General features: G+C 41.9%; 2 protein-coding genes across 3 annotated transcripts; one reads left to right on the top strand and one right to left on the bottom strand.

Moving 5' to 3' along the window:
* The first annotated feature begins 5,269 nt into the window (after window positions 1-5,269).
* bod1l1 (biorientation of chromosomes in cell division 1 like 1) lies at window positions 5,270-72,581 on the top strand. 2 transcript variants are annotated; one of them, XM_087986573.1, is made up of 15 exons: window positions 5,270-5,421; window positions 23,495-23,619; window positions 26,901-27,088; window positions 28,945-29,478; window positions 32,273-32,437; window positions 35,736-35,887; window positions 37,341-37,485; window positions 39,339-39,489; window positions 46,862-46,952; window positions 47,495-52,259; window positions 53,295-53,368; window positions 57,271-57,385; window positions 57,519-57,648; window positions 64,722-64,901; window positions 71,986-72,581. In XM_087986573.1, exons 1-15 carry the CDS (start codon window positions 5,305-5,307, stop codon window positions 72,101-72,103), a joined length of 7,050 nt encoding a protein of 2,349 aa, XP_087842699.1. In that variant the 5' UTR covers window positions 5,270-5,304; the 3' UTR covers window positions 72,104-72,581. The 2 variants fall into 2 exon arrangements, with proteins under 2 accessions (XP_087842699.1, XP_087842707.1); XM_087986581.1 differs by lacking the exon at window positions 71,986-72,581 and having other exon boundaries at window positions 57,519-57,683; window positions 64,722-64,855.
* A 622-nt stretch (window positions 72,582-73,203) lies between these two features.
* Window positions 73,204-87,261, bottom strand: LOC122555034 (uncharacterized). The gene is made up of 5 exons (XM_043700656.2): window positions 86,950-87,261; window positions 85,462-85,740; window positions 85,207-85,365; window positions 80,914-80,984; window positions 73,204-74,162 (listed from the first exon to the last, which is right to left on the bottom strand). The coding sequence occupies exons 1-5, from the start codon at window positions 87,155-87,157 to the stop codon at window positions 73,989-73,991; spliced, it is 891 nt and encodes a 296-aa protein (XP_043556591.2). The 5' UTR covers window positions 87,158-87,261; the 3' UTR covers window positions 73,204-73,988.
* Window positions 87,262-126,340: the final 39,079 nt, after the last annotated feature.

Here is a 126,340-nt window from a genome sequence, read left to right as displayed (position 1 = left end):
AGGGAGACGGGGGGGAGGGAGGGGGAGGGAGACGGTGGGGAGGGAGGGGGAGGGAGACGGTGGGGAGGGAGACGGTGGGGAGGGAGACGGGGGTGAGGAAGGGGGAGGGAGACGGGGGGGAGGGAGACGGGGGGGAGGGAGGGGGAGCGAGACGGGGGGGAGGGAGGGGGAGGGAGACGGTGGGAGGGAGTGGGGGGGGAGGGAGACGGAGGGACGGGGGGAGGGAGACGGAGGGACGGGGGGAGGGAGTTGTAGGAACGGGGGGAGGGAGGGTGGAGGGAGGGATGGGGGGAGGGAGGGGGGAGGGAGGGACGGGGGGAGGGAGGGACGGGGGGAGGGAGGGACGGGGGGAGGGAGGGGGGAGGGAGGGACGGGGGGAGGGAGGGGGGAGGGACGGGGGGGGAGGGACGGGGGGGGAGGGACGGGGGGAGGGACGGGGGGGAGGGACGGGGGGGAGGGACGGGGGGGAGGGACGGGGGGGGAGGGACGGGGGAGGGGGGACGGGGGGAGGGGGGACGGGAGGGGGGACGGGAGGGGGGACGGGAGGGGGGACGGGAGGGGAGGGGGGAGGGACGGGAGGGGAGGGGGGGGAGAGGGGGGAGAGGGGGGGAAAGGGGGGGGAGAGGGGGGGAAAGGGGGGGAGGGGAGGTGGGGAGGGAAGGTGAGGGTAAGGGGGAGGGAGGAGGTGAGGGTAAGGGGGAGGGGGAGGTGAGGGTAAGGGGGAGGGGGGGAGGTGAGGGTAAGGGGGAGGGGGGAGGTGAGGGTAAGGGGGAGGGGGGAGGTGAGGGGAAGGGGGAGGGGGGAGGTGAGGGGAAGGGGGAGGTGAGGGGAAGGGGGAGGGGTGGAGGGGGGGGAGGGGTGGAGGGGAAGGGGGGAGGGGAGGTGGGAGGGAGACGGGGGGAGGGAGGGGGAGGGAGACGGGGGAGGGAGGGGGAGGGAGACGGGGGAGGGAGGGGGAGGGAGACGGGGGGAGGGAGGGAGGGGGAGGGAGACGGGGGAGGAAGGGGGAGGGAGACGGGGGGGAGGGAGGGGGAGGGAGGGACGGGGGAGGGAGGGGGAGGGACGGGGGGGAGGGACGGGGGGGAGGGACGGGAGGGGGGACGGGAGGGGGGACGGGAGGGGGGACGGGAGGGGGGACGGGGGTGGGACAGGGGGTGGGACAGGGGGTGGGACGGGAGGGGAGGGGGGAGGGACGGGAGGGGAGGGGGGGGGAGAGGGGGGAGAGGGGGGGAAAGGGGGGGAGAGGGGGGGGAAGGGGGGGAGGGGAGGTGGGGAGGGGGGGAGGGAGGGAGACGGGGGGGAGGGAGGGAGACGGGGGTGAGGGAGGGGGGAGGGAGGGAGACGGGGGGGAGGGAGGGAGACGGGGGGGAGGGAGGGAGACGGGGGGGAGGGAGGGGGAGGGAGGGAGACGGGGGGGAGGGAGGGGGAGGAGGGAGACGGGGGGGAGGGAGACGGGGGGGAGGGAGGGGGAGGGAGGGAGACGGGGGGGAGGGAGGGGGAGGGAGGGAGACGGGGGGGAGGGAGGGGGAGGGAGGGAGACGGGGGGTAGGGAGGGAGACGGGGGGTAGGGAGGGAGACGGGGGGTAGGGAAGGAGACGGGGGGGAGGGAAGGAGACGGGGGGGAGGGAAGGAGAGGGAGGGGGAGGGAGGGAGACGGGGGGAAGGGAGACGGTGGGGGAGGGAGACGGGTGGGAGGGAGACGGGGGGGAGGGAGACGGGGGGGGAGGGAGACGGGGGGTAGGGAGGGGGACGGGGGGGGAGGGAGACGGGGGGAGGGAGGGGGAGGGAGACGGGGGGGAGGGAGGGAGACGGGGGTGAGGGAGGGGGAGGGAGGGAGACGGGGTGAGGGAGGGGGAGGGAGGGAGACGGGGAGGGAGGGAGACGGGGGGGAGGGAGGGAGACGGGGGGGAGGGAGGGGGAGGGAGGGAGACGGGGGGGGGAGGGAGGGGGAGGGAGGGAGACGGGGGGGGAGGGAGGGGGAGGGAGGGAGACGGGGGGGTAGGGAAGGAGACGGGGGGGAGGGAAGGAGACGGGGGGGAGGGAAGGAGACGGGGGGGAGGGAAGGAGACGGGGGGGAGGGAAGGAGACAGGGGGGAGGGAAGGAGAGGGAGGGGGAGGGAGGGAGACGGGGGGAAGGGAGACGGGGGGGGAGGGAGACGGGGGGAAGGGAGACGGGTGGGAGGGAGACGGGGGGGAGGGAGACGGGGGGGGAGGGAGGGGGAGGGAGACGGGGGGTAGGGAGGAGGACGGGGGGGGAGGGAGGGGGAGGGAGACGGGGGGGGAGGGAGGGGGAGGGAGACGGGGGGGAGGGAGGGGGAGGGAGACGGTGGGGAGGGAGGGGGAGGAGACGGTGGGGAGGGAGGGGGAGGGAGACGGTGGGGAGGGAGGGGAGGGAGACGGTGGGGAGGGAGGGTGAGTGAGACGGGGGGGGAGGGAAGGGGAGTGAGACGGGGGGAGGGAGGGGGAGGGAGACGGAGGGGGAGGGGGGGAGGGAGGGGGAGGGAGATCGGGGGGGGAGGGAGACGGGGGGGAGGGAGACGGGGGGGAGGGAGACGGGGGGGAGGGAGACGGGGGGGGAGGGAGACGGGGGGGGAGGGAGACGGGGGGGGAGGGAGACGGGGGGGGAGGGAGACGGGGGGGGAGGGAGACGGGGGGGGAGGGAGGGGGAGGGAGACGGTGGGGAGGGAGACGGGGGGGAGGGAGGGGGAGGGAGACGGGGGGGGAGGGAGACGGGGGGGGGGAGGAGAGAGGGAGGGGGGAGGGAGAGGGAGGGGGGAGGGAGACGGGGGGGAGGGGGAGGGAGACGGGGGGAGGGGGAGGGAGACGGGGGGGGAGGGGGAGGGAGACGGGGGGGGAGGGGGAGGGAGACGGGGGGGAGGGAGGGGGAGGGAGACGGGGGGGAGGGAGACGGGGGAGGGAGACGGGGGTGAGGAAGGGGGAGGGAGACGGGGGGGAGGGAGGGGGAGGGAGACGGGGGGGGAGGGAGGGGGAGGGAGTGGGGGGGAGGGAGACGGAGGGAGTGGGGGGGAGGGAGACGGAGGGAGTGGGGGGGAGGGAGACGGAGGGACGGGGGGAGGGAGACGGAGGGACGGGGGGGAGGGAGACGGAGGGACGGGGGGAGGGAGACGGAGGGACGGGGGGAGGGAGACGGAGGGACGGGGGGAGGGAGTTGGAGGGACGGGGGGAGGGAGGGGGGAGGGAGGGGGGAGGGAGGGACGGGGGAGGGAGGGGGAGGGACGGGGGGGAGGGACGAGGGGGAGGGACGGGGGGAGGGACGACGGGAGGGGGGACGGGGGGTGGGACGGGAGGGGAGGGGGGAGGGACGACGGGAGGGGGGACGGGGGCTGGGACGGGAGGGGAGGGGGGAGGGACGGGAGGGGGGGGAGAGGGGGAAGAGGGGGGGAAAGGGGGGGGAGAGGGGGGGAAAGGGGGGGAGAGGGGGGGAAAGGGGGGGAGAGGGGGGGGAAAGGGGGGGAGAGGGGGGGGAAAGGGGGGGAGAGGGGGGGGAGGGAGGGGGGGAGGGGGGAGGGGGGGGAGGGGGGGGAGAGGGGAGGGGGAGGGGGGGAGAGGGGAGGGGGAGGGGGGAGAGGGGAGGGGGAAAGGGGGAGGGGAGGGGGAAAGGGGGGAGGGGGAGGGGGAAAGGGGGGAGGGGGAGGGGGAAAGGGGGAAAGGGGGGGAGGGGGAAAGGGGGGAGGGGGGAGGGGGAAGGGGGGGAGGGGGAAGGGGGGGAGGGGGGAGGGGGAAAGGGGGGAGGGGGAAAGGGGGGAGGGGGGAGGGGGTGGAAGGGCAGGAGGCGGAGGAAGGGGAGGAGGCGGAGGGGGGGAGGGGAGGAGGCGGAGGGGGGGAGGGGAGGAGGCGGAGGGGGGGAGGGGAGGAGGCGGAGGGGGGGAGGGGAGGAGGGGGGGGAGGAAGGGGGGAGGGGGGGGAAGGGAGGGAGGGGGGGGAAGGGGAGGGAGGGGGGGGAAGGGAGGGAGGGAGGGGAAGGGGGGAGGGAGGGGAAGGGGGGGAAGGGGGGAGGGAGGGGAAGGGGGGGGGAGGGGGTGGGAAGGGGGGGGGTAAGGGGGGGCGGAGCGGGGGGGAGGGGTGGGGCGGAGGGGGGGAGGGGGGGGGAGTGGGGGGGATGGGGAGGAGAGGGGAGAGGGGGAGGGAGGGGGGTGAGGGGAGAGGGGGGTGAGGGGGAGGAGGGGGGAGGGGGGGAGGAGGGGGGTGAGGGGGAGGAGGGGGAGGGGGGAGGAGGGGGGAGGGGGGGAGGAGGGGGGGAGGGGGGAGGGGGGAGGGGGGGAGGGGGGGAGGAGGGGGGAGGGGGGAGGAGGGGGGAGGGGGGGAGGAGGGAGGAGGGGGGAGGAGGGAGGAGGGGGAGAGGGAGGGGGAGAGGGGGGGAGGGGGGAGGAGGGGGGAGGAGGGGGGAGGGAGGGGGAGAGGGGGGAGGGGGAAAGGGGGGGAGGGGGAGGGGGGGAGGGGGAAAGGGGGGGAGGGGGAAAGGGGGGGAGGGGGAGGGGGGAAAGGGGGGAGGGGGAAGGGGGGGAGGGGGAGGGGGGGAGGGGGAGGGGGAAAGGGGGAGGGGGAAAGGGGGAGGGGGAAAGGGGGGAGGGGGAAAGGGGGGAGGGGGAAAGGGGGGAGGGGGAAAGGGGGAGGGAGGAGGGGGTGGAAGGGGAGGAGGGGGTGGAAGGGGAGGAGGCGGAGGGGGGGAGGGGAGGAGGCGGAGGGGGGGAGGGGAGGAGGCGGAGGGGGAGGCGGGGGGAGGCGGAGGGGGGGAGGGGAAGCGGGGGGGAGGGGGTGGGGCGGAGCGGGTGGGGAGGGGGTGGGGCGGAGCGGGGAGGGGGTGGGGCGGAGCGGGGGGAGGGGGTGGGGCGGAGCGGGGGGAGGGGGTGGGGCGAGCGGGGGGGAGGGGGTGGGGCGGGGAGGGGGTGGGGCGGAGGGGGGGTGGGGGGGAGTGGGGGGGATGGGGAGTGGGGGGGATGGGGGGAGAGGCGGAGGGAGGGGGGAGGGGGGTGAGGGGGAGAGGGGGGTGAGGGGTCTTTCTCGGGACGCTCCTTGGCGTCACTCTGTTACCGAGCGCGCTCTCCCCATCCCCTCATACGGCTCCTGTCCCCATGCTCCTCCCACCCTCCCCGATTGTTTACTCGCGGGGGACACCGGCGCACTCCGCCATCATCCTCTCGCCTCCGGGCATGCGCCGTGCCCCGCTGAGGCTCCGGACGTGACGCCTCCCGGCGTCCCATCATGCCCCGCGGGATTGGAGGGGGTGGGGCTGGCGGCGGTGGCGGAGCGCGCGGCCGCGGTTGCTGAGTGACGTCGCTCGGGATGGCGGCTCTGGCGCCGGGAGACCCGAAGCTCGTTTCCATGATTGTCAACCACCTGAAGAGCCAGGGCCTCTTCGACCAGTTCCGCCGCGACTGCCTGGCCGACGTCGACACCAAGGTCAGGCGCTGCACGGAGCGGGGCTTTTTTTTTTAATTCCGCGGCCTGGAGTCCTCGAGCTCGCTGCTCCCGGTGGCTCCGGCCTGGAGCCCACCGCCACACACACACACCCCCCTCTCTCTGGCCTGGCCCGGCCCCGCTCAGCTCCGGGCGGGGGGGGCAGACCCGCAGCTGCAGCATCCAGAGCCGCTCCTGCCTCTGTGTGAGCAGCCCTGGGTCGCCTGCTCTGCGCCTCCAGCACCACTCAAGCCCCCATGGGATGGTTCACACCGGAGTTTAGCGGGGCTGTGGCAAGGCACAGCAGGTCAGGCAGCGTCCGAGGAGCAGCATGCTTCCTGGCCTGCTTGCGCTTTTCCAGCAACACTCTAATCAAGACTCCGATCTCCAGCATCTGCCGTCCTCACTTTCGCCTGGGCTGTGGAAATGTCGGTCACTGTAGGTGTTGGAGGGACCGGAGCCAGCCTGGATAGATGCTCTGGGCATCCAGGTCGACTGCCATGTAACTGAATGGTGGGGCTGAATGGGATAACTCTATCCCTGACGATGCCCCATGCCACTCCCACAGAGTTGAGAGGGCATGATTGGCGACCAGTGTTTAGAAAAGGAGGGGGTGGTGGTTGGTGGGACAGGTAACGTCCAGAAGTCATCACCGAGAATTTTGGCCCCACAGTGTACAGTGTAATGAAGGTCGAGGTAAACAAGATGTCGATAGTAGGAAACTGTCATCAGAAGCCTCCTAGAGAAATACGTGTTTAGGTGTTACTTGTAGGCTTGTTGTTGACGACTGCGTCAGCTCTCTCAGGGAGCATCGCACCCAAGCTGCCCTGTATCCCTGCATGTTGTTCCTTTTCAATTGCTGTATAGTTCTTGATTGGATGCGTCAGTTGAGATAGTGCACAGCAGCCTGTGCCAGTTGTTGCTTGAAAGGGTTTCTCATCATCACTTTTGCTTTTTTGAATGAGTTTAAGTCTGTGCCCCCTCATTTATGATTCTTTTGTAGGTGGGAACATTTTCTCACTGCTTACTCTGCTCACACACTTCATGATTTTGAAGACTTAAGGAATAGAACTCCTACAGTATAGAAGCAGACCATTTGGCCCATTTGAGACCAAATGTCCAAGTGCATCCCATCCTGACCCACCCCCTAACCTGTCACTGCTCACTGAATTTCCCCTGGCTAATCTTCTAGCCTGCATATCCCAGGATACTACAGACAATTTAGCATGGCCAATCCACCTGAACTGCCCATCTTTGGACTGAGGGAAGAAACCAGAGCACCCAGAGGAAACCCATGCAAACATAGGGAGGATGTGCAACTCTATATACTTGCTCAAGGGTAGAATTGTACCCAAGCCCCTGATACTGTGAGGCAGCAGTGCTAATCACTGAGCTATCGAGCTGTCAAATCAAGTCTCCTCTGTTTTCTCTTCAAGGAAAACTCCTTCAATCTGTCTTCGTGTCTAAAATTATTCTTATAAACCTCTTCCATACTCTTTCCAATGTATTCATGCCCTTTCTAAAGCAGAGCACGCATAGCTAGACGCAATACTGCAAATGAGGCAGAGCAAGTAATTTATTTAAGCTTCATAACATAACCTGCTTGCTTTTGTACACTATGTCCAGCAATAAAGCTCGGGATATTGTGTGCTTTATCTTGACTTATCCTACTGCCTTCAATGGCACATGCTCATATATACCCACTGTGTGTATGAACAAGAGCAAATGTCGCTGACCCTATTTAAAACCACACTCTTTTATGCCATAACCTTAGGGCTACCATATTCTAGTGATGAGGTAAGTTCTGTGGTCTTCTATTGGGGTGCAACTGTCGCAATTGTTGCCATAAACTGAGGACACACTTTTGAGGACTGTTTAAAGATTATAGACTTTCAATGGTTTTAACTGACTTTTTTGGGTTTTCTGCACCAAGTTTGAACTGCCCACAACCTCCTCTCCAGCAATGCTTGTTTCTCCCCACTTCCAGTTAAAGCAGCCCCCACCCCAACACTCCTCACATTTTTTGGGAAAGTACTCACTCTTATCCATATCCTTGACTTAGAGATTGCTCGTGTTCTAATACTGTTCACACTCTATCACTGCACCCCTGGCACTGCTCACTCTTCTCCTGCACCCTCTGATTGCTCACTCACTTATTGCTGGCCCTGCCCACATGCCGAGTATTGCCCCATCCGCATGTCCAGCACTCTTTTCCCCCCAGCTTTGTGACCGGGACTTGGCTTAAATCTCCCAAACCTGCTACTTGTCAGAGCTCATCCACCTACCCACCAGAAGTTATATAATGCTTGAATTGACCACTGCAATGGTAGGGTTTGAACATCTACCTCCTAAGCATTAGCCTAAGCCTTTAGTTTTACAACCCTTTGACATTACTGCAATGTCACCTTCTCCCCTTTAAATTAAAACTGATATGGACCCAAATCCTCCCGTCTCTGGCTCTTTAAAGATGTGCTGTTATTTGAAAGATGCATTTGCATAGGCCCTGCTGCACAGGTGCACCATAATTGCCCAGGAACTTTAAATTTCTGATTTGCTGACTTTCACTTTCTGGAACCTCCACCTTTGTCTTTGATTGTGGACCAAAAAGGCAGGCGTTACTTCAGGATTACTGCACAGACAATACCTGCCATACGCTTGTAATTGAATGTAACTCTGTTGTGCCAACACCTCGCATCATCCACCATCCACCAATCCACCTTATCCACTGACTTAGCACTCACTTGCTGGAAGTTTTCAACCTTGTAAAAGTACCTAAATACAGCAGCTACTGTTGTGAAGAGGAGACTTGTCTTCCCTCCTATCTCTTCCTGTGTCTGCTGATGTTCTCCAGGGATAGATACTGCCATGTTGATGCTTAAATTGGGATTGGAAGATACAGCTGGGATATTGAATGTTGGTGAATGTCACTGCAGGGAGCAGTCAGCCCTAAGGTGTTCATTGGGAACAGGACTGACAGTGAGTGAGTGCTGAGATTCTCCTGCCTTGTGATGGGCTTTTATCCTGGAGCTATCGATGTGAAGTGGCTGAGGAATGGAGTGGTGGCCCTCAGCGTTGAATGCAATGACATGCTCCCCAACTGCGTTGAGACTTATCAGGTGATGGAGACAGTCAAACTAAGTACAGATGATAGGGAGGGATACTTCTGTCACATTTAGCATATCAGTTTCATGCAGGAGCTCGAAGTACCCTGAAAACGAATGTCACTTGGAGGCATTAAATTGGGAATGACAATCAGAGCAGCAGCCATTTCACTTACTCCTCTTGGGATCTTCATTGGAATTGGTTTCTGGAGGAAGAGACAGAGTAATCAGCCTAACAGAAACGAGCAGGTTCAGTCAGAGAGCACAGAGGCTAACAGAGATGATCAAAGATTATCAGAGACCAGAAGAGAGAAATGGAGATCAGCGGAGAACATCAGATATGATTAGCGTATTGGTCAGCATTCTTTTCCCATATTCTTCTGAACCCATGACTGGCATTGATGCCAACATGGGAGTGTTTGGTGTAATAGTTCCAGCTTCTCTGTGATCTTCACGTTGAGGCTGGCCCCCCTCCTTGTTCAGAACTGAGTCCAGTTTCATTTGCTAACTTTAAAGATTAATAGTAGTAGTGGAATTGTCCATTAAAAGGAATAGAATAAATAAGGCGCACAGAGCCTGTCTCTCATTCAAAGAAAAATAGTCACAGAAATCTTTATGTACAGCATCGATGTTTTCAAGACCTTGGTCTGTATTTGTGTGCCAAGAATAAATTGAAAAATTAGCATGTTGAGTTGAGGATAACTATAAATTATAGGATCTGAGCATGAGGTATTACTTTGAGAATGAGTTGTTAGCCTTGATAAATAGTTTACTGCTGCAATCTATCCTAACTAAGTTTAATCCATTATATGTAACCAAATCTATGCTAAGGTGGAAATGGGTGCAATTGCCACTAGATGGAGTCTGTATGCAAGTAAAAAATACTTTGTTCTTGGTTTGATTTGGCTCCTTGAACTGCTGCAGTGCTTCGAATGGAGGGGAATGTGCAGTGCTGTTAGATAAAGAGTTCCAGCATTTTAACCCATTGGGAGTGAAGGAACAGAGATATGGTTCCAAGTCTGGATGATGAGCAAGATGATGGAGGAGAATTTGCACATGGTAGTGTTCCCGTGCATCTACTGTAACTATCCTTCCAGGTAGTAGAGGCTGCAAGTTTGAAAGGTGTTCTCTAAGGAGCCTTGATGAAATGTTGCAGTGCATCTTTTTAGATGATATACACAGTTAACACTTTATCAATTGTGGAGGGAGTGAATGATTGTGGATAGGATACCAATCATGTGGATTGCCTCATTCTTAATGATATCAAACTTTTTGAGTGTTTTTGGAGTTGCACCCACCCATGGAAGTGGGAAGTATTCCAGCTCGGCGAATAGAACCACAGCAACGAGCACCCGAGCTACAAACCTTCTCACAAACTGTGGGAAGTATTCCACCACACTCCTGACTTGTGCCATAATGGTGCTGGCAGGCACGGGGAGATGGGAGGTGAAATCCTCACTGAAGAATTCTGAATTTTGAACTGCTCTTGTAGTCAATGACCTTGTATGATTGTTCCAGTTCAGTTTCTGATCAGTGGTAACCTCAGAAGATTAATAGTGAGGATTCAGCAATAGTAATGCCATTGAATGTCAAGGAGTCTTGATTGGATAGTCCATGTTGAAGATGGAAATTGCTTGATACTATTTGCTATTTAGCAACCCAGTTGTGAACAGTGTCCAGATTTTGTTGCATTTAGATACAAATCGCTACAGTATTCGAAGAATCACAAATGGATCTGAACATTGTGCAATCTTAAGTGAGTAACCCACTTCTGACCTCATGATGAAGGGGAGGTCATTGAGGAAGCACTTGAAGGTGGTTAAATCTAGGATGCAAAGATGTCCTGAGTCTGGAATGATTTATATCCAAAAACAACAACCATCTTAATGTAGAAACTAAGAGCAGAAGTAAGCCACTCTGCCCTCAGAGCCTGCTCTGCCATTAATATGATCATGGCTGATTTTGTATCTCAGTGTCATATTCCTGCTGTTTCTACATACTCCTGCATGCCTTTACTACCAAAAAATTATCAATTTTTTTTCTTGAATATATTATGATCCAGCCTCCACAGCTTCCTGTAATAGTGAATTCCATAGTTGAATCACTCTGAGTGAAGGAATGTTTTTTCATTGCAGTCCTAATTGGCCTATCCCCATATCCCAAGACTAGCCTCTGGTTCTAGATTCTACAATCAATTAAAGCATCCTTCCTGCATCTAGTCTATCAAGCCCTATCAGAATTGTATACATTTCAATCAGATTCCCCCACTCAGTCTTCTAAACTCTAGTGAGTGCAGGCTCAGTCAGTAGACAGTTCTGCCATTCCTGATATCAGCTTAGTGAATCTTTGCACTCTCTCCACGGCAAATACATCCTTTCTTATGAAGGGAGACCAAAATTGCGCGCACAACTCCAAATGCAATCTAACAAGGCCCTATATAACTGCAATGAGACATCCCTATGTCTGAACTCGCATTCTCCTGCAATGAAGGATAACATATCATTTTCCCACCTAACTGTTTAATTGACTGGGTACAAGGACAAACAGATTCCTTTACAGAGGAACCTCAATTATCCGGCTTTCAATTAATCGAATTTTGGATTATCCGAACAAGGTAGCAAGGTCCAGATGCCTGGCTAACTATGTTATCTGTCATTCGATTAACCAAATGAAATACTCCAAGTCCTTCGGATAATCAAGGTTCCTCTGTGTATAGCCACGCTTCCCAATATATCACCATTTCAGCAATATTTTACATCCTCCTCACAATTCTCCATCATACCTAGTTTTTTTATTGTCAGCAAACATTAAAATATTACATTTGGTTCTGACATCATTTATTTATAAAGTCAGGTTCAAGTACTGATCCCTGAGGTATACCACTAGTCACCATCTACTTGGAAGACAATCCATTTATTTTCACGCACAAAAACAGAAATTGCTGGAAAACTTCAGATCTGGCAGCATCTGTGGAAAGAAATCAGAGTTAATGTTTCTGGTCCAGTGACCATTCATCAGAACTGATGTTTATTCTCATTCTGTTTCTGGTATGTCAACCAATTCTCACTCTGTGCCAGTTTTTTGTAAACTCCACTTCTATGTGCTTTCATTTTGCCCACTAACCTCTTATGTGAGACCATATCTAAAGCTGTCTTGAAATCTAAATATAACATCCACTGTTTCTTCCTTATCTATTCAATCAGTCACATCCTCAAAATATAGCTAAGCATGATTTCCTTTCATAAACCTTTACTGACTTTTTCACATTCCATTGACACTTTCCAAGTGTTCCATTATCACATTTTGTAATAGATTGTAGAATTTTCTCCATTTCTGATTTTAGGCTACTTGGTTGACAGTTCTTTGTTTTCTCTCTCCCTCTTTTTTAAAAGTAGGGGTTACATATTCTGCCAATTGTAGAAACTGCTTCAGAGTACAATGAAATGTAGAAAATGAAAACAGGAAATTGTCAGTGTTTAATGTCATTAATTTCTGCAGCTAACTTCTCACTAGACCCTTTATTTCTCAACATTTCTGGGAAATTATTTGTGTTCTCTTTTGTGAAGACAGAACCCAAGGTATGTGTTCAGTTCTTCTGACATTCCTTTATTCTCCATTATAATTTATCAATTTCTGCATTTGTCTTCACTAATCTATCTTTCTTCACATATTTACTGAAGTTTTTACAGCTTTTATGTTCGCACAAGTGTACTCTCATACTCTATTCCTTCCCCATGATCAATCTTTTTGTCCGGCTTTGCTGAATTCTGAATTAGTCCTTAAATTGGCCTTTTTATGTGTCTTCTCTTTGGATCTCAAAGTGCCCCTCATTTCTTTTGTAAGCCATGGTTGTGTCCTTTCCTGTTTTAACTTTGCACCAGATAAGGATGAATAATTGCATGCATTCCTTAAATATTAACCATTGCCAACCCTTACTAAGGTTCCACAACAGTTCAATGGCTACACATGTCTCATATCTTTGTAGTTCCCTTTACTTAGATTCAGGACTCTAGTTTTAATTTTAACTTCTTCATTCTCTACCTTAGTGCATAATTTGATTATCTTCTGGTTGCTCTTGCCCAGTGGATTCCACACAATAAGATTATTAAATAATACTTTATTGCGCAATACCTAGTCGAGGGTGCCCTGCTTTCTTCTTCTTTCCTTGACATATTGTACAAAACACCATCATGTGTACAAAGGACATGCTCCTCCGCAGTACTATGTTAATTTGGTTTGTTCAGTCTATGTGTAGAATAAAATATCCATGATTACAATTGTACCCTTATTTCATGGGTCTCTAATCTCCTTTTTAATGCCTTCCCTTACATCTATTTGTGGCCTATTGACAACACTCACCAACATTTTCTGCCCTTGAAGTTTCTTCTGTTCACCCATACAAATTCTACATCATGATTTTCTGAGCAAACTCATCCTTGGTTAACAATTCTATACCACCTACTTTCCCTATTTTCTGCCCATCCTAAATATTGAATATCTTTGGATGTTCAGTTCCCATCCTTGGATACCCTTCAGCTATGTCTGTATAATTGCAACCTTGTCAAACCATATATATCTGCACTGTTGATTCATCTACTTTTTTGTGAAAGTTCCTCACATTGAAACACAATGCTTTCAGGCTTGTCTTTTGAATCTCGTTAGTCATCTTAGCTTTGTTTTGCACTATGATCTCAATTGTTACCCACCTATTTTGTCTCCCTTACACTTTTGCTGCTTGCTTTTCTCTCTTTTGTTTCTATCTTGTCCGCAGTTCTACGTATTCCTACTCAGTTCCCATCTCATCCCCCAATAGGACTAGCAAACAGCCTCAGAGGGCATTTGTCCCATAGCAACCATCCTGTTTGTAATGGAACAAAAACAAATTGTTGGAGAAATTCATCAGGTTTGGCAGTATCTATGGAGAAAAAGCAGAGTCAACATTTTGTGACAAGTGACCCTTCTGCAGTTTTCTAACAATTTCTGTTTTTCTTTCAGATTGCCAGCATCCTCCATTCTTTGTATTTTGTTTATGGCTTGTACTGGTCCCATCTTTCCGGATCTGGGTCCCAATGCCCCATGAATCTGAATTCCTCTCCATGCACCATGTCTTCAATCCCTGATTCATCTGAAATGTTAATTCTGCATTTACTAGCACATACACTACTACCTTTGAGGTCCTACTTTTTAAATTTATTTTAAATCTTTTTTTAAACTTATTTTTGTTTGCACAGCCACTGGCTATTTACCATCCCGGTTGTAAATTTGCACGCTGAGCTGGAAAATTTGTTTTCAGACATTGCATCACTATGCTAGTTAACATCCTCAGTAGCCTCCAGTGAAGCGCTGGTATTCTGTCCCGCTTTCTGTTTGTGTCTTGGTCTATTAAGGTGGGTGATATCATTTCCAGTTCTTTTTCTCAGAGGTTGGTAAATGGAGTCCAAACTGATGTTTTATTGATGGAGTTCTGGTTTGAATTCCAGGTGTCTGAGAATTCCCGTGTGTGTCTTTGTTTAGCCTGTCCTCAGATGGATATGTTGTCCCAGTCAAAGTAGTGTCCCTCTTTGTCTGTATGTAAGGATACTAGTGATAGTGGGTCATGTCTTTGGGTGGCTAGTTGGTGTTTGTGCTTCCTGGTTTTTCTGCCCGTCTGTCCGATGTAATGTTTGTTACAGTTCTTGCAGGGTATTTTGTAAATGACGTTCATTTTGCTGGTTGTTGGTACTGGGCCTTTTAGGTTCATCAGTAGCTGTTTCAGTGTGTTGGTAGGTTTATGGGCTACCATGATGCCAAGGAGTCGGAATAAGTCTGGAAGTCATTTCCAAGATGTCTTTGTATGGTAGGGTGGCTAGGGTTTCTGGGCATGTTGTGTCTACTTGTTTGGGTTTGTTGTTTAAGAATTGGCGGAATGTGTTTATCGCATACCTGTTGTTCTTGAATTCGCTGTGTAAGTATTTTCTTCTGCTTTCAGTTCGTGCAGCCTGTTGTGGCCCGTTTAAATAATGTCATGATGCAACTCAGTTTATGGGTGTTGGGATGATTGCTTCTGTAGTTAAATATCTGGTTTGTGTGTGTCGCTTTCCTGTCGACGCTGGACTGCAGTTCTCCATTAACTGTTTGTTCCACTGTGGCACCTAGGAAGCGGAGTCTGTCGTTGTTCTCCTTCTCTCTTCTGTGAAATTTACTCCAGTAAGGATGTAGGTTTCCTCTGATTTGTTCCATTAGGTGATAACAAAGGTGTCATCCACGTAGTGGACCCGAAGTTTGGGTTGGATTGTGGGGATGGCTGTTCATAAGAGTCTCTGCATTATTCACCATCCCATTAATAATCCCAGAGCTTCCCTGAGACATCCTTGATCTTGGCACCAGGAGGCAGTATACCATCCTGAAGACTCTTCAGAAACAGCAGAAACAACTATCTATTCCCCTTATTAATGAATCCCCTATCACTGTAGTCCTGCCAGTCTTCTTTCTCCCCTCTGTTATGGCAAAGCCACCCAAGGTGGCATGGCCGTGTCTCCTGTTGGTATCCCCTCCCACGGTATCAGTATATCACAAATGCAGCTAGGTTTCCATGATGTCCCTTTAGATTATGTTTGTTTGCTCAGTCCCTTGAAAGAATACTAGCAACTAGGGACCTATTTCAATCCAAACATTCCCACTACCAACCAAAGTGCTGACCTTATTTTGCTTAAACATTGTGCTAAGTATACTTCCAGTATACAGAGAGTTTTTCCCGAATTCCCATTGACTACAGTTTTGTTAGGGGTCATCTACCCTCTCAGGAACCTTCCCTTCCTCTCTTCGAGTTCAGCTCTTTTGCCTGATATTGGGGGCCTCTGAAGAAGGCTGAATTGGGTCATCAAGTTAGCACTTTTGGTAGAGGATGCTCACCCTTGGCTCTTAGACTGATGTATTGGACTCCTCGCCACTGAGAATGAGGATATCTGTGAGATCTCCTTCACCTTGCTTTGATTAATTGTCCATTACCATTCATGAATAGATGTGGCTATCCTGCAGTACTTGTATCAAATCTATTGGTTGTAGAATTGCTTAATTCTCATTTCAACACTGCTTGGCATGCAAGTTGTCCTGTGTTGTGCCCTCACCAGGTTGACACTTTATGTATGTCTGCTGCTATTCTTGACATGCTATCCTGCACTTTTCCTTGAAATTGATCATAGTTGACCTGGTAGTAGTGGTACTGTGAAGGGTATGTCAGTCCATGACTGATTGAATACAGTTCTGTTGATGCCCAGGTTTACATGCTAGTTCTGTCTGAGATCTATGCCATTCAGTATGTTAGTGTGACGTGATGAGTAGATTCCATGTCATGATGGTACGTCATGTCCACAAGGACTTTGTGGTTGTCATTCTCATCAATAGTACATTGACAATGGATCTGCACAGGTAGATCATGAAGGACAAGATTAAGAACATTTTTCCTCTTGTTGGTTCCCTCACCTGCTGCAAATCCATTTCAACAGTTTAGTTCTATAGGTCTCATTCAGCTCCATCAGCAGTAGCACTACAAAACCAGGTCTTATTGATAGAAATTGAAGTCAGCTGCCGAGAGAAATTCTGTTCCCTTGTCTGTCTTGCTGTTTCTTTCAAGTAGTGTTCAATGTGGAGGAATACTGATTCAACTGCTGAAATGGTGCCCTTGTCAATGCTGGGTTGTTCTTTCATTCCTCTTATCTATATGTGAATTTTATAATAGTTTGGGAGCTGTTAAAAATAACATTGTTGTTGATCTGGATTCGCACATAGACCAGATCAATTGAGGATGACAGTGTTTCTTTCATTTACTGAACCAGGTGGGTTTTTACAGCAGTTGAAAAATGTAGTGCTGGAAAAACCCAGCAGGCCAGGCAACATCCGAGGAGCAGGAGAATCGACGTTTCAGGCATAAGCCCTTCTTGTTATGCCCAAAATGTGTTTTTCCAGCACCACATTTTTCAACTCTGGTGTCCAGCATCTGCAGTCCTCACTTTCTCCGGGTTTTTACAGCAGTTGAATGTTTCCATGGAAAAAATTAGACATGCGTTTAATTCCAGACTTAATAATTTAAATCAAATTTCCCCATCTGCTGTGGTGGAATTTTAACCTATGACCTCAGAGCATTAACCAGTCTTTTTGAGTTACTTGACAAATGGCAATACCAGTAGTCACTGCCTTCGCACCCATGAGTACATAGGATGGGAAATGGCCAAAAGCTTCATTAAAGAGGAGAAGAAATAATGGTGGAATTGTTCAGGTAGTGAATTTCAGATCTTAGGCCTCAGCAGCTGGAACTGTGGCCCCAATAATGAATGTTTGAAATTGGGATTGTGCAAGAGACCAGAGTTAGAATGTAACATTCTGATTTGTAGAATTGTTGGTGGTTAAAAGATATAAGGAGGGATTAAAAACTTGGAGCGATTTAGAAACAACGGTGAGAATTTTGAAACAGATATTGCTTAGCTAAGAACCCATGTAAGCTAGTGAGGCAGAAATGATGAGTGGTAGTTAGGATATCTGTACCAGAAGCAATGTTGTGAGAACAGGTTATTGGAATCACTGCTCACGATTCTCTGCAAATGCATATGAGTTGCAACATCTTTTAAATGGTTGATTGCACAGGTAATGGCTAGAATTAGCCTTTCCTGGTGAGTTTAGTTCACATCTGGCACACAAGTACATACAATACATTCAGATTGTTACACAGGCAACAAAATACTTCTGTGAATTGGTGCACCTCAGAAAACAGCTTTTGTATAATGACATTTAACTGCACATCATGTCTTCCAAAGTTACTGTACCGTTGATACATGAACAGTAGTTAGACTTATTGTCTTGACAGGAAAATCTGGCTGAATATTTCTACATCTGAAAGTAACACATTAAAACAAGACATATCATGCCTAAGAGGCTTGTACCAATCTCACATAATAATAGTACCATAACCCCATGCTGCATTGCTGTTTTGAGTACTAAATCTTCACCAGCATTGTGCACTGAGAATTCCTTTGTGTTGAATATTTTTGGAGTGATAGTGCACACAGTTGATATTTTGGCAATAATCTTGATCCAAATATGTGCAAAGTGGAGTTGTTTTAGTGGTGGTGTCACTTTTCCTGTTTGTGTCAAATATGAAGGTTTAGTTATTTTTATGTAGCTAAGTCATTCTCTGCTTAAAATTCAGAGAAATTAGCAATCCATAGATTTTTGTGCAGATGGGCTAGCATAGGGAAAATATTAAAGGAAATAGTATTCTTGTTTTCTTGCTCTTCAGATAAAAGTTTTAATCACTATTCCTTGCAAAATTATCAAGTAAATAACTTCAAACATTTTATAATATTAATGGCATACAAGTTACAGCAAACTTTCTGAATATGGCACCAATGGGACCAGGAGTGTACCATTTGATCAAATATTCCAGTTGATCAAGAGATCCACATAATCAATGTAAAAATGCACACTAAGTAATAGAAACACAATGCAGGGTGTACACACATCACTGCAATACTTTATTTACAGCATAAATCATTTAAATAATAATGCAACTTTCCCTTAAATAAAAGTTGCTGACAGCGAGCCTTCTCACGAGCACCCTCAACTGACTATTCAGACATTGCGGATATCGCAATAATACAGTAAACTTGCTTTATTTGAAGTGTAGAACTTTTGCCAATTTATAGAGAGTGCTGGTTAAAAGTAAGTTTGCTGTACTGTACATATAATTACATAAAATAGTAATGAGTCTATTGGTGCATTTTTGAAAACCCAAGGATGTAACATTGCCTGATTTTTGCATTACCTCTTGAAAGATATTTGTCAGGTTAGTTTATCATGATTTAAGTTTTTGATATGACTGTTGTTTGCTGAGTCTGATTGCCCTTTCAGTACTATTATCATCTATATCACAAAATAGTTTTTTCGTGTGTAGTTTCCAGAATTGTTCTATCTCTATTTCACATATGGGGACAGTATTTGCTATTTGCCAGTCCTAAGTGCATATGAAGTGGAAGTGGAGTGGGCCATTTCACCTGATGAGCCTGCTATACCTTCACTAAATTCATGGCTTCAGTTCTACTTTCCTGTCTAGTCCTGATAATTTTTGTAAATCAAAAAGTAATCTAACTCAGTTTTTAGTATATTCAGTGGCCCAGCCTCAACTGCTTGCTGTGTGGAGAGTTTCAAAGATTAATGACTTGTAAGAGAAGAAATTTTTCTTCCATCCTGTCCTGAATGAGATACTTTATTTTGAAACCTATTTTCCCCTAATTCTAGATTACAAAGGGAAACATTTAGCATTTATCCTTTCAAACCCCTTAATCTCTTGTGTTTCAGTAAGATAACCTTTAATTTTTCTAAATTTCACTGAGTATAGGCCTAACCTATTCAACCTTTCCTATTCCCTCTCCATGTTAGTGTATCGTCCCTCTAACATTGAATTGTTTATTTTGTGGAGTAACGTCTTAAGTTTTTGCTATGTTAAATGTGTTTTGGATGTTGTTTACTGCATCTAATCTTTATCTGTTAATCTATTTTAAATCTTCAAAGAATTCTAACTAGTTTGTCAAACTCAACTTCCATTTCATGAAAATACGTTGGGTCTGCTTGATTTGTATTATGATTTTCTAAATACTGCATAATCCTACATCCCTAATGATTCCAACATTTCCTAATGTCAAATATCAGTAAAGCTGACTTTTCAATTCTGTCTCCCTCCTTGAATAATGATGCTGCACTTGCTGTTTCCCAGTCCACTGGCACCTCCAGAAACATGGGAATTTAGAAGATTATAACCAGTGTATCTCTGCAGTCACTTCTTTTAAGGTTCTTGGAAGCAGGCCATCAGGCCTGGGATGCAGTGGGGTGGGGTTGGGCCTTGTCAGCCTTTAGTTGATTTGGTTTCTTAGTGCATTTCTTATAATAGTCTTTTTTTTGTTTTTGGCCTGAATGTCAGTTGATCAAGGGTAAGAGAGTTTAATCCTTTCGTGGAAACTAATTTTGTTTCTGGAGAGCAATTAACTGATATTTACAATTCAGTTTCTAAAGTTTTCGATCTTAAGCAGGCTTTTAATAACTGGCTGAACAGTTTCTTTACTTAGTTAAAGAAATGGTTGAAAATTCTTTCTCTAACTGGGTGAGATGGAATTTTTATGCTGGCAGCATACAAAACTAGTGGTAGAGCCCTTACCTATGGGTTGGAAGGCCAGGTTCAAGTCCCACATCAGAACGTTGTGGCCTCAATTGTGTCATAACACATCCAAATGGTTTGATTATTAAGACTTCTTTTGAAAAATCCTAAATTGGTTGTCAGCATAACTCTTCAAACACTCAGAATTAACCCACAACTGTTGTCTAGTTGCAGAATCGGATCAATCGGCAGACACTGTGATACAAGTTTTGTAATCACGGGTCAGTTGTGCATGGTCATATCTTGTTGAGAACAACTGAAGAGCGATGCTGTTGATATGATCCACCTTTGGGACTGACCCATCACTGAAACTGAGATACAGCATTATTGCTTTGTGTTGCACTGGATTTAGGTTCTTCATGGCAGTACCTCGACCAATCAGAGCCCATTTGCCAAATGGTGTACTCTCTTTTATAATATAAATGTTGGTTTTCCGCAGTACTTTTGTGAATTGTCTTGATTGAGTGCAAAACAAATACCTTTGATAAGATGTATTTTTTCAGCTGTACTCAGTTATATAATTCAAGGAAATGATTAAGTAGATAATTAGAATGCATTAGGGATAGCCGGACAGGTGATGTGTCACAGTTGCAACCTATGTGAGCTCCTAGACGACGGTTTGATCAAGGGTGGTAACTGTTTCATGTTGAAACAGTTTCAGCTCAGAGTTTAAGTTGGAGGCTGAACTATGAACTCAGTAACTTGTCATGGTAGGAGAATGTTATCGGAGTTAATTGAACCAAGAAACAGTCACATGTCCTAGAATCGAACCTTCTGATTTGGTAAACTTTCAGAGATACCCCAGTACTGTGAGTGAGGCCGATAACAGGACCAGAGTGTGGTTTCCAATTGATGGGATACTGGCAGGACTCTGAAAGTAGGATATGTGTTATTTGTACATAGTTCACCTGAACAATACTGGGGCTGTTGTTTTGACAAGCCACGTAACCAGAGAAGTAAAGGCAAATCTGTGGTTGCTAATGGGTTCTATTCTGAACTTTATCTCAAGTCGATTTCTACATGAGATGGAATACAGTGTAGGGCAATGTAAAGTGGCTGATAATGTGTTGCTGGAAAAGCGCAGCAGGCCAGGCAGCATCCAAGGAGCAAAACAATCAACGTTTCGGGCATGAGCCCTTCTTCAGGAATGTAAAGTGGCTGTTCATTATCTTCGTATGTCAGGTCTTTAAAGTTGCACACTTGGATGGGTTCACATTCATAAGTCCAAGTGTTTGTAAGTCAGGGGCCCTTGTATAGAGGATTTGAAATTAAACAATGAGGCCAAATGATCAGATTTTGTGGTATATTAAAGAGCGTAGATGAAACAAAAAGGAAAGGATTTAACGTGAAAAGTGACAACTGGAAGATAGAAAGCATAAATCTAAAAGTAAATCATCGATAAAGCAAGAGATTGCTGAAAGCATAAAGGGTTAGCACTAAATACTCTCTATCTGAACGCACCAAGCATTCGAAACAAAACATGCACTGGGAGCATAAATAGGAATATGTATGATTTGGTAGCAAGAACAGACACTTGACTGCAGGATGGCATGGATGACCTTGAAGGTTGAATATTGAAGAAGACAGGAACTTAGGAAAAGCAGGAGTGGCTGATGATAGTATCAGCCAAATATTCAGGATGTCCTAGTTCAGGAAACAAGGAAGTGAAAACAGTTTGGGTAGAAATGAGAAATGATAAAGGCAAGGAGTCACTTGCGTGACCACATGGCCCTATCAGTAATCACACATTAGAGTGGAGCATAAAGGAAGAAATAAGGGAGATTAACAGAAAGAAGGGTGATAAGCATGAGATCTATCTTAGATCTACATGTATAGAACAACCTTAAGTTATCCGAACATTGATTATCTGAATTTTGGATTATCCAAACAAGATCTTAAGGTCCCATAAATACTTCCTTTGTTTACGATCAGATCAGTTATCCGAATAATCAGTTATCCAAACAAAATACATCCGGCTATCTCGTTTGGATAATCGAGGTTGATCTGTAGTCATAATCTTCATTTCTGGAAAAGTCAGATAAGCCAGGATGCCTAAATGAGTTTAGCGAATGTTTTTGTAATAGTTTTCTTTGGAGCACTATATTCTGGAGTTAACCTGAATAATCTACGCTAAACTTGGTTATTGTGCAACAGGAGAGGATTAATTAATGATCTGAAAGTGAGGATGCCCCTCTGTGGCCTAATGTGATGGAATTTTATTTTCAGTTTGAGGGAAATTTGAGAGGGTGCGAGGCTGTCTTTTTAAAGACGTAATAAAGGAAATTATGTGGGCGCAAAAGTAGACCAGGCTATACTGAATGTGAAATTATGTTAAAGATAGATAAGTAGAAATGTATTGCCAGACTGTTAAGGAGTTGTCGCCAAATAGACAAAGGTGTATTTCCAAGAAAACGAGAAATTTCAGGGAATGGGGTCACTGTGTAAAAATAAGGGACACTTATTTAAAACTGAGTTGAGGCAAAATTTTTACTCTCGAGGGTCATGACTCATTTGAAATCTTTTCCTGAAAAAGTAATGAAATCAACCTGAATATTTTGAAAACAGAAGTGTATAGCTAATTAGTCAGCAAGAGGTGAATGGTTAGAAGATGGGCAGGATTTGAGGTTATAATCAGATCAAGACCAAACAAGGTAAACACAGGAAGAATCCTCTTGATGATTAGGGAGACCAGAACCAGGGGTTCTGAGAACAGAAGGGAGAGCATTTAGGACTGAGATGAGGAATTTCATCACTCAGAATGGCGAGCCTGTGGAATTCTCTGTTTGAAGCCAAAGCATTGAATGTTTTCAGGAAGGAGTTGGATACAGTTCTTGGGACTAAAGGAATCAAAGGTTACGAGTAGAAACTAGGACCAGGGTTCTGTGTTGGATAATCATTCGCGATCATACTGAATGGCTTGAAAGGCCAAATGGCTTACTTTTGCTCCTATTTTTAATGACAGTATGTTTCCATTCTTCCTGAGATGCTTTTATATACCTTGTATTGTGAAAACCCGTACAAAAGATTTGTTCATGTCTGCCTTGTTTCCCATTATTAGTTCTTGCGTTTCATCCTCTAAAGAGCCTATATTTACTTAACAGTTCTCTTCCTTCCTATATATTTGTAGAAGCTCTTTTGTGTGTACTTTTGCTCATATTCTCATTTTGATTTCCCTTTTTTACGTTATTCTTTACAACTTTTAAATTTTCCAAACTTCTGTCTTATTCTTTATAGTTATAGCCCCCTTTTCTGTGAGACTGTTAATTGGGTGCACCTACTGCACTGCCCCTGCTGTTCCTTAATGTGTTGTCTGTCATTATTGCTTGCCAAACCTGCCCTTTTTGTAACCACGTTTCTGCAATTCTTTCTATGTCATGGTCCTCTTTACAAATCACTTCATTTATCATTTTTTTTGTGGCTACTATGCACATTGCTGTATCAATGGTATAAGTTTTAAAAATAATTTTCAGCTTTTAATTTTTATGTTCTTTTACACTTCATAATGTTATCTGATTTCTGGCCATTTGTTATTTTTATTCCTTCCTTTAGTCTGTCCTTGAGTATCCCTTTATGATTTTTTTTGTCAGTTTCTGTTGTTTTAGGCAATCATTATATTTCTCTCTCTTTTCTGTGCTTTCCACCCCGTCTCCCTCCTCCTATGACTATAACTTCAACTTATTTGATCTATTTCAACATTGTCTTGCATTGTTTTAAAGTCTGTTCTATTGTTGCTCTCTAAAGCAAACTGAAAGGCATGTATGCAATGTAGTAAGTTGTCTTTCTTTGTTTTTAGCCTGCATATCAGAATTTACGGCAGCGAGTGGATAACTTTGTGTCCAACCATCTTGCAAGCCACACGTGGAGCCCTCATCTGAACAAGAATCAGCTAAGGAACAGTCTTAGACAGATGGTCCTACAGTAGGTGTCAGAATACAGAAAATATTATTTTATTACACGTTTTAAAAATGATTCTATAGGATTAGGATTTACTTGAAGTTCTGTTAACATGCCCTTGGATTTTCTTGTGGAAAGTTTGCACTTAGGAACATGTTGATAAGTTGTTGAAATGCTTCAAGAAAAATTCAGAAGAGAAAATCAACATGAAAGGTGATATACATGACAGGCACAAGCTAGGCTTACTTGAATGTTATAGCACAGAATAGTTAATGTTAAAAGTACCATCTTTCAGATGAGATGTTAAATTGAAGGTTATATGCATCACCAAATAATAGACCACATGTACTACTGAAAATAAGCGTTTTCATGTTGCTCCGACCAATACGTTTCCCTCTTCTACGCTACTTGTGGCTTTAGTTTGTTGGACTTTATGTAGTCATTGGTTTGTTTTGAAGCATCTTTGGCACATTCTCTGAAATATATTACAATGGCACGTTAGTGAATGTTTTTGCTTTTGAAATGTTAGTTGATGTAAAATGTGTAGCTTTTAAGGTGAGAGATGAAACAAGATGAGGAAAGTTTACAGATACACTTAAAACAGTAGTAATTATACAGCTGGAAGTTCTACCACTGCAAATGGAAGAGGGTACAGTGAAAGCATAATGTCAAAGTAGATTTTAGTTAGCAAGTATTTTGAATTTGGTACATCAAAGCACAGGACTAATGGAGGTTTGAGGATGGACTGTTTGGTGAATGAAAATTAATGCAAAATACAATTTATATGGAGGAGATTTAAGTGAGTTAGGTTTTGACTGAAGATCTTCAAAGGCAAATGTAGTCAACCTGATGTTTTTGTCATCACTAACTTACTTTTTTGAACATGATTTTAAAAGGGAATCCATTAGTTATCTTAAATTAGCATCAAACTTTTAAAAAACTTAATGGCCTTTTCCCAATCCCCTTTCATTTAAATTCTTCTACCAACTTCCTTTGGCTTTACTTACTGTCTCTGCATTTGTGGTCTAAATCTTCCAGAAGACCATCTTTTACCATTTACCATTTAATCTGCTTTACCATTCACATCCCCAGCCCTTTTTTTTGATGGTACAATTTGCCCATGGCAACACGTCCTCCTGTAGGAAAGGTTTCTGCTGTTCTCATTGAAACAGAGTTTACGATCGTGTTTTTGTAACCGATGTTATGGAACAGACTGAACCACCTCAAAATATATTAAGATAGCCTAGACCCCAACTTTTTCTTATTTTTAAAGGCAGGTGTAAGGCGTTGTTTGTGATGCAACTCAGTTGGTCAAGCTACCAAGCTTGAAGCAAAACACACCCTATTCTTACACTAAGTTAAAATACAAACAAAAGAAAGAAGAATTGGAATAACTTAACTCTGTTGGAAAACTTTACAGAATAATAGATTATTTAACTACTAAACAGCAACTGTTCTGATGTAGTAACATTCAGTAAAATAGATTGTTCTACAGGCAATTCAAACAGCATAAAGAGAACCGAAGCTTTTAGCTGTAACAGTTAGAAGAATAACAGCTTCAAAGCCCCTGCAATTACTAAAAGTTCAACTAAAATCCTAGTTCTCTGGGCACATGACCTCACCCCTTCATGCTGTTTCTGTTGTTCCAACTTTCAAAAAAAAGAGTCCAAGGCCTCTCAAGCTGTTTACTTTATTAACTTGGAACAGATCACTCAGTAACTCTGTCTCAACCTCTCTTCATTAAATAAGCAGGACACCATACATCTCTTAAAGCCATAGTATTGTCACACTGAGTTGATTTATCCCCTTTTAATCTCTGCAGTATTTGACATGTTGACCATTCTATCTGCTCCAAAATGTTTTGTTTTTCTCCAGTTCTTCAGGTTTGCCCATGCAGTTTTTATCTAACAATCTCGAGGTAACCAGTGAATTTCAAGCAATGGCTGCTTTTCATTTCTTGAAGTAGTTTGGTTAATCTCTCATCAAGAGTTGGAATGTGGAATGAGCTAGACTGCTCTTTTTCAGATTGATCCAACATGATGGGCAGAATAAACTGTTCTGTAAATTTTCAATACTTCTACCTATACTCAGCTTTCTCTCAACACCCTTCAACGTTTTTAGAGTTATCACTGTCAGATTAATTACTTCAGATGCCGCAAAGATTTTTTTTGAACATTGGAAACAGTGAACTCATTTTCCATGGCCTTTACTCCCTTCCCCTCCCTTCCATGTGTTTCTCAACAATTTTGGCAATTGTTCAGTCTTGTATTCTATCCATCATATAGTTTGTTTATTTCCATCTCTGCCCTAATTCCTACCGTAACTGTTATTGCTGAAATCCTTACAGTGCATCCATACTCTGCCCCACTCATGCAGCTCCTTACTCTCCACAAATTCTAGTGTATGCAAAAATAAGCTGCATGTAATCTGTCAAAGTTCTACTTGTGTATCATCAGTTTCAATGATGTACAGTGACTCTCTGTCAGCAATGCATGTAGTTTCAACTCAAAAGCAGGCATCTGGATGGGTATATGAATACAAAGAGTTCTGGGGGGTATATGGGCCAAGTGCTGGCAAATGAGACTAGATTAATTTAGAATGTTTGATCGGCATCTGTTTCCATGCTGTATGTCTCTATGTCTGTCTGCTGTGGATGATGATGAATGTCAATAAACGTTACTGAATAATTTTGTTTCTGTGTCTGCAGGTGTGTGCATTTCCTGTGTTTATCTTCGCAAATACTTTAACTTGTTCTGGGCATCTTTTAATCCAATTATGGACTCGCATCATTGCAATATTCCTTTCTGCTACATGCCCAGGAGCAACTGGCCCTCTGTCTTTGGCCATTTCTGTATTATCTTCTCTAGTTGCTTTAACTTCCCTCTAGGTGACAAAGCTTTCAGCTGTAGGGCTTTTTGTTAAAGACATTGCAGAAAATCCTCATGTATTTTTGAAGTGATTTTGCTGGTACTAATCTAGTAATTCATAAAGCAAATATTTTGCATAAAAGTACATGAAGATGGTAGGGACCTCACCTCTGAGCTAGGAAGTTTGAGTTCAAGTTCTACCTGCTCCAATGGTGTTTACTAACATCTCCAATGAGATTGATGAGAAAATATCTAAATGTTTAACTTGCATTGCTAGTAGCCTCATTTTTATTGAAGACGTGAATATTATTGTCAATTTGAAAATGTGATTAAAAACATTTATTGATTTATTCAAATTAAAAGCATGAAAACAATGGACAGTATACAATATATTATGTATCAGAATATTCTGGGAAATCACTTTTTATAATTTTACAGATCAGGTATGCTAGAAGTTGGTGTCGACAGGATCATTTCTCAAGTTGTGGATCCAAAGATAAATCACATATTCCGGCCTCAGGTTGAGAAAGCCGTACATGAGTTTTTAGCAACTTTGGATCAGAAAGAAGAGCCTACTGCTATGAGTCTTGTGCCGAACTCTGAGAAATCAGAGCCAACGACTCCAGGTACTACCTGAAAAAGTATGCTTCTTATTGTTTCATACAAAAGGTGGTTTTCAAAGATCTCCATTTGATTTACAGCACTTTTTATCACCTATCATTTTGATGAAATGTTATCATCTTGAGAGTTGAGAATTATGCTTTTCGTGTAAGCGGTTTCAAGAAAATGAAAAAATGAACTAAAAAAAAAACTGCAAATTATAGAGAGAGAAATAAGTGAAACATTGTATTTCTGGTGAACAGAGATGATGTCACCCATGCAGTTAAAAATGTAAACCAACCTTAGAGCAAAATGTTATCTTAGTGATTGAATTATATCTCCAATAATAATGCTTGTGCACAAAATTCCTGTCTGGTTTGCATTATTTTACAAAGATAACATAGTTCAACTGGTTCAGTCCAGAGAACCTTTCAGAATCTTGTGAATAAGCATTCCTATAACCAAAGTGTAATTATAGATGATGTTTCCATCTTTGAGTTAAACAGATTAATCTGGACTTTGCAATAAAAATAATGGTGATGCTATCATTGCTCATTGTTGTTAACAAGTAAATTGAGCATTTCTAGCATGGTTCAATGTGGAAATTATGGAGTTGCTATCTTAAGGTCTGTTCTTGGTCTTTTCAATCATCATTGAGAGGCTCAGCATTTAAATATATGGAAAGATGTGAATTTGGAGTAATTATGCTCTACATAGTCACAAAGCATGCCAGAAAAGGTTAGGTTTTGTCCATTCAAGTAAGTGCATTCTTCATGGTGTGATAAGTCTGACTGCGACGAAGATGCTTTACGTGTAATATTGATTGGAAGACTTTGTGGAAAAAGGAATTCATTCCAAGTTCTGTAACATAAGTGGAGTGGTTTTCCTTGAGGGTAATTGAAAGAAAAATAGACATTTGCATTTTTTTTTTAGAAGTAAAGCTTCCTAGAAATCTCAAAACTGGTGAAAACCACCTGTTTTGCTTCAGACTCTGTTAAGATTGGGTTTAAACAGTAACTGGCTTGAAAAGGTTTTTGTTTTACTTGAATCATTTGGAAACTGAGAACAAGGTGGGTTGGCTGAAAGCTTGCTGTTCATCTCTCCTAAGTAAGCTGTGTCTGCCAGGCGTCAGAGACACTTGTGCACATTTAGTGATTTGACAACACTTGCGAGAACATCAGAGCACCAGACTCTGGAAGATCTTAACAGTTTGTCTTTTTTGCCTTCAAGATCAACCCTTTAACTATTGTGTTTTTGTTTCAGAAACATTAACTTTACTTTCTGTGCACAGTTACAAGACCTGCTGAATTTCTCCAGCAATTTCAGTTTTTGTTTCAGATCTACAGCATCCGTAGTTCTTTGTTATATTTTGCCAGATAGCTGTTCCTTGCTAAAAAGTTTTTAATGCCCCTTCCATAGGTTACTTATTGCTGTGAGGCTCAACATCACCATTGGCAACAGACAGTTTTGTTTCTATGCCACCTAGTTTCATCAACTGTTGTAGCAACAGAGTGAAAAGCACAAGATGAGGCACATCTCTAGTCCTTCACCTTTTCCTGGGACTCTCTTTCCTTGCAAGCACAGAAACATGATGCAACCTTAAATGATGGTACCTGGTCATGATAGGCAGGAGAGCAAAAGGATAAGAGGCTTCTGTGTATTATTATGATTATGATAAATAATTGCTTGGAAAATGCAATAGGTGGTCTCCCTGTATTTAACTGAAGTTTCTACAGAATACAAGTCTAAGCGTTGTGTTTCAATTATGCTTTGTTTGCAATGCACAATATTCTGAACAAGTAAAATTATGTATATGTTGTGTTAAATTTAATTGGATCATTTCCGATACAATTGGATTACAATTAGTGTTTTCAACTTGCAGGTCTTTCGTCTACTGGTCCAAGTACAAGCAAAGCTGACGATGCTCTTTCTATTCTGGACACAATAACCTCACTTAATCAGGAAGCCAGTGCAGCCAGGTCTACAGTAGAAAATGCATCTAATAAGAATGGTGAAAAGAGCTCCAAGAAAAACCTTACTTCAGAATTCAAGTCTCAACAAAGTTTTGATTTGGGAATGGAGAAAGATCGCACTAATGAAGAGTTAGAAAAGCTTGCATTAGAAACCAAAATAGATGATGGAAGGATTTGTTCTAAGTCAGAAGGCTCAAATAACATTTTGATGCCTGCAAAGGATTTTGAGGAAAAAAATGCAACATCTGAGATCATAGAAGAATGTCTTGAAGATATGAATGCAATAAAGGACAAAATTGATAAGAAGGATGTTATAAGAAAGGATGAATATTCTGGATTTTCAAAGGAGGAAAGAAGAGGAAAGGGAAAAGAATATGAATCTATGAAATACATCACTGCGGCTCTAACCATTAAGCAGAAAGCCAAGGAAAACTTAAAGAAAGGTAGTGTGAATTCTTCATTGTAGTTTGCACTAGCAGACAATTTTAAAACTCTGCACATTTTGATTAATGTGCATGCAGCTATAACAGATAATCAGTAAAATACCAGTGAACACCTAGTAACTAAAGCATGCTTAAAATACAAGGGGATTAAAATATTGAGCTTTTTCCTTGAGTATTATTTTCGAGACTGAAAATTTTAAAAAGTTCACATTGAATGAATATATACAGAAAAATGAATTTGTCAAAATGATTTGTGAAACTTTGTACATATCCTTTGGTGGTCTTAAAGATGAGTCTTTCCTTTTCAAATGGATACTTACACTGCCAATACCTATCTCAAAATCTATCTTTCCCATGTACATAATATAGCTTTGCAAGGTGCTGCAAGCAAAATTGATAATTATTGACTAATATATCTACACTGATTATTTCTAACAAATAATTTTTACAATAATAAAATATTTCCAAACTGGGAATGTTTAGTTATTTCCATGTTAAACTACACAAAGAATTGTGAATAATATTTGAGATAGAGAGACAAATTTTGTGAGGCTATTTGATGTAGGTATGCTGCAAATAAATTAATAAAACTCCAGCAGTGGCACTAAGTGGATTTTGATGGCATCTGTCAAAGAATACTGAGAAAAGTTGTACTGGGAATGAGCTTTTAGCTTATCTTTCAAGCAGCTTTTGATATAAGATGTCTGATCGGTTGACAAAGTGACATGTCTGCTCAGGAGTTCATTCAGGACAGCTGACATGGTTTTGTGAAAGTCAATTTGTGACAAATTTAATGGAGTTCTGTAGGAATTAACAATCTATTAATGAAAGAAATGTCGTGGATAAAATGTCTGTGATTTTCGAAGGACGATTGAAGTGTGAAATATGAAGTTTGCTCATTAAAAATTAATCTGCACACTAATATAAAGGAAACATGATAGCCATCTGGATAAAGAGTTGGTTTAAAAAACAGAAACCAGATCAGCGATTAATGAATATTTTTAACATTGGAGAAATGTAAAGATAATGAAACCTGATCATCAGCGTTTAACTAATTTTTCTATATAAGTAATCTAGACCTGGATCTCGGGAGCACAAAATTAATTTGTGCACATTGAAATTTGCTTAATTTTAAAGTGATAAATTGATTAAGAGGTAGGTAACCCCACAGTGAAAATAAATTACTACACATTTTTGAAAATAAAAGGCATGAAAGTCTGCAGAAGAGATTCAATAAAAATATCAATTATGTTTCATTAAACAGAAATTCACTTACAATTCACATTTAAAACTAAATCTTTAATTTGGTTTATCTACTTTCTTTGCATGTATTCATCACCATCCACCTTTTTTAATATGCCACTCACGTCTTTCTGATGTGGGAGGGGTTTTTTTATACTAGTCTGTTTCTGCTTCTGAGATGTTCATCTCAGCTCCATGCTTTGCCACATGTCTTTTATATGATAACTTATCCCATGCTTTTAAATACTCATACAAGCTACATTCATTGTATTTTTTATAATATCTACTACTGCAAGTGATTCTGTTAAATTGTTCATACTTGACCTGCAGTTTAGAAATCTATGCTAACTGTCCCCTGAATAACTAATTGACCTATAATTTTCTGGTTCTATATTTTGCTCATTATGACGAGTAATAGCAGGCATTCTGCAATTCTTGATGTCCATTTTGTACACTTAGTTCTTCTATAATGGAATGGTTGTGTTCTTGTGCAACCTCGCATTATGGAAAAATCACACTTTAGAAACAGTGCTTAAAGTGTTGTTGATGTAATCGCGTTACAACTAGAACGTGTTTTAAAAGTTTGTGCTTTAGAAACTGTGTCCCCAATTCGTCAATCACATTACAGAGAATTCACGTTAACAAAACAAGCATTATAGTGGAAAGGCCTGTATTCCATAAACTACTTGAAAATTCTAGCTGGAGCCTCCATTATATCTTGGGATGGTAGATGTAAATCCAAGTTCCTGTAATTTGTCTGTATGAACATGAGCCTCCTGTATTAGATGTACACGCACCTCTGACAATTCTCCAACATTGTATCACACAACTGTGTAAAAAGCTAGTATTTCATTTCAGTCATTGCCTCTTGCTGAAACTCACTTTATGTCCATTGTCTTTTAATTGACCTACCCATATTGGACATCCTCTGCATATTTAGTTACTTTGTAAGATGAATAGAGTGGGGGAAGCGATGGCCTAGTGGTATTATTGCTGGACTGTTAATCTAGAGGCCCAGATAATGTACTAGGGACCAGGGTTAGATTCCCACCACAGCAGATGGTGGAATTTGAATTCAGTAAATATTTGGAATTAAAAATCTAACAATGACTCATGAGTCGCATTGCTGATTGTTGGGACAATCCCATCTGGTTTAGGGAAGGAAACTGCCGTCCTTACCTGGTCTGGCTTACATGCAACTCCAAGCCACAACAATATGGTTGACTCTTGACTGCCCTCTGGGCAATTTGGGATGGGCAATAAATGGTGCCTAGCCAGCGACCCCCTCATCCCATGAATGATAAAGAAGTAAAACTATATTTTAATATTTCAGAATCATGACTGGTTGCAATACCAATATAATACATTGTCTGTACTCCACTCCAGGAAGGTGGTTTACAGGTACGGTCGATTACAGTTTTTAAAAAATTTAGTTGAGAGAAAGATAAAGTATGGGACAAAACTGTCCAGTAGAATTTTTTTGGAAATTAGTTTCTAAGAGAAATTTCACATTTTTGGAATTTTAAAGCTAAACTACATTGTCATTTTTCAGAATATTCTTTTGAGGATTCTGATTTTGAAGGCCTTAGCGACATCACTGTAAGTTCAGTCCATACCAGTGATCTGTCGTCTTTTGATGTGGATGATGATGAAGAGGAGGAGGGTGAAATTGCAGCTTCTGACAGCACTGAAGACAACCAAGAACAAAGTTCAGAAGGTACTGCATCTATTTTCAATAACTTGTGTCATTCATCAGATTTATTGTGAGCCAAGATGAACAAAAAATTAAGCTATGTAGTCACATTGTATAATTTATTTATTTCAGATAATTTATTTCACATTCAGTGTCAGATTCATGAACACTAGCCTCCAAAAGTTAATATTTTAGCTGTAGATCATTCTTCAAAACTGAAAATTAAAATATAAGAAAGGCGTTAAATACTAGTTATTTTAGTCCCAGCTTGTTATTGAGTATCTGTTTTGAGGACTATGCAAAGCTGAATCAGTTTATGTTGAAATAACGTGCGTGTAGTCTCCTTTTTCTGAGTTTATTATTTGAATATTACATAAATTTGAAAGTAAAATTGCAAAACTGGTTTAAAAGTCACCTTACTTTGAAAACATGTTAGATCTTATAAGGAACTACTTAATATGTAATGTACTTTGTGTCAAAGTAAGTCTTGCTTAGATTCACCACTTGGGTTAAAAAAGCAGAAAAGTTTTGCTAATACCAAAAGGAGAGTCATTAAGGAAATTTCGTATCATCAACATTTTACATCTAGAAAGATATGACATCAAATAATGACAGCGCAGAATGACTCCATTTGATCTGTTGGATCTGTGCTGGCTTTCTATAAGTCCAATTTATAATTCCACTCGCTGCCCCTCTGCCAGAAATCTGCACTTTTCTCTCTTTCAGATGTTTATCCTGTTCTCTTTTTTGAAAGCCACAGCTGAATTTGTCTCCAACACCTTTTCAAGAAGTGCATTCTATTTTATAACCACACATTGTACTAAAAAGGCCATTCCTCTTATTGTCTTTGGTTCTTCTGCCAGCCACTTTAAATTTAATGACATCTGGTTCCTGTTCCTTTTGTCAATGGGAATAGTTTCTTTCTACCTTGTCTTTATGGCCCTTCATGATCTTCATCAAATCTATAAAATATCCACTTCTCTAAAGATAACCATCCCAAATTTATCAGTTTATCGACATAACTGGAGTTTCTCATCCCTCGAACTATCTTTTCTGCATCTTCTAAAAACATTCGCATCCTTCCCAAAGTCTGGTGCCCAGAAGTGAAAGCAATGCCTCAGTTAAGGCAAATCAATCTTTTATAAACATTCATTCCAATGGTTTTGTACTCTGTTGACTTTATAAATTATGGATCCTGTCTGTTTATGAACTCAGGAACCTATTCTGCCATCTGTGGTTATTTTTGCACATATGCCCATAGGTTTCTCTGTTCCTGCACCCCCTTTACAATTGTGCCTTTAGTTTATATAGTTTCTCCACATCTTTCATATCCAAATATGTCACTTTACATCATCTGCATTAAATTGCAACTCCCATGAATCTGGTCATTTCATCAGCCGGTTTAGCTTTGAATTCTTTTACTATCCATCTCACAGTTTAGTACTTTAACTTTTGTGTCATCTGTAAATTTTGATATTGAACCTTGTACTCCCAAGTTTAAATCATTGATAAATACAGAATAACAATGATCTTAATACTGAACTCTGGGAATCCCTTGTGTACCTACCTTCAATTGCTGAAGCAACCATTTGTCAATGCTATTCCTTTTCATTTTGCGAACTTTGTTTCCTTTATATTCCATGTGCTAGTGTTAACCCTAACCCTAACCTTATCGCTGAAAACCATATTGTTTGGGACTTCATTGAACACTATTTGCAAGTTCATTGACATCATGTTAACTGCATTACCCCCTCTGTTTCCTCAGCACAAGAATATTTTAAAACTTAGTCAAGTTATTTAAGCATTAGGTTATTAAAATAATTAGAATATTTTGTGACTAAGAATTACTTTGGGTAAGTACCTCAACTGTTTTCATAACCAAATAAAATGTTTTTTTTAAATCTAACTTTTTTTGGAATAAATAAAGCACTCAAAACAGCAACTTTCACGCATTTTATTTCTTGCTGTCAAATTTGTGCAGGCTCTTGTTAGACAGCATTTAGAAGATATTTCTACTGTATGGAGAGACTAGGACTATAGGTACAGCCTCAGTGAATGGAAAATCTTTTAGAACTGAGACGTGACAGAATTTCTTCAACCAGAATATGGTGAATCTGTGGGACTCATTGAGTGTCTTTAGGATAGGTTCTTAATTAGTAATGGGGCAAAGTCAGGTGAATGAGTTTGAGAAACATTTCAGCTATACTTGAATGGTAGAGCAGACTCGTGGGCTGAATGGCTTAATTCTGCTGCTATAGTTTATGGTGTTGTGGCATCTGAAAACCAAAAATGTCCTTCATCTGAACAATATTTGGTCCTGAGGCTTTTGTACTAACGATTCCAAACTGCATACTCCATCTGCTAACTTGATGTCCACTCATTTGACGTTTCTGTATCTTTTCGCTGCATTTTTTTTCTAAACTTGCTTTGTTTTCTCAACTAACTTGGGGTACATTAGAATTGGTTTCTGCCTGTAAGGGGCCAATGTTTGCTTTAATGAGACTTATTCTTTTTATCGACTCATTAAAAACTCTTTCAATCGATATTTATATACCTTGCTAGTTTGGACTCATTCTTTATACCCCCTTTCAACATTTGGGCACCCTTTGCTGGCTTTGAAAAGACTGAACCATCAGACTTTATAATCTTTGTAACAATGTAAGCTTCGACCTTCAACTAGTACTGTCTTTAACTTTGTGTGAAGGCAAAGATGGATCTTTTGTACTGATGGGCTGAATGGCCTGCTTCCACACTCTAAGGATTCTAAGATATGTACACTATCTGTCCTCTCCTCAATAATCTGTTGAGTTGATCATGAACTTTATAGAATCAATTTTGCATGTGCAGCTGCCAATAGAAAGCAAAAGCATATTGAGAGTACAGATTAGTGTATAAAATTTCAATTTTCACATTAAATAGTAGCAGATAGCACATTTGCACATGAAATTAAATCTCTCAAATATCCTTAAAGAACGATACTGTGGTATGTTGTGTGTTTTAGACATACTGCATCAGTAATTATATATAAGCAAGAATGCCAAATCATTTACTACTTAAAAATAAGTTTCAAGTTGTTAGATACGTAAATAATTTGATGTCACAAATCATTAGCGAGGGACACCCGAAATTAAGCACGCACTGAAACAAGCAGCATGTCTAAAGAAAGTGTTCACTGGGAGCAATTTCAGTATAAAACAGCGTGCTGCTCTGTGTTCATCCATCTCATGAGTATGGTATATTGTTCTGAGTCGTCAGGAAACTGAAGAAAAAAATAAAGTAAATAATTTTGGGCAGGTTTTGATCAAATATTATCTTTATTTAGAAAAAGATACTAAGTTGGAAACAAACGAGGAACAAAAGGAGGGACGAGCAAAACCCGTGCGACATCCATACATCCACAAACCGTTTTTATATTCAAAGTATTATAGTGATTCAGATGATGAAGAAACAGTAGTTCAGCGTCGACAGTCAATCGTAAGTTTGAGCTATTGCTTATTCCTGTTGCTAGTTTGAAAGTTTATACTTTGAATTGGAGGTTGTGGAATGAATGAGATAATTCAATGAAGTGGTTGACGTTTGTATTTTAGTTTTATGCTACTGGTATGTTAGATAATTGACTTTGAATTTACTGGCTTTGAGCTCAACTTGTTGCAGACCTAGAGAGGTTTGCTAATTTTTTATTTTATTTGTTAGAAATTTGGTTATTGCACTGTCATGTTAAATTATTCTCAGCCACTTACTTTGCAGACAAGGATTCTAATTTAACAAAAACAGAAAAGTATTGGGAAGTGCGGAACAGGTTTGGTAGATCTGTGAAGAAGGGAATAGTGTTGTGATTTCAGGTTGGAAGGCTAGGGAGGTTAGCTGATGAAAAGTGGTGCAAGGCAAAAATGTGTGTCAATGGATCACAACACAAAGGGACAAGTAAGGAAATGAATGATGTGTCTAATAGAGATATAAAAGTAAATATCAAAGTTATCACCAACAGCTACGATAAGATAAAAAATAGGGCAGAAATTATGATCTAAAATTGTTGAAATTGATATCTGGCCCAGATGGATGTAAAATGCTTCATTGAAAGATGAGATGCTGTTCCTTAAGATAAAGGACGAGTTCAGAATGGAAAGAAGAATCAAAATGGCAATGGCCAGAAGCCCATGGTTATGCTTTGGGCTGAACACAGCATCCCTTTTGTTCTCTTCTCTTGCTGTACCCACTTTTCTGTCTTTGTACTTGCTTAAAACTTGTTACATCTCTAGGTTTTTCCAATCAAAAGATATTAGACCTAAAAAGTTAACTGTGCCACTTTGCATGGATATTTTCTGAGAAATTTCCAGCATTTTCTGTTTTTATTTGATTTATAGCTTCTGTGCTGTTTTCTTTGGCATTTTATCTGTTCCTCTTTGAGATGACAATTGTGAACTTCACTTGTCATCTGTGACTTATTTCTCATTGCATAACTGAAAAATATTTGGAAAGTAATGCCGGGATATTAATCTAGGATTGTGCAAACTGAAGTATGGGAACCACAAAATAAGTGCTTTCTTCATACCAATCTAATGTCATCAGGAACCAGCTAAATTATACTAGATATATTTAATTTAAAACTTATTTATGTTTTAGCTTAAAATGCTGAACATTGCCACGTTACTGGTTTCACTTTTAACAAGTTTGGAATATAAGTCCAAATCCATTCATAGGAAAACACCTTCGCCACTTACCGTGCAAGGCATGAATCTTAAGTAGCAAGTACAATATAAGCCAATACTGAAATATCCAAAGATAAGATAAAAACAGTTGGCAGCCATGCAACAAGCACAGCTATGAGCAGAATTTGAGCTTAACTGGCAGTTCTCACCCATAACTGAAAGCTATGTATTGTGCACACTAGAAGTAATTGAAATGCTGTTATTATCTTTTTACATAGGCTAAAGAGAAAGCAGAACGGTTACTTAGACGGCAGTGGAACAGGGAGAGAAGAGATGATAAGCACAAACAGGTGGAAACTGATAAAGACAGACCACCGGAGGAGAGATGCAGTGATGAAGAACGTCACCACACACTGCAAAAAGGTAGTTAACTCTTTAATTCAAAGTTGCAAATGCATAGCATTTGCAGTCAGACATTAAGTAGTTATTTTGTGTTTCCCAAATGATTTAATCCAGTTTAATATGTTTTTCTTAACAAAATCTTTCGTAGAATCCTAGAGTTGTACAGCACGGAAAGGGACCCTTCGGTCCAACTCCATCCATGCTGACGAGATACCCTACGTGAATCTAGTCTCATTTGTCAGCAATTGGCCCATATCCGTCTACACCCTTCCTATTCACCGATCCACCTACATGTCTTTTAAATGTTATAATTTTATCAGCCTCAAACCACTTCCTCTGGCAGCTCATTCCATACATGCGCTACTTTCTTGGTGAAAAAGTTGCCTTTGAGGTTCCTTTTAAATCTTTCCCCTCTCATCTTAAACCTATGCCCTCTAGTTTTTGGACTCCCCACCTCTGGGGAAAAGGCCTTGACTAGTTCACCCTATCCAAGTCCCTCATGATTTTATAAATTCCTATAAACGTCATCCTTCTGACGCTCCAGGGAAAATACCCCAAGCCTATTCAGCCTCTCTAAAGCTCACACCTTTGCAACATCCTTGCTATAGCAGGGAGACCAGAATTGCACACAGTATTCCAAAAGTGGCCTAACCTATGTTCCATACAAGGAGAAAGTGACGACTGCAGATGCTGGAGATCAGAGCTGAAAATGTGTTGCTGGAAAAGCGCAGCAGGTCAGGCAGCATCCAAGGAACAGGAGAATCGACGTTTCGGGCATAAGCCCTTCCTGAAGAAGGGCTTATGCCCGAAACCTCGATTCTCCTGTTCCTTGGATGCTGCCTGACCTGCGCTTTTCCAGCAACACATTTTCAGCTATGTTTCATACAACCTTAACATGACTTCCCATTTCCCATAATCCATGCACAGACCAATAAATACAAGCATACCAAATGCCCCCTTCATTATCCTGTCTACACAAGAACCTCAATTATCCAAACGAGATGGGCAGGCACTATTTCGTTCAGATAATTGATTATTCGGTTAATTGATTCAATGCCTCTCCTCTGGGGTTCAGAGTTTTCTGAAGCTTCCTTTTTCCTAGATCTGCCTGCCTTGCTCCCCCTCGGGGTTTGTTTCTGAGCAGACACACACTTGTGTGTGAGGGGCCTGCAGCACTGCCGAAGCGCCCCCCCCCGCCCCCAATCAGTTCAATGGGCTTGACACAACGAGCGCTTGCTAAGTCCACTCCCCATTCAGGAGACTAGGCCGCAGCACACCGTGCGTTAAGAAACTATGAACCTGCACTCAATTACAATGTATGTAGTCAAACTGTTTAGGAATTCTTACCTTCAAAAGTGTACCCAGATGCATGTATTCTCATGAGAGAATTCCCTCCATGTATCCATCTGTGATATCAGTCACCCCCATCAGACTGGCTAAAGACTCTGGAATAAATTGAATGCGTCAACCAGTGTTGAAAACATTTTCCTTGCTGATTAGTTAGAACTATATGGAAATTAATTTATAGTCATGTTTATCAACATTTACAGGTCTTTTGTTATCATGATTTGATGCAAAATATTCCTGTTAGTGGTGTCTGTAAACTTGTAAACATTTTATCAATTTCTTGTCTGTGCAAACAGGTTATATAGAATGTTTCTAAAATGGCATTAAGCAATGTACTTCCATGTTCTTAGCTGAAAACCAAGTATGTAAGGCTAATATGCTAAGAACTGCAATTTGGTTCTTTGACATTGTGATTCTTCAATGTTAGCATTTGGTCTTGCGTATTTATTAAATTTTGGGTCTTTAAAGTGTCTGAAGATTAAATTCTAATTATTTTTATTTTCTCTCTCCCTTAATATTTATTCCAGGTGTTGGCAGTAATTCAGATGTTGTGATGAATTCATGGAAAATGCAACAGTCAACAGCCCTAAATTCTAAAGTAAATAAAGCAACATTGAAAGAACAAAGGGTCTTAGAGAAAAAAGTGGCATTAAGAAGAAAAAGAAAACGAGATTTAAGGTATGGTAATTCCTCGGGCATTGTCTGAGGAAGCATATTTCCTTGGATAACTGATAAAATGACTCGTAATGTACATGACCTATGTTAGCCTGCAGTATCCCAGAATCATTCCATTGCAAAAAGAGGCCATTTGGTCCATCATGCAACTCACCATTTGGATACAAAATTGGCTTGAAGGTAGGAGACAGGTTGGAGGGTTGCTTTTCAGACTAGAGGCCTGTGATCAGCGGTGTGCTGCAAGCATCGCTGCTGGACCCACTGCTTTTTGTCATTTATGTAAATAATTTGGATTTGTTATGAAGATGTGAGTGTACCTATAAGAGAGTTAAAAGCTGCAGAACTACTGGACGCAGCACCAAGTGTTCTTAATAAGGCAACAGTGTAACATGGGGTCGGGCAACTCGATTAGTTCGTCGCCTGGAGACAAAAACAAATTTGAATTTGGCCAATCAGTTTAAATTATACTCCAAAAAAAATACCAGTTTCCAATCCTGTTTGAATTGAGTATATTGACAATCTTAAAAACCAGTAACACAATCCGATGTCCTGGGGTATAAGACTGGGGGAAAATTGAACGGTTGAGGGGAGTACGGTCAAGTCCTAGCATGTAACAGACTGCTTGAAAAGAATATCCCTCTTAAAAGTACCTTTTCGATCAGTAACCTGTGACACAGAAATTCCTAACAAGGAGAAAATAAGACTCAGGAAGATCCGAAGACAAGAACCTACAGCTGCCTCGTTTTGAGATAAGAAGTCTTGTTTTATAAATCTTAATTGAGAGTTTTATCAGGCTAGTCTTGTAGAAGGGAAGATAGATTAGAGAAAGAAATTGTAAGTAGTGGTTCATTAATTATTCTCTGTCATACTTCAAGAAATAAAGTTGTTAATGTTAACTTTACACAGTTCTTGGGGCCGCTCAAATTTTTACAGATTACTGCATGTGATAAATCGTTTCTGTGTTGCTGGTTTTAAAATTAAGCAGGAGAGTTTACCCCATGTCGTAACAGATGTGAATATAGGAGGTATGGTTAGTAAAATTGGTGGTGTCATGGACAACGAAGAATGTTACCTCAGAGTGCAAGGAACCTTGATTAGATGGGCCAAGAAGTGGCAGGTGGAGTTTAATCTCGATAAAAGTGAGATGCTACATTTTGTTAGGCAAATAAGGGCAAGACTTATACATGTAATGGTAAGGCCCTGGGGATTGTTGCCGAAGAAATAGATCTTGGAGCAGAGGTTCATATTCGTTGAAAGTGGAGTTACAGGTAGACAGGATAGTGAAGAAGGCGTTTGGTACACTTGCCTTTATTGGTCAGTGCATCAACTGTAGGAGTAAGGAGATCGTGTTGCAGCAATAACTAGATTATGGGTTAGGCCATTTTGGAATACTGTGTGCAATTCTGGTCTCTCTGCTGTACGAAAGATGTTGTGAAACTTGAAGGGACAGAAAAGATTACAAGGATGTTGCTAGGGAGAGGATGAATAGGCTGGGGCTGTTTTCCCTGGAGCGTCTGAGGCTGAGAGGTGACCTTTATAGACGTTCATAAAGTCATGAGAGGTCTGGATAGGGTGCATTGTCAAGGTCTTTTCCCAGGGTAGGGGAGTCCAAAACTAGAGGGCATAGTTTTAAGGTTAGAGGGGAAAGATTTAACAGAGACCTAAGGCCCAACGTTTTCATGCAGAGGGTGGTGTGTGTATGGAGTGAGCTTCCAGAAGGTGTAGTAGAGGGTGGTACAGTTACAACATTTGAAAGAGCATCTGGATGGGTACATGAATAGGCTGGGTTTAGAGGAGTATGGGCCAAATGGGACTAGATTAGTTTAAAACATCTGTTCGGCATGGACGAGTTGGACTGAAGGGTCTGTTTCCGTGCTGAACATCTCTACAACTCTATGACGATATCTGTCTCAGCTCAGATAACATTCTGTCTGTGTGCCCTTCTCTGCCTTTGCTTCCTAACCCTGAATATTGTATTTATTTAAATAAACATCTAATGGCTCTCTGCCTCCACCATACATTTAGGTGTCATGTTTCTAATGGTAATAGCCCAGTTTTTTCTTTCATTTATGGGATGTGGGCGTCGCTGGCTAGCAGAGTTTTGCCCGTCCCTCAATGCTGTTGAGAAGGTGGTGATGGTGAGCTGCCTTCTTGAACCGCTGCAGTCCATGTCCTTTTAGGTTGATACGCAATGCCATTAGGAATCATTTAATTTCCCTCAACCAGTTTTGTATCGTGTTGTTCCAATGCTGTTTGTTCCATGAGCTAAATTTTTCTGACAAGTCTGTTGTGTGGCACTGTGTCGAATTCCATGTACACCACATTGCCTGATTTTAGATTCTTGATTACCAAGGATTTAGAACATTATAAGCAGGAATGTAGAACAAAGGTTACATCAGCCATGTTCTTAATGAATAGTGGAGCAAGCTTCAAGGGTGGAATAACGTATTCTTGTTCCTTGTTCGTACATATGCCAGTATTAGCCTCATCGATTTTCTCCATAACCTCTTCAAAAGAGCTTATCAAATTTATGCTAGCTCTTTCTGATTAACCCACATTTTTCCACGTGGCTATTAATTCTAATCCAAATAATTGGTTAGGATACGTTAGCCTTGGAGGGAGTACAACATAAGTTTGCAAGAATATTACCTGGACTTCAGGGGTTAAATTATAAGGAGCAGATATGCAAGTTAGGTCTATTTTCTCTAGAATTTAGAAGGTTTAGGGTCAAAGTCGACAATGTAAGTAACCGGTGGTAGATATTAAAATTAGAATCCCTGCAGTATGGAAACAGACCCTTCGGCCCAACACGTTCACACCGACCCTCCGAAGAGTAATCCACCCAGACCCATTCTCCTACCCTAAATTGACTAATGCACCTAACCTACACATCTCTGAACACTTCAGGCAATTGCTCATGGCCAATTTACCTAACCTGCACATCTTTGGATTGTGGAAGGAAACTGGAGCACCTGGAGTAAGTCCATGCAGTCACAGGGAGAATGTGTAAAGTCCGCATAGACAGTTGCGTGAGGCTGGAATCGAACTCGGGTCCCTGGTGCTCTGAGGCAGCAGTGCTAACCACTGAGCCACCGTGCCACCCTATTTCCACTGGTTAGGGATTCTAGAACTAGGGAGCATAGCCTGAGATTTAGGGTCAGACCATTTAGGAGAGATGTTTGGAAGCACCTCTACACACAAAAGACAATAGAGATTTGGAACTCTCTTCCACAAAAGGCAGTAAATGCTGAATCAGTTATTTTGAAATCTAAGGTTGATCAATTTTTTCTTAAACATTATAAGAGATATGAGCCAAAGGCAGCTGTGTGGAATTAAGCCACAGATCAACCAAGATCTCGTTGAATGCTGGAACAGGCTGCTCCATTTAATTTAACTGCATTTGAACTAGTTACATTTTAACTGTAAATTAGACTGTCGGAATGGATGAGATATAATAAGCATGAAAAAGATAGCTAGAGCACTTTTCAACAGTTAAAAGTGATTTAGTTTTGAAATTGTAAAAAGGAATAAAAACTGAAGACTTAATAAGCTGGTGGCAAAAGAGGTAAGCTTAGAAATTTCATTTTTAGCTCAATCATTTTAACATTTAATTTAGAACATAGAACAGTACAGCACAGAACAGGCCCTTCAGCCCACAATGTTGTGCTGACAATTGATCCTCATGTAAAGTAAACCTAATGTACAAACCCTCAAAGTTCTGTGACCATATGCATGTCCAGCAGTCTTTTAAATATCCCCAGTGACCTTGCTGCTTTAACTGCTGCTGGCAGCGCATTCCATGCTGTCTCAACTCTCTGCGTAAAGAACCCGCCTCTGCTATCCCCTCTATACTTTCCGCCAAACAGCTTAAAACTATGACTCCTTGTGTTAACGATTTCTGCCCTGGGAAATAGTTTCTGGCTATCAACTCTATCTATGCCTCTCATTATCTTGTACATCTCAGTTAGGTCCCCTCCCTTCCTTTTTTCCAATGAAAAAAGTCCGAGCTCAGTCAACCTCTCTTCGTAAGATAAGCCCTCCATTCCAAATAGCATCCTGGTAAACCTCCTCTGAACCCTCTCCAAAGCATCCACATCTTTCCTATAATAGGGCGACCAGAACTGGACACAGTATTCCAAGTGTGGTCGAACTAAAGTTTTATAGAGCTGCAACAAGATCTCACGGCTCTTAAACTCAATCCCCCTGTTAATGAAAGCCGAAACACCATATGCTTTCTTAACAACCCTGTCCACCTGGGTGGTAATTTTAAGGGATCTATGTACCTGTACACCAAGATCCCTCTGTTCCTCCACACTGCCAAGAATCCTGTCTTTAATCCTGTACTCAACTTTCAAGTTTGACCTTCCAAAATGCATCACTTCGCATTTATCCAGGTTGAACTCCATGTGCCACCTCTCAGCCCATCTCTGCATCCTGTCAATGTCACGCTGCAGCCTACAACAGTCCTCTATACTGTCAACGGCACCTCCAACCTTTGTGTCGTCTGCAAACTCACTAACCCATCCTTCAATCTCCTCATCAAAGTCATTAATAAAAATTACAAAGAGTAGAGACCCAAGAACAGAGCCCTGTGGAACACCACTCAGCACTGACTTCCAGGCAGAATATTTTCCTTCCACTACCACTCGCTGTCTTCTGTCGACCAGCCAATTCTGTATCCAGACAGCTAAATTTCCCTGTATCCCATTCCTCCTGACCTTCTGAACGAGCCTACCATGGGGAACCTTATCAAATGCCTTACTGAAGTCCACATACACCACATCCACCGCTCGACCCTCATCAACTTGTCCAGTAACATCCTTGAACTCAGTAAGATTTGTGAGGCATGACCTGCCCCTCACAAAGCTGCGCTGACTGCCTTTAATCAAGCCATGCTCTTCCAGATGGTCATAAATCCTATCCCTCAATCCTTTCTAACACCTTGCTGACGACAGACGTGAGACTGACTGGTCTGTAATTGCCGGGGATTTCCCTATTTCTTTTCTTGAAGAGAGGAATTACATTTGCCTCCCTCCAGTCCTCAGGTACGACTCCGGTGGAGAGCGAGGATGCAAAGATCTTCGCAAGCGGCGAAGCAATCACATTTCTCGCCTCCCATTTGCCGAGGACAAATCTGGTCTGGCCCTGCCAACTTGTCAATCTTAATGTTTGTCAAAATATTCAGCACATCAGCTTCCTCAATCTCTATCCGTTCCAGCATGCTTACCTGCTCCTCAATGGTTTAATTCACTACAAGGTTCTTTTCTTTTGTAAAGACAGAAGCAAAAAACTCATTTAGGGCTTCCCCTACCTCCTCAGGCTCTATACACAAGTTCCCTATACTATCCCTGATCGGCCCAACTCTTTCTTTGATCATTCTCTTATTCCTCACATACATGTAAAATGCCTTTGGATTCTCCCTAATCCTTCCTGCCAAGCCTTTTTCGTGCCCCCTCCTGGCTCTCCTTAGACCATTTTTGAGCTCCTTCCTCGCCTGCTTGTAATCCTCTTGAGCTGAGCAAGACCCTTGCTTCCTCCACCTTACATAAGCTGCCTTCTTCCTTTTGACGAGAAGCTCCACCGCTCTCGTCATCCAAGGTTCCTTTATCTTACCCCTTCTTACCTGTCTCAGAGGAACACATTTGTGCATCACTCGCAACAACTGTTCCTTAAACAGTCTCTACATGTCTATAGTGCCCTTTCCAGCGAACAATTGCTCCTAGTCCATGCTTCCCAACTCACGTCTGATAGTATCATAGTTTCTTTTTCCCCAATTAAATATCCTCCCATTGTGCCTGCCTCTCTCCTCCATAGCTATGAAGAATGTGAGGCAGTTGTGGTCACTATCACCAAAATGCTCTCCCACTGCAAGAAATGGCACCTGCCCGGCTCATTGCCGAACACCAAGTCCAAAATGGCCTCTCCCCTCACCAGTCTGTCAACGTACTGAGTTAGGAAACCCTCCTGAACACACCTTACAAAAACAGCTCCTTCCAAACCATCTGCTCGAAGGAGGTTCAATCAATATTGGGAAAGTTAAAGTCACCCATTACAACAACTCTACTACATTCACACTTTTCCAAAATCTGCCGACCTATGCTTTCTTCAATCTCCCTGCTGCTATTGGGGGGCCTGTAGTAAACCCCTAATGAGGTGGCTGCTCCCTTACTATTCCTAATTTCCACCCATACTGACTCAGTCGGCAGACCCTCCTCGACAATGGTAACTTCTGTAGCTGATTAGCAGTGCTACACCCCCTCCTCTTTCTCCCCCCCCCCTCCCTATTCTTTTTAAATGTTCTAACCCTGGAACATCCAGCAACCATTCCTGCCCCTGAGAAACCCACGTCTCTGTTATGGCCACATCGTCATCATAGCACCAGGTACTGATCTATGGTCTAAGCTCATCACTATTATTCCTGATACTCCTTGCATTAAAGCAAACACACTTTAACCGATCCCTTGGTTCATTCCCAGGAAATTCCTTCCCACTGGCTGCGCTAACTCTTGCTATTGCCTCATCTCCATCAGCTCTCACCACCGGTATATAGCTCAGGTTCCCACCCCCCCGCCGTACTAGTTTAAATCCTCCTGAACAACTCGAGCAAACCTTCCACCCAGGGCATTGGTCCCCTTCTAGTTCAGGTGCAACCCATCCTTCATGTACAGGTCCCACCTTCCCCAGAAGGCATTTAATATTGTGCTGTTGCTGTTTACATTTGGGCAAGATTGTAATTGGAATATGATTAGATTAGATTACTTAGATTAGCTTACTTACAGTGTGGAAACAGGCCCTTCAGCCCAACAAGTCCACACCGACCCGCCGAAGCGCAACCCACCCTGACCCATTCCCCAACATTTACCCCTTCACCTAACACTATGGGCAATTTAGCATGGCCAATTCACCTAACCTGCACATTTTTGGATTGTGGGAGAAAACCGGAGCACCCAGAGGAAACCCACGCAGACACGGAAATGTGCAAACTCCACACAGAGTCACCTGAGGCGGGAAATGAACCCAGGTCTCTGGCGCTGTGAGGCAGCAGTCCTAACCACTGTGCCACCATGCCACCCATTATATGTAGAAGAACCTTAGAAATGCCTGAAACTAATACAATTCCTATGCAAAATTGAATTGCAAACTTGTTGGATCTCTCCACAGTGGCTGACTGAACTACTGAGTGTTTTCAGTATTTTGTATGATTTGTTTTGATGTCTAGCATCTGCTTTTTATTTGATTTAATGACTGATAAGGCTATTTTTAAATCCCTCTATTTCAGGGCCCCCTTTGTTAAATTGCATCATTAAATGAAAAATGATCTGCCGATATTTGATTTCTTTTAGTCATAATGTTTTAACGTCACTTTTTTCTGCAGAACTCTATCAGAGGATCTTGTCTTGCATGAAGATCGGAAAAGAAAGCGTGCACAGCCAGAAGATTTTAAAGAGAGACAGATTAAAACGGAGGTAGTGTATGACAGCAAATTATCATTTAGCATATTTGAAATAATTAGTTTTACTGTAGTGTGTGACAGTTAACAATTATAATATTGCAGCTTAAATTAAATATGAAAATACATTCCTTGTATCAAGAATATATGTACTACAGGTCCTGACATTAAGTGCGAAAAGTTGTTTCGTTCTACAAAGTAGAAATTGATGATTGATTAGTTTAAAGGATAATGTATACTTACTACTGAAAATGGAGTGCATTACATGACATAAATTGAAGAAACATTTGAATTTTGATCTTTCTTGCTTTTGAAAGATTACTTCTATTGTCTTGTTTGTATGCAATAGAGTAATTCGGCCAGCTTCTTTGAACACTGATGCATAATCATTTTTCTGCACTATTACAGTTTGATCATTTAAAATAAGTAGTTTTCATTTCAATGCTAATCTTTATTATACGTAAAAATTGGACAGGTAATTCCATTCAATTTAGTGTTTGTAAAAATTGAGCTGATTGCTTTGTTTCTTATAATTTAATTGTAAATTTCTGCTTTAAGTTTCTTTTTCAGAGCAAAGAAAAGGTGGTCGCTTCTTCTATTTTAAAAGATTCCAAGAGTGCATCACCCTCAGATGTACCATCAAAGCCGTTGAGGAGACTTTCAGAGTGTATTCAATTAAATGAGAGTAGAAATGAATTGAAAGTAGATCGTGAGCCTTGTCGAAAACAGCTAAGAAGAAATTCTTCCACTCAAGATTCGGATGTGGAAGCATTAAAAGTGACGGGAATTAATAAACTTAACTTTGAAACAGAAGGAAATATGAATGATAAAGAAGCATCGAAGCAGAAAGATAAAGAAGAAAGTGATGAGCAAGTGATCATGTCTAAGAGTAGTTCTGCAGACAACGTTCATATAGATATTGATCACAAGCTGAGGAACCCTTCAGAGGAGAAAGCTATTCCAAATTGCCTCCATGTTTTCGTATCAAAGACTGGCAACAAAACTTCAGTTTCTTCTAATTCTTCAGATTTGCCTGTAGTTGAACAGAGCCAAGATCTTAAACTGAAAGAGTACTCAAAAGTGAAGGAAGACAAAGGTGATGAAAAAGGGAAAGAAAAAAGACGTGATTCTGAAAGCTTCTTGTCAAAATCCAGGGACAATATACAAGAAGACACAAAAGGCCATGAGAAGAACAAAGAAAAGAGGAGTGATGCTGAAAGTGCTCGACCAAAATTCAAAGAAAACTTTCAAGAAGATCCTAATGCCAGTGAAAAGTTGAAAGAAAAACAGAATAATTCTGAAAGCCCTTACCCCAAATTACAGGGAAACACATATGAGTATGTTAAAAGCCATGAGAAAGGCAAAGAAAAGAAAAATGAAGCTGAGCAGATTCGAACAAAATTTAAAGAAAGTGTGCACGACGATAAAGGCAAGGAAAAGAGAAATGATTCTGAACGCTCTCGGTCACGATCTAAAGAAAGCTTGCAGGAAGATGCAAAAGGCAAAGAGAGGAGAAGTGATTCTAAAAGCTCTTGGTCAAAGTCCAGAGAGAGAGTGCAAGAAGATTCAAGAAGTCATGAGAAAGTGAAAGAGATTCAAAACACATCTGATAGCACTCAGTCAAAATCAAAGGAAAATTTTCAGGAAGATGTGAGGAGTAAAGAGAAGAGAAAGAATTTTGAAGATGCACGATTGAGGTCCAAGGAAGATTTGCATGATGATAGGCGTAATGAGAAGAGAATAGAAAGGAGACACAATTCTGAAAGCTCTCAGTCAAAATTGAAGGAATTAGTTGAAACTTCACGTTTGAAATCAAAGGACACCTTGGAAAGCACAAAGTCGAGATCGAAGGACTGCAATGAAAGCTCTCAATCAAGATCCAAGGACAGTATTGAAAGCTCACGATCTAAATCCAAGGATAGCAGTGAAAGCTCACGTTCAAAGTCAAAGGATGCTGTTGAAAGCTTAAAATCAAAATCCAAGGACAGCAATGAAAGCTTACACTCTAAATCCAAGGATAACATTGAAAGCTCGAGGTCAAAATCCAAAGACAGTGTTGAAAACGCCAGGTCAAAATCCAGGGACAGTGTTGAAAGCTTGCGGTCAAAACCCAGGGATGGCTTTGAAAGCTCGCGGTCAAAGTCCAGGGACAATATTGAAAGCTCATGGTCAAAATCAAAGGACAATACTGAAGGTTCAGCGTCTAAATCCAAGGACATTGCTGAAAACTCACGATCTAAACCGAAAGACAGTGCTGAAGGTCTGCGATCAAAATCCAAGGACTCCATTGAAGGCTTTGGGTTGAAATCCAAGGATTCTGTTGAAAACTCACAGTCAAAATCCAAGAGTGGCATAGAATACTCACGATCAAAATCCATGGATAGTGTAGAAAGCTCACGGTCAAAACCCAAGGACAATGCAGAAAGTTCGAGATCAAAACCCAAAGACAGTGGTGAAAGCTCGAGGTCAAAACCCAAGGACAACATTGAAAGCTCACGTTCCAAATCCAAGGATGGCATTGAGAGTTCTCGGTCAAAACCCAGAGACAGCTTTGAAAGCTTGCAGTCAAAATCCAAGGATAGTTGTGGGAGCTCACGGTCAAAATCCAAGGATAGCAGTGAGAGTTCACGGTCAAAACCAAAGAACAGCTGTGAAAGTTTGCGGTCAAAATCCAAGGACCATGTTGAAAACTCGCAGCCAAAACCCAAGGTTAGCATTGAAATTTCGCAGTCAAAATCAAAAGACAGCACTGAAAGCACACAGTCAGAGTCCAAGGACAATGTTGAAATCTCGCAGTCAAAATCCAAAGACAGCTCTGAAATCTCACGGTCAAAATCGAAAGACAGCTCTGAAATCTCACGGTCAAAATCAAAAGACAGCTCTGAAATCTCGCAGTCAAAATCAAAAGACAGCTCTGAAATCTCACGGTCAAAATCAAAAGGCAACTCTGAAATCTCACGGTCAGAATCAAAAGGTAGCTGTGAACTCTCGCGGTCAAAATCAAAAGACAGCTGTGAACTCTCGCGGTCAAAAGCAAAAGACAGCTCTGAAATCTCGCGCTCAGAATCAAAAGACAGCTCTGAAATCACGCAGTTAGAATCAAAAGACAGCTCTGAAATCTCGCAGTCAAAATCAAAAGACAGCTCTGAAATCTCGCGCTCAGAATCAAAAGACAGCTCTGAAATCTCGCAGTCAAAATCAAAAGACAGCTCTGAAATCTCGCGCTCAGAATCAAAAAATTGCTGTGAAATCTCAACATCAAAATCAAAACACAACTCTGAAGGCTCGTGGTCAAAGTCGAGAGACAACTCTGAAAGCTCGCAGTCAAAATCAAGAGACAGCACTGAAAGCTCGAAGTCAAAATCAAGAGACTGCACTGAAAGCTCGAAGTCAAAATCAAGAGAATGCACTGAAAGCTCTCAGTCAAAGTCAAAGGACAATATTGAATGTAATCAGAAGGGAATGGAAGAAAGACATGACTCAGAAAATATTCAGTTAAAATCCAGAGATTCAGAGACATCACCATTAAAATCTAAGGAAAGGTTAGAGGCAGTCATTCAGTTTGAGAAAGCACAAAAGTGGCATAATTCTGAATTAGAGTTCAGAGAAACAGTATGGAATGATATCCAAGACAATGAAAAAGGAATGGAGAAGAAGCATGATTCTGTAAACACTTGGTCAAAACCCAAAGAACATTCAGAAAGCTCTCAATCAAAATTCAAGGAGAACTTGCAAGACAACATTCAAAGCAGTGATAAAGAAATTGAAAAAAGGCATGATTCAAAAAGCATGTATTTTGAGAAGTCCCGATCAAGGTCCAAGGAAGACTTGCAGGAAGGTGAAGTTAATAAGAACGTGGAGAAAATACATGATTTTGAAACTATTCAGTCAAAATCATGGGAACCTTTTCAACATTCATTGTTAAAATCTAAAGAACAGTCTGAAAGCTCTCGATCAAAATACGAAGAAAATTTGCCACAGGTTTCTCAAAACAGTGAGAAAGGAACAGACAAATGTATTTCTGAAAACATACAATATTTAAAATCCATGGAATACTCTGAAAGTTCTCGATCAAAAGAAGATCAAGAAAACATTCAAGACAGTGAAAAAGGCGAGGAAAGGAAAAATGATTTCCAATATATTTGGTCAGAGTCCAAAGAATATTCTGAAACTCTTCAAGAAAAGCCCCGAGGAAAAGCACAAAGCTGTGAGAATGAAGTAGAAAAGAAGGATAATTTTGAAAATGTTCGAACAGGATCGATGGATAAAATACAAAATAATCAAGGAATTGAAAAACTGAAAGAAAATGAGTCTCAAAATTACTTTTCCAAATCACCCGCAGTTAGCTATCAAGATACTCAAAACGGTGAAACAAAAAGTAAACTGGAAAACTTAGCTCCAGTGTCCAAAAAAAAAGTGAAATCTGCTCAAGGTATTGGAACTGAAGAAAGAAGTGAACCTGAGAATGATCAACCAGAATCTGAAGCGCACCTTCAGGAAGTTCTTGAAAGTAGTGAGACAGAGAAGAAAAATTATTCCAGAAGTTCAGAATCAAAATTAAAGGAACAGCAAATGAAAGATATTGACAAAACCGATGATACAGGGAAACATTCTGCAAACCTTACATCAAGTTCAAAGAAACAAGTACAAACTGATCAGAGTGCTGAAAAAGGAACTGGTACAGCAAGCTCCCAGTTAAAATCAGAAGAAAACATGGTGGATACACAAGTAATTGGACACAGTGACGCAGGAGATTTACTGGTGGAAACAGAGAAGTTTCTGAAAAGTGGAGACCAGTTAGAGGAGAGAAATGAAGCCTATAAAAGTGGAGCAAGTGAAGGCAGCCATTTGAAGGATGTGCTGAATGGTGATAAAGAGCAAAAATCTGTCCAAATCAGAACTGGTAATTGTAGTGCAGAATTGTTGCAAAAAGAGCAAACTGAGGACCCAACTCATAACCAAGCTGAAAGGATAAATGAGTTAAACATTCCTCTAAATGTGAAACAACAAGGCTTTCTACGTTCTCCTTATCAGACTATTTCTCCAGAAGCTCCAACATTAAATGATGCAAGTCTTCAACATCCAGCTGCAAGCAGAGCACAGTTTGTTCATTATAATCCTCCTTCACCAGCCACTCCAACACTTGATGAAAACTTCAGCAATGAGGCATCTTCTGGTTCCAAAAGTGTGGTTGAATCTTCTTTAGAAGATTCTGAAAAGCAAAAGGGTTGTACTTCAGCAAATATCAAAGAAGTTTTATGTAATGAACAGCAAGTTGAAGAATTGGAATCAAAATATGACCTGTTGAATGTGAAAAAACAAGGTAAGGAGAAAATGTACAATGATCCCTCATTGATTGGGTGACCAAGAATATTAAAAAACTCAATGTTAAAAATGCACTGAGAGTTTGGCTTTAGAGTTTTTGTATGGTGCAATCTGTTCAGAACCACTGATTTTCCTTCCCAATATTACAGGGGCAAGATTTCAACCAGTTCTCTCAGCTTTCTCAGTGGCAGTGTCTTGCTGTGCCTACAGGTTACCATTAAAAAAGGAACTACAAACCTGATAGTTGTGGAAAGCATTCACATTTTTCTCAAAATGTATTTCTCAACAGTGGAAAGCTTAGTGGTTTTGAAGTGATTTGATATGTCTACTATTGACTGCTCAAACTTTACCTAAGTTTGCGTTTTCGTCATGAATGTGTGTGTTGCTGGCAAGCCAGCATTTGATATCCATCTCTTATTGCCCTTGAGACGTTGGGGGTTGCTTTCTTGTACAATTACCTTCTGTTTGGTTCAGGTCCATCTATGGTGCTGCTGGAAAGGGAGTTTCAGCATTTGATTTTGCAAACATTGAAGGAACAGTGATATAGTTCCAAGTCAGGATGGTGTGTTGCTTGGAGGGAAATTTGCAGGTGGTGATATTCCCATGAGTCTGTTTCTATTGTCCTTCTAGGTGGTGGAGGTCATGAGTTTACAAGAAGCTTTGGTGAGTTGCTGCAGTGCAGATGGTATATAAGTACACGCTGCTGCCACCATGCATCAATCATGGAGAAAATTAATGTTTAACTTCGTGGATCAAGCCCTGTTTATTCTATTGTGTCCTGGATGTGCTTTTAAAGTTCATTGAAATTTAAAATCTGTACATATTACCATCCTATTGTGACAAAACAACTTCATGTTGATTAGATATGTATGAATAGACTTGGATATGAGTGAACAGAAATTGATATTTTTTTGCAGTGTTCCTGCAGGTAGCTGTTTTCTTTATGTGGATTTATGCCAATAAGAATGACAGAACTTGTAATACAAACTTGCGAAGAGTTTTCCTTACTAAATTTCTTTACCCATTCATGTAGAGTTGCCAGTTCAGCAGGATGTTGTATCAGAGATAATCACAAGTGCCAGTTGTGAGTGGAAAGATGAAGTTGCGGTAAGTAGCTTTATAGCAAGGGTACATGTTGCTGGAAAGTAAAATGTCAAATGGTTCAACTATCACTGGTGATTCTAGTGTGCTTCCTATTCCATGCCCTTCCCTTTCTGCTTTTGATATGGAACCTGGCATGTGTTCTGCTTACCTAATGGAATCCCTGACATTTAGTAACAAGTCATTTGTGAAAGCAACTTTCCATGATTTTGAAAAGCTGTAATAAACACCTCTTCCTGTGGGAGCAGTGCCAATTTTAAGGCTTTATAATTCAGTTTACTTTTGATTAAAAGGTGCTTTATTCAAATTGAAAAATAATGCTTCCTAATGAATAATAATTGCTTCCTTAGATATTCAGTTCAAATTTGTTAATTTGAATTTGCTATTCAATCCCAAATTTGCATTCAGACTTGTTTAAGCAGGCTTGGAGCAGCTTATGTACCAGGGCAATGTAATCTCACCTTGTACAAGATGGTGAATGAATTCACCAAATAACTTGACACCCTTGACCGTATTTCCATGTGTTAGCATCAAGATATAACATTCTTAAATTGCTGTCTCATAATCCAGTTTGCTTCCAAACAAAATGCTAACTTTTGTGAACAAAATGTTTTCAGGTGAGAGAAGACCTGAGTTAAAAAACTGTGATGGTTTGTAGTAACATGCAAAAGAATGGGGTGGGTAATGGTTGAAAGAAAGCTCTAAAGTTTGGAAATTCCCCTAGCAACACTTTTTTTTCACAATGTTGTTTTGTGTCTGTATTTCCCACAAAATAAGAAATCATATAATAGTGCTGCTTTTTTTGAGGGACTGTAGTCACTTTGTTGAAAACATATCTTAAGTCTGAAAAGTCATGTTGACATTTAACAACTGTGGGACTTACACCAAAACCCCTGAAAGAATAAGGCCAAAAGAAAGTGCCTGCAGTGAAGAGAATAATCTACTAGAAATTGCTTTCACAATTGTAAATTCAACTCGCCAGCTCCGTTTGACTATCATGGATTTCACATAGGTACAGTTAGTCAATACTGGTTTGATGAGCAGGCAATGATAGTGAGGCAGCCTACATCAAAGGAATGATTCCAATTTTTATTGTTGTCTCTGGCAACACTGCATTCATTTCTCATTTCTAACTAGTGAATCTGATAGCTAAACCGAGATCGAATGCATTCACGGTCAACCACAGAGTAAATCCAAATTGCACGTAGAATAGACAGGAAAAGTAGGTGATTATATTATATTATAATATAAAAAGTATATTAAAGAGCTAGTTGAGTTTTTAAGTTAGTATACCATTATTCACAGTCATGTTTCTGATAGTAGCCTGCAATTTATCAAATTATGCTTGACCAAGAAGTGACTGGTGTGTTTCTGGCTGATAACACAAAGTATTACATAATATTGTAAAGTGAACTTCTGCATTAGAAGCATGTATACTGCTCAAGTGTTCTTATTTAGCAGGTATGAACTTTGCTCACTGGCTAGCATTTATTGTCCATCCCAAGTTACCGTTGAGAGGATAGTAGTAAAGTGTTTTCTTCAAACCACTGCGGTCCATTTGGTGTAGGTGCACTCTCAATGCTGTTAGGGAGAGAGTTCCAGGATTTTGACCTGAAAGTATAGATCACATTGCTTTTGCTGATTTGGTCAATTTTTTTCAAAGAAAAAATGGTATTTCTCCTATGTTCTGTACTCATTAACATTAAGTAGTTCACATGATTGGAATTCTAAATGATTGATTTTTTAAAAATGTCTTGAATTAACCAAAGCCTTTATTATAGTCTAGATTGTAGCCTTTATTACAATATTTAATCTGTGAATGTCCATTTTATTCCCTGACTGCATTATCTTTCCTAGTATGGAAGGTTTGGAGCTGCACACCCTACTCCCAGCATTGGTCGAATGTGTAAATTCAAAGTACGACTTAGAATCCTATCAGCTTTATTTTAGTCTTTTCAAAGGAGTACTTTCTTTCACTTTCCTATTTCTATTAATTCTTGTTGTTAGCAATGCTAACATTTGGTATTTAATTTGGTACTGCTGAACCTTAATAATGTCTATGGCCAAATCATTTATGGCAATGGAAAGCAAGTTGTTAGTGGTGCAGACAAATCCAAGTCCATTCAGGTACTTGCCATTCAGAGTATCTATACCTCATCTTTGCAAGCGCAATTAGCCTTGTCCCAGTCTTCTGACTTGCTTCTATATGTAGATCCACTTCTTAGTCCCTAATTGTACCTGTAATCAAATATTTTCTGTCCTGGAAGTCTCAAGTACTGTAACAGGCAACCACCCATTCTCCTTCGATCACAATTTTTCATGATTACTGTATTTCAGGGAAGATATGTTACTCAGTGACACCCACTTTTTAAAATTCAGAAAATATGAAAGTTAAACAGTATACTTGTGTGCTGCCTTCTCCTTACTATTTGTGGACTGATTCTAGGGATGGTAGGACCTGTGTCTGAGAAGAGAATGAATCAGTTAGCATGATATTTGGTAGAGTTCAGAAGAGTGAAAGGGTAATCTTAGAAACCTATAAAATTCTAACATGACTAGGTGGGGTCGATACAGGAAGATGTTTCCCAATGACAGCGGGATCCAGAACCAGGGGTCAAAATTTAAGGATACAGGGTAAGTCGTTTAGGACTGAGATGAGAACTTTCTTCAGCCAGACAGTGATGAGTTTTTGGAATTTGTGATCAGAAAGCAGTAAAGGCCAAAACATTGTATGATTTCAAGAAGGTAAAGCACTTGAAGCTAAGGTGATCAAAGGGTATGAAGGAAAGTGGATGATCAGCAGTAACCATAATGAATGGCAGAGCTGACTAAAAGGGTTGAATGGTGTACTTCTCATATTTTCTTTGTTTCTGTGCATATGCCAGTGCATCTCTTATTTCACCGCTCGCCAACAAGTGCTTAAGCAAAGATACCTTTACCCAGCATTGTCTGTATAAATTGTCCCTCTCTCCACAAAGAAATGCAGTTCTTGATCACTGTTAAGTAGCACAAATTGCTTGATTCTGAATTTGTATTAATTGTAATTACCAGCTAGACCCAGATAATCTAACAATTAGGAAGGTCTCTTTCATTGAACATAATTCATTTTGTTTTATAGATATTTGCTTTGTAAGTTTAGATCCAGTAACCTGCAATCTGGAACAACTTAAACTGGTTTTCTATTCACATTGCTTCAGTCTATCTCAGTGTGTTGTACATTGAATAAAACAGGACAAAATCAGCCTTAAACTAGCACTGTCAAGGGATAAGCGATTTGCTGTATGATGTAAGAGGCTATGTTAATTTGTTTCAGTAAAATACATGAAATATTAGGTCTGAAAGCTTTTTTTAATGTTGTGATTTCACGTGAATTTTTTTGGCCAAGCGTTGATTTTATTTCTACTTCCAAGTACCTCTGTCCCTCTTTTTCCAATTTTCATCCTCCTGAATGCTCTAATACAAGCTGGAATATGATTTGATTGTTAATGACAGCTATCCCTTGTGTCACTAAAGTAACCACTTTACTTGGATACCTACACAATGAATGTAGGCAGGCTATTCAGCTGCTAATTTAAATTCTCTTCACCTAGCATTTATACCTATGCACTGCTGGTATGTTTGCTATATAAACTCATTAAAATTGTTCCTTCAAATAAAGAATACTTGGGAGTTTTGGATCAAATACTATCAATGCTTTTCACAATTAATTGCATTTGTGTGCCAGTTCTATAGGCAAAACACTGCATTGTAACAATTACAGTTCCTAATTAATATGCTATGTATATGTTGTACAGGTGAATATTTTGAGGACTCTGGAAGGATGGTACTAAATTTTCTGCTCAGGTGTATAATCTTGCTTTAAAAAAATCAAATGCAATGTGATAATATAAGTTTTCCTCCCAATGTAGGAGGAGCAATCTGTTAAAGGTGCTGAAGAGCAAAGTTCCTGTCAGAGAGAAAGAAAACCCAAGCGCTCATGCTCTCCAGTAGAAAATCTCTCGAAGCGAAGGCATCTTCATTCAGGTATGTATCGACCAATCTCGGTTTAACATTTTTCATACTGTGGTCACTTTTCAAATTAAAGACATCTTCTAATAGTTCGGTCTTTAGATACCAATACTAATGCATTTTCATGCTGTGTTATTAATGCCATTAGAGGAGAAAAATACAATAGAGGAAGAAATGCACAAACCCCATTCAGAAGCTGCACCAGTTCAAGAACAAGATACAGAAAAACCAACACAATCTCGAGGCAAAATTGCTACCAAGCTTGAAGAAAGAACAAGGTGATTTCCTGCTTTATAACTGACAATTTAAAGAGGTACACTTTTTGAAAAAAGAAATATTCAATTATTGTATCTTTCCATAGACTTTGTCCATTTCTAGTATTAAAACTAAGGTAACCTCCTAATAGCAGCACTTAGATTAAAAATTGTACAATTACACCTAGTCCTTTCTTCAAATTATCGGTTTTATGAAGTGAATAGTATGAGAAGTTGATGTATTTTACTTTAAGGGCCCTCAACCAGAAAGGCATATAATGAATTGAAAGGCACTTAACAGATCAGTAGAGGTTTCCCTTGGCTTTCACAATACAAGACCATAAGATGTAGGAACAGAGAAGGTCATTCGGCTCATCAATTCTGCTCCACCATTCAATGAGATGATGGCTGATCTGATAATCCTCAATTCCACTTTCCTAACTTATTACCATCACCTTTGATTGCCTTATTAATTGAAAATCTGTCTTTCTCAGCCTTGAATATACGTAACGAGCCAGCCTTTACAGACCTCTGTAGTAAAGAGTTCCACAGATTCACCATCTTTTGAGAAAAAATTCATCCTTATCTGTTTTATGTGGGTGATCCCTTATTCTGAAAAAATGCTTCTGGTCTTAAACTCTCCCACAAAGGGAAACAACCTTTCTGCCTCTAACCTATCAAGTCCCCGAGGTCGCCCTCATCTTTCTAAATACCAATGAGTATGGGCCCAACCTATTCAAATTCACCTCTTAAGACAGTCCTTCTGTATCTGGTATCAGCCCAGTGAACCTTCTGTGCACTGTCTCTTAGGCTAGGATATCTTCCCTTAGATAATGAGCCCAAAACGGTTTACAGTCTTCCAGTTATAATCTGACTGATACCTTGTGTAGTTTTAACACAACTTCCCTACTTTAAAACTCCATTTCTTTTGAAATAAAGACTAACATTCCATTTACCTTCCTTAGTACATGCTGAACTCTGCAGCTTTTCTCTATTAAAAATAATCAGCTCTTCGATTTTTCCAGCCGAAGTGCATAACTTCACATTTTCCTGCATTATAGTCTGTCTGCCAAGGTTTTGCCCAATTGCTTAATCGGTTTATACCCCTGTGCAGACTCTTTGTCATCCTCATCAGTTGCCTTCTCACCAACTTCTGTGTCATCCAAAAACCTAGCTATAGTACATTCACTTTCTGCATCCAAGTCATTAATATATATTTAAATAATTGTGGCCCAGCACTGATCTCTGTGGCACTCCACATGTTGCCATCCTGAAAGTACTCCTCTTATTCCAACTCTGTCTTCTATTAGTAAGCTAATCCTTTATCCATGATAATACACTACTCCAACACTATGGGCTGTTATCTTATTAAGAAGCCTAATGTGTGGTACCTATCCCCCACCCTTGGGAAAAGACTTGGGCTAGTCACCCTATCCATGCTCCCCATGATTTTATAAACTGTGTAAAGTCACCCCTCGGTCTCTGATCTTCCAGGAAAGATTGCTCCAGCCTGTTCAGCATCTTCTCCCTAGCGAAGAGAAAATGAGGTCTGCAGATGCTGGAGATCAGAGATGGAAATGTGTTGCTGGAAAAGCGCAGCAGGTCAGGCAGCATCTAGGGTACAGGTGCCCGAAACGTCGATTCTCCTGTTCCCTAGATGCTGCCTGACCTGCTGCGCTTTTCCAGCAACACATTTCCATCTCATCATCTTCTCCCTAGCTCAAACCCTCCAATCCCGAAAATCTTGTCAATCTTTACTAAGCCTTTCAAGTTTCACAACATCCTTCCTAAAGCTGGAAGACCAGAACTGAACACAGAACTCCAAAAGTAGCCGAACCAATGTCTTGTACAGCTGCAAATGACCTCCCAACTCCTACACTCGATGCTCTGACCAATAAAGGAAAACATATCTAACACTTTCTTCACTACCCTATCTACCTGCAATTGCACTTTCAAGGAACTGAATAGACATTCCAAGGTCTCATTTTGTTTAGCAACACTCCCCAGGACTTTAACATTAAGTGTATAAGTCCTGCCCTAATTTGCCTTTCCAAAATGCAGCACATATATCTAAATTAAACTCCATCTGCCATTCCTTGGCCCATTGGCCCATATGATCAAGATCCCATTGTACTCTTGAGGTAATCTTCGCTGTCCACACTTCCAATTTTGGTGTAATCTGCAAGCTTACTATCCATACCTCCTATGTTCACATTCAAATCATTTATATAAATAACAAAAACAATGCACCCAGCACTGATCCTTGTGGCACAAGGCTCCAGTTTGAAAAGCAATCCTCCACCACCACCACCCTCTGTCTTGTACCTTTGAGTCAGTTCTGTATCCAAATAGTTAGATCTCCCTGTATTCCATGTGATCTACCATAAGGAACCTTTGTTGAGCGCCTTACTGGAGTCCATATAGGTCACATCCACCTCTCTGCCCTCATCAATCTTCTAAAAAACCTAATCAAGTTAGTGAGACATGATTTCCCACACACGCAGCCATGTTTACTATCTCTAATCAGTCCTTGCATTTCCAAATGCATGTAAATCCTGTTCCTCAAGATTCCCTCCATTAACTTGCCCACCACCGATGTCAGGCTCACTGGTCTAAAGTTCCCTGGCTTTTCCTTACCATCTTTTTTTAAATAGTGGCACAACGTTAGACAACTTCCAGTCTTCCAGCACCTCACCTGTGGCTATCGATGATGCAAATATCTCAGCATGGGGCCCAGCAATCTCTTCCCTAGGCTCCCACAGAGTTCCAGAATACATATGATCAGGTGCTGGGAATTTATCAACTTTTGTTTTAAGATATCCAGCACCACCGCCTTTAAAATGGACATTTATCTTTTCACGTTCTATATTTTCCATATCCTTTCCACAATAAACACTGATGTAAAATACTCGTTTAGTATCTCACCCATCTCCTGCAGTTCCACACATAGGCAGCCTTGCTGATCTTTAAGGGGCCCTATTCTATCCCTATTAACCTCTTTGTCCTTAATGTATTGTAGAATCCCTTTGGATTCTCCATAACTCTATTTGTTAAAGCTATTTCATGTCCCTATTTGCCCTCCTGATTTTCCTCTTAAGCGTAATCCTACTGCCTTTTTCTCGGGATTCACTCGATCCCTTCTGTCTATATCTTTTTCTTGACCAAAACCACAATTTCTCTAATCATCCAGCATTCCCTACACCCACCAGCCTTGCCCTTCACCCTAACAGAAACATACTCTCTGGACTCTTGTTATCTCTTTTTGAAGGCTTCCCATTTTCCAGCCTTCTGTTTACCTGTGAACATCTGCCCCCAGTCAGCTTTTGAAAGTTTTTGCCTAATGCCGTCAAAATTGGCCTTCCTCCAATTTACAACTTTAACGTTTAGATCCAATCTATCCTTTTATATCACTATTTTAAAAGCTAATAGAATTATGGTCAGTGACCCCAAAGTGCTCCCACCCCCTGGCACTTCCGTCACCTACGCTGCCTTCTTTCCCAAGAGTAGGTCAAGTTTTGCACCTTCTCTGATGGGTGCATTCACATATTGAATCAGAAAATTTTCTTCTACATGCTAAACAATTTCTCTCCATCCAAGTCCTTAACACTATGGCCGTCCAGTCTGTGTATGGAAAGTTAAAATCCCATACCATAACCACCCTATTATTCTCATAGATAACTGAGTTCTCCTTGCAAATTTGTTTCTCAATCTCTTGCTGACTATTGGGGGATTTATAGTACTATTCCATTAAGGTGATCATTCCTTTCTTAGTTCCACCCAAATAACTTGCCTGCATATATTCTCAGGAATATCCTCCCTAAGTACAGAAGTATTGTTATCCTTAATCAAAAACACCATCCCCCTCCGCTTTCTGTCCTTCCTGTAGCATCTGTACCCTGAAACATTAAGCTGCCACTCTTGTCCATCCCTGAGCCATGTCTCTGTAATTGCTATGATATCCTAGCCCTGTGTTCGCAATCATGCCCTCACCTCATCTGCCTTACCTGATAGGCCTTTTGCATTGAAGTTTCATTTAACAGACCTACCTCATTCTCTGCTTTGTTTCAAACTGTTTGACTTACTCTTTTCCCAACTGTATCAGTCTCAGACTGCTGTCTTTCCTCACCATCTCCCTGGGTCCCAAACCCCACACCACACCCACCCCACCCACTAGTTTAAATCCTCCTGAGCAACTGTAGCAAATCTCTCCACCAGTATATTAGTCCCCTTCCAATTCAGGTGCCCTTCATATACAGGTCACTTCTATCCCAGAGAGATTCCAGTGGTCCAAAAATGTAAATCCTTCTCGCCTGCCCCAGCTCCTGAGCAATGGATTTATCTGCTCTGTCCTCCTATTCCTACCCTCACTAACTTGTGGCACTGGGATTAATCCAGATATTACTATCTTCAAGGATCTCCTTTTGAAATTCCTGCCTGACCTCCTCTATTCTGTCCTCAGAATCTCATCCTTATCTCTTCCTGTGTTGTTAGTTCCAGTGTGTGCAATGAGCTCCCACTGGTCCATCTCGCCTTTAAGAATATTTTGCACCCTTTCTGAGATATCCTTGATCCTGGCATCAGGGAGGCAACACACCATTCATGTATCACTGTTGCTGCAGAAGCATCTGTTTGTGTCTCTGACTAGAGAGTTCCCCTACCACAATCGACCACTTGGAATGTAGCATACCCTTCATAACATTAGAGCCAGTCTTGGTACCAGAAACCTGGCTATCATAGCTACATTCCCTGAGAGTCTTTCACCCACTACATTTCCCAAAGGAGCATCCTTCAGAAATCTGAGCTTGTCATGCTGATTCATGATTAGTTTTTGCAACAAAATGTCAATTCTTCCATTTTGGCCTTAGTTGCATAGGTGACCTTTAGTTAAATAGATGAGCACCTTCATGGAATTAATTGTGATCAGTTGGGTATGAAAGGATTAGTTGTCTGTGCTAATGCTAGGATTTTCACAGTAGCATCACATAAAACTGTTATGACTAGGACCTTGTATCATACCTGATATTCAGGCTATAAAGGGATTTGGGGGAGAGTGGTGCTGGAAAAACACAGTTCAGGCATCATCCAAGAAGCAGGAAAATCACGTTTCGGGCAAAAGCCCTTCATCAGGGATACAGGCAGAGTGTCTGAAGGGTGGAGAGATAAATGAGAGGAGGGTGGGGAGAAAGTAGCATAAAGTACTATAGGTGAGTGGGGGTGGGGATGAAGGTGATAGGTCAGGGAGGAGGGTGGGGAAGGTAGCAAAGAGTACAATGGGTGGATGGGGGTGGGATGAAGGTGATAGGTCAGAGAGTAGGATGGAGTGGATAGGTGGGAAAGAAGATATGCCGGTAGGACAGGTCATGGGGACAGTGCTGAGCTGGAAGTTTGGAACTGGGGTGAGGTAGGGGAAATGAGGAAACTGGTGATGCCCTGGGGTTGAAGTGTACCGAGGCGGAATATGAGGCATTCTTCCTCCAAGCGTTGGGTGGTGAAGGAGCGGCGGTGAAGGAGGCCCAGACCTCCATGTCCTTGGCTGAGTGGGAGGGGGAGTTGAAATGTTGGGCCACAGGGCGGTGTGGTTGATTGGTGCGGGTGTCCCAGAGATGTTCCCTAAAGGGCATCAATGTGGACTTCACCAGTTTCCTCATTTCCCCTTCCGCCACCTCACCCCAATTCCAAACTTCCAGCTCAGCACTGTCCCCATGACCTGTCCTACCGGCCTATCTTCTTTTCTACCTATCCACTCCACCCTCCCCTCTGACCTATCACTTTCATCCCACCCCCATCCACCCATTGTACTCTTTGCTACCTTCTCCCACCCTCCTCCTTGACTTATCACCTTCATCCCCACTCACCTATTGTACTCTATGCTACTTTCTCCCCACCCCCACCCTCCTCTCATTTATCTCTCCACCCTTCAGGCACTCTGTCTGTATTCCTGATGAAGGGCTTTTGCCCGAATCGTCGATTTTCCTTCTCCTTGGATGCTGCTTGAACTGCTGTGCTTTTCCAGCATCTGCAGTCATCATTTTTACCTCTAAAGGGATTTGCTAGTCAGGTTCAGTACATACAATGGTACTTTATCCATTTTGTGGAACGTAGTACATAGGACCAGAAGTAGATCTTTCGGCTCTTGGAGCATGCTCTACCATTCTGTTGAAACATGGCTGAATTAATTGTGGTCTATCAAGTATATTTTCCTGTCTGCCCCCCATAATTCCTTGTCGATCAAAAATCTGTTCAACTGCGCTTTGAATAAATTCAATGGCTTCGCCTCCACTGGTTTCTGAGGATGTTTTAACAATCCTCAATGTGAAAAAAAAGTCTCCCTATCTCCTGTGTTCCCTCTAATGTTGCTGCTGTGTGGACATCCGAGGTGCCAGCAGCTTCTAGAACCAGTATTCGATCCATCTGCATGCTAATTAACATGCGCAGATCCTCTAAGCAGCCGCGCAGTTTAACGGGAACATTACCTATCATTGCCTACCTTGTCCTAAAATAGAGGTTTTTTTTCTTAGTTTTCACTCACAAAAAGAATCATTGTCAAGTTAGATGTTGACATGGTCCCTCAGGGTTTGCATTGCTGCCTCATAGCACCAGGGACCCAGGTTTGATTCCAGCCTTAGGTGACTGTTTGGAGTTTACATGTTTTCCCCGTGTCTGCATGGGTTTTCTCGGGGTGCTCATGTTTCCTCCCACAGTGCAAAGATGTGCAGGCTAAGTGGATTAGCCCTGGTAAATGTGGAGTTATGGGGAGGGTTTAGTCTGGGTGAAGTACACTTCAGAGAGTCTGGTGCAGACTCGATGAGCCTAATGACCTCTTACCACATCGTAGGGATACTGTGTACCTACCCTATCGGATCTGTGAGGATATTTAATTTCAAGGTCATTTCTTGTTCTTCTAAACTCCAGTAGGTGGAGGTCCAACCTGTTCAACCTTGCTTGATAAAATAGCTCTTTCATCCCGATCGTGAACCTTCTCTGAATGGATAAAACAATATTCAAACAAGTGGACCAGAATTATATATAGTACCACAGATGTGATCTCATCAAGACTCTGTACAACTGCAGTAAAGCTTTCCTATTTTATATTCCAGAAGCCAGACATCTGATTTGAACATTCAGAATAAACCAACTACTCGTGCAGCCAAAAGAATTAGTAGCCCTGAGCATCTCCCAGTGACTGAACGAGAAAGGCGTTCATCAGCTTCAGCAAAAGAGAAACTAACATCTGATACAAAAGCTATGAAAGCTCCAGTAACAATGTCAGTTACAAGGTAATGCCACAAATGTTTATCCTGCTTCCAGATAATTCGTGCATATTTAATTGTTTAAGACATTTCAGTTGGTCCCAAGAAAGATCTCTTAAAATTCAGTTTTTTGGCGAGAAATTGGTTTTTACTTACATAATTTTCAACTCTTCAGTGGTTTTGTGACAAAATTTGATGCACTTGTACGTACATCAAGCCTAACAATTAACAATTTTTTTTAATGTGAGTGATATTTAATAAATAAGTTTGCCAAAAGTTTGAGATTTCTGGGAAGCAACATGCAATGTGGATAAAGGGTGACATGTAAGTGAGGTGTACGTGGATTTCCATTGATAATGTGCCATGTCCTTGGGGCATCAACTATTTACATTTGCTAACTATTATCGGTATATATTACACACATGTTAAGTTTGCTGATGATACAAAGAATAAGTTGTGAGGATAGCATAAGGACCTGTGAAGAGATATTGATACTTTATTCAAACAATATTGTCATATACTTCATTACATCCTAAACTTGCTTTCTGCAGACTGGTTGGGTCACAGTTAAATGATTGCATATTTGTCTGTAATGCAGTGACTGCACCTTAAGTAAAAACAAGATGCTTTGAAGTAGAACAACAAACAAATATTAATCTTTAGTTGTCCAAAGATGTGCAGCTTAGGTGGATTGGCTATGCTAAATTACCCATAGTTTCAAGAAATGTACGGGCTTGGTAGATTAACCATGGAAAATGCGAGGTTACAGGGATAGGATAGTGGGGATGGGTCTGAATGGGATGGTATTTGAAGGGTTGGTGTAAACCCAATGGGTCGAATAACCTGCTTCCACAATGTAGGGATTCTGTGATTATGGAGAAATAAACTGTTTAATCTTAGATTATCTAACTGACACAGTATTTATTACAATAGCATCCTTTATTTAAAAAATGTAAACTGTTTTTCTCCCTTTTGTAGCCACTCTGCCTCTTTCAGACTCATTTCCCCTTTTGCAAACCTCTTTCACCGCCCCCCCCCCCCCACATTGCCTTTACAGGTCACTCCCCTCCTTCCCAAACCATGCAAAGACAAATGATTTCCTTTCCATTAGAGACTTCAGTGACAACCTGATTGTTTTAATTTTATGATAATCCATTAATTTTATATGCCCACCACTGAAGGTCTTGTTTTTTCTAATGTTCACTTGAACTTGACTTCCTAGCCACCATGTTGCGATTTGAACTCATGTCTCCTGTACCATTTGCTGACACAAGCATTATAATGTGCTTTGCTATTGCTACTACCTTATTACCAAGGTCAGAAATCACAAGACACCAGGTGATAGTCCAACAGGTATGTTTGAAATCACAAGCTTTTGGAGCAAAGCCCTTTCGTCAGGTGAAGTGAGAGGGAAGTACGTGGAACACAGAATTTATGGGCAGAGAGATCAAAAGGTCATACAAATGGTGTGAGTGGAGTGTCGAATAATAAGTCTCTACAGGTGACCAAGAGTGTTAGACGGTGTGAATAAAGCATCAACAGCTAAATAACACCCAAAGAGATGACCTATAATCTAATTAAATGAGGCAGAGAGATAATTATAAAAACTTAAAAATAAGATGGTGCTGGAGGAAAACCAAATGATTGGGATAACATGGAACACAAACAGAAGCTGCTGGAAAAGCACAGCAGGTCTGTCAGCATCTGTGAAGAAACACCAGAGGAAGAGTCACTGGACCCAAAATGTTAACTGATTTTGCCTCACAGATGCTGCCAGATCCGCTGAGCCGCAGCATGTAACTCTTAGACCTATCATGCTATTCCAGTCAAATAAAAAACAAAACAACTGTGGATGCTGGAGGTCAGGAGCATGGACAGGAATTGCTGGGGATGCTCAGCAGGTCTGGTGGAATCTATGAAGAAAACTCAAGAGTTAACTTGGTCACCAGAAGAGACAGATTATATGACACTACGCTCATACCATTTGTATGATATTTTGATCTCTCTGCCCATACATGGTGTTCTGTGTGCTTCCCTCTGACTTAGAATCACAGAAAGGTACAGCATGGAAACAGACCCTTCGGGCCAACTGGTCCATGCCGACCAGATATCCTAACCTAATCTAGTCCCATTTGCCAGCACTTGGCCCATATCTCTCTAAACCCTTCCTATTCATATGCTCATCTGGATGCCTTTTAAATAATGTTGTAATTGTACTAGCCTCCATCACTTCCACTGGCAGCTCATACCATACACGCAGCACCCTCTGCGTGAGAAAGTTGTACCTTAGGTACCTTTTACATTTTTCCCCTCTCACCCTAAACCTATGCCCACTAGTTCTGGACCCCCCCATCCCAGGGAAAAGACCTTATCAGTTTACCCTATCCATACCTTTCATGATTTTATAAACTTCTATAAGGTCACCCCTCAGCCTCTGACAGTCCAGGGAACAGCCCCAGCCTATTCTCCCTATGGTTCAACTTCTCCAACCCTGGCAACATCCTTGTAAATCTTTTCTGTACCCTTTCAAGTTTCAAACCATCTTTCTGATAAGAGGGAGACCAGAACTGCACACAGTATTGCAGAAGTGGCCTAGCCAATGTCCTATACAGCCGCAACATGACCTCCCAACTCCTGTACTCAATGCTCTGTCCAATAAAGGAAAGCATACCGAGTGTCGCCTTCACTATCCTATCTACCTGCAACTCCAAATTCAAGGAACTATTGAGTCTGCTCTCCAAGGTCTCTTTGTTCAGCAACACTCCCTAGGACCTTACCATTAAGTGTATAAGTCCTGCTAAGATTTGCTTTCCCAAAATGCAGCACCTCACATTTATCTGAATTAAACTCCATCTGCCACTTCTCAGCCCATTGGCCCATCTGGTCCAGATCCTGTTGTAATCTGAGGTAACCTTCGCTGTCCACTACACCTCTAATTTTGGTGTCATCTGCAAACTTACTAACTGTACCTCTTATGCTCGCATCCAAATCATTTATGTAAATGACAAAACATAGAGGACCCAGCACCCTCCAGTGGTCACAGGCCTCCAGTCTGAAAAACAACCCTCCACCACCTCCCTCTGTCTTCTACCTTTAAGCCAGTTCTGTATCCAAATGGCTAGTTCTCCCTGTATTCCATGAGATCTAACCTTGCTAATCAGTCTCCCATGGGGAACCTTGTCGAACGCCTTACTGAAGTCCATATAGATCACATCTACTGCTCTGCCCTCATTAATCTTTGTTACTACTTCAAAAACCTCAATCAAGTTTGTGAGACATGATTTCACACGCACAAAGCCATGTTGACTATCCCTAATCAGTCCTTGCCTTTCCAAATACATGTATATCCTGTCCCTCAGGATTCCCTCCAACAACTTGCCCACCACTGAGGTCAGGCTCACCGGTCTATAGTTCCCTGGCTTGTCCTTACCACCCTTCTCAAACAGTGGCACCACGTTAGCCAACCTCCAGTCTTCCGGCACCTCACCTGTGACTATCAATGATACAAATATCTCAGCAAGAGGCCCAGCAATCACTTCTCTAGCTTCCCACAGAGTTCTCGGGTACACCTGATCAGGCCCTGGGGATTTATCCACCTTTAACCGTTTCAAGACATCCAGCACTTCCTCCTCTGTAATCTGGACATTTTGCAAAGTGTCACCATCTATTTCCGTATAGTCTATGTCTTCCATATCCTTTTCCAAAGTAAATACTGATGCAAAATATTCATTTAGTATCTCCCCCATTTTCTGTGGCTCCACACAAAGGCCACCTTGCTAATCTTTGAGGGGCCCTATTCTCTTCCTAGTTACCCTTTTGTCCTTAATATATTTGTAAAAACCCTTTGGATTCTCCTTAATTCTATTTGCCAAAGCTATCTCATGTCTCCTTTTTGCCCTCCTGATTTCCCTCTTAAGTATACTCCTGCTTCCTTTATACTCTTCTAAGGATTCACTCGATCTATCCTGTCTATACCTGACATATGCTTCCATCTTTTTCTTAACCAAACCCTCAATTTCTTTAGTCATCCAGCATTCCCTTTAGCTACCAGCCTTCCCTTTCACCCTGACAGATATATGCTTTCTCTAGATTCTTGTTATCTCATTTCTGAAGGCTTCCCATTTTCCAGCCGTCCCTTTACCTGCGAACATCTGCCTCCAATCAGCTTTCGAAAGTTCTTGGCTAATACCATCAAAATTGGCCTTTCTCCAATTTAGAACTTCAACTTTTAGATCTGGTCTATCCTTTTCCATCACTATTTTAAAACGAATAGAATTATGGTCGCTGGCCCCAAAGTGCTCCCCTACTGACACCTCAGTCACCTGCCCTGCCTTATTTCCCAAGAGTAGGTCAAGTTTTGCATCCACATACTGAATCAGAAAATTGTCTTGTACGCACTTAAGAAATTCCTCTTCATCTAAACCTTTAACACTATGGCAGTCCCAGTTGGAAAGTTAAAATCCCTTACCATAACTACCCTATTATTCTTACAGATAGCTGAGATCTCCTTACAAGTTTGTTTCTCAATTTCCCTCTGACTGTTAGGGGGTCTATAATACAATCACAATAAGGTGATCATCCCTTTCTTATTTCTCCGTTCCACCCAAATAACTTCCCTGGATGTATTTCTGGGAATATCCTCCCTCAGCACAGGTGTAATGCTATCCCTTATCAAAAATGCCACTCCTCTTTGTCTCTTGTCTCCCTTTCTATCCTTCCTGTAGCATTTGTATCCTGGAACATTAAGCTGCCAGTCCTGCCCATCCCTGAGCCATGTTTCTGTAATTGCTATGATATCCCAGTCCCATGTTCCTAACCATGCCCTGAGTTCATCTGCCTTCCCTGTTAGGCCTCTTGCATTGAAATAAATGCAGTTTAATTTATTAGTCCTACCTTGTCCCTGCCTGCCCTGACTGTTTGACTCACTTCTGTTCTCAACTGTACCAATCTCAGATTGATCTCTTTCCTCACTATCTCCCTGGGTCCCACCACCAATCTACCCCCCCCCCCCCCCCCCCCCACCCCAACCGTACTAGTTTAAATCCTTCCAAGCAGTTCTAGCAAGTTTCCCTGCCAGTGTATTAGTCCCCTTCCAATTTAGTTGCAATCTGTCCTCCTTGTACAGGTCACTTCTACCCGATAAGAGATTCCAATGATCCAAAAATGTGAATGCTTCTCCCACACACCATCTCCTCAGCCATGCATTCATCTGCTCTGTCCTCCTATTCCTGCCCTCACTAGCTCGTAGCACTGGGAGTAATCTAGATATTACGACCCTTGAGGACCTCCTTTTTAAATTTCTACCTAATTCTCTGTAATCTCCCTTCAGAATCTCAACTTTTTCCCTTCTTATATCGTTGGTTCCAATGTGGACAATGACCTCTTGCTGGCCCCTTTCCCCCATGAGAACATTCTGCACCCTCTCTGAGACATCCTTGATCCTGGCACCAGGGAAACAACACACCATTCTGATTTTTCACTGCTGGCCACAAACGTCTGTCTGTACCTCGGACTACAGAATCCCCGAACACAATTGATCTCTTGGAAGCCGACGTACCCCTCGTTGCATTAGAGTCAGTCTCAATACCAGAAACTTGGCTGTTCGTGCTACGTTCCCCTGAGAATCCATCACCCCCTACATTTTCCAAAACAGCATACCTGTTTGAAAGGGTATATCCACAAAAGACTCCTGCCCTAGATGCCTACCTCTCTGACCCTTCCTGGAGTTAACCCATCTATGTGACTGTATCTGAGACTTTCCCCCCTTCCTATAACTGACATCCATCACATACTGTTGCTGTTGCAAATTCCTCATCGCTTCTATCTGTCTCTCCAACTGATCCACTCGATCTGATAAGATTCACATCCAGCAGCATTTATGGCAGATATAATCTGCAGTAACCCTTAAACTCCCACATCTGACAAGAAGTACATATCACTCTACTAAAGGCCATTTTTGCTCCTTCACAATCTACAGACCCAGAAAATAACACTCTTATTCCTCTACAAAACACTGCACCTGGTTAAATTAATAGCTATGGCTTATATTTTAAGTTTAATCAAGAGACTTATTTCCAAAAACATATAATCAAGAAAAAACCCACTGCACTCACTAATACAGCTTTTCTCTTGGACAGACTTAAAACAACAATTAACTTATCTGATTCTGTGTTGTGAACTTCGCCCAAACCGGTTCCTCCAAGATTAGTTGTGAAATTCACTGTTTGTTAATGTTCCCAGATGCACTCCGATGTCCAGCGACACATGAATTCAGAAACAGTAAAGGCAGTAACTGTGCAGGTTCTCGCTCTCGCTCTCTCTCTCTCTCGCTCTCTCTCTCTCTCTCTCTCTCCCTCCCTCCCTCTCTCTCTCTCCCTCTCTCTCTCTCTCTCTCTCGCTCTCTCACACACACTCTCTTTCTTTCTCGTTCTCTCTCTCTCTCGCTCTCTCTCTCTCTCTCTCTCTCTCTCTCTCACACACACTCTCTTTCTTTCTCCCGTTCTCTCGCTCTCTCGCTCTCGCTCTCCCGTCCTCCATCTTGGCTTACCCTCTTTGATGATGGAAACAGTTGATTAGTGGATTCGCCATAAAGGGAAAGTTTGAGCAAACTACAATTGTATCTGTTGTTGTTTAGAAGAGTAAAAGAGGTGACTTTATTAAACCGATAAGATTGTGTGGAGTCTTGGCATGTATTGTGGGAGAATCTATTACTTTAAATCTAGAATCTAAGGTTGAGGCACAGGTGAGAATTTCTTTTTTCCTCTGACAGCACGGTCTTCCTGAAATGGTGGTGGAAGCAAAGTTGTTGAATACTTTTCAGACAGGGATAGATATATTCTCAATGAACAAGAGGTGAAAGATTCTCAAGTGGGAAAGAAACGAAGTAATCTGAATGGCAGAGGAGGATCAAGGGGTCTGTGCCTGCTTCTAATTCGTCTGTTTACGTGAATCAAATTAAGCCCCACTGATTTGGCTGTAAAGCCACAAAGGATAATTTGAGTCACATTATAATGACCTTTGGGGAATTGTAATCAAGAATAGAATTTTAAACTGAATGTGTTGATCCAAGACTGTACATCTACTGTATATCATTGGATTGTGTTTTTCACAGATCAAGGAGTCAGCTATCTCCTGTGGCTAAACAAGGACGCAAACGAGAAGCCAGTCCAGGAGAACGCAGAAGGGGTCAGCAAAAAAATGAAGTGCCACCAAAGAGAACAAGGCGATAACTAAGAATGCTAGATGTTGCTAGTCTGGCTGAACAAAATTGTTAAGCTGTCTTGTATATTGTATATTATAAATTAAGTTATATTTGTTGTAGTAACACAAGGGAAACATGTGAAGTCAGTATTGATAGATTGAAACTGTCTTTTTTACTGTACTTAAAATTTTGTGTTGTATATGGGAAATGGTAACGAAAATGTTAACGTGCTTTTACCTGTTGTAACTTGCAATTTTAAGTACAAAGTTTTCATTCTATGAATGTATTTTATTTTTACCAAATCCTATTTAATTGACAAAAATTGTTTGCTGAGAATAAGCAACTGAGGGATACAACTATTGACAATATACTGTACATTTAATGTGCATCTCTTGTTAATGTTCCATATGTTACATCCTTGGAATGGGTGACCAAAATATTTTGTATTCACATAAAACTCATTGAGCATGTACAAATGGTTTATAATAAAAGAAAATACTTGTTTATATAGTGCCTTATCATGCAGATACACCTGGAACCACTTCACACCATGAAATAATTTCTAAGGTGCAATTACTGTTAATTAGACAAAGACTGTATTGAGGTTAATTTTAATGCATCTAATGTTTGCAAGCTTGTGTAATATATGGTACTATGCGCACTTTGTTTATCATGTTCCTGACGTATTTTGATAAACTTGTGAACATTTTTATAAAAGGAAACACAGTAAGATAGTCATCAATATTGGGAGCTCCTTATCTAGTGGTGAGATCTGTTGTGCGGTTCTCATACTGTTCTTATCTCAACTAAACTCTGGTTTTGTCCAGTACTATAAATGTAAAACAGTAACTTTAAAGAGAAAAGATAATCTCAACGCTTTTGACTAAGAACCTCAGCTTGGAATTCCATATATCTCTCAAAACAAAAGGAAACCATTTACAACAGCTAGGTTTTGAGCTCTTCAAATATTTGAATATATATTGATATTCAAATATAGATGAATGCATCAAATCATGCTTGTCATACAAGTGGTGTATAAATAAAATTTCACAGCAAGAATGAACATTCATAGTATTCAAAAAAATTTGCCTTTCATAGGATCAACTAGATGTAAAATTACTGGCAATGAATACCCAGGGATGGATCTCTAAAGCATGGAGTTCATATTTTTCTTGAAATAGCGCACATTTTTTAAAAAATACAACATATTACATTTACAGCATAATACATGGATGATGTGTAAAAAATTTGCACTACCACATTTCAAAGTGGATCTTCAACATATTTTGTAATATATATTAAATGTTAAGGTCAATTCCCTATTGTATATGGAGAACTCATAGGTAATTTATTTAAAAATGTAAAGAGAACATACCAATATTTACTTAAAATGTAGCTGACAATGTAATGTCAGTGTGAGGGATTTCTAGAAAGGAGTTTTAACTTGTCTTCATGTACAGAAAATTAACAAAAGTACTTTGTTTTTATGATCTATTAAATATCTTGAGATTTTGAGCTGTTTCCGTCACAACAAGCTCCTTTACTCAAACTGTTACGCTGTATTCTCTTTGAGGTCCTATTAACCTTACAGAAATGATCATAAATTCCTGTAAAGTTGTAAATTTCTCCCAAATCTTAAATATCTGAAATATTTTGTCACGTGGTAAAATTGCTACTTAAAAATATATAGACTGATTCAATTAGCATCTAATATCTTACCTGGTCTTTGTTAGTTAAAAAATAAAACACTGATTTTTGATAACTGAAGCAATTACATGAAACACTTAATTCTTAATGGCTTACTATTTCAGCAAAAGTAAATGCATGAAAATACACCACAGTTTTAAAGTGTTGTAACTATGTAAGTGAGGCCCTTTGTAATACACGTTTGCATTACAGTGACCGTCTTCACTTTAGTACATTACATGGAAATTCATATATGGTTGATGCACCACTGAGGCAGTTTCCGTAAACTGATTTGATTTGTTTCTGGCTTTGACTGGTGGCCTAGACAATCGTCTAGTGTGGTCAATGGTAGCATAAGTGACTTCACTATTTTCTTGCCAAAATTCTTGCGATTTCAAATCCTTTATAATGAGAAAATCATTGAATAGGGAGATTATTCATTTCATTATTTTTAAACCTATTTTACAAATCTTAAATATCAAACATAAAATATTTAGAATATTAATAAACTTAGCAAATAAATTTTCAGCTGTCTTTTGGAAAGGAAAAATTAAGGGCACATATTGGAAATAGAATTTTTAAATGGTGTAGAGAAGCAAAGGGACTAGTGCAAGCATATAAATCATTTATGACGCAAGTTAATAAGGCTGTAGCAAAAACAAGCCAAGCACGCTGATTTAGCACCACAGGACAAAATTGAAAAATGCTGGAGTTGGGTGAAGTGTATCAAAAGCTTTCATTAGATTTTACTTGCAGTACTGTACAAGTTCTGTTGCCATGGACGATTTTTAATAAATAAAGGCACTTGTGGGTGCAGACGGTATTTGCAACTCTGAGACAAGAATTAAGAAGTTACACACATTGTAAAGGATTATCAGGCGGAGTGTTTTTTCCTTGGAAAGTGGCTCAGCAGTGCTCTACTATAAATTTTGAAATGTTGATACTCTTAGATAATAAATGGAATTTAATGCTCTCCCAAAACAATACCTGTGCCATGACTGTTAGCTATGAGAAGGCCTGTGAAATGTCTTCCCACCATTCCAACTGAAACCCTTTCAGAGACTCCCTAAGTGGGAAGTCTAAAGAGTAGACGTCGGGAGACAGCATTTATACCTCATTTAGTGATATAGTGTTTGGAAGTGAAACCTAATAGAATGATCTGCATTTTCTGGCAAAAACCACCTCCCCTGTCGTCATTCATCCCACATGACCTAGCCATGCCCCTGGTGGTGATCCTGGACTTTGCTTGGATGCACTGGATGCTATTGCTCCCCCTTTGACATTGCTGAGTGATGCATTGCTTCCGGTCTGGCCATCCAGAAGCTCATGAAGGATGGCCTGCTTCCTGTATCTGGGGTCCTTAGCCCCAGAGAAGGCCAATGCTGCCCAATTAATGCCTTATGAAAACTTACATGGTAGAGACAGGTTAGTGGGTGATTGGGTAAGATGGTTTAGGTATCAGAGTGCGATTAATCATGTCCTAGGAAGGGAGTGGTTTGGTGTCAGACTGGGGTGCATATGGAGTTCAGGTTTTGGTGAGGGGTGACACATCTGGGTGCCCAAGAGGGTGATCAGATATCTGAGGCATGATTGGGCATAGGTTATCGGGTGCGTAGGACTGGATCAGATGTTGGGGTGGTTGGATCAGATGTTTGGCAAATGTCAGAGATTGGGCCATTAGTAGTGCTGTATAGTAGGTTCACAACTCAGAGTTGGAGATCTTTTGGAAGGTTTTTGACGCTACCCACTGGAAGTTCAAACTTTATGTGAATTCCTGCCGAATCAGTGCAACGGAATTTGCAAGATACCTGGGCCTTATCTTTGACATTCATGGATGACATCAAATTGGGAGAGAGAAATGATTGCTGGACACATTAATATATGTATCAAATAGACAAATATTGGTTATTGAGATTCAGCACAGATATAGGGAAGTGATTGCTGGGCTCGTTGATAAGATATTTGTATCATCAATAGTCACAGGTGAGGTGCCAGAAGATTGGAGGTTGGCTAACATGGTACAACTATTTAAGAAGGGTGGTAAGGAAAAGCCACGGAACTATAGACCGGTGAGCCTGACATCGGTGGTGGGCAAGTTGGAAGGAATCCTGAGGGACTGGATTTACATGCATTTGGAAAGGCAAGGACTGATTAGGGATAGTCAACATGAATTTGTGAGTGGGAAATCATGTCTCATAAACTTGATTTTTTTTTAAAAAGTAACAAAGAGGATTGATGAGGGCAGAGCAGTGGATGTGATCTATATGGACTTCAGTAAGGCATTCAACAAGGTTCCTCGTGGTAGACTGCCTAGCAACGTTACATCTCATGAATACAGGGAGAACTAGCCATTTGGATACAGAGTTAGCTTGAGGGTAGAAGACAGAAGTGGTGGTGGAGGGTTGCTTTTCAGTGACCAGTGGTGTGACATAAGGATCAGTGCTGGATCCATTGCTTTTTATCATTTATATAGATGATTTGGATGTGAACACAGGAGATATAGTTTGTAAGTTTGCAGATGACATCAAAATTGGAAGTGTAGTGGATGGCAAAGAAGGTTATCTGCAAGTGCAACGGGATCTTGATCAGATAGGCCAATAGGCTGAGGAATGGCAGATGGAGTTTACATAAATGTGAGGTGCTGCATTTTGGAAAAGCAATTCAGAGCAAGACTTATACACTTAATGATAAGGTCCTAGGGGGTGTTGCTGAATAAAGAGACCTTGGAGTGCAGGTTCATAATTCCTTGAAAGTGGAGTCACAGGTAGATAGGATAGTGAAGAAGGCATTTGGTATGCCTTCCTTTATTGAACAGAGCATTGAGTATAGGGGTTGGAAGGTCATTTTGCAGCTGTACAAGACATTGGTTAGGCCACATTTGCAATATTGAGTGCAATTCTGGTCTCCCTCCTATCGGAAACTTGAAAAGGTTCAGAAAAGATTTACAAGAATGTTGCCAGTGTTGGAGGATTTGAGCTACAGAGAGAGGCTGAATAGGCTTTGGCTGTTCTCCCTGGTGCAGCGGAGGCTGAGGGGTGACCTTATAGAGGTTTATAAAATCATGAGGGGCATAAATAGGGTGAATAGACATGGTCTTTTCCCTGGGGTGGGTGAGTCCAGAACTGGAGGTCATAGGTTTAGGGTGAGAAGGGAAAAATCTAAAAGGACCCAAGGGGCAACTTTTTCATGCAGATGGAGGTGTATGTATGGAATGAGGTGCCAGAGGAAGTGGTGGAGGCTGGTACAATTACAACATTTAAAAGGCATATGGATAGGAAGAGTTTAGAGGGATCTGGGCCAAGTGCTGGCAAATGGGACTAGATTAGGTTAGGATATCTAATCAACATGGATGTGTTGGATCAAAGAGTCTGTTCCATGCTGTATATCTCGATGACTCTATATGTTTGTATGGAATTTGTTCAACATATAACTGAAACTGGTGTAGGACATGGGATTGACCACACTTACAGAACTGCCCTTTGGCCAATTAAGTTTGCATAGACAAAAACTATTCTAAATCTATACTTGTCCTACTTAACAGGACTTGGCCCATAGCCTTGAATGGTATGTCATTTCAAGTGTCATGTCAATTTTTAAAAGTGTGAATTTTCTCACGTCAACTACCCTCACAGGCAGCACATTCCAGATTCCTATCACTCTCTGGGTTAAATAATTCTTTCTCAAATGCCCTCTAAACCTCCTACAGTTCATCTTAAAATTATGCCCCTTAATATCGATTCTTCATACAAGAGGAACAGCTGCTGTCTATCCACCCTTTCATAATCTTGTGCACCTTTATCACATCCTCTCTCAGCCTTCTCTGCTCGAAAGAAAGTAATCTGAGGTTATCTAACTTCTCTTCATAGCTAAACTGTTTCATTTCAGGTAATATCCCAGTCTCTCTTTTCCTCCTGATCCATGCTGAATATTCCTAGACATATTGGGTTCTCTGGGCTTGTTGCTCCTACGTTTCACCCTGAAGGGAACATGTTGGGCCTGTACTCTGCCAAATTTAATTTGAAGGCCCCCACCTCCCCCCCCCCCTGCCAACATCCCCCAAGCCCCAGTGTTCTGCTGTATATATTCCATTCTACTTTGGCCTGATCCTGCCTTATTTTAATAAAATCTGACTTGCCCCCAATCCAAAATCCATTTTTACAGACTACTGTTTTCTTTTCCAAAACAATTAGTGTCGTGGTCATTGTCATTAGAATACTCTCTCGCTGCTACCTTGAATACCTGACTGGTTTCGTTCCCCAGAATTAGGCCCATGTTGGACCTTCTACATATTAATATAAAAAGCTGTTCTGAATATACTTTAAGAAATCTGGTCCTTATAAACCCTTTATACTTTGACTATCCCAATTAGTGTTGGGGAAGTTGAAATTCCCTAACATAATTACCTTATTACTGCATTTACATACCTCAATGAATTGTCTATATATCTGCTCTTTCATTGTCCACTGACTGGTAGTGTATAAGACACTCCCAGCAATGTGACTGTCCCTTTTTTATGCCTCGGCTCTACCCACAAAGCCTCATTGAAAGACTCTTCCAAGATATCATCTTTTCTTACAGCAGTAACTGACCCCTAAATTAATAATGCAATATCACCTCTACTTTACATCCTCCCCTCTCCTGTCTGAAGATAAACTTGCAGGTTCTGCCCCTCCCTCACCTCTCTGTAATGGCAACACCATCACAATTCTACATGTCAATCTGTGCCCTTATCTCATCCGTCTGACCACTAATACAGTAAGTACTAAATAAATTAAAGGGGTGGTCATCCAGCCTTGCTTTACTCCCTTGAAACTCAGAATGGTTGAACTCCCTCTGCCTTAGTTTCTTTACTAAAGTTTGCTATGTCCCTATTGGATGAACACTGTATCCCATGCCCTGCTGAGCTGATTTAAACTCACCCCAACAGTGCAAGCAAACCCATCCACGAGGATGCTGGTCCCATTCTGGTTCAGGTGCAGACTGCCCCATTTGTGGAAGTCCAACCTTCTCTGGAAATGGTCCAAGTGATCTAGGAATCTAAAACCCTCCTTCCTGCACCAACTCTTGTGCCATACATTTATCAACCATCAAAATTATGTTTTGCCAAAATATGGTAAGATTCAGCCGAAGGTGTTTGCAAAAACATAGAATCATACATTAAGAAGAGCCCCTTTGGCCAATTGAGTTTGCATAGACAAAAACTATTCTAAATCCATACTTGTCCCACTTAGCAGCACTTGGTCCATAGCCTTGAATAGTATGCCATTTCAAATGCTCCTCCAAGTAATTTTTAAAGGTTGTGAATTTTCTCCTATTCGCCTATTCCTGTACTCACGAACACGTGGCACTGGGAGTAATCTAGAGATTGCAACCTTTGAATAAGCAGGAGGAGAGGGAAGGCTCATCCATAAACTAAAGTTCATTATGCAATGATAATTATATGGGTGTTGCATTAATTTTAATTGTGAAGTTGAAATTGCTCAGTCTTACTTTCCAGGGACCCAGTCAGATTTTTGTCCATGTCAATTGTTGCACCAGCAATTCCCACTCCAGGTAAAAATCAGAGCTTCATTGCCCAGGGCTCACATCAGTAACTTGCATTTATATAGCCTCAAGAACACTCTACCCTTAAGGGCAGTGGAAGCTGGTTCAATAAATAATTCAAAAAGCATGTAGATCTGATCAGCAGTATTGTGGATTTTCCTGAATACTACAGTTAAGGAAAGCCTCAGAAAGGTTACAAAAGAACATAAGAAATATGAGCAGGAGTAGATCACTCAGTCTGTCAACCCTATGCCGCCATTCAACAAGGTCTTGGCTGATCTGGCCAAGGCCTTGTCTCCTCTTTCATCCCAGTTCAGCCTCAATTCCCTGATATTTCAAAAATCTATCTACCTCCTCTTCAAATACTTGCAGTGGTCTAGCCACCACAACTCTCTGGAGCTGGAGAATCCCAAACATTCACAGTCCTCTGAGTAAAGAAATTCCTTCATATCTCAGTTTTAAGGGAGTGTCCCTTTATTCTGTAACTATGTCTCCTGATTCAAGATTCACCTACTCGTGGAAGCATCTTGTTTACATCTGCCCTGTCAAGCCCCTTTACTACAGAGGTGGTTTATCCAGGATGTTCGTAACCGATATTGAAGTGAGGTTGGAAGAGTTACAGCTATTAGAATAATTCAACTTGGAACAGGAAAAGTTAAGCACGGAGGTATTCAAGATGATGAGAGATGTTGTAAGAGTAGATAAGAGTTTCCTCTGGTCAACTGACTGGGAGCAGAGATTTAAAATCATTGCCAAAAATCTGCAGGGGAGATGAGGGGTAATTTCTTTTCACTCAGAATTGTTGAGATTCAGAACAGCCGACCTGAAGAGGTGGCAGAAGCTGGTTGAACGTATAACTTCAAAGTGAGTTGTAAACATACATGGTGATGAAGAACTTAGGGAGTCACAGACTAAAGGTGGTGATGTAGGTTGAAGCACGGTTACTTTGTCAAACTGAAGCACAGGCATGATGGGCTGAATGGCTTCGCTGTAATCTCCTTTGTTTTCACTTTATTTATTGAACCAGCTTCCACTGCCCTTAAGGGTAGAGTGTTCTTGAGGCTATATAAATGCAAGTTACTGATGTGAGCCCTGGGCAATGAAGCTCTGATTTTTACCTGGAGTGGGAATTGCTGGTGTAACAATTGACATGGACAAAATTCTGACTGGGTCCCTGGAAAGTAAGACTGAGCAATTTCAACTTCACAATTAAAATTAATGCAATCACCAATGCACAGCACCTTCATAAAAGCCTTATCGATATTTTTATACCAAGTCACATAAAGAGATAAAATGATACATGAGGAAGACTCTGTCTAAGAGGTTACATTTTAAGAAGCATCCTGAAGGAGGAGTAAGAGGCAAGACTCTTAGAGAAGAAGCTTCCAAATTTAAGGCCTAGGCAATTAGGAATGAAGAATAGTCTCCAGGGCACGGTATTGTTCAGATGCTGGCTACATGCCCAGCCACAATCAGCAACCTTTGCAAAAGGAATGGGAGGAAAAAAAACAAGAAAAGAAACAAGAAAACGGCACAAATAGCAACACTTCTTGCGCAAATACAATTTTTTTTAAAATTTGTTTTTTGAAGTGTAAAATGGAGATTTACCTCTTCATTGGTTTGTACAGCAATATCTTTCTGGTTTTCCACAAGGAAAATTGAACTTCGTTGTTGTCTTTCTATAATAAGTCAAAGATCATAAACATTTTTAGGATTTGTGTATTGCCTCCAAGCTTCTGTTTTTTTTCTCTAATGTGTTTTTTTTAATGTGATGCTGGTTATCATAAAACCAAAGAATTATCCTGATTTTGGCTGCCACCTAAAACTTGATGTACTGTATGTAAATCTCACTAAATCAATGGACTTTTGTTGGAAATAATATTGTCATTATACATTACATAAATTATTAAACAAAACACTTGAGGTGACTTTGGCAAATGGGTTGAGAGAAACATTAATATTCATAAAACCAAACAGCATTGCAAATCTGAGATTAAAAATGGGGCTTTAATTCATGGAAACAATATACCATGCTGCTCATTCATATGCAAGCATTAATATTTCTTTTTATGTGTGCTCAAAGAAATCTGATCACTTTCAAATTGTAATGGTTGAGAATCTAACTTTAAAAACAATATACTATTTAGCCTATTCCTTGAATTTCTTGAACTACCTGCATATTCTTTAAGCCACACATCATCCTGACTTGAAACTAGATTGCCTTCCCTTCAGTGTTGCAGGGTCTCCCTCTGAATAGGACTGTTGGTGTTCCTACACCACAGACTGCAGCAATTCAAACAAAAAGCTCACCACCAGTATTTTCAGTGGTTTTAGGTATGCAAATTGCTAGTGATGTCCACAACTCATGAACAAATAAATCCTTTTTTAAAAAAGAGTTATTCTAGTCCTAAATGTTACATTTTCCATTAATTACTTTGGAATTGAAGTCATAGAGTCATAGAGATGTACAGCACAGAAACAGACCCTTCCGTCCAACCCGTCCATGCCATCCAGATATCCCAACCTAATCACGTCCCACCTGCCAGCACCTGGCCCATATCCCTCCAAATCCTTCCTATTCATGTACCCATCCAGATGCCTTTTAAATTTTGCAATTGTACCAGCCTCCACCACTTCCTCTGGCAGCTCATTCCATACACGTACCACCCTCTGGTTAAAAAATTGCCCCTTAGGTCACTTTTATATCTTTCTCCTCTCACCCTAAACCTACACACTCTAGTTCGGGACTCCCCGACCCCATGGAAAAGCCTTTGTCTATTTACCCTACTCATGCTCCTCATGATTTTATAAACCATCCAAAAGGTCACCCCTCAGCCTCCAACGTTCCAGGGAAAACAGCCCCGGCCTATTCAACCTCTCCCTATAGCTCAAATCCTCCAACCCTGGCAACATCCTTGTAAATCTTTTCTGAACCCTTTCAAGTTTCACAACATCTTTCCGATAGGATGGAGACCAGCAATATTCGAAAAATGGTGTAACCAATGTCCTGTACAGCCGCAACATGACCTTCCAACTCCTATACTCAATTCTCTGACCAATAAAGGCAAGCAAACCAAACACCTTCTTCACTATCCTATCTACCTGCAATTCTACTTTCAAGGAGGTATGAACCTGTACACCAAGGTCTCTTTGTTCAGCAACACTCCCTAGGACTTTACAATCAAATGAATAAATCCTGCTAAGATTTACTTTCCCAAAATGCAGCACCTCGCATTTATCTAAATTAAACTCCATCTGCCACTTCTCAGCCCATTGGCCCAACTGCTCAAGATTCCGTTGTAATCTGAGGTAACCTTCTTCGCTGTCCACTACACCTCCAATTTTAGTGTCATCTGCAAACGTGAATATGTAGTTTCACAAAAACAAATTTACATGTGGCTAACTGGCCTGTGGCTCCTGTTTTCTGGTTTCCTGCTTTCTTGAATAGCATTGCTGTTTTTACTGGCTTTGAGTTCATTGCATCTATTCTAGAATATACGGACTATTCTGGAATATAGGGAATGTTAGAAAATCACAATCAGTGCATCCAATATCTCTAAGCTACCTCCAAGGGCATAAATCATTGGCTTTTATTGCTTTAAGCTTCTCCAAAACAACTTTTTTTGCTCATATTAATAATTTGAAGCTCTTAACTCTTGTTCTTTCACTCCTGATTTGTAACATTTCTGCACAAAATATCTGTTCAATACCTCTGATATTTTTTCATTCCCCAAACTTTAATTTGCCGGCAAGGCAATTTATTTTACCTATTTTCCACCTCCTTGCATAGTTTGAAAAACATTTACAGTCTGGTTTTATATTTCTGATAAATTTATACATTACTTCTTTTCCTTAATATTTACTTTTTACTGATTTCTATAACAATGTAAGTTCTCAGGTGTGCTTTGCAATATACTTGTTTGGTAATCTAATGTTATTCTTAACTTTGTAGTAAACCATGGGTGGATCTTTCTTGCTGAGTTTTTATTCTCCAGCGCAACAAATTTTATAGGAAGAAACATTATGCACATGACTTCAATTCTGCATTGGCAATTGCTGTGGAATTGTAACAACAACAACACGAAAAATAAGATATTACGCATACTGAGAATTTGAAATTAGCATGGAAAATGTTCAAAAAATCAGCAAGCCTTGCAGAATCTATAAAGAGTGATGTGGAGTTAACACCACAAGGACAAAGTTTTATTCAAAGTTTGGGAGAAGATTTGTAGCTCGGGTACTCGTTGTTGTGGTTCTGTTCACCGAGCTGGGAATTTGTGTTCCAGACGTTTCGTCCCCGGTCTAGGTGACATCCTCAGTGCTTAGGAGCCTCCTGTGAAGCGCTTCTGTGATCTTTCCTCCGGCATTTATAGTGGTTTGAATCTGCCACTTCCGGTTGTCAGTTCCAGCTGTCCGCTGCAGCGGTCGGTATATTGGGTCCAGGTCGATGTGCTTATTGATTGAATCTGTGAATGAGTGCCATGCCTCTAGGAATTCCCTGGCTGTTCTCTGTTTGGCTTGTCCTATAATAGTAGTGTTGTCCCAGTCGAATTCATGTTGCTTGTCATCTGCATGTGTGGCTACTAAGGATAGCTGGTCGTGTCGTTTCGTGGCTAGTTGGTGTTCATGGATGCGGATCGTTAGCTGTCTTCCTGTTTGTCCTATGTAGTGTTTTGTGCAGTCCTTGCATGGGATTTTGTACACTACTCAAACCGCTATAAATGCCGGAGGAAACATCACAGAAGTGCTTCACAGGAGGCTCCCAAGCACTGAGGATGTCACCTAGACAGGGGACGAACGTCTGCAACACAAATTCCCAGCTCGGTGAACAGAACCACAACAAAAAGTTTTATATAAAGTGAGTCCTGAAATATTAATTATTTTTCTCTCTCCTTTGATTCTGTCAGACCTGCTGAGTATTTCCATTATGTTCCCTTCATACTCCTAAATAAAATAAACTAATAGTGTAAGGACTAATTTGCATTTATTCAGGACCCTCCACATCCACAATTTTTTTCTTTTGGAGCATTGTGTGACTTTGGAACTCTCTGCTTCAGAAGGTGATGATGGAAGGAGATGGTCATTGAATTCTAAGGCAGAGATAAATAGATCCTGTTGAGCAAAGGGATCAAAAGTCATTTGGGATCAATGGAAATGTGAAACTCGGAACAAAAACACATCAGCCTTGATCGTAAAAAATGGTGGAACAGGCTCAAAGGGCTGAATGACCTCCACTTGCTCCTGTTCATACGTTTGTGAAAAAAAAAACTGGAATTGCTGGAGATACTCAGCAGGTCTAGCAGCATCTATGGAGAGGAAGCAGAGTCAACGTTTCAAGTCTGGTCGCTCTTCATCAGAGTTCTGACTGGACTTGAAATGTTAACTCTGCTTTCTTCCCATGGATGTTGCCAGACCTGCTGAGTTCCTCCAGCAATTTCTGTTTTTGTTTCAGATCTCCAGCATCCGCAATTCTTTGTTTTCTTCATATGTTTGTATGTTTCTTCTTGCGGAGAAAGTGAGGTCTGCAGATGCTGGAGATCAGAGATGGAAATGTGTTGCTGGAAAAGCGCAGCAGGTCAGGCAGCATCTAGGGAACAGGAGAATCGACGTTTCGGGCATTAGCCCTTCTTCAGGAATGAGGAAATGGTTTGGTGGTGGTGGTGTTTCTTCTTGCCCCAAGTGCTGAACAGCAAACATTTTACTTGTTGTCAAGTGTAGCCAATATAGTTTTGTAGGCAAATCCCAATACTTTCTTAGGAAGTCACTTACAGAATCCTTGCTGGATATTAAGTAGTAAAATCCTTAAACAGGACACAATTAGACGTATTAATTTTGGCACTCATCTGTCGATAAATTACATTGTTAGTACAATTTTAATAACATTTATTGTACATAAGTTACCTTTCATCTTTTTCTTAACTATCCTTATTGTTGCCAAGATTATGGAAACAATGAATAATACCATTGCTGAAGTAATAACAACCACCAGCCATGGAATTCTGGGAGTGCTAGTATTGTTTGGCATGTTGAGAGTCGTTTCCACTGAGGATGTGGCAGAATCTGCAAAAATAAATCTTAACTAAGCAATTGTTCGCAACATTCACTTATCTGGAAAACATGTCAATATACACTCACAATAGTGAAAAGGCAAATTACCAGATACTGGAATTTTCACTAGGCTGCTCTTCTCTGTGCTAAAATTATTGCTGACTTTACAAAAGAAAAAGCCACGACCCTCCTTCATTGTAGGATTGAGCTCCAGTGTTTGTTGATAATGTCTTATTCTTTTGGCTTTTTCTGTTTTACTGGCCTTCCTGTGCCACATGTAATTGATAGGTAAGGAGCCACTTGTAACTTCACATTTCAATACGACTCTGTTTTCATCAGTAATATTTTGACCTTGAAGAATTCTGACAATGGGTTTTGAAACAGCATCTGAAATAAGAGAGGTATTTAACAACATTGAAAGAAACAAACATTTGACCAATAAATCAAAAGCAGAAATTGCTTGAAAAACTCAGCATGTCTGTGGTGAGAAAGCAGAGTTCACTTTCATCCTGAAGAAGGCTCACAGGACCCAATATTTAATTTTGCTTTCTCTGCACAGATGCTGCCAGACGTACTGAGTTTCTCCAGCAATTTCTGTTTCTGTTTCTGATTTACAGCATCCACAGAACTTTGCTTTCTTTAAACAAAGTACAGTGCATCATAAACTTTTAGTTTGTTATTCTTTCTGAGAAAGAAACCTATGTGAATATGTTTATTCGACAAATGTGTTTCTACAATAACGTGATGACACAGATTCCATGACGCATTTGAGCTGGTCCACCACAAGTATGAAATTGTTTGCCAATGATGTTGACTAGGAACATTGACCACGCCTCCTTCAATCAACAAATGTCTACTATCCCTGCTTAAAGATGCTTGCAAAACAGAAGGAAGCCATTCAGCTCATTGTGTCCACACTAGTTAATAAAGATTTGACAACACTAATCCCATTTTCCAGCTCTTGGCCCATACCCTGGAGGCTATGGCAACACAAGTGACTATCTAAATGTTGCTTAAGTGTTCTGAGAGTTTCTAACTCAACCACCTTTCAGGAATTGAGTTCCCAATTCCCGCCACTGTCTGGATGAAAACAAATCTCCACAATTCCCCTCTTTGTCTTCTACCTCTTACCTTAAATCCATGACCCTTCAGTATTAGTCCTCCTGCTAATGGAACAATGCCTTCTTATCCATGCTATCTATGCCCCTCATAATCTTATAGACTTTTATCTGGTCCCCTCACAACCTTTGCTGCTCTGAGGAAATCACCATCACCTTATCCAACCTTCTGTCATAGCTCAAGCCTTCATCAATAATAATAATAATAATAATAATGCTGGTGCAGGATTTAACTAAAATATATCACAGAGAGTCCATATAAATCCTCGACACCAAAGTTGCTTCTCCAACATAAAAGGAACCAGTATGGCTTCTTTTAAAAAGATTTTTATTATATCATATTTCAATGGAATTCTTTTTTAACTTTAACAGTTAGAAATTTTAAGATGCTGCTATATTCTCACACTTGCAATAAAACATGGTAAAATAAATTGTAAGTTCGAAACTTTGATTTTTTTTTGATATCTTGATATCTTACCTCTCGTTATAGTAAGGAAGGTCTCTTCAGATCTAACACTTCGGTTCTTACTATATGCCTCACACCTGTATATTCCAAAATCTTTTAATTTCAGGTCAGTGATTAGGAGAGAGAGATTCACAAATGAAGAATTTTCTGGCAGTTGAACTCTATTTTGATAAGTTTCATCTTGAACATTGACTTCAGAATTGCCAATGGTTCCGTACATTAATAATGAATTGTTCTTCAACCAACTGAAGTTGGTGTATTGGTCAGAAATGAACTTGAATGAACATGGGAGCAATGCACTTCTTCCAACTGATCCATTCACGTTATTTTGTTGTGCTTGACTAATAGAAACTGCAAAACAGCAGGCAAAGACATGATGTAACATTCTGAGCAATAAATATCTACTTTATTAGATATAGCAATCCGAATCTTTACATTTGTAAATTACATTTTCTTTTAAAAATGCATATTATTTCACAATAATAAAATAAAAACTGCTCATTTTCAGACAAATTGCATCAAATTAAGATATTTTCTAAATTCCTATTCAATATCCTTTCAAGGACTCAAGCAAACAGTATGAACGATAATGTTGCACAGAATACAAAGACTGTTTCTTTATTTCTCTCAAAAATGGCCATTTGGTTGACTTTTATTCCAATCTAAGAGGCTTGTAAAATAATGATGCATTCAAAAGGGAGCACCGCTGACAGCGCAGCACACCCCCACAGCTGCATTGAAATGTAATCCTTGCAAATCATATAACTAGGGCCGTGATTAGACCTTTAAACTAAATAATGGTTGTGGGGGTTCAGTTGCGTGGAGAATTATAGAAAATTAAAGGTGGAGAAGGCTCAGCAGAGACATTAAAGTTTCCAGAACAAGTAATAGGACAGAAAGTATGCAAGGGGACAGGAATCCAACTTCAGGCATAACAGATAAAGGGAAAGTGAGGACTGCAGATGCTGGAGATCAGAGTTGAGAGTGTGGTGCTGGAAAAGCACAGCCAGTCCAGCAGCATCTGAGAAGCAGGAGAATCGACATTTCAGGCATAAGCCCTTCATCATTCCTGGGGTAGTCAATGCAGGACTGAGAGTGTTATATATGAAGCAAGATAAATGAGTTTGTAGCGCAGATTGAAATTGGCAGGCACAATGTTGTGGATATCACAGAGATGTGTCGTGGTCCACATTGGCACCAACGACATAGGTAGGAGGAGGGCTGAGGATGTTAGGCAGGCTTTCAGGGAGCTAGGTTGGAAGCTCAGAGTTAGAACAAACAGAGTTGTTATCTCTGGTTTGTTACCGGTGCCACGTGATAGAGAGTCGAGGAATAGGGAGAGAGAACAGTTAAATGCGTGGCTACAGGGATAGTGCAGGAGGGAGGGATTCCAGTATCTGGATAACTGGGGTTCTTTATGGGGAAGGTGGAACCTCTATAAACAGGATGGTCTACACCTGAACCTGAGGGGCACCAGTATTCTTGGGGGGAGGTTTGCTAGTGCTCTTCGGGGGGGTTTAAACTAACTCTGCAGGTGCATGGGAACCTAGACTGAAGCTTTGTGTGCAGGACCTGGAGTGTAGGGAGGTTAGGAACATGGCATCAATCTCAAAGGAGGGTGCCTGTAAACAGGAAAGTGGCTTGAAGTGTGTATACTTCAATGCAAGAAGTATACGAAATAAGGTAGGTGAACTTGCAGCGTGGGTTGGTACCTGGGACTTCGATGTTGTGGCTATTACGGAGACATGGGTAGAACAGAGACAGGATTGGCTGTTGCAGGTTCCAGGGTTTAAATGTTTTAGTAGGGTCAGAGGTGGGGGTAAAAGAGGGGGAGGTGTGGCATTGCTTGTCAAAGATAGTATTACAGCGGTGGAAAGGACGATGGATGAAGACTCGCCATCTGAGGTAGTTTGGGCTGAGGTTAGGAATAGGAAAGGTGAGGTCACCCTGTTAGGAGCTTTCTACAGGCCTCCTAATAGTCCTAGAGATGTAGAAGAAAGGATTGCGAGGCTTATTCAGGAGAAGAGTGAAAGTAATAGGGTGGTTGTTATGGAGGACTTTAACTTTCCAGATATTGACTGGGAAAGCTATAGCTCGAGTTCGTTAGATGGGTCGGTGTTTGTCCAATGTATGCAGGAGGGTTTCCTAACACAATATGTAGACAGGCCAACAAGAGGTGAAGCCATACTGGATTTGGTTCTGGGTAACGAACCAGGCCAGGTGTTAGAATTGGAGGTAGGTGAGCACTTTGGGGATAGTGACCACAATTCGGTGACTTTTTTTCTAGTGAAGGAGAGGGATAAGTGTGCACTGCAGGGCAAGAGTTATAGCTGGGGGCAGGGAAATTATGATGCGGTGAGGCACGACCTAGGATGTGTGGCTTGGAAAAGTAGGCTTCAAGGCATGGGCACAATTGATATATGGAGCTTGTTCAAGGAGCAACTATTGAGTGTCCTTGATAAGTATGTACCTGTCAAGCAGGGAGGAAAGGGTCGTGTGAGGGAGCCGTGGTTTAATAAGGAATTGGAATCCCTTGTTAAATGGAAGAGGGCGGCCTATGTAAAGATGAGGCGTGAAGGTTCAATTGGGGCGATTGAGAGTTATAAGGTAGCCAGGAAGGATCTGAAGAGAGAGCTAAGAGCAGCAAGGAGGGGACATGAAAAATCCTTAGTTGGTAGGATTAGGGAAAACCCTAAGGCTTTCTATAGGTATGTCAGGAATAAAAGAATGACTAGGGTAGGAATAGGTCCAGTCAAGGATAGTAGTGGGAAGTTGCGTGTGGAGGCTGAGGAGATTGGGGAGACACTGAATGAATACTTTTCGTCAGTATTCACTCAGGAATAGGACATTGTTGCCGATGTGAATATTGAGTCACAATTAATTAGAATGGACGGCTTTGAGGTAAGTAGGGAAGAGGTGTTGGAAATTCTGGAAAGGGTGAAAATAGATAAAGTCCCCTGAGCCTGATGGCATTAATCCTAGGATTCTCTGGGAAGCAAGGGAGGAGATTGCAGAGCCATTGGCCTTGATTTTTTATGTCCTCGTTGTCTACAGGAATAGTGCCAGTAGACTGGAGGATAGCAAATGTGGTTCCCTTGTTCAAGAAGGGGAGTAGGGATAACCCCAGTAACTATAGGCCGGTGAGTCTCACTTCTGTTGTGGGCAAAGTCTTAGAGAGAATTGTAAGGGATAGTATTTATGAACATCTGGATAGGAATAATGTGATCAAGGATAGTCAGCATGGTTTTGTGAAGGGCAGGTCGTGCCTCACAAACCTTATTGAATTCTTTGAGAATGTGACTAAGGAGGTAGACGAGGGTAAAGCGGTAGATGTAGTGTATATGGATTTTAGTAAGGCGTTTGATAAGGTTCGCCATGGTACGCTACTGCAAAAAATACGGAGGTATGGCATTGAGGATGAGTTGGAGGTTTGGATTAGGAATTGGCTGGCTGGAAGAAGACAGAGGGTAGTAGTTGATGGTAAAGGTTCATCTTGGAGTACAGTTACTAGTGGTGTTCCTCAAGGATCTGTTTTGGGACCATTGCTGTTTGTCATTTTTATAAATGACCTGGAGGAGGGGCTAGAAGGTTGGGTGAGCAAGTTTGCGGATAATACGAAAGTCGGTGGAGTTGTTGACAGTGAGGAAGGATGTGTCAGGTTACAGCGGGATATAGATAAGTTGCAGAGCTGGTCAGAAAGGTGGCAAATGGAGTTCAATGTAGGTAAGTGTGATGTGATTCACTTTGGTAAGAGTAACAAAAAGACAGGGTACTGGGCTAATGGTCAGATACTTGGTAGTGTGGATGAGCAGAGGGATCTTGGTGTCCATGTACACAGATCTCTGAAAGTTGCCACCCAGGTAAATAGTGCGGTGAAGAAGGCATATGGCGTACTGGCTTTTATTGGTAGAGGAATTGAGTTCCGGAGCCCTGAGGTCATGTTGCAGTTGTATAAGACTCTGGTGCGGCCGCATCTGGAGTATTGTGTGCAGTTTTGGTCGCCATACGAGAAGAAGGATGTGGAGGCACTGGAACGGGTGCAGAGGAGGTTTACCAGGATGTTGCCTGGTATGGTAGGAAGATCGTATGAGGAAAGGCTGAGGCACTTGGGGCTGTTTTCATTGGAGAAAAGAAGGTTTAGGGGTGACTTGATAGAGGTGTACAAGATGATTAGGGGTTTAGATAGGGTTGACCATGAGAACCTTTTTCCACGTATGGAGTCAGCTATTACGAGGGGGCATAGCTTTAAATTAAGGGGTGGTAGGTATAGGACAGATGTTAGGATTAGATTCTTTACTCAGCGAGTCGTGAGTTCATGGAATGCCCTGCCAGTCGCAGTGGTGGACTCTCCCTCTTTATGGGCATTGAAATGGGCATTGGATAGGCATATGGAGGATAGTGGGCTAGTGTAGGTTAGGTGGGCTTGGATTGGCGCAACATCGAGGGCCAAAGGGCCTGTACTGCACTGTATTTTTCTATGTTCTATGTGGTCGAAAGGGGTTCAGGACTGGAAACTAAATATCCATTCTACTGAAAGATGGGCCGAGGGGACGGGTTGCCTAGTTGTAAGAAATGAAATTACTTCATTTTTTGCTGTCAATTTAAAGTCAGAAGGCAAAGAATCTGTGTGGGTAGAGTTCAAGAACCAGAATGAGTAAAAGATCCTGATGGGAGTTGCGTACAGGCCCCCTAGCAGTAGTCGGGATATGGGACAAAAAATATATCAGGAAATTTAAAAAGCACATAAGAAAGGCACTATTACAATAACAACTAAGGGACTTCAAAATGCAGAAAGACTGGAAAAATCAAGCTGGTGGAGAATGTCAAGAAAAGGATTTGTAGAATATCTACGAGATGGTTTTTGGAGCAGTAGACTCCACTAGGAAACAGGCAATTCTAGATTTGGTGATGCGTAATGAGGTGGACTTGATAGGGAGCTTAAGGTGAACGAACCCCTGAGGGAAGTGACCATTACATGATAGAATTCACCCCACAGTTTGAGAGGGAGAAGCTGGAATCAGACATAACGGTATTACAATTGAGTAAAGTTAACTACAAAGATATAAGGGAGCAGCTGGCCAGAGTTGATTGGAAGGGGAGCCTAATAGGGAAGACAGTGGAGCAGCAAGGAGGGGAGTTTCTGGAGGTAATTCAGGAAGAACAGAAAAAATTCATCCCAAGAAAGAAGAAGCATATTGAGGGCAGAATCAGGCAACCATGGCTGACAAGGGATGTCAGGAACAGCATAAAAGCAAAAGAGAAAGTGTTCAATGTGGTGAATATTGGCGGGAAGCCAGAGGATTGGGAACATATTAAAAATTGAGGCTAATTTAAATAAAAACAATAAGGGATAATATGATGAAATATTAAGGTATAATATCAAAGAATGGAGATGCGAGAGTGGATACTGGACCCTGGAAAATGAGGCTGGAGAACAGTAATGGGGAGCAAAAATAGCGGAGGTGCTGAATGGGTACATTTCATCAGTTTTCACAGTGGAAGACGCCATAGAGTGATAGAGATGTACAGTACGGAAACAGACCCTTCAGTCCAAATCGTCCATGCTGACCAGATATCTTAACCTTATCTAGTCCTACTTGCCAGCATTTGGTCCACATCCCTCCAAATCCTTCCTACTCATATGTACCCATCCAGATGCCTTTTACATGCTGCAATTGTACCAGCCTCTATCACTTCCTCTGGCAGCTCATTCCATACACGTACCACCCTCTGAGTGAAAGCATTGCCCCTTAGGTCTCTTTTATATCTTTCCATTATTACCCTGGATCTATGGTCTTCTAGTTCTGGACTCCCTCAACCCCAGGGAAAAGTCTATTTACCCTATCCATGCCCCTCATGACTTTATAAATCTCTATAAGGTCACCCCTCAGCCTCCGACATTCCAGGGAAAACAGCCCCAGCCTATTCAGCCTCTCCTACAGCTCAAATCATCCAACCCTGGCAACACCTTTGTAAATCTTTTCTGAACTCTTTCAACCTTCACAACATCCTTCCAATAGAAAAGAGACCAGAATTGCACATAATATTCCAACAGTGGCCTAACCAATGTCCTGTACAGCCGCAACATGACCTCCCAACTCCTATACTCAATGCCACTCCTCAGCCCATTGGCCCATCTGATCAAGATCCCCAAGACTTCAAGAATCAGGGGGTAGAGATGAATGTAGTAGCTGTCAATCAAGAGAAGACACTGGGGATGCTGGAAGATCTGAAGTGAATGAATCACCCGGTTCAGGTGACTACACCCCAGAATTCTGAAGTAGATAGTTGAGGAGATTGTGGAGGGATCTGTGATCTTTCAGGAATCATGGAGTCAGGGAGGGTGCTGGAGGACTGGAAAATGGCTAATGCAACACTCCTGTTTAAGAAGGGAGGCAGGGAGAAGACAGGAAATTCTAGGTTAGTTAGCCGAACCTTGGTCTTTGGGAAGATTTTAGTGACCATTATTAAGGATGAGATTGCAGAGTACTTAGAACTGTATGATAAAATAGGGCTGAATCACCACAGCTTCATCAAAGGGAGGTCATGGCTGAAAAATCTGTTAAAACTCTTCAAGGAGGAATGAGCAAATGAGACTAAGGAGAACAAGCAGACGTAATCTCTTTGGATTTCCAAAAGGCCTTTGACAAGGTGCCGCACAGGAGGCTGCTAAATAAGATAAGAGCCCATGGTATTATGGTCAAGGTACTACCGTGGATAAAGGATTGGCTGACTGGCAGAATGCAGAGAGTGGGGATAAAAGGGTGATTTTCAGGATGGCAGGCAGTGACTAGTGAAGTTCTGCAGCGATCTGTGTTGGGACCACACTATTCACGTTATACATTAACCATCGGGACAAAGGAACTGAGGGTATTGTTGCTCAGTTTTCAGATAATGCAAAGGTAAGTGAAGGCACAGATAGTGTTGAGGAAGCAGGGAGCCTTTAGAAAGACTTGGACAGGCTAGGTGAGTGGGCAAAGAAGTGGTAGATGGAATACAATGTGGAAAAGTATGAGGATATGCACTTAGATAGGAAGAATAGAGGCGTTTACTATTTTCTAGAGACCAATAAAGACCTGTTCCTTCCCATTAGTAGCAGCAGCAATGCCTGCCAGATTGTCACCACATTCAGAAACTCCTGTTTTGATGCTGCTGCGCTTTTTTGCAGATTTTCAAATCCAGCTTTCACAGAAATGCACAGCAACACCTCCTTTGGGGGTCTCCTTTTGCAGCAAAGTAGACTCAGGGAAGACAGGACACACTCCCTACTTCCCTAACTATAGGATGTAAGTTTAAATATCTAGTGTGAATGTTATGGACAGATGCGAGAATGGGTGAGTGAGTGAAGAAGCCGGCACATGAGATGGGTGTGATTGAGGTGCTAGGAAGTTTGAGGAGGTGATAGCCTACCGGTATTATCATTAGACTATTAATCCAGCGACTCAGCGAATGTCCGAGGGAGAGGGGTTCAAATCACACCACAGCAGATGGTGGTTTGTGAATTCAATAAAAAAGGTATCTGGAATAAAGAATCCATTGACAACCATGAAACCACTGTTGATTGTAGGAAAAACCCATCTGGTTAACTAATGTCCTTCAGGGAAGGAAATCTGCCATCCCCACCTGGTCCAGCCTATATGTGACTCCAGAGCGACAGTTATGTGGTTGGCAAAATAGAAACCAAAAGGACTGCAAATGCTGTAAACCTGGGGATGTTGGAAGTTGTCTCTCAAATGCCCTCTGAAATGGCCAAGTAAGCCATTCAGTTGTATCAATCGCTGCAAAGTCTCAAAAGGAAGTGGAAATAGACAGATCACCTGGCATTGACCTCAGCAACAGAAAAGATAACGGCAGCAACAGCCCAGTTTGACCCTGCAAAGTCTTCCTCACTAACATCTGGGGGCTCGTGCCAAAATTGGGAGAGCATTCTCGCAGACTAGTCAAGCAATAGCCTGACATAATCATACTTACAGAATCATACCTTACAGACAATGACCCAGACACCACCATCCCTGAAAATGTCCTGTCCCACCAGCAGGAGAGACGCAGCAGAGGTAGCCGTACAGTAGTACACAGTCGGGGGACGTTGCCTTGGGAATCTTCAACATTGACTTTGGACCTAATGAAGTCTCATGGCTCCAGGTTAAACATGGACAAGGAAACCTCCTGCTGATTATCATGTATCATCCTCCCTCGGCTGATGAATTGGTCCTCCTCTATGTTGAACTGCACCTACAGGAAGTCCTAAGGATGGCAAGGACACAAAATGTACTCTGGGTGGGGACTTTAATGTCCACAGTCTGCAGCAGGTGGTGACGGAGCCAACAAGAGGGAAAAACATACTTGACCTCAACCTTACCAATATGCTAGCTGCAGATGGGACTGTCCATGACAGCTTCAGTAAGAGGCCTTCATTCCTGATGAAGGACTTTTGCCCGAAACGTCGACTTTCCTGCTCCTCGGATGCTGCCTGACCTGCTGTGCTTTCTCAGCACCACTCTAATCTCGACACTGATTTCCAGCATCTGGAGTCCTCACTTTTGCCTTTAGTAAGACTGACCATGACACAGTCCTTGTGGAGTTGAAGTCCCATCTTCACATTGAGAATAACCTCCACCGTGTTGTGTGGCACTAACACCGTGCTAAATGGGACAAACTTCAAACAAATCTAGCAACTCAAGACCGGGTATTCATGGGGTACAGTGGGCCATCAACAGCAGGGCAATTGTATACCAGCACAATCTGTAACCTCATGGCCTGGTATATCCCCCACTCAACTATTACCGTCAGGCCAAAGGATCAATCCTGGTTCAATGGAGAGTGCATGAGGGTGTTCCAGGAGCAGCACCAGGCTGAAGATGAGGTGTCAACCTGGTGAAGCCACCAAACAGCACTACTTGCCAAACAGCATAAGCAGCAAGTGATAGACAGAGCTAAGAGTGATAGACACAGCCAACGGATTGGATCTAAGCTCTGCAGTCCTGCCACATCCAGTCATGAATGGTAATGGACAATTAAACAACCCACTGGAGGAGAAGGCTCCACAAATAACCTCATCTTCAATGATGGAAGAGCCCACCGCATTAGGGCGCAAGATAAGGCTGAAGCATTCACATCAATCTTCAGGCAGAAGTGTCAAATCCATCTTGGCCTCCTCCAGTGGTCCCCAGCATTATAGATACAAATTCAATTTACTTCACGTGACATCAAGAAACAATTGGAGACACTGGATACTGCAAAGATTACGAACCCTGACAACACTTCGGCAATAGTACTGAAGGCTTGTGCTCTAGAATGTGCCACTCCACTAGCCAAGCTGTTCCAGTACAGTTACAACACTGGCATCTACCCAACTATGTGGAAAATTGTCCATGTGTGTTCTGTACATAAAAAGCAGAACAAATCCAACTCAGCCAGTTACCGCCCCATCAGTCTATTCTCGGTCATCAGTAAAGTGATGGAAGGTGTCATTGACAGTGCTATCAAGCAGCACCTGATCAGCAATAACCTGCTCAGTGACGCCCAGTTTGGGTTTCACCAGGGCTGCTCAGCTCCTGACCTCATTACAACCTTGGCTCAAAAATGGACACAAGGGCTTAATTCTAGCGGAGAGGTCACAGTGACAGTCTTTGATATCAAGGCTGCAACCGACAGAGTGTGGCATCAAGGAATCCCAGAATAATTGGAATCAATGGGTGTCAGGGGTGAAACTCTCTGGTGGTTGGAGTAATACCTGGCATACAGGGAGATGGTCGTGGTTGTTGGATGTCAGTCATCTCAGTTCAGCTCAAGGATGTCTCTGCCGGAATTCCACAGGCTAGTGTCCTATGCTCAAAATCTTCAGTTGCTTCTTCAATGACCTGTCCTCCATCCTAAAGTCAGAAATGCGGATGTTTGATGATGAAGGCACAATGTCCAGCACCATTCACAACTCCTCAGAAACTGGAGCAGTCCACTGTCAAATGCAACAAGATCTGGATAATATCCAGGCTTGGGTTACAGAGTCATAGAGTCATAGAGATGTACAGCATGGAAACAGACCCTTCGGTCCAGCTCGTCCATGCTGACCAGATATCCCAACCCAATCTAGTCCCACCTGCCAGCACCCGGCCCATATCCCTCCAAACCCTTCCTATTCAAATACCCATCCAAATGCCTCTTAAATGTTGCAACTGTATCAGCCTCCACCACATCCTCTGGCAGCTCATTCCATACAGGTACCACCCTCTGCGTGAAAAAGTTGACCCTTATGTCTCTTTTTTATCTTTCCCCTCTCACTCTAAACCTATGCCCTCTAGTTCTGGACTCCCCGACACCAGGGAAAAGACTTTGTCTATTTATCCTATCCATGCCCCTCATAATTTTATAAACCTCTATAAGGTCACCCCTCAGCCTCCGATGCTCCAGGGAAAACATCCCCAGCCTGTTCAGCCTCTCCCTGTAGCTCAAATCCTCCAACCCTGGCAACATCCTTGTAAATCTTTTCTGAACCCTTTCAAGTATCACAACATCTTTCCGATAGGAAGGAGACCAGAATTGCACGCAATATTCCAACAGTGGCCTGACCAATGTCCTGTACAGCTGCAACGTGAGCTCCCAACTTCTGTACTCAATACTCTGACCAATAAAGGAAAGCATACCAAACACCTTCTTCACTATCCTATCTACCTGCGACTCCACTTTCAAGGAGCTATGAACCTGCACTCCAAGGTCTCTTTGTTCAGCAACACTCCCTAGGACCATACCATTAAGTGTATAAGTCCTGCTAAGATTTGTTTCCCCAAAATGCAGCACCTCGCATTTATCTGAATTAAATTCCATCTGCCACTTCTCAGCCCATTGGCCCATCTGGTCAAGATCCTGTTGTCATCTGAGGTAACCCTCTTCGCTGTCCACTACATCTCCAATTTTGGTGTCATCTGCAAACTTACTAACTGTACCTCTTATGCTTGCATCCAAATCATTTATGTAAATGACAAAAAGTAGAGGGCCCAGCACCGATCCTTGTGGCACTCCACTGGTCACAGGCCTCCAGTCTGAAAAACAACCCTCCACCACCACCCTCTGTCTTCTACCTTTGAGCCAGTTCTGTATCCAAATGGCTAGTTCTCCCTGTATTCCATGAGATCAAACCTTGCTAATCAGTCTCCCATGGGGAACCTTGTCGAATGCTTTACTGAAGTCCATATAGATCACATCTACTGCTCTGCCCTCATCAATCTTCTTTGCTCCTTCTTCTAAAAACTCAATCAAGTTTGTGAGACAGGATTTCCCATGCACAAAGCCATGTTGACTATCCCGAATCAGGGTTGACAAGTGGCAAGTAACATTAGCGCCAAATAAATGGCAGGCTATGACTATCACATTAAGAGACAATCTAATCACTGCCCCTTGACATTCAGAGGTATTACCATCACTGAATCTCCCACTCTCTACACCCTGGAGGCTATCATTGATCCAAAACTCAACTGGGCTCGCCACATAAACACAATGGCTGCAAGAGCAGGTTAGAGGCTATCAATACTGCAGCAACTAACATACCTCCTGACTCCCCCAAAGCCTGTCCACTATTTACAAGGCACATATCAGGAGTGTGTTGGAATACTCCCCACTTGCCTGAATGGGTGCAGCCCCAACAACACTCAAGAAGCTTGGCTCCATCCAGGACAAGTTGGCCAGGACACTGGCACCACATCCACAAGCATCCACTTCCCCCACCACCAACACTCTGTAGCAGCATGAGTACTTTCTATTAGATACACAGTGGAAACTCACCAAAGATCCTCATTCAGCACGTTCTAAACCCACGACCACTTCCACCTCGAAGGACAAGGGCAGCAGATACATAGGAAAACCACCACCTTCAAATCCCCTCCAAGCTATTCACCATCCTGACTTGGAAATATATCACTGTTCCTTCACTGCCACTAGGTCACAATCGTGGAATTCCCTCCCTAATGGCCTTGTGGGTCAACCCACAGCAGGTGGATTGCAGCCATTCAAGAAGGCAGCTCACCATCACCTTCTCAAGGGTAAGTAGGGACAGGGAATAAATAATGGTCAGCCAGCTACACCCAAATCCCACAAAATTAATTAAAACAAAAGTTAATGTGGAAGCATGGGCAATTCGGTGGGAGGTATGTAGTCAAGTGAGGGTGGTAATCAGGTCAGGCGGGTTAGTTAGTCGAGGTGTTCAAACTTCTGAACAGTTTTGACAAGATAAAGAGCATATTCTGTTTCCAGTAGTTGGCAGATCAGTAACTGGGGGTCATAATTTCAAGACTATCAGCAAGAGAGCTATAAGTGGGATGAGGAAAAACTTCTTTGTGCAGAGGGTTGGTCAGGTCAAATTGAGGGAATAGTCAGATGGTCAAGGTCAGCTGATTTGGGTTGGTTTTGGGCTGGGTTAGATTGGGGGTACGGATTCATGGGTTGTTAGTGAATCATGGCTCTGTGGACTAGTCTAGGAGTCAAGGGGAAGATGATGTAGGGAGCGTTTGCTAATTACCCAGATGATTATGAAGGATTTAATTTGTTCAACTTTTTAAAATTCATTCATGGGATGAGGGGATCGTTGGCAAGGCGAGCATTTATTGCCCATTTCTAATTGCACAGGAGACAATTAAGAGAGAACTATATTGCTGTGGATTTGGAGTTACATGAAGGTGAGACCAGATGAAGAAGACTGTTTCCTTCCCTAATGGGCACTCATGTATCAAAATTCCTAGGTAACCATCCAGCTAATTACCAGGAATCTGTCCAAAGTCTGACTCTGAGTCAAAGTTAAGGACATTTGCACAGAGTCCCAGGGAGGAGGAGAAATGCTCATTGGATGTTGAAAGTTCCCAGGCAATTCCCAAGTAGCTCCAGATCTTCCACTGGTTCCACAGGAAAACAGATCTTCACTCGTGCTTTATCCCATCTAATCCCTGTACAATCAGTGAATGCAGCACAGTTCAAAACTGGGCTTTCTTTTTGGAAATTAGCAATCAAAAAAATTTTTTTATTGTTTTAAAAATTTGATAATATTAGTATTTGGAGCTGTACACCAATTTGCATGATTGTTAATTGGGTTAATTTTTACTTGATTTAAGCTTAGCAGCACGCAACGATCAAGTAATTTGATAAGTAAAACTGATCTTTCATCTCGACTCTTACTAAATAACAGCGAAGGACCCTTATAAAGATATCTGAGTATTCTCAACCTAATACTTAACTGATACATCTCCACAATGTGGATTTGCATATAATTAAACACAAACAGGAATATCAACAAAGAGGACAAAGAGATCTGGCATGAGAAATGCAGCAATACACTGGTGCTACATGTGCGTTACATGTACATGTAACTTCTAATACTGGCATTAAAGCCTACGGCTGGAGATACCCACAGCGGAGGATTTATTCTGCACCTGGTGCACACAATGCCTTGAAAGAGCTGACAGTGAGAAATAAATTCGAAAAACACATATGCAACACTTGCAAGTCTTACAATGACTGGAAGACATGGTTACAAAATTACAACTGAACATACTACCATCTTAGTATCAGAATTCAATCTTAATTTTTGAAAACAGTTCTGAAACAACCGTTAGAACCTATGTATACAATAGACATTGATTGCTTTTGCTCCAGCAGCAAATTTCAAAATTTCTATGCTCAAGTCCAAATAATCTACACACACTGAGAGCAAGAGTGGATCCAACAATGTTCATTTTGTTGTTTTTACCATTGTCAAATCTTTTTCCTTTTGAGGAAGACTCATTAACTCAAATCTTTTGTTTATCTATATCACTTACCAATAACAATAAAAAGCCACGCTGTTAGCTGATTTGTTGAAAACCTTACAGCCATTGGGATCCTTGGTACAGCTAAAGTAACTAGCTTTCAAATATAATAATGGAAAAGTCGTTGCTTAATAATGTTTTACATCGCCACTCTCCATTGACACTTCCTATGAAGTCATTTCCTTTCCTTGAAAAATGTTATATTATCAGTCTTGTTACTTCTGTTGTTTTCATTTTAATTCTTTTCCTTTTTTGGTAAAGCTAGTTTATTTTTGCCGTCTAAAGTAGTGGGCCCTTTAGACAACAGTAGCTATGTGGGTTGTGCTTGGTTGAATTTTGATGAACATCTCAAGGACAGATGTTTATCAATGGCCAACAGATTTGCCTATTTCAGAACTTCCACATGCTTGCCTAAGAAAATTCAATTTGTTCAACTTCTGTGAATGAAATTGCTTTGACATTTTTTAAAACAATTATATTTTAAATCACTGTGTCTACAGTTTCATTAAAACATCATGAGGCTCGAGATTAGGTCAGGGCTGCTTACAAGACAGATGGGAAGCAAGGAACTAGGTGAACAAAGGACAAACCCAGAGAAGCAAACTAGGTCAGAACACATGAAAGTGAGTTGGGGGATTAATGTATGGAAAACAGTTAAGATTTGTTTGTATTCTGGAAGAGAATTACTCTGATTTTGCCTCTGCTGTTTATTCTTTTGTACAGTTAAAGGTGAACAGAAAGAAAACAAACAGAAGCTGTTTTTACCTTTCATAATACAAACAACTCACTTGCATGGTGATTAGCAACTTTTATACAGCAAAGGCTGTTTGCTGCAGCCAACTCTCCTCTACTGGAACCGGATGTCATCAAATACTGTCTGGCTTACAGTGCCCAACACAGCTAAGCACCATCATGCACAACATAAAACTCCTCTTCGTCAATGTCCTCATCTTCATTCTCCTAAGACTGTTCCCACACTCATAGTTTCTGAAAATCCATTCTCTCCCTTCTTTGCTTGCGGCAGTCAGGCAGAGCAGCATGCCAGGATATGCGACACATGGAGTATAAATTTATATAGTAGGGCCTCACCAGTTCAGTCCAAAATAGTAGAAACACATCTTCAGCAGCCCCAATGTTCTGTTGCACTGCAGCCCAAGTCAAAGCAGAGGCAGCATTGTATCTGTGCTCCTCCTCTTTCAGCGGAGTCTGCAATTGTGTCATCAGACATGGCCATCGTGGGTAAGTCTTGTCCCCCTAGTGACCAGCCTCATGAAGTATCTGGACCCTCAAATGCACTGGGAATATGAGAAAGTTCCAAGATGTAGGAATCGTGGCAGCTTCAGGAAGTGGTGATCACAGATCACTTTCACATGAGATGGTACAGAAGCCCTTCTTATTAATGCGAAATGTGCGCAGTCGATGACACTGAATCCAGCTGTGAAGCTGCAGCACTAAACTCATCTCAGGGGAATGAAATAAACTGGCGTGGCCTCACACAAATGGTATCGATCACTGTCCTTTATGGATGCATGGCTGAGAGATCCCACGCAGATTATTCACCACTCTGTGGAAGGACCCAGTCATATTGACGTTGAAAGCAGCTATCACCTTCCGGGCCCCTGGGAAAGGATGGTCCTTCCATTCCTTCAAGTCACGGTGCCCTGGTACATACACAGCCTGTGTCAACACTGTAACTCGCACATCAGCTCCTCCTTCATCTTCCTTCACCTTCTTCACAAGGCAGTCTCTGCGATGATTACACTTACTTTGGCAGCATCCATCACTCACATTTACAATAAATCTGTGTTAGAAACAGAATTGAGAAGAGTCAGTTACATTATAGATGTTAACTGGACGCATCCCTCCGTATAATAGGTCCTGATAAGAAATACCATTGATTGAATTATCATGGAATTCTGAGATTAGCACTTACTGTGAAAATTTGCTGTAATTGTCATGTGGCAAATACATAACAATAGCATTGAAATGCTTCCTGTGTATTAAGCGCATCCCCTTGCAGCCGCATGTCACCCCTGAAAGTTACCAGTGAATGTAAGAGAATATTGCATTACACAGTTCAATTAGAGAGGGATTCTGCTTGATTCCCCCATGCATTCCTAGATGTCTAACAAGAACTGTGTTCATTGTGGCCCACAGCCACCTCTTTAAATGCTCTTACTTCTGCTTCATGGAGTTATCTTTGTGCAATTTGTAAGGACATAGTGGACATTGCCTGTGAGCAACATTTGAATCCCAAACATTTCCACACTATATAAATTTAACCTGCACAATGATATATTCACAAATGATATGACTCTGCAAGTCTGTGATTGATGCCTTTGCCTCATCAATCTCCCAACAAGCTGAAGTAGAGCCCATATTCTTCCAGTTGCAGGTCCCATCTGCCAACTGGAAAATCCTGGCATGCTGGTCATGTGACACTGCCTGATCTAGGCTCCACCTGGTCATCAGGCACTTCCCCAGAGCTTCCAGATTCTATTCTATCTTGATTTCCATGACAGCCCATCTCCATTGAACCCCCATATGCTGACACCCACCACATCATACTATTAATGGGCGGCACGGTGGCACAGTGGTTAGCACTGCTGCCTCACAGCGCCAGAGACCCGGGTTCAATTCCCGACTCAGGCGACTGACTGTGTGGAGTTTGCACATTCTCCCCGTGTCTGCGTGGGTTTCCTCCGGGTGCTCCGGTTTCCTCCCACAGTCCAAAGATGTGCAGGTCAGGTGAATTGGCCATACTAAATTGCCCGTAGTGTTAGGTAAGGGGTAAATGTAGGGGTATGGGTGGGTTGCGCTTCGGTGGTTCGGTGTGGACTTGTTGGGCCGAAGGGCCTATTTCCACACTGTAATGTAATCTAATCTATTCCAATTTTCCTCTTTGCTCCTGACTCTGGCACCACAGTTTTGTAATGCCCACTGATGTGCTCCACTGTCCTCGAACAGAGACCATGGCGTTGGTAACTGCATATGCATTCCTCTGATGCAGTATCTCATACTTTTTCTACCAGTTCCACCCACTGCACGTCGAGCTTTCCCCCATCGCTGTTCTTGTCCTTTCCTTAATCCAGGGTTCTGTCTCCTCTCCCGTGCTTGAATCCATCCAGCGAATTATCACAGTGCATCCCTTTTAAACTCCAGATCCATCCCCATATCACTGTTCAATTTGCAGACTGTCAGAATCCATGAATCCCCTAAATGTTTGTACTGGACCAACAAAGCCGACCATGGCCCACTCCCCATTCTGTAGTGAGATGTAACCCCTGACCATGACTGCCCCAAGTGAATTTTTGATCATGCCCAAGGCTCTGGACTGTGTGCGGACACTGCCCTTGATTGGCTGGACTGAGAACCCTGACTGACAGCACTATTTGGCTCAAATGGAGGCAACTTTCCAACAGACTTTCAGATGTGGATATGTGGTTGCAGCACAGGCAGCCTAGTCCAATCAGTGAGTTGGGGCCTGTCCCTTCAGCAACATGCTCTTGCAGTAACACTGCAATGGTAGTTGTCAACACACTTCAAAGTACGGCACTGAAGCTCAAAAGCATTGTGCAAGTGCATCATAAATGTGCCATGATGGCCCAGAGAGGCTGGCACATGTCCGATGCCAGAGTCTGTGGATGTGGGTCAAAGGATATTCAGAAACTGAAACTTTGTTGCTAGGTAACAAACATGGTGGTCTGGAGGAGCAAGCATCGAGCAAGAATCACCAGTGAAACAGCTCTGACTCCTGTGTCAAGAATTTGCAGTATCCAATTTCTATCCAACCCATGGTGGAATAGATGGCTGCATACTAATGAGGTGAGATTTGCAGTTACAGACGGTGACAAGAAGCAATAATCCCTATGAATAAGTCACCCGCCACTCCCATGCGAAATCTCATGTCTGGGACTCTGTTGGAAAATGTACTTGCTCCTAACGTCAAAAAAAAAGGCCCTCACTGATGTTCTTAGGTAATCCTTCCAGATTTAATAACATAATTCACGTAATTCACGGCTCTATAGGGTTTTGCCCAGTGTGCTCAGGTAAGGACACAGGAGATGTTTTTCATGCAGCGTTGTCTGCCCCAAACATGCCTGCCAAATAGCTTGCCCCTATATTTGTGCTGACATACCCGAAATGTTCATATAAGCTTATACTGCACAGTCCTGGCAGAGGAGAAACATGTCACTAAATGCTGACTGTGTGTGTCATGCTGCAGCGTTGGGTAAATGACTTCCCCTTGTCAGGCAAACAGCTGAGACAGACTGGGCTGCAGGATGGCAATTACGTAACATTTCCAATTTACTCTCTTTGCAGAACTTGGAAAATAATAAATGGCAGCAAAGCAAGATTGGATGCGAACTTTGTTTGAATTGGCCACCTCAAACACAAGAGTATTAAGAGAAGGTTGAGGGTGGAGGCATCAATGCTTTAATTAATAAAAAATCTAAAACCAAAATTGTTGGAATTTTTTTAATGCAGTCACAGGATGTGGGCATCGATGGCTAGGCCAGCAATTATTGCCCATCCTTAACTGTCCAGACAGCTGTACCGAGTGCTAAAAGTTACGAGATGAAACTTCTATCATTTCTAAGCCAAACACTTCACAAAATTGGCAAGTATCTGTTTGAATGCATGAAATACGTGGACAGAATTTGTGTCTAACTTGTGAGACTGTGACCTGTGGTTTTCGACAATGGCCTTGTCTGTGATGTGAAATTGACCATTGTACTGTGATTTTCTCGCCACTACATTCTGCCAAGCTACCCTTAGGCAATTTATTTAATATTGGTCAATTTGTAACATATGGAATACAGCAAGCAGTGTACTGACCCATTTTCCACTGGAGAAAACATCATTGCCAACAGTTTAAAAAAAAGGTTTTGGAATTCTTCAAAGTCCAGGAAATTAATGATGGTAATCAATGGATAATCTGGAGCATTCCACAAATCCCCATACTGCCTCTGAACCAAAAGCATTCTTGACAGTCAGTAACCAGCAATACACAGTCATGCTCACTTCCCAGGCAACCGTTGCAATTTCCTCATTCTAAGACTGTTTTCTGAGCCATATTTACTTAAGAAAAATCTAAGCTGGAAGGGTGATTTCCAGGAGACGTAAGTTACATTTTCAGTTCATCAAATCCTTATAACAGCCAGGACTGCAGGCAGAATGAAAATGCAATGTCCTAGCATGATTGAACTTATAAAACCAAATACAGTTGGAAACCTAAAAAAAAACAGAAAATTCTGAAGGTTATTAACTTTAAACATTAACTCTGTTTCTTTCTCCACAGATGCTGCCAGACTTACATTTCCAGCATTTTCAATTTTATTCAATTTCTGAGCACGTCCTTTGAGATACCTTGACAGGAGAACTTGTGTTAATATTTTATTCGGCAACATCAAAGGAAAACTGTAGAGAAGTTACAAATAGAATGCAATTATAATTAATACCTTCAAGTGAACAATGCATATGATCTTACTATTTACACGTATTTGACTTTGATAATATCCCTTGATGACCATATGTGCTATCTATTCTTCAAGAAACAATTCTCATGTCACTTACAGATGCTTCACCAGTACAAGTGGTTGGTGACATGGAAAGTTGCTGGGTGTCAGTGATTGAGTGGAAACATACACACTGATAGATGTCTATTCAATCTGCATTCCTTTATTAGGCTGAATATTAAAAACAGCCATCAAAAAGATGGTGTACTCATTTATTATATGAATCCCTTTTAGTATTTCTGTGTGCCACTGAAAGTCCTAATTTGCAACTTGGATGCATGCTTTCTACACTATAGGTATACGTGACAAACAGTGGAAGAATTGGGTGCTTGTCAGTTTGTGTGGCATTGCCAGGTTAGCAGTAAATATACATTGGGTTTACAGACAACACTCAGCGGAGTGTAGACCCGGGTCATTTACCTGCTATTTGGAAACTTTACCTTGGAAAATATTTAAAGTCGGATATCTTTTCTAATCTGTTTCCAGTTCTTTGGGGTAATTTGCAATGTACTGAGATCATGTTTTTCTCTCTCCTCTCTGAGAACAGCTTAGGAGTTCCAGAAGGATGAATCCTTATCAGCTACACCTCATCCTGCAGAACTTTGACTTCATCTTCCATTAATCAATTCTGTAGGAGCGGCCATAGATGCGATTGCTACTTTTCACCCATTGGCTTTTGCCTTCTTCAGCTTCCCTCTGCTTTGTGCTTTATTTACATTGTTTGATGGCACTAAACTATTGTCCCCTTGACAGTGGCCATGCTGAATGGAATTTGCCCCTTTTCCACCCTTTGAGCAAGAACTTGAAGTGCAAATGTCATCAATGTCCCCAAATATCAGCCCTAGAATATCTGGACATGAACATCTGCCGCAGGCTTCTCATTATGATCACTGTTTCCTGCAATACACTGTGAATCTTGTGGTACATTAGTAAATTGTTGGGCTTTTGGAGTCTTGAAAAATAGCTAAAGACACCAGTGGTCCCTATTAAGATCAAAAACATTTTAATCCTTTTAAGTACTAATCTGGTTTATAAAGAAACAAGAAACCAAATAAAATGCGTAGTCTGCTGTTGCAGCTTCTTACAAGTGTCATTTTTGTATTAATAGACCAGCGATTGAGCTGAAACTGGTACAGCTTTTGAAAGCTTCTGATTTTCTCAGCACTAGAGACAAACAGCAAGCAGCTATCCTGAAAGTGGTATTTTACATTGAGACAAGAATCATGAACGGCTTCATAGTAAAGGAGCTCCTCGATAGCGGTGAACTATCTGAACTATCATTCAACTCTACTCAAGTGGTTTCACTCCATGTGAATTCCTTACAGGAAGAAGACTGGGAACTCAACTCCAACCCTCCCCCCCCACCACACACAAGATGTGAGTGCAAACTGAGAATTCAGACAAAGTGAGGGAGAAAGAGTTTATCATTCCAGTGAGATGAGGAACTATGACAGATGTCACAAAGCACACATCCATCCAGACCCATAACCAGGAGATTTGATATCCCCAAGCTCATTATGGACAAACAGTAGAAAATGTATGACAGAGTTCTATCACATTCAAACCATAAATATCATGGTGCAATAAACACAAGTGCATTCATTGCTAGCCAGCAGCAACTTCTAAACACACAAAACAATCGTCATTACCGTCTAACCAACTGGAGTGCTACATTCACTGAGAGATTCACCTTGTCGAACTGGAGTCACCTATCCATTCTCTGGCTGCCCTACAAATTTCAAGAGACCACACAGAGGACTTTAATTTGCAATCTTCCCCAAAGGAGCTGAGAACATATTTGATCGAGCAGTGAAACCACTTTAATAGTTTGACCACAAATTCCTTTTATAGAGACAAGACTTTTGGGGAGATGTAACATTATAGGTAAAATCAGAGACTGAGGAAGTAGAAGGGGTTAAGTCTGAATGCGTGGTATGCTAATGAAATACATTATCATCACAGGAAGTGATGCAACTTTCTCTCTCTTTCTCTTTCTGTCTTCTGCAACCTAATGGTAAGTTGAAGCCATCTTGACAGATCCCATAAACATTAAGACAAGGAATATTTTACTAGGTTAATATAGTGGTCAATTTATCTTTGTGGAACAGATTACGGTGACAAATTACTAAATTAAATGTACATCTACATCTCAATACAACACTTAATAATAACATTTGAAGGTGTCAAAACCTTTACACTTACCTTTCAGAATGTTCCTGACTCCTCAGCAGTAGTCATGAACTCTCCAAGATCACAACAGCATGTGAAAATAGTATGCAGGGAAAAATACAACATTCCTGTCATCCTTACAACCTCAACAGAGATGCATGGCATGTGCTTTTTGCACCTAGGCCTTCCCTATCTGCAAAAAGGACATATACAAATAGTGAGGGGTATTTGAAGGCAGAGGAAAGTTGTGTTTTTCAGTAAGAAAACAAGATCAACACTTTGCAACATGATTCACACCTTCAGTGGGACATAAAAATCTGGGCCCAGGCCTATCCTTGTGGTTGCATTCAGACCTTTATGAAGCAGATGGCATATCTCTGCATGTGCTTTGTTGCTGAACCCAAGCCTGTGGAGATGGTGCTCTTCAGTCATTGCCGATCCGTTATTTAACCAGGCCTGTAAATTTGATGGATTGCACTGTGCCAGGTTCAGATGTCATAAATCTGGATCCATCTGATAACCATGGAAGATTTTCTTTGCTACAGCTTGTTTCTTTAAGTGACAAGAAATCATTGGACTCAATCTTTGTTACTCTAGAGCTTTCTGACAGAATAAATAGATTGAAACTTCTGCAGTTAGCTTCGTTTTTCTGGCATGTGAGAAGATGCTTGAACTACAGCCTTCACTCCATACCTTAGTGACTATACGCAAAATTTAAAAATGGCTATTTTATGTGCTTGAAAGAAGAAATTTTTAAACATCAACAAAAGGTATTTTAATGCCAAAGAGAACCTTAGTAATGGCTTAAACACTTCAAACTGCAAGCTGACGAACAGGAATATAGAGGCACATTTAATAGATATTTATTTGCGAGACAAAGGCAGCTGGTAACCAAGGACAAATCTTTGGTTGCCATGGAATCAGCTGTACAAAGTGGTACAGCCTTGAGTTAAGACCCCATTAAAATCCAACAAATGCATTATGAGGTAACCCCATTAAACTTTGAACCAAACGTGAATCGCAAAGGGAATGGATTATTTTCTTTTATTGTTTCATTAGATCTGGACATCACTGGCAGGGCTTATATTTGCTGCCCAAACCAAGTTGCCAATCTGTTATTTAAAAATTTACTGATATTTACTAAAAATATATTTAAATTTACTAAAAAGTTGACAGACTGCACTGTGGCAGGTTCAGGTGTCATACATCTGGATCCATCTGATAACCATGGAAACCTTTCTTTGCTACAGCTTGATTTTTGAACTGAATGGTTTGCTAGGCCACTTCAAAAACAGTCAAGAGTTGAGCACATTGTATGGGTCTGGAGTCATGTGTAGGGCAGAACAGGTAAGGATGAAGGGTTTCCTTCCCCGGAGTACATTAACAAATCAGATGGTTGTTACAACAACAATGACCAAGACAGGATTATGACATGTCAAAGTCAAAAGTCATGTCAAGGTCATAAAGCCTCATAGCATTATCAAATAAAAGTAAATTATTCTATCGAAAAGGATAGTGTGGTCAGAAATATCACAGCTTAATATTTGCAGTTGAAGGTACAATAGAAAACTAATAATCGAATAAAAACCTACATCTTACAATAAGTCTATTTGCATCATGAAATGCTTTCATATGAAAGTTCTTTGAATTCTTCATTAACATATATGAAAGGTTTTAATCTACACTAACAAACTATTACACTCACCAATACTTTCTAATTGGAAGCTGGTATTTGAACTGTATAAAATTTATTTTTTTTGTGACTTTCATCAGCAAAGTGACTGAAGAGGTCCACATGATGAGCCACCAAGTGTATCACATCTTTGCACATTTTGTTTAATGCAGACAGCTTTGCTTGCAGCTTTGCAGTCTACAGTTCATTCTGAATGTTTTGCATCTGTGAAAATGATCTTTCTCCTGAGCAGTTTGCTACCATTAGACTCAAAAAGAGCCTTAAAAATTGATTTAATATTGATGAAAGCCAACTGAATCCTAACTTAGAGCATAACTTGCTCCAGATTCTAGTGGTATAAATGTCTTCCAGCTGAATTAGATTCCTTGATATAAACTTTGAAGTGCCTAACTTCTCCAACAAGGTTAACATTAAGAGTGTCAGGATAACCTTTCATTAGAAGCTTTACACCTTCACACGGCCCTTTTATCTGAGGCCTTTAAATCAATTAAAAATGAAAAATTGTTGCAATATATTCATTTTTGATTCTCTTTTATAGAGTCAGAGTTGTACAGCACAGAAACAGACCCTGTGGTCCAACCTATCTATGCCAAACAGATATCCTAAACTGAGCTAGTTCCATTTGCCAGCATTTGGCCTATATCTCTCGAAACTCTTCATATTCATGGACCCATCCAGATGCCTTTTAAATATATAATTGCATCCGCCTCCACCACCTCCTCTGGCAGCTTGTCCATACAGCCACCACCCTCCGTGTGAAAAAGTTGCCCTTAATATTCTTTCCCTCTCACATTAAACCTATGCCCTCTAATCTTAGACTCCCCTACCCTGGGAAAAACACCTTGCCTGTTCACCCTATCCATGCCCCTCATGATTTTAAAGACCTCCGATGCCCCAGGGAAAATAGCCCCAGCCTATTCAGACTCTCCGACAGCTCAAACCTGGCAACACCCTTATAAATCTTTTCTGAACTCTTTCCATTAAGTTAATTTCGCTTATTTGTGTGTTTTAATGCTACATGATGATTTTGGTTCCAAACTAGACAAGCCAAAGAGAAGACAAAATCAAGGACAATCTTCAAATGTATCTTCAAAGCAGCACTACTTAATTGCACCCTAAATACTATCAAACATGATAATCTTATAACAGACCCTGACTTACTGTTATATTAAGTAATGGCTAAGCTATCTTCTCTGAATGTGCATGTCTATGTGCTCTCTCAGTGTCAAGCATTCCAATATGCTCCTTGCTGTATTCTTTCCAGACTCTTCCTAACTATTCTAATTCTGCTCACGCTATGATATTTATATTCACTGTTATGCAGCTCTGGGACATCTCAGTGAGATTACTGCAGGATTCAAATGTCCTTATGCAACAGTTTCAAATGCATCCAACAAAGAAATAGGGATTTCACTTAAAACTTGTCACTTAAAGAAAGCATTTAATCGGCATTAACTGCATCACCATCATTGATTTCTTTTCTTTCCTTCATTCGTGTTTTTTTATCCATACACTTCAGGTATCAGGTGGGTGTTTTTGCTTGGGCTTGAATTTCATTCCAACTTTCTTTGGTTTATTTCAAGAGAGAATGTGGCATGGAAATCTTTGCTCATACACTAAAGGTTTTCAGTCCATGCTGCAGGACTTTGATGGTTTTATGCAATTGATCTAACAAATGATCCAGAGGCTCTAACATCAACACAAACTCAAACTTCTCAATTTCTCCTGAAGGATGCCAGCTTCTCCCACTATATTAGCTGCATCACCATCATCAGTATGAGGCTGAGTAAAAGCATCAATAATTGACCATATCTTTCAGCTATGCCTGAAGTAGTCTTTGCATACACTTAACAAATAGTGTCAGAGAGATTTTGGTACAGTGGGATCAGGACCCATTACTGAGCTGAGAACTGTTCAGTGTTTTATACAGGCAGAGAAGGAACAGTATACTGGTTGCACAACAGCTGAAAACATTGCTACATCTTTGAATGAAATAGACCCTTTGAACAATATCCAGTTTGCATTTTGAATGACAGCTTTGATATTTCAAATGGACCTTTCCAATATGATCACTCTGAGGGAACGTTCTGCGTCAATGGTAAGATATCAGCCACAGTCAAGACACCTCAGAGACCAACATTAACTTGGTTTAATGATTTCCTTCAGCTATTATTTCAGGTTTTGTAACATTCCCAGATGTAGTAGTCACTTTCACATCCATATTATTATCTATCATTGTCCAAGAGGTGGATACCAGTGATTGCTGTGGGCCTGGCTGACTCTCTTCAGTGCAAAGTCTCACTTTTATTACAGTCAAATAATTGACAACTTTCAGTCATTCTTTCAGCTTCCCTTCAAGCTGCTGCTTCCTTTTTCTCTTCTGGTGTCCACCTTCAAACATTCTCTTCATTTTTAACAGGCCCCTGTATAATACTGAGAATGAACCCAAGAGAAATTCTTTGAACTCAATCCTTTACATTTACAAGTGGAAGCAAACATGCAATATGAACATTTCTGTCATATGACTGTTTACCTGCTGTCAAGGAGAGAAAGGAATGCCATTCATGTTTGATTAGTTTCAACAGATAAATTTATCTTTTAAAAGGAAAACGTCTTAAAATTCAACAAAATAGTTTTATATGTACTATTGTCTTCAAAAAGCTATGTAAGACTTGTTTATTTACTGATTGAAGAGTGTAAATTGATCATGTGACTGACAAGATCCAGGGAAAGGGACTGCACCCTGGAGGGGGTCTTGACCCATGTTGTTGTGCTTCAGTCTATTAGTGGGAGTTAGCAGGGGTCTGGGAATCCGAATACTTTATTTGTGAAATGGAGACTGGAAGTGAATCAAAACGTTTTCATCATTTTTAATATCCAAGTTGGATTATTTTATATAATAACTGTGCAGTCACATTTTTTGTCATATCAAAATGAAAATGTCCCAACCACTTTATTTCCAACTGATTATGTAAAGAAAAAAATGTAATTTTTCCATTGAAGCCTCAAGCTGTAGCTTACTTAGCTTATGCCTAAATCTGGCACTATTTGATTATGGTTGTCATGGCCACCATAAACTAGACCAGCTTTCAATATATTAGTTGAATTTAAATTCCACAACTGTTGTTGTGGGATTTGAACCCATTTTCCCAGCCTAGGCCTCTAGATTACTTGCTCAGTGGCATTACCACCATGCCATCATTGCCCCCCTCAAGACTTGAAGACACCAGTGTTGAGATGTGCATAGCAAAACCATGAAGAAAGCAAGGATACAAAAAAATACAAGAACTTAATAATACCCAGCTCCTTTACAGCAGTTGGCTGGGACAAACTTGTCTTCATCAAATAGCAAGAAGACATCAAAATATTCCACATGATCAGCTGATCGTGACATTTGAAGACTTCAGGACAGATCCAGTTGTGTTTCTGCACTGACGCAATTTGAATCTACTTTCCATTTAAATAATAATTTGCCCTTTTATGTTTCTGGCCAAAATGGACAACCTCACACCTGTTGAAGTTAAACTCCATCTGCCAGATTCTGGCCTCAACTCCAAGCCTATCAATACCCATCCGTAAATTCTTTATCTCCTCATCACAGGCTGCTTTCCCTCTTATTTTAGTATCATCTGCAAATTTTGCTATGTTACACTCTGTGCCTGCTTGTTGATCATTTATATAGATTATATATAGTTGAATTGCGAGAACTGAATACTGTGACACCCCACCAGTTATAGTTTGCCTTCCAGAGAAAAACCCACTTATCCCCATCCTCTGCTTTCTATCAGTCAGCCAATCCTCTGTCCAAGCCAATACTCCCCTTAACACCCTGGGATCTAACCTTCTGGGTTACTGGACTATTGTTCAAAAGAACTATCTGTTTCACTAATGTCCTTTAGGGAAGGAAATCTGCCATTCTTACCTGGTCCGACTTACATCTGATGACAATGTGATTGAATTTTAACTGCCTCTGAAATGCCCTAGCTAGTCAGAAATTAAACACTTCGGGTACGCCAGCACCATGCTCATTACACCAGCCCATGATCAAGGGCCATTAGGAATGAGCTTTGACAGAAATGAGCACAGCTCAAGAATAAATTTTAAAAAGGACAGGTTCATTTGTGTTTTCTTCTTTAATCTCTGTGTCAGCGGTTAAATAAAAAGAATCTCTGTGAAAAGTTATGTGTATGTTTTCACTCAACGTGGGAGGTGTAGAAGTCATAAATAATTCCTACAAGTTCACTTTAAAATGCAGTAATTCCTTAACTTACAAGTTGAACAAGCTGAATGCATAGATTTATTCTGCAATATGATAGTATAACACAAAATAACTTCATTTCAATGAGTAGCAATAGATGGGGAGGGAGATAGTGAAGTTTTCAAATTATAGATACTGCCCACCATGGACTATTCCACCCTCACTCAGATTGCTGGCAACATATTACCACCAATTTTGAGATGACAAATGATGATTGATTTCTTAAAATATTTCAATATCTTATTCAGTTAAAGATTTTGTCAACCTTAGCACCATGTTTGGACATGGTTGAACATGCACTACAGGGACAGAGAATTCAATAAGGATACATCAGTCTTGGAAGCTCTTGTGATGGAGTGGCAGTGTCCTTATCTCTGGACCAAAAGGCCCTGGCTCCACTTTCTCCTGAGGTTTGATAAATCTCTTTGGACAGGATTATTTAACAATATTGAAACTGCCCTTAAAGGAGATGAAAGGCAAATTCATCAGAATTTGAACTTAAAAGAGTGAAATTTTAAGGTTTGCATGAAATCGACTTCCTCTGCCTTGAATATAAAATTAGAGGGAGATTTAGTTGAGGTGTTTCCAAGGATTAAAGAATTTGGGAGATAAACTATTTCCTCTAGTGGAAAAGTCCAGAAGAAAGTGTATTGACCTTAAATTTAGAGCAATGTCACTCAGGATGACAGCAGGTCTTTACACAAAATGATAGAAATATGCAATGTTCTCCCTAAAAAAAGCTAGTGCTTCCAAGTAAAGCTGTTGGACTATAACCTGGTGTTGTGTGATTTTTAACTCAAAAATCTAGGTTTCTTGAAAAATTGAAACTGAGATCGACAGATTTTCAGTAGGAAATGTTGTTAATGGCTATGGAACTAAGGAAGGTGAATGGAGTTTAGATATGGATCAGCCATGATTTAATTCATCGGTGGAATGGTTCAAGGGGCTAAATGATCTATTCCTGTGCCCATGATCCAGACCTAGAAATTTTCTGTACATCTTTAAAAGGCTTTGAGCACTCTGGGAACTTCTGCCAAAGCTAGAGGTCATCCAGAATTAAAAAGATAAAACAGAACAGGACAAATGCAAAGGGTTGTAGGTGAAGGCACGAGTCTGCAGACAAGTGATTGCTTTCTTTGTCTTTCAATAGAGAGACTGAGGAGCTAGACACTAAAATAAAATGCAGAATGTCAAAGATTTCTGGATTATAACCTAAGCCATATATAGGTGAATATGAGGCTCAAAGACTGATCTGGGAGAAGTGGGTTCAGGCTCACAGAACACTAGCACCAATAATGGGGAATGTTGGGGGGGTGGGATGCTGTTGGGACAATCTACACCTGAAATGTGCTGGGGCCAGCATTCTTGCAAGCTGCATGTCGAGGGAGGTAGAGATGGTTCAAAACTAAATAATGAGGGCAAGGGATCAAGTTTGGAAAGATGTAATACACCAAAGCGTAGAGACAAGGGAAGAGAGAAAACGAGTAAAATGAGAAAAGACTGCCAGAGAACATCAGGAAGGAGGTAGAGAGAAAAGAAAAACCTTGCAATACATCTTCAATCAGGACTAGATATTTCTGAAGGTATTTTAAAAAAGGGAATAAATAAGTAAGGTGAATGTTGTCCTCTAGAGAGTGAGAATAGGAGTTAATTGTAAATAATAAGGAAATGGCAGGTGAAATGAACAAAGTATTTTGTTTCTGCTTAATGACGGAGGAGACAAAAAAAAATTCCTGTAATATCAGGAGGTAGAAGCGATAAAGGTATTTCACAAATTTACAAGGACCAGAGAAGTGTTACTGAGCAAGCTCATGGAACTCTGCAATTTTGGAACGTTAAGGGATGATCTGATCCAAGTCTTGAAGATATTAACAGGAAAGGACAAGGTAGATAAAGATAAACTATTATCACTGGTTAGAGATTCTTTCACAAGTCTTTGAGTCCAGATATATTGCATCTTCAGGTCTTAAAATAGGTTGCTAATGTGGCAGTAGATGCATTGGTGTCAATTTCTTAAAATCCCATAGATTCAGGGAAGGTTCCATTGAATTGGAAAGTTGCAAATATAACTTCTCTACTCAAGAAGGGTGGGAGGAAGAAATAGAAACTCTAGGCCAGTGAATTTGTTGACTGTCTTGGGAAGGTGTTCGAATCGATCATTAAAGAGACTATAGCTGCACACTTAGAATAACAAAGTAATAAGGAAGAGCCAGCATAATATTATCAAAGGAAAATCATGTTTAATCAATTTATTGGAGCTCTTTGATGGAGTAAAATGTGCTGTGGATAACAGGGAGTGGTGCTGTACTTTGATTTCCAAAAGGTATTTGTTAAGTGTCTACTTCAATGCCAGAAGTATCTGAAATAAGGTAGGTGAGCTTGCAGCATGGATAGGTACCTGGGACTTCAATGTTGTGGCCATTTCGGAGACATGGATAGAGCAGGGTGAGGAATGGATGTTGTAGGTTCCAGGGTTTAGATCTTTCATTAAGAACAGGCAAGGCGGTAAAAGAGGGGGAGGCGTGGCCTTGTTAGTCAAGGATAGTATAATGGTAGCTGAAAGAACTTTTGATGAGGACTCGTCTACTGAGGTAGTGTGGGCTTAGGTTAGAAACAGGAAAGGAGAGGTCACATTGCTTGGAGTTTTTTATAGGCCTCCGCTGAGTTCCGTGGAGGTGGAAAAGAGGATTAACAAAATTATTCTGGGTAGGAGTGAAAGGAACAGGGTGATCATTATGGGGGACTTTAACTTCCCCAACATTGACTGGAAATGCTATAATTCTAGTATGCTGGATGGATCAGTTTTTGTCCAATGTGTACAGGAGGGTTTCCTGACACAGAATTTCAAAAGGCCGACAAGCGGGGAGGCCACACTGGATCTGGTGCTTGGAAATGAACCAGGCCAGATGTTTGTAGGTGAGTACTTTGGAGAGACTGACCATAATTCAGTTACATTTAGTTTAGCGATGGAAAGGGATAGATACATGCCACAGGTCAAGAGTTGTAGATGGGGCAAGGGCAATTATAATGCGATTAGGCAAGAATTAGGATGCATTGAACGGGGTAGCAAAATGCAGGCGATGTAGACAATAGAAATGTGGAACTGGTTTAAAGAACAGATATTGCATGTCCTTGATAGGTATGTCCCTGTCAGGCAGGGAGGAAGTGATAAGGTAATGGAACCGTGGTTTACTTAAGAAATTGCATCTCTTGTTAAGAAGAAGAAGAAGGAGGCTTATGTGTTGATCAGGTAAGATGGTACAGATGAGGTGATGGAGAGTTACAGATCAGCTAGGAAGGATTTAAAGAGAGAGTTAAGAAGAGCAAAGAGAGGACACGAGCAGTCTTTAGCAAATATAATAAAGGAGAACCCTAAAGCTTTCTATTGGTATGTGAGGAATAAAAGGATGATGAGGGTAGGAATAGGGCCAGTCAAAGACAGAAGTGGGAAGTTGAGTGTGGACCTTGTGGAGATCGGAGAGGTGCTAAACAAACATTTCTCATTGGTTTTCACTCAGGAAAAGGAGACTATTATAAGGAGAAGAATGAGATACGAGATGTTAGACGAGAAAGGGTCAAGGTTAGTTACGACCAGGTGTTATCAATTCTAGGAGTGAAAGTAGACACGTCCCCTGGGATGGATGGGATTTATCCGAGGATTCTCTGGGAAGCTACGGAGGAGATAGCAGAGCCCTTGGCTTTGATATTGAGTCGTCACTGTCTACAGGTTTAGTGCCAGAGGACTGGAGGATTGGAAATGTTGTGTCCTTGTTCAAGAAGGGCAGTAGAGATGACCCAGGTAATTATAGACCGGTGAGCCTTACTTCTGTTGTAGGAAATGTTTTGGAAAGGAGTATAAAAGATAAGATTTATAATCATCTAGCAAGCAACAATTTGATTTCAGATAGTCAACATGGTTTCGTTAAGAACAGGTCGTGTCTCACAAACCTCATTGAGTTTTTTGAGCAGATGACCAAGCATGTAGATGAGGGTAGGGCAGTTGACGTGGTGTACATGGACTTCAGGAAAGCCTTTGATAAGGTTCCATATGGTAGGCTCTTGGAGAAAATGCAGAGGCATGGAATTGAGGGTGATTTAGCTGTTTGGATTAAAAACTGGCTTTCTGAAAGAAGGCAGTGAGTGGTGGTTGATGGAAAATATTCAGCCTGGAGTCCGGTTACTAGTGGTGTGCCACAAAGATCTGTTTTGAGACCACTGCTGTTTGTCATTTTTATAAATGACTTGGACGCAGGCATAGGTGGATGGATTAGTAAATATGCAGATGACACTAAAGTCGGTGGAGTACTGGACAGTTTGGAAGAATGTTACAGGTTGCAGGGGGACTTGGATAAACTGCAGAATTGGGCTGAGAGGTGGCAAATGGAGTTCAATGCAGCTAAATGTGAGGTAATGCACTTTGGGAAGAATAACAGGAAGACAGAGAACTTAGTCAATGGAAAGATTCTTGGTAGTGTGGATGTGCAGAGGGATCTTGGAGTCCATGTACATAGATCCCTGAAAGTTGCCACCAAAGTGGGTAGTACTGTTAAGAAGGCATACGGTGTGTTAGGTTTCATTCATTGTGGGATTGAGTTCCGGGGCCGCAATATCATGCTGCAACTATGCAAAACGCTGGTGCGGCCACACTTGGAATATTGTGTACAGTTCTGGTCCTCATATTTCGGGAAGGATGTGGAAGCTTTGGAAAAGATGCAGAGGAGATTTACCAGGATGTTGCGTGGTCTGGAGGGAAGGTCTTATGAGGAAAGGCTGAGAGACTTGGGTCTGTTCTCATTGGAAAGAAGAAGGCTAAGAGGGGATTTGATATAGACATACAAGATTATCAGAGGATTAAATAGGGTGGACAATGAAAGTCTTTTTCCTAGGATGATGATGTCAGCTTGTACAAGGGGGCATAACTACAAATTTAGGGGTGATAGATTTAAGACAGATGTCAGAGGCAGGTTCTTTACACAGAGAGTGGTGAGGGTGTGGAATGCCCTACCTGCTAATGTGGTCAACTCAGCCACATTAGGGAGATTTAAACAATCCTTAGATAAGCACATGGACGATTTTGGGATTGTGTAGGGGGATGAGCTGAGAATAGTTCACAGGTTGGCGCAACATCGAGGGCCAAAGGGCCTGTTCTGCACTGCATTGTTTATGTTCTATACCAAAAGTTATTGCAGAAATTAAAAACTCATGATATAAGAAATGATACCAGCATGGATAGACAATTACCAGTTGATCGAAACAGAAATAAATGGGACTTTGTCTGTCTGGCAAGATGTAATGCGTGAATCCCTGATTGTAGGGGCTCACTGGGGTTGTAACTTTTCACAATTCACATCAATGATTTATGTAACAAGACCTCTGGCTGCAGGTAGCAATGCTGAGGGAGGGATAAGGTTCTGCTGAAACAAAGGGGTTCATTGGCAGAAGGGCTGATGGAAGACAGACAAAGGATTCCTCAATCAAATGAAAACCACTGCCTTCATTCCATGTAAGTAGCTCCTTGTTTATGTTTGATTTCCCATCATAAATGTAATCGCCTCATTGCAGTGGAAAGAAGGATGTCTGCTTCATGATTTTTGGGCTGTGTGTTTTCAAAACTCATGTTATGTTGAGATGAGGGGAGCGAAGACAGGGTAGCTAAATTTGCAGGTAACACAAGATGGAAAGTACATTGTGAAGAAGACGTAAGAAAATTACAGACAGATATAGATGGGTTACATAAGGGGCAAAAGTCTGTAAGATTTTTTGTATTATGTGAAAATGTGAAGTTGTTGGCTTTGGTCGGAAGAACAACAAAAATCTATTTTTAAGTAGAGAATAGATGCAAATTCCAAGTGCAGAAGTATTCAGATATTCTGGTGGAGGAGTCACTAAATGAATATACACATACAGCACATAATTAAGAAAGCCAATGGGATAGCTTCCTTTATTATGACAGGAATTGAACACAAAAGTAAGGATGCTGTGCTTCAGTTACATAGAGCCACATTGGTGAAACCATTTCTCAAACAGTATGGGTCGTTTTTGTCTCCTTATGTAAATGCCTTCAAGGGAATTCAAAAGATTGTGACCTCGAAAGTTCGAGTTCTCTAATGAGGACAGGTTGGACAGGCTGGCCTTGCTTCCACTGAGGTTTAGAAGAGTGAGGAATGACTTAATTGAAATGTGTAGATATTGAATAGTCTTGACAAGGTGAATGTGGAAAGGAGGCTTCCTTTTGAGAGTATAGAGGGTACAGTCTTGAGGGATCGAAGATGGCAGCAATCTGAGAAGATCACACTGCAGAGCTTCGCATTGCAGCAGGAGCAGGACGGTCCTTTAACCCACCCAAGCCAGGTCATCAGGATTTCTTGGGGCGTTGGAAAGATTGTGGAGCCCCAAGAAACATTTAAAAATTGACTTACCTGTATTTTCAGCTGTCCAGAAATGCCTAAAAAGAGAGGAGGAGCATCTGAGGCCGGGCCTGCAGGTCAGCCTGCAGCAGCCTCAGAGCCGATTACTCTCCAGGACCTGGTGAACCAGCTCTCGAAATCTCGCGAGATGTTGGGAAAACAGATTGAAGAGAAACTGGCTCCAGTCTCTCTCATGCTGCAGAAGCATGAGCAGCAGCTGGGAGACCTGGAGAAGAGGATGGATGAGGTGGAGCACAGGGTCACAGTGGTGGAAGCTGATGCCAGTTCATTCAAGGAAGAGATCCAAGCCCTGAAGACGCAGGTTTGTAATTTGCGTGACCAAGTGGATGATCTTGAAAACAGGGGCAGGAGAAAAAACATTCGGATCATCGGTCTGCCCGAGGGTAAGGAAGGTGAGCGGCCTATGGAATTTGTTGAAGATTGGCTTCCGAAATTCCTTGAGGAGAAAGTGAGGTCTGCAGATGCTGGAGATCAGAGCTGAAAATGTGTTGCTGGAACAGCACAGCAGGTCAGGCAGCATCCAGGGAACAGGATCCCTGGATGCTGCCTGACCTGCTGCGCTGTTCCAGCAACACATTTTCAGTTCCAAAATTCCTTGACTTGGAGGCTGACATGAGAGGATTGAAGATAGAGAGGGCTCACCGGGTCGCAGCACAGAGATTGAGTTTGGGTCAACGACCTCGTCATTTCTTGGTGCGGTTCCATTACCGGGATAAGGAGAGAGTCATGGAGGCTTCCAGACTCCAGGGGAAGAATCCAAAGGCCCTAATTTACGAGGGGTCTAAGATCATGTTTTTTCAGGACTTTTCAGTGGCGGTGATCCAGAAACGAAAATCGTATGATGGTGTCAAGAGAAGATTGAAGGAGCTTGGGATTCAGTACTCCCTGAGATATCCGGCAGTGCTTCGGATCACCTTAGATGGATCCATGCATCTCTTTGACACGTCGGAGAAGGCATGAGACTTTGTGGACAAACTAACCTAATTTAAACAATTGTAGTATGTATAAATATTGTTGCTTGGGTATGCATTTATCATTCTGTAAAAGAAATGGAGGAAATCCGATTGGAGCTTTGTTTTTCCCCTTTTTTTTCATCTATTGATAATAATTTGGTTCAAACTATGTCTGGCGGTGGTTAAGATGTACATTTTAAATTTCTAAGTTAGGACATATGAAAGGATGGTGGGGTATTTATTCCCCCCTTTTTTAATATAAAAGAATGTTTTTTTATTCATATTGATATTCTATGGGGTGTTTGTTCTTTTTAGCTTATGCTTGCGATGCAGTTCTAGCTGGGAGAAGTGAAATTGGTTGAGATGGTTAGATGCCTATTTATGGGCAGTTCGGGATGGGTAGTTGCCCCTCCGGGCAGGGGGTGAGTTCCCCTACTCAGCGCTATTGGCGCTTTATATGTTGGTTTGTTTTCTGGTTTTTGTTATTTTTTATTTTTAATAATTTTGTATGTTTGTTAAATGTAGTGGTTTTAGTTTATGTAGTTTTTATATTTGGTGGATCATGCGACACTAAGGCTCAGCAATTTGCGGTTCGGGTTCCTCCTCTCAGGAATTTAAATGTAATTGCAGAAGATTATGGCTAATGATTTGATTAAATGGTGTACCTGGAATATCAAGGGAAGTCACTCACCAATTAAGAGGAAGAAGGTACTCTTGAGTCTTAGAAAGGAGAAGGTGGATATTGCTTTCTTACAGGAGACACATTTGGATGACAAGGAGCATCTGAAATTACAGCAGAATGGCTTTGACCGAGTTTATTTTTCATCATTTAACACCAGAAGTAGGGGAGTGGCTATACTGGTAAGGAAAAATCTCTCATTTAAATTGTTGGAATGTGTTAAAGACACATACGGGAGGTTTGTGATTCTTAAAGCCTTGATAAATGGGGAAGAATATGGCATTTTAAATGTTTACTGTCCCCCAGCTCATCCTCTTAAATTCTTGATAGATGCTTTTTCTAAACTGATAAGTCTCAAGTCTCGGCACATCATTATAGGAGGAGATTTTAACTGCCTCATGGACCCAACAGTAGACAGGTTTCCTAAAGGTCCCTCGATACCCTCTGCACAAACTAAACAGTTATTGGGTTTCTGTGAGGAATTAGGATTGGTGGATGTCTGGTGTCTTCACCCTACAGGTAGGGATTTCACGCTTTTTCTCTAATCCGCACAGATGTCACATGAGGATTGATTTTTTTCTGACCCCTGCGGTAACCCTGGATCTGGTAGCATCCTATACGATTGGTAATATTGCCATATCTGATCATGCTCCAGTGTACCTCATGGTTAAGATTAAGGATGTTACAGTGGATTCAAGGTACTGGCAAATGGACCCCTTTATTCTCATGGACAGCAAGTTTGTGGAGTATTTCTCTAGGGAATGTCAGGCATTCCTAGACATCAACATAGGCTCGGTTGATAGCTCATCTGTTCTCTGGGAAACTGCCAAAGCTTATGCCAGAGGGTTAGTTATTTCATATTCCACAAGTGGGAAGCGGCAGAAGGGTGAGCAGCAACGTCTCCTTGAAGCACAGTTGAAGGCAGCCGAGAAGGCCTATTTTGACAGACCCTCATTGGTCAAACTACAGAGGATTACGGCACTGCGGCCGGCACTAAATTCCGTGCTCACGCAGACGGCAAAGAAGGAGCTGGCTTTTGCAAAACAAAGGTTATACGAGCATTGTGACAAGCCAGGCAAATACTTAGCATACCTTGCCAGAAAGAGAAGTGCCCCACAAACCATTACAGTGATTAGGGAAGGGTCTGGGAACCTAACATGTGATTCTAAAAAGATTAATGTGGCGTTCCAGAGATTCTACTCTAATTTATATCAGTCTGAGAATTGTGAGGAGGGGCAGGCCAAAATGGAATCCTTTTTTAGAGATCTGAAGCTCCCGGGTGTGACTCCCGAACAACAGTCCTTTCTCAATGCCCCATTATCAGAGCAAGAAGTGCAGGAAGCTGTGTGGCAGCTTCTGAGTGGAAAGGCACCCAGTCCTGATGGACTTCCCAGTGAATTCTATAAGGAATTTATAAGTATACTGTCAGGCCCGATGCTGAATATGTTGAATGATTCATACAGTCATGATTGTCTCCCACCATCCCTGAGAGAGGCCAATATTTCACTTATCCTTAAAAAAGGGAAGGATCCAGAAGACTGCTTCATACAGGCCCATCTCGCTCTTAAATGTGGACTTTAAGATCCTCTTTAAGGCTCTTGCGTTAAGGCTGGAGACTGTGTTACCCTCTATTATTAAAGAGGATCAGACGGGCTTTATAAAGGGTCGCAGATCCTCCAATAATGTTAGGAGGCTGCTTAACGTAATTTAAGCATGCCAACAGCAGTCAATACAGGGATTGGTGATTTCTTTAGATGCAGAGAAGGCATTTGACCGAGTTGAGTGGCCGTACCTTTTCTATACTCTAGACCGGTTTGGTCTGGGCGAAGTTTTCATAAGATGGGTAAAGGTTCTCTACAGTGTACCTCTCACGGCGGTCATTACCAACGGGGTATGATCAAGCAATTTTGTTATTTTTAGGGGCAGCCGGCAGGGCTGTCCCCTTTCACCATTACTTTTTATGTTGGTGATTGAACCGTTGGCAGAGGCCATTCGTGGGGATCTCAATATATCAGCTCCAGACGTGGGGTCAAAATTACATAAGATCTAGCTGTATGCAGATGATGTTCTAATTTTCTTGACAAATCCAGCAGTCTCAGTGCCTTGCCTGATTCAATGCATTCACGCGTTTGGCGCTTTTTCAGGGTATAAGATTAATTTTGCTAAATCAGAGGCTATGCATATGGGTGGTTTTACGAAAGGATTGGCTCTTGAGAGTGACTATAGATTCCCATTTAGGTGATCACAAGGGGGTTTGGTGTATTTGGGCATATTCATTACTCCAGTTCTGGATTGGCTGTTCAAAGCCAATTTTACTCAATTATTTGAAAAAATTAAACAAGATCTCAAAAGATAGCACTTATTAAGATGAATATTCTCCCTCATTTGTTGTACCCTATACGGATGCTCCCCCTGATTTTCAAATAACAAACACTCAGGAGACAGAACGGTTGGTTCAGCTCCTTTATCTGGCACTGTAAACCACCCCTTATTAAATTAGCCAAACTGCAGTTGCCTCACAGATTGTGGGGAGTAGACCTTCCGGACATTAAAAATGACCAATTAAGCTCGCTCTTGACCTACGTAAGTGATTGGGTTTGTGGGGACCCTCTTTCAATATGGCTAGATATCGAAGTCTCCCAGGCAAGGTGCCCCCTTACCAGTTTGCTGTTTTTGGACAAGGTGAGGACAGTTAGGGAATATTGCCATAACCCAATAGTCATCAAGACTGTTAAAGCATGGAGGGTAATTCAGCAGAGGGAAGGTAATATTGACAAAACATCTTTGTTTACACCTTTAGTGGGTATGCCGAGTTTTCAACCAGGTATGATAGATTCAAGATTTAAACGTTGGGCAGCTAGGGATATATCTTGCATGGGTGATTTATTTGAGGGAGATGTAATGATGTCCTTCGATCAGTTAGTACGGAAGTACGAGTTACCTAATAGAGACCTCTTTTGTTTTTTTCAAGTTAGGGATTTTATTCCAAAAAAGACCATACTTTTGACTGATCCCTACAAATCTGACATCGAAAGAGGGGTACTAAGGACTAAGAGTACACTCTCTATCAGTACTTTATGTCACCAATTGGGGGGTGCTGCCTCAGATGAGTCTGATCGACTCTGCAAGATGTGGGAAAGAGAGCTGGGTGTTGAAGTTTCTTCAGAGGCATGGGAGGATATTTGGGAGAATGCAAGGAAGAAATCAATTTGCAATAAGACCCATGCTTTACAGTTGAAGATTCTCCACAGGTTCCACTTAGCCCCAGACTGTTTGTCAAAATTTAAACCAGGGGTATCTTCAGCATGTCCCAAGTGCAAGGTCTGTACGGGTACTCTTACCCATTGTCTTTGGTCTTGTGACAGGCTTCAACATATTGGAGCGCTGTGGTGGGTGCAATGGAGAGGAATTTAGGTCTAGGGGTGGAGACGGACCCTATTTCGCTCCTTTTGGGCCTACCCATTGTATTTCCTGCAGACCCACATAAGGCAAAACTTTTCAATATTCTTACATTCTGTGCAAAGAAGAATATCTTGCTAGGTTGGATATCAGAAAAACCCCCAGGCCTGTCGGGTTGGCGGAAGATTGTTATGGAGCATATTCCCCTGGATTTTCTCACAAATATGATACACCACAAAACTGAGAATTTTTACAAGACATGGCAACTCTTTTTGAAATACCTGGACACAGATTTATCTGCCACACTAACAAGGGCTTTTATATAGCCGTAACGATTGTGTTTCATGAGTCCAATATCCAGGGAGGAAGAACTGTGAGTGTTTTGTTTGGCTGGGCTGAGTTATTACTATTTATTTGTTTGTTGTTAGGTATTTATTTAGTTAGTTAAATAGCTACTTTAGGTTTTTTACTTCTCTATGTATGGTTATACATTCGTATAGGAGGGTGGGTTGGGGAAT

This window comes from Chiloscyllium plagiosum, unplaced genomic scaffold (genome assembly GCF_037043375.1).
Source record: "Chiloscyllium plagiosum isolate Xiang-an unplaced genomic scaffold, Cpla_swu_hap1 HiC_scaffold_1, whole genome shotgun sequence".
Taxonomy (NCBI): domain Eukaryota; kingdom Metazoa; phylum Chordata; class Chondrichthyes; order Orectolobiformes; family Hemiscylliidae; genus Chiloscyllium; species Chiloscyllium plagiosum.
This window is presented reverse-complemented; position numbering and strand designations above follow the sequence as displayed.

Excerpts from the sequence above, each read along its gene's own strand:
- bod1l1 (XM_087986573.1), top strand. The coding sequence starts at position 5,305 with ATGGCGGCTCTGGCGCCGGGAGACCCGAAGCTCGTTTCCATGATTGTC. Across the intron at positions 29,479-32,272 it reads CAAGGAAAACTTAAAGAAAG|AATATTCTTTTGAGGATTCT; the intron begins GTAGTGTGAATT and ends GTCATTTTTCAG. Across the intron at positions 52,260-53,294 it reads GTTGAATGTGAAAAAACAAG|AGTTGCCAGTTCAGCAGGAT; the intron begins GTAAGGAGAAAA and ends CCATTCATGTAG.
- LOC122555034 (XM_043700656.2), bottom strand. The coding sequence starts at position 87,157 with ATGTACGGAACCATTGGCAATTCTGAAGTCAATGTTCAAGATGAAACT. Across the intron at positions 85,741-86,949 it reads CTTCCTTACTATAACGAGAG|ATGCTGTTTCAAAACCCATT; the intron begins GTAAGATATCAA and ends CTCTTATTTCAG. Across the intron at positions 85,366-85,461 it reads AGTGAAAATTCCAGTATCTG|ATTCTGCCACATCCTCAGTG; the intron begins GTAATTTGCCTT and ends TTATTTTTGCAG.